The 144,179-nt window shown below is 41.1% G+C and overlaps 1 protein-coding gene and 1 long non-coding RNA gene across 2 annotated transcripts; one reads left to right on the forward strand and one right to left on the reverse strand.

Annotated features, from left to right (window-relative positions):
- Window positions 1-16,541: 16,541 nt before the first annotated feature.
- On the forward strand, window positions 16,542-80,537 carry wdr11 (WD repeat domain 11). Its single transcript, XM_084376089.1, has 29 exons — window positions 16,542-16,739; window positions 18,052-18,163; window positions 20,839-20,992; window positions 21,250-21,423; window positions 21,795-21,996; window positions 26,939-27,104; window positions 30,813-30,915; window positions 31,648-31,846; window positions 33,748-33,848; window positions 38,922-39,098; window positions 48,818-48,902; window positions 54,962-55,068; window positions 58,057-58,132; window positions 60,308-60,416; window positions 61,073-61,194; window positions 62,345-62,492; window positions 65,288-65,394; window positions 65,696-65,810; window positions 67,135-67,306; window positions 67,483-67,591; window positions 69,251-69,313; window positions 69,641-69,706; window positions 70,929-71,118; window positions 72,997-73,092; window positions 73,792-73,957; window positions 74,338-74,435; window positions 75,521-75,666; window positions 76,236-76,315; window positions 78,504-80,537. The coding sequence occupies exons 1-29, from the start codon at window positions 16,654-16,656 to the stop codon at window positions 78,704-78,706; spliced, it is 3,732 nt and encodes a 1,243-aa protein (XP_084232215.1). The 5' UTR covers window positions 16,542-16,653; the 3' UTR covers window positions 78,707-80,537.
- A 17,660-nt stretch (window positions 80,538-98,197) lies between these two features.
- On the reverse strand, window positions 98,198-105,649 carry LOC311271128. The gene is made up of 4 exons (XR_014624358.1): window positions 104,448-105,649; window positions 102,385-102,422; window positions 100,885-100,910; window positions 98,198-99,545 (listed from the first exon to the last, which is right to left on the reverse strand). It is a non-coding gene; the product is annotated as an uncharacterized lncRNA (long non-coding RNA).
- Between the last annotated feature and the right edge of the window lie 38,530 nt (window positions 105,650-144,179).

Genomic DNA, 144,179 nt, shown 5'->3' on the forward strand with positions numbered 1-144,179 from the left:
TGATCTTTTGCATATTTCCAGGTTTGGGTATATTATGACGGGTCAGGTGGTAGAGCAGAACTTGTTTGAGCGATGTGTTGTCCAACAGCGCCAGAAATCAAAAGTGTTTGCTCTTTTTCCAAACAGTCACTGCCTAGAAACAGATTTATATACGAATTTATGGACTACCCATGTGTAGATTTATTTAACATTGGCAGTCTTCACATAAACACACTGCCGACTTTACAATTAAAGCCCAGTGACGATAAATACATGCCTCGTATTTATGACTTTACATTAATTTCTCATTTCAACTCCCTCCTGATTGCAAAGCCCCTGAAGTCTGACAGTTGATGAATAGCTGCAGGGTACGAATCGCTTCCTGAATAGCTTTAACTGACATAAGCTGTAATCAAACTGTTTGTATAGCAAAATAAATCCATCACCTGTTCAGGGAATGAAAAAACAAACCCTTTCCTTCATATCTGAGGAAATGCAGCTGTGTTACTAGTACAAATGGAATGCAGGTGTTTAAATACTGTATGACTGCCTGCAACACAAACATTGTCGCTAGCCACTTTTTTTAAATTTATATAATGATATTTAGGACAGTGTTGAGGTTTAAAGTTTGAGGTTGAAGTTTAAACTAAGATCTTCTGCACTGCTAAGCTCTTGCCTCCTCAGTGCACCCTGTCTGCGGGTCAGGTCTCTGTTCTGTATCTGGTAGGGACGTGATCAAACTTCACCTTTGTCTTTTCCACTCTGTTGCACTTTATCTCACGAACATCCTCTCTCCTGCCATCCTGGTGTCTCTTCCCCTCTCCTTTCTCCCCGTCACTGCCTCAGGATCACTGCAGTGGAACCTGCTCTCATCTCAGCAGTGAGGGTGATTGATTACCCATCAGCGTCTCAGACTCATCTACTCTTACCATCCCTGCTGCGCTGTTGCTGGTCGTTTTTAAGGGCTAGCATTGTCCAGAGCCAAAAAAGAAGGGTGTGACAGACTTTGATTTAATGCCAAGTGATATAAAAATCCTCTAATCTCGGTCGTTACTCTAACCAATTTCAACTCTTGGCTCCCAAAGAGTTGAATGACCTTCACACTCCAGTTAGAAAGATCAAAGTCACTTCTCAGCTTCTGTAACAGGCAAGTTAGTCATCTTTAAGTCATGACTGCACCACATTGTCTTATGCAATTGAAATTTCACCTCTGTACTCTGTAAAAATGTGCTCTTTAATCGAGTATTCTGTTTCTTTTGACAGTTCTTACTCCATTTTAGTTGAGTTGAGTTCAATCATTTTATTACCCTCGATGGGAAACTTTACACACTTCTTCTGTTTTTTTTACATTGTTAAAGCTCACTTTTTGCCTTTTTGTCTGCATTTGAGTCCCTTTGTATTAAACATGACATCTTTGGACAATCTGTCGGCACCCCCTGCACTGTCTTCTGGTGGCCATTGCCAGATTTTCAGTTGCCCCTTCTGGCCCCCCCCCCCCCCCCCCTATGAAAAATTTCTGGGGCCGCCCCTGTCCTTGAGAGGTTAGTGCTGCTGCTATAGCTTCAGTTATGTAAACTAGAGGGTATGTTTCATGGAAAGAAGAGAAAAGAACTGAACTGAAGGCTTTACTTAATGTAAAATATGCTTTTGCTCTTCTCTCTACAGGCTTTGATATGAGTTTGATTTACTAATTGGCTCCGCTGGTGGCAGCACTCTCATTTTGATCTGATTGGTTGAAGTTGTGATAGATCCTGTGATAGATGATGATTAACAGATGGTTTGCCCAATCACCTGCCAAGTATTTCTTGAAAGTGCCTGCCCTTTTCCAAACAATTTCTTGCACGCCTTTTCAAACCTTCTGGCGCATCAGGTTAGGAAAGATCATGGTTTGGGTTAACATGATCAATCTTGCGAGATCTTTGGCGAATGTGGGGTCTCGACATGACTATTAAAAAACATTTCACTCCTTAAGGAAGTCCAAACATCTTAAAGACCAGATCAGAATTTGCATCAAATTTCAGGTTACTGTCAATGACTGTTCCAATACATCTACAATCTTCTACAAATTAAATTCATTTTCATGTTTAATCATTGTAGCTTTAGAAATGTCATAACAAAAACTGCAACAATTATTTGCCCATTTCACATTTTTAAGACAGGATATTTTGCCCCACCATCTGTGTGAAAGTTAAAGAAGCAGAGGGGGACAGTTTCGTTCCGCCTCTGATCCGCCAGCAGAGGTAGTAACAGAGGGGCAACAGAGGTATGACGACCTCTGTGTGTAAGGGTCAGCCAGCAGTGCAGGACAGGTGTGTGATGGTCCGATGGAGTTCATAGTCTGACAACTAAAGAGATCCTACACTCATCAAATAAAAGAGAAATGTCCCACACTTCAATCCACATAGCAAAGTTCCAAAACCAAACAACAGCAATGTGGTAGCAAGTAGTGTCTTCAGCAATATAATGTAATGAGGAAAAATATACTGTACTTATACGTGGAAAAGTCGCTGTCATCCTGTCTGTCCTACTGTCACACTCCTGCCCGAAAAATAGCGAGAGCCAGGCAGCTCCTGCATTTGACGGGCAATGATTATGACACGATGTAGAGCAAAAAACTTTAACAAAAAAAAAAAAAATCACCAAATTTAATAAGGAAAAGTCACGGCGATGGTCAGCCATACTGACTGGGCCTTCAGTGAACTCCCCCCCCCCCCTAAAAAACAGCATCCCTCTCCACAAGTGAAACCAGACGGGGCCCGCTATCTACTGATGGCGATTATGTGATTTTGTAATTTACAGCAAAAAACATGTCTTTACTTTCCACAATGCATGGTGGGTCAGGATCTCAATCACAACACATTATGATTATAAACAGTCGGTGGATACAGTCTTAGATTTACAGGCAGAAATATGTTAAAAAAACACAAAGATCTCAACGTCAGGATGTGTACCATTATGCCTTTTTATGGTACCGCAACACTGGCATGCCGTATAAAATGACACACTGGAGCGGCTTTATGTCGATGCTGCTTGGTTCATTGTTCGTTGCGGCGATATTGCAGAGCTTCTGAGTGAAAAGGGCTATTGTGTTCATGCTGTAAACAGATTTTCCAGGGGATCGCCATGTTCTACAGAATAAGAACAATTAAATTCGAAGATAATGTATAATGGGATGTGTGAGAGGTGATGAAGGTGAATTACTTCATTCAGTGCTTGCAGTATGTCCTTGACACTGAAGTTAGTTATGTTGTTTGATGTGTGGGAAGGAGAAATAAGCTATGATGTGAAAAAGATATTCTTGAAAATGTTTGTGCGAGTGTTGCGTGCTGGGGAGATGGATCCTCGTTGTTGTGTTGGAAATGGCTGTTTAAGAACTGAATGAAAAGTTTGATGGGAGATGGGATCCAGGAGTTAAGGGACAGTTCGCAAACAATACTAGCTTATAGTTTATATCAGAATACATATGCACAAGCTTTTCAGTATTTGTAACCATGTTGTCCTTGCTGAACCAAAATATGAGCAGGCACTTTCACATTTTCAGTGTAAAAATAATCCTTGCTGCCCGCGCATCCCAATTCATCGCTCACGCAAATTCTTGTCCTTTTCTTCCTTGTTTATTTGCAGCAAATCAGCGCACAAACAGCTTGGACTGCTTGGACCGTGTTATTCCCATGTCATCCCAATGTGTGGTCTTGTAATGTGTGACCATCTGTCGCTGATCAGTGATGTAGTGTGCAAAGCACGACTGCAAGACTCCAGATTACAAGGCAGAAAGTGTAACAGCTCAGCGATCTTACAACTGTGTAGTGTGACCAAGGTGCTGATGCTGCTGTAGTCCGGAGTGCAGAACAGAGTGCTGTCTTTCTCTTCAACCCATCTTTCTAAACAAAAGCTAGGGAATATCACTTCGGGGGGAAAGCTCTGGTGATAAATCTGCTTATGTCTGTGTGATTGAGAGACAGAGAAAGGAGAAGAGAAGGTGAGAAGTGGACTATTGCCTGAATATGTTTTTGTAAGTTATTAACAACTTAATCAGGAAACCTGCTTTGTCACTCATTTACCCACCCGCCCAAACCCGTGATATTTTCTTGTAAGCAGACCCAAACCCATCTAACCTGTGGGTCAACCTGTGGTATTTGCACATTATGGGTCGACCCGCGCATAACTGCCAGTCTGCATTGATTATTGAGTTCTCATCTGGTCAGGTAACAGTTGTAGAAGAAACTTAGGTCTTCCACTTTCTATCCGTCCTTACTGCGATGCATTCAGTTGCCTTCCAGCTCTATTCATCCAGATTTGACATGACAAGGACAAGACTGTTTCTCTGACAAGGGAGAGCATAAGACAGAGGAGTTTAATAAACAGCCTGCGGTAAAGATTTACTTTTACTTAAAGGAGTGTAAACAAACTTTTTAACTGAATTTTTTCTCTGGTTATTTCTGTTTATATTTCCGGCAGCCTTTGCCTGTCTCTCCCTAACATATTGCTCTCTCTTCTCACACGCTAGCACACACAATCACACTTGTACCAAGGCTGCAGTCAATTAATATTGAGCTGTCATGCATCCTTGCTTTTGGAAAGTAATCTAGCTTAATTGAAAGTGGGGTAATTGGCACATAAGTCGTCCCTGGTCCAAGATGGAGTGCCTCTAATTCAAGCCCACACATGCACCAGTGAACAGGCGAGTGCATGTCACGTGCATGGACAAGGATATACACACAATTAAGAGGTGCACAGGTGAGTTCATTATTATATTATTATACGTCTTTAATTACGGTCTGTGGGTTGGCTAAATTTACATTGGAATGGGAAGAGAGTGGGTGTAGAGAGTGCAGCGGTTTCTTTGTAACTTGTAATAATGAGCGCCTGAGCTTCAATCTGGATTTCTGCCATTTCTTTCTGCCTCCTTTGCGAGCATCAACCTTGAGTTTGCCTCACTGCCTGTCTGCTTCTCCGCGACTTTCTGCCTTCCATCTCATTTTCACTCCTGCCATTATATCAAGTTTCAGTTCAACTTAACATCAAATCTGCATTCTTTACTACTGTAACGCCTACGTGATCAACACTGCCCAATTGTCAGAATGCAGTGAGATATCACTGAGTTAAAGAAAAACGATTTCTCTCTCTTTCTTTTCACTCTTTTTGTCTTTCATGTCACAGTATCTTGCCATTATTAAGTGTATCCCTGGCAACTGGTCTTCATTGTTGCCATTATCCACAACTGTATGGTTGCCAAGGACAAACTTATCCACTTTCTTAGAAGATAAACTAATTTGATTAAAGTAGCCATATTGGGCTTTTTCGTCTTTTCATTTATACAGCTTCTTGTGCATGGAAAAGTCCATGAAGATTTAAAAAGGTCATAGTCTGCACCTACAGAAGCTCTTCTCTCCCACAGAAAACACTGCTCATGAAACGCCTCGTCACCATGTCAGACATTTGCATAATTTATGACTAGCGGCTAGTTTGATACATAAGAATTGATTTAGCACAACTGCTTTGTTGTGGTTACACTGAAAAAAGACCAACTTAATTGAATTGTTTCAATTGGTAGCACCTAAATGAATTAAGTTCTTTGAAATTAAATTAATAAGTTAGGTTAACTTTAACTTATTAATTTAATTACAAAGAACTTAATTCATTTAGGTGTTACCAATTGAAACAATTCAATAGCAGTGCTGGGTCAGGCGTGTGTGTATGCTGCAGCACTGGACATAATGAGAAAACTGATGAGTTTATTCAGCATTAGCGCATGTAAACCCATTCTAGTAGTAAATCAAAATGAAATTAAAGCTGCAAGCAGCGATGAACGGGCCCTCGCAGTCCACGCACGTCGGGGCGTGCTGCTGTCAGTATTAAAAAACTATGCCCAAGTGCGTAGAACTCCTGGCAATATAAATGAAAAACAAATAATAAGACGACTACACTTTGTGACCCTACAGACTCATAAACAGAGGTTTGTATCAGCCAGCACTGCCCTCTGTTTGAGGGCTGCGGTGCCGTCGGAGGCTGGGGCATAGAAATGGGTGACAATGGTGGCGAAATCTCAACTATGAACCAAAATGGCAGACTTCCCGTTGGACTGAGGGTATGGGTCCAAGAGGCTTTTATGTGCGTCTGGTCATGATACATAAGTTTACCGAATGTTGTTCATGTATGTGCATGTAGGAGGCGGGGCTTAAAGTTGGAAATATTCCAGGGGGTGCTATGGAGCCATTTAGCGCCAGCTGCTGGTCATTTTTGGTGTGTGGGTTACAGGGGCCAGTCTATACCACCCCTATCAATTTCACATCCATAATTGTTATGGTGTGGGCACAGTGGCAAAAATAAAATAAAAAACCTAGTGGCGAATCGGTAAGACCTTCATCAGCTATCCTCAGGAGGGCAGTGGCAATGAGTGCACCAAATTTTGTGTTAATATGACCAACCGATGTTGAGATATAAATTACTTTCATTTAAAGAGCGCCACCTAGTGTTCATCGCCCAAAATTTTGTTTGAGTTTCATGTCATTCGGACGGACCAATATGGAGATATGCAACACTTCCTGTTTGGTACGAAATCTGCAGGAAGTTGTTATTTAATAACTTGAGTAATCTTTGGAATATCAAAATTCTTTTCACAACTGTGGGTCAGGAGGGTCCACAGATGCTGTGTGCAAAGTTTCATGCAAATCGGCAAAATTGTCTGGGGGGAGTTAGCAAATGTAGGTTTGCGACATTTTGCAAATTAGGTAACCGGAAATGGGCGTGTAGCGTGTGGGCCTATATCAGGAGATTCAGCACAATTCACTGAACACGTGGATATAAGGTTTTTGAATGTGCGACAAAGTATGTGGGAGTTATGAGCCAAAACGCACTTTTCTTGATTATAGCGCCACCTAGTGGAGGAAGTTCATGACGACCATAGATTATCAAATTTTTCGCCAATCCAAATGTGTTTGCCAAATAAAATCGCGTTTTTGTATATGTTCAGGTAGTGAAAAATGCGATCATTTCCGACAAAGAAAAATAATAATCATTCGAAAAACAATAGGGACCTCGCAGGTTTCCTGCTCGGGCCCTAATTATGAACCTGAAAAAGAGCATAATATATCTACTTTCAATGTCACTTTCTACTTAGTCCAGGCCAGAGTCTAAAGTCATTTTAGTGTCAGTATATTAATCAAGAATGTGAGTGCCTCCAAGGCTGTAATGATTGTATCATAGATCACAGAAAAGTATGCTAGCGATTAACAAAAATGATTTGCATGACTGTAAGACATCTACAGCTGATCATGTTGTTGGAGATTTATAGGCTTCATCATCACATTAAGCTGGTGAAATACTTTGAGAACCGCTCTCATGGCCTCTGTACCATCCCCACGCTGCTGTAACTAATAGGCTGTGAAGCCTTGTCTGCCCTGCATGTTGAATAAAGTCTCACTGTTTTATGGAAACATCACACGCCCAGAGTTTAATTCATTTTGTTTATACTCCTCCTGGGAGACGCTCGTTTTCTTTAACGGCATTTCATGTCTGACCATCCGTCACCTTGTCATTTATTAGATGTTAATAAAATGTCGAGAAGGAGGCCACAGTAAGAATAAGTAGTAAGTTGCGCTGACAGCCACATCAGCATATGTGGTTTGTGTTGATGAGGCATCAAGTGTGGCCAGGAGACTGATCGCACCAATTATGGATCTCCTAGGGTCAGGTTTATGAGGAACTACGATACCACTACAGTCAGTGTTATTTTCACAGTTCCTAGAAAATTAAGCCGACATAAAGGAGCAGTACATAGTCATTATTTCTTATTCTTTCTTGAGGTCAGTTTACATAAATTCATTTTCATCATATAGTTTCTCATTGCTGTCTTTGGGGAGTGCTTAGTGGTTTATCGACTCATTTCCTTTAACGTCTAAATGGTTCGAGTCTGCAGATAATGGCTCAGAAAGGGCTTAATGAGCAGAATTATGCATAGTTTAACTAAACTCCATCCTACTCATATCTCCACTATTAAGGAAGAGAATCTGTGCATACATAAACACTAGAAGGCTTCTCAAATGTTAATGATAATCCTCAATTGCTATTATGCTTATGCGTGAACACTCATTTTAACTGACCTTTTAGAGATAAAGAGACAGATAGGTGGAAAATTAAAGGGAAAACCAACTCATTATCTATACAGTAGCTTTGCAGTGATGCTCATGGGAGAAACATTCTTTCCTTCAAAAAAAGCTCATTGAGGGATTTGATGTTTTTTTGCCTGTGTCCATTTGCTTGTGGGTTGGTTTGTTTGTCAGCTAGATTACAAAAAAATGACGAAACATGGCGGATGGGTCTCGGCCCAGAATAGACCCCAATAACTGTTGTTGTGGCTCCGGATAAAGGGACGGATCCAGGAGTTTTTTCTCACTTTCTCTGACATCGCAAGATAGGGCATTTTTCTACATTTCCGTTAATTCCTCAGGGAATAATTCATGGACCTTGATGAAAAAAATGATGCGTATTTAGGTGGCTAGTATCAATGAGTGAGTACAATTTGATGTGGATCAGAAAATAAAAACCAGGAACTAAATTTAAATAGGATGTATTTGATAGGTAAGCACTCTGCTGGGTGCCATCCAGGTTTAAAATGACATTGTGTCAATTTCAAAAACAAAGAAAAGAAAAAACAACATGCAACAACATACCTTGCGTATTGGTCACATGTCATGACAGATGTTTTGGTACTGTTGAACCTCGAAATCAGTTCATGGCATTGCCCTTCTTATTTTCTGCTCTAGGTCTATTTCTAGGTGTAATGAGTGTTGGAATGTGCATGAGTATCAATATGTAAACAGATGTTTGAGGACGTTTATACATCCATCTATGGGAGTGGAAAAGGAGGACATCCAAATGTGCCCTTTTCCATAGTGACTCAGGTTTATGAAACAGAATCAGATGTAGACACAGCTTTATAAATCTGAGGAAAAAAATGCTGTTGCATATTTCTGTCTCTTTGCATTCACACAGTTTTAGTCATGAAGTTTTATGCATCTGGTGACAGCAATGCATATATATATATTTGATTTCATACTCATCTAATCATTCAGTGGCCCATGTGCTGTTTAAAATCTCAATTTTTTAATATTTATTGTTGTAAGTACATTTTTTTAATTTTATTTTTTACTTTAATTGCTTTAAAGACTCTGATTTATCACTTGTTTTACATGCTTCCAAATGTTGACAACGCAACCTTACCTCAAGGTCCATTTAGTATGTGCACTTTTGAGCGTCTCATTTGAGCTGCATGAGTAGATGGTGTCTGCTCGGTTGTCATGGAAGTGAAAATGTTTAGTATTCTTCTTGTCTACAAAAGTTAAAAAGTCCTGTGGAAAAAAAAGGAACGTCTACTGTGTATTTCCATGACAACTGTGTCGCCTTTATTCGCTGATTATGACAGGATCAAAAGTTCGTGGACAGCTACTGTGTGGATCTCTAAGTGTGAATGCTTTGTCGATGGCTGTTTGGTAAGGTCAAGCAGGAACTTGAACGAGCTCCAGCTTCAAATGTGTTCCAAGCGTCAAACACAGTAACGTTAATCCATTGCCACTGTCCTACACAAGCACTCTCATTATCACCTACTACTTTGACCTTAGATGTGGCTCGGACGCTTTTATTGCTCTAAAGAGATATTGTACAAATACACGGCCTTCATTCACACTCAGGTGATGAAAATTACCTTGCAGAATGAATCGTTTTGGACAGCTATGAAGGTGGTAAATGTGCGATTCAGGTGCAGCATTTATTTCTGCTTCAATGAAATGGCAATGCTCAACAATGACGATAATTATACATGTATATTTTCAGCCAGAAGCTATGCTCCAGGCTGTTTCTCTGTAGTGAGGTGGAAATGGGCATTGAGTATTTGCTTGCAATCAAAAGGCAACACCCTGTGTTTATCAATCCCTCCCATAGCTACAAGGAATTATATGTGTGTATTATAGATAATGGTTTATGTCATTTTGGCATTTATGTCCTCCCTGTCACTCCTGTTTCTGCTGTATTTATGATAAATAAAATGTGTCCATTATGTATCAGTTTCCCAGTGTGAAATTATGCACACTGAGCATAAAATGATGACTCATTTTTCTGTTACAAGCCAGCAATTTAGAATCAATTTCATACCAGCAGAATGTAATAGAAACAGTGCCGCCAATTACACAGATGACAACGCCTTCACTATACAACTGATTCAAGCTTCCATTAATATACATATGGCAGCTGTTAAATTGCTCGACGATGAAAGTAAATCAAGGATATCTCGTGGGGGTCTCTCTTCTCAAAGTGTGACATCATAACACTTTCTGACATCTAACACTGTAACCGTCAGGCGAGACTGTTTGAAATATGGAAGAGAGATGTTAACACATTCTGGAGGTGTGATTCAAAAGGATGGTTCGTTCACGTGGATCTGACAGGCTTCATGAGCAACAGAGGATGATGAGAACTTTCTGCAACCTCAATATTTCCAGGCGAACTAAGACGCGACACAGTCAAACATTAGATTGAACCTCCCATACGGACTGCTATGGTTTTAGAAAAATCAATGAGAATTTTATGGCCCTGTTGCCTCTGTTCCATCTTCCCTCTGCCCACTGTGCTCGCAGAGGGAGTTCTGCTGATGTGAAGATCAAGTGGATGCGGGCAGGATGCTAGAAATGAGCGTGTACAGACTCTGGGGAAGCTTCAGCTTGTCATTAATTCACTGTTTTCTGGGAAACATAAAAACAGACATGATGGGGCTGGATTTTGTTATATGTCAGTTAAAAGTCTGGAGGACAGATGATGATGGTTGGAGGAGCCACATGATAAGCCTCTTGGCTTTTTTGTTGGCTCTGACAGCACATCTGTTGTATGACTCTGTCATTGTGTTCCAACCCATTAGGATTTTGCTGTGACTTTTTATGTTTTGTTTATGCTTTTTGGTATTTGGCAAAAAACAAGAAACCTCCCAGTTCACAGGAATTTTATTTATGACATTGAAAAAATATTTTTTAGTCACTGAGCAAGAAATGTTTTACCTTCCATTGACAGAACATATTATCTCCAAAAATACGATTTCTGCAACATGTAAGTAAGTCAGCTATGTTTTAAAAATGACCAATGTATGTTCATGTGATAATGGTAGCTACTGTAGATGCCTCAGCTTAGCGTAACAGTAGCAAAACGATGTTACACAACGATGTGATGTGCTACTGTGTAATTTTGTATTACAGTACGTGTGCTGTTTTGTTTGTCTAGTTCTGTTCTGTTGCCAACTTAGCCTATAGAGCTGTAGGGATGCCATTTTTGTAGGCTAACCCGGACGTTGGCATCGCCCTGGTTCCCTCGACAAAAACCCAATGAAGGTTTGTCCATTGGATTTTGAAATCTGCAGAAAAGAAGGCCGAATTTATCATACTTGTTTTCTTTACTATACACACTTTCTATAAATCGATCTAAGAGGTGTGAAGTTAAAGTTAGAGTAGTTTGCAAGTAAAGTCGGCCCGTAAAGACGGACTAGTGAGTAGATCTCCGTGTTTAGCATGATGCAGTTTAATGCCCTCACGTCTGTAGACTCATTGGGCCACTTGTTAGCAACCGCCATTTTTAAGACACATAAGCGCATTATAATTTAATCATGGGACATTTAATGATGTATTTTATGTTGTAGAACAAAACGTGTAAATATCTTAAGCCTGTGGTAACCTCAGGTTAATATGGATCGTCATATCCTGGGCTCCGCTGGATCATCACTCTCCTCTGTTTCACTATCTCCTTATATCTGTATTTCTGTAAAATTTGATGCCTCTTCACTCTCATCTTCTCCGTTTTACTGCTAATTATCTTGTGTGGCCTGCCCTCCTCAAGGTCACCATGGTGGAGAGGAGGTCATGTGACTCGAGCACCACTTGGCGATGCCTCAGCCTTCAGCGTCTTATATTTGTCATGAGCAAATTCATTTACATTTTTCCCTGTAAGGAACATCGCAGCTGGTTGGCGGGAGTCAATAGAGTTTGTGTGAATAAATAATTGACACAGTACATCAATAAAATACTTCAGCTTGCTCATAAACACATCTAACATAATGGTGGATTTCCAGGTTGAATTTACAGATTGGTATCGGAAATAATGGGGACATTTTACACGGCGGGCAGCCAGGAGTCGAGTGCACTCCGAGCACTCAGGCTCTAATTGGGTTTTTACGTGACCCAAAGTGTGATTATCCCTGCTCTCCATTTTCATTACAGAACCTTCATTACACATTGCAGCCCAGGTCCCTTGGACAACACCGCCACAGAAACTTAAAGCCTTCAGGGAGAAAAAAAGAAGAGAATGAAATAAAAGACTGATTTATTAGCTTTCACTCCATCAAATAACGCCTGTCCTGAGAGGGCAAACTGACTAAACACTGCCTTTCTGGAATGAAACAGGGGAGAGCTGAGGAAAATTAGTTACTGGTGGAGAAGGTTTTGCACCTCGCAAGCAGAAGACCCAGATAAATGTTTTTCTCAGGAGTTCCTAGAGAACAAAACAGAGCTGAAAGACGGTGGATATTACAGTCGTCCTCCCTCAAGACAGCTCAGCGGTTTCTCAAATACCCCAAAAATGACTTACCATTTCTACATTATGTTTTTGTACGGAATAAATAAACAGGATATAAACTTTACTGTGCTGTTAGTCAGATTTGTTTTCCTTTGAATAGAGCCAGGCTAGCTGTTTCCACCTACCTCCAGTCTTTATGCTAAACAGAGCTTTGAAAATGTAATAAATTAGCACTTCACATGTGGTATTGTTTTTTCACGTTAGCTCACATGAAAATTGCAGATTGTGAAAATGTGAAACGTGGAATTCCCATGTGAAGAGGCACATTTTATGTAATTTCAGCTTTTGCTTTTCATTTGGAAATTCCAATTCACATGTGAAAAAAGTGAAAAATGTTTAAGTTCACATTTGATCTTTTACTGTATTTGGAAATGTTTATTCATATGCGAACAAAACCATTTGTGAAATTGTGCAGTTCACATGTGACATTATTTCCCTTTCACGTGTTCAAATTTTGTTTAAATCACACATGAGAAAATGTTCAATTTACATGTAAAATTGTGATTTTCACATTTGAAATGGCTAAGGGTAGTTATTTTAACCCAAACTAACAATGTTTCCCTAACTCTAACTGAGGTGTGACTAAACCTGACCAAACCTTTATCATAGTGCTATCAGGAAAGGGCCTCTGTATGTGTCGCTCTGAAAGGAATTACAAACAATGTATCGCTGTTTATTTTGCAGTCCTGTTGAGCCAGAGACAGAACTTTGATGGGATACTCTTGTCGTTCTGTGTTAACATATTGGGCCAAAGTGCTTAATAACATAATAGCATGTCAGGCCTGTGTTTTTGTGGGGTTGTTCTGCAGCAGCACGTTAAATTACTATAATCGAGCGTAAAAGAGTCTCCCCGTCTGAATGAGGTGGTAACACAGCTGCAAACATGTTTCCTATTGTAAACAACAGGTTGCCCGGCTGACACCGGCAGATAAATGTGACTCAAGAAATGTTCTGATAGCACACACATCATGTGTATAATGTTCTATAATAGAAGCACATAAATTGGTAGTTTGACAGTAAATAATAGATGGTAAATAGTAAAAGGTGATGAAAAAACATCGGTTGAGATCGATCCCCTGACAGAATTGATCGAGGCTTCACTTAGAATGAACATGTTTTCAGATCATTAGCTAACCAGGACAACTCAGACCCATCATTCTTAAAGAGACACTGACATTTTGGGAAATATGCTTGGTCTCATGAATTCAGAGGGGAATATCAATATTGTATAAATTGAAATTCTGTGCATCCACTCCACTTCCTCCTCAAAGAAAGATTTCACATTCATCAAACAAGTAGTGAAAAAAACATATTCCAACAGAGGGTATGTTTTTTTCAATTTATTTTTTTGAAGTCTTACCATCATGCTGCCAAATGCATCAGTTTAAGTAGGGGAATTAAATGAAAAAAATGCTTTAATGAGATCCAGACACAGTACCTCTAAGTCTGCAAATGACATAAGGTCTCACATCATCAAAGCCAGGGAAGAGTAAGAAGTTGTATAATATTTTTTTATATCAGCTCAGTAGTGTTCTTGATGACTGCAGTCCTCCAATAATTATGATGGATGTGACAGATTCTGGGTGTTTACATCGAATGTGCAGAAAACCGTGACCAGGAGACGATTTCTGACAGGCAGTCAAACATCCAGGATGTAAAGGTTGATGTGATCTTGAGTCAACAAACTGACAATTAACATGCAAATCAGAAAAGAGCTGCAGGGATTTTCTAACATAAATCCAATAACCATATGACAAAGCAAGCTATGGAACCTGTTCATTTAGTCTATCTGCCACAAAGCAGTTCGAAGAAGATTCAAATTCATTTCCCCTACTGTATACCCAGGTATGTATATTGGACCTAGCTTACAATATATCCAGAAAGTTAGAATAATTTTGTTAAGTTAGAAATGTTAGAAATAACTATTAAGCTTATTGTTGTGATAGAGTGTGTAAATGCAGTGCATGTGGTACGGTCATAACCAGACTGAATGTTTTATGACAACTCCCTGAAGAAAATAGTCCAAAATAACAATGAGGCCACTTGTTTTATGAAAACACCATTATCAGTGCTGCGTTTGCGCCGGTGAACCATGAGCGAGGAAGCTGTTAACCTTTTCTCATTATACAAGCTTGTGACTTTATTACACATTTTTTCACACCACTGCAATGCTTCTACAAATGAAAAAAATGTCCTTCAATGTTAGTACAGTGGAAACTTGTCTTGTTTAATATGCCACAGTGGGTGGATAAAAGTTATACCTTTCTCAAAGGTCATCGGAGATGTTCAGAGCTGTTCATGAACTGAAAGCATTGGTTGTCAGTCTCCACAACAGGTTTTTTTTCCCCGGAGTCCTGGCTGTGTGTTCTTCGTCAGCCAGCGCACCAGCTTGGTTCACTGTAGGGAGGAAGTGCCACCAAATCAAAGGCAGAAAGACTTTGATGGTTTGAGCTGCCAACAGTTATTTGAGGTAGTTTAGATTTAAGTTGCACAGCTGTGGTGGCCAAAAGCCATTCTGCTCTCCCCTGTGTGCTGCTTCCGAGCCCATCAGGCTAGACTTTGATATCACCACCTTCCTGCAGAATGCTGCTCCTGGCAGCATAGACACAGTGATCTGCCTGAGGTCTCCCCAGTATTTGAAACTCCTATGCACCTGGTGGGCATAAAATCATTAGTAGCCAAATTATAATGAAGCCGACAGTAATTCAGTGGAACAATGGAACAATTATGCAATTTAAAACAATGGTGTAAACCACACTATTTGAGTAAATAACTTATTACTGGTGACTGAAATTAATTATTGATGTCCTAGAGTTTTATTCACTTTTAAAAATGAAATGGCTCAAACAACATTTAAAAAAATAACAGATATATTTTATGTAACGATATTTTGGATTTAATGGTCCCATTTGTAAAATAGTTGATTGTTGAGTCTCATTCCAGACTTGTCAAATAATAATGCTTTGGGTTTCCCTACTCATCAAATACTGTCACTCTGGATTGGTAGGTCAGGCCGGCCACCAACCGAAAGCATCAGTGTTTGACGAGTTGGGAAAGAGACTCAAAAATCAACTTCTTGGTGGTCTTTCATTTGTGACATCAAGTTTAAAAGGTGATATTTAATTTCCATGTGCAAGTGCTGCCAGCTTATCTTCTTGATTGCAATTACAGTACAAATTTTCACCCCACCACTAAGTTATCAGTGACAATTGTGTTTGTATTTAAAGCTGCTGTAAGCATTGCTGTTGTTTTAGCTAACTACCTGTCTGTTCTGGTGTTAGAAATCCCCTCCCTCCTTTTCACGTCACCACACGAACACTGAGCAGTAATCATAGCATAGACATAGCAGCAAACAGGGGGATACTCTTGTCTATGCGTTCACGAGCAGACAGGACCGCCTCTTTTGGGAGTTCTCTCTCCTGATTGGATAAAGAGGGTAGGGATTCCATTAAGTTTATTCACTCTTTTACCAAATTTGTGGGGTGAGGAGAGATGTGGGTTACTGACCAAATACTGATTACTGTTGGAATATAGAGCTGGTTAACACTTATTTGAATCAAAAATAAATCACTTACAGTAGCTTTAATTTAAACAGTTTTTAAAGATGGAATCATAACAATTCTCAGTATTTAAATGAGAATATATATGCTTTCTTAAGCCTAATAAGATATTTTTTTCACAAAACAAGCAAGACAAAAACAAGAAAATTACGTTTCTTTACTTTTACAATGGCTATGCTATTACAGCAGTGCTGGATGTAAAATGTAAAATAAATACAAATACATATCTAATTAGTTCGTATGAAATGGTATATTATTAATTTCTTGGCCGGGAAGACGTTTACATTTTAAGAGAATTCATCAATTTTAATATTTTGCTTCTGTGCAGTGGGATGTTAGTCGGAACCCTTTCACGCTGGGATTTTGTTCCCACACGGCGTTCCATTTCGAAACAACGCGTCGCTTCCTGTTACAATCCTCAACACAGCCGAACCATATAAGCTAATCAACTGTAGCTGCTTTCGGTGAACAAATGTTAATGTGTCGTAAATACTGATCAACAATAATGATTCCGTACACTGTCAACATCAAACTCGCGGCTCGGACGTTGACTGGCACTCTCAATTTACAGAATAAAACCGCCGTAGATTGGTGAGTACTGCATCTCTGCCTTTAGCATTATTTTGTAGTTAGCTGGTTCATTTAGTCAAATCGCGACGGACAGATGATGTTTACGACCTGCTTATTACATTGTCGTACATCGTTTCATTTCATTGTTACCTTTCATTACTGCCTCAGTGGAGTTCAGTGCTAATTGATGCTGATAATGCAGAGTTTTCCTCATGAAAACAGAAAAAGCTGAAGGGTGTCTTGTGTCATGTGATGTGATGTGATGTGACATTTTGCTGGGCCTGATATATGGAAGCCTTAGTTTAACTCCGCATATATGGAGCTGACAATGGTTAATTTATCACATATTTCAATGTGTACACATGAGACCTCTTACTTTGCATTAATCACCTCTGACAAAGACTTTCAGTGTAAATGTTCTGGATGTTGTTTACCTCAAGCAGGTGGAGAAAATGGGATTATATGTTTGATGATATTTGTTGTGCATATCATAGTTGTAGTAGTTTAGAGATTTTGATTTTTTAATTTTGATTTACAGTCACAATGCTTTCAGCCGTGAATTATGTCCTAATTTTGCATTAGGACTTTAAAGTTGGATTGCATCAGTTATTTTTATTCTGTTGATTTTTTCCCCCATTGATCAATCACTGTAAAAACAATCTATAAAAATATCTCTAAAATATCGGAAAATAGTGAAAAATGTCAATCAGTGTGTCCCCTAGCACAAGATAACATTGTCAAATATCTTTTTTTGTCCACAACCCAAATATGTTCAGATTATTGTAGTAGAGGAGTAAAGAAACCTGCTGGAAGCTGGAATCCGATAATTTGACTTTTTCTTGAAAAGTATAGTTACTGATTAATGTAATAGGTGAAAACTAATCAATTAATTGTTGTGGCTCTCCTTGAAAGCACAGCCTGTATATGAGTTTCTAAATTAGGCGTGGAATTGATATTTCTGCAGTCTGGATGGGTCAGCATGCAGATGTTGTATCCACACTGAAATTTGAAGATGGATATGGGCAAGGAGTGGAAAGCAGGAATTTGCAATGTGGACACAGCTTTAAATTTATACCACATTCAATAGAAATATTATGCAAACCACTGCAAGAGCAAATGGGCACATTCATTGAAGTTGTGTCATAAGATGTTTAAGTTCACATCTGGAAAATGTGCTATACAGTCTTGTGCATCACTTGGCTCAGTCTCCCACTTTTCGTTCTGAAGTGGAAAGAACTTTCTGTTCTCTCACAGAATGATGGCCTCATCATTCACCTTCTTTATGTGTTACTCTCCTCTTTCCATCATTCTCCCTGGCTTTCATTTACTGTAGGGGTTGGCAGGGCCTGATAGCTCAAGGGTGTCACTCCAGTATTCTCATCATCGATCCAAAGACAGCCCAGACCATCCAGGTGTTGGAGAAGCACAAAGCTAATGTTGTCAAGGTGAGTTTCCTAAGTTAACTTTTTTCTTCATGTGTTTGTGTATCTTCATAGTAGGGCTGCGACTAATGATTATTTTCATTTCTCGATCAAAATAATAACTTATAATCACAATAATACATTTTTTCATGGTTATTTTCTGGATAAAATTGTACATTATTTCTGTATAAAAACTAATTGAAAAATGGCTGTCACATTTCCCAGAGCCCAAGGTGAGGTCCAACCATCCAAAGCAGTTTCATTGAGAATCAAAGAGGTGGCAAATCCTCCAATTTGAGAGGCTGGAAACAGCAAATCTGTTGTTTTTGCCTGAAAAATTAGTGGAACAATCAATTGTAATTATTGTTGGCAATTTCTTGTGTATTTATAATTGACTATTCAGTTAATTGACTAATAGCTGCAGCTGTGCTCCATAAGCTACAACAAATAATTTGATTTATTTCAAGGGCAGCTGTAGGAGAAAAACAAGCCTAAAAAATAAACTGTGATAAGTTTATGTTGGATGAAGAAATCCGGCTTTGGGCACTTGTTTTTCTTTTTGCCTGTTTTGTTTACGTTCTCAATCACAAAAAGTGTGTATTGAATATGTGATGCCTCAAATCAAAAACACTTAAGTCAGCATGTTTGAAAGTGAAGTATGTAAGCTTTAATATATTCAGTCCACTTACTGTACAGTATGTCATACTGTATGTCCTTTAAATGTACATCAATTTCTTGCTTGATTTTGTGCTTTAAAATACAAACACACACCTGCTAAAGAATAACATGTTATCACACAGTATATATGTTAGCAGTGAATGACCTTGAGCTCAGCTGTTTTCGTCACTCTCTGGCTGACACATTCAACTCTGCTTCACTGTGTAAGCCAACACCAGAGCACCAATAAAGGTTGCCTCTGCCTTGACGGAGAGTCCTATCGAATCTTCGTGTGTGTGTGTTTGCTTGCGGGGTGTGTTTGTTTGCTTACGTGTGTGTATCTGTTTGTGTGTTTTGCAGAAGAGTAAATAATGGACAATAAATTCCACAGTGATTATCAGTGCCTGGGCTCAATCCGAGGCTCTCATTCCTCACTCTGAAGCACATTTTAATCTTGTAAAGCACCACAGCCACAGCAGTGGGCCATTCCTCACCACCGCCCAGCCTGATATAAGAAAGCTTGCTGAATAAAAAAGAAAAGACAAAAAGAAAAAGTAGCCACTAGCCACAATAAAGCACGCCTATTCAGGAACAAATGCGTTAGAGACAGAATCAATTATTTAAACACCAACTTGTTCATACACTCATTTGTCTTTTTTAAGTCTAGAGCTAGCATTGGCTGCATTTCAGTGCGGTCCCATAAACCCACATTTATATGCACTAGTCATTAGTTAAAATCTCTATAAGCACTAATAAAGAACAAGACCTCCTCTGGATCGGTCTACAGTTAATGAGAAGATCTTTATATCTGTTTTGCAAGAAGAAATAGTACAAAGTGCTTTACAATGAAGAACTTACATGCATCAGGTGCTTCACATGAAAAAGAGATAGAATGTACATACATACAAACAGGGATACAATGGAATGATTAAAGGTCCCATATTTTAGAAAGTGAAATTTCCATGTCTTTTTTTTTATTATAAAGTCAGGTCTAGATGTTATAAACACTGCAATCCATGTAGAGATGCACGCAGCCCATATTTAGAAACTTTGCCTTCAAATGAGCTGTCAGGACTTCCTTAATGTTGTGATGTCACAGCTATACAGTCACCACCCTCAGCCACACCCCCAGCATTGCTATCGTTGCAAGAACTCTGACAAAGCTGATGTGGAAACATGGTTGGCCTTCAATAAAGGCATAAAATATGTTTTTCAGCTCATTTTTATTTATAAATAGTCGAACTAAAAAATTCTTGTTTCATCACCTTGTTAATGTGGAACTTGAAGCTCAGATCTTAATCAAGGATAACATTCCAATAAGACTCGATACCTCAAGTTTAATTGAGGGAGTTGATTTTGAGCTTACTAAACAGCATTTCTCTTTTGATTTTAGGGCCAACAAGACATGATTTCAGTTTTGTCCTACTTTTTTAATTGCTCATCCATTTATTTATTGCCAAAAGGCAATGAGTAAAGAAGAAGTCTGCAGTGTTATTTTGTTCAGCAGAGATGTACAGTTGTTTGTCATCTGCATAGCTATGGAAACATACATTTTTCTCTCATATCATGGCACCAAGCTTCCTTGTGCAACCTCAAAAAAAAAAATTCCGGTTTGCCAGATATGTGATCAAGACCAAGACTGACCTAAAACTTCCTCTACTTGATGTATGTTTTCAACAACAGTCAGACCAGCCAACTTTTGGCTTAATCAACAACTATTGATTAAGATATGAGGGTCAATTGTATCTATTACTGCACTGAGAGGACAAGAATTGAGACCCTATTATCATTATAATTAAGTGTGATAATTATAGGGAGAGCTGTTCCAGTGCTGTGGTAAAGCCTTATTTAAATTCCTCAAGGATGTTATATTCCTTAAGAAAAGAGAGTATTTGCCCTGGAACTAATTAGTGATGTTGTTCTCCTCAGCTCCTGTTTTTTACTTTATCCACACAAATGGCAACAAAATGTGGAAATCTTGCAGTGTTTCCATAGCGACTGCCAGATACTCAGCACGTGTTTTGCGTTTTTGTGTTTGCTAGGTGAAATGGTCCAGGGAAAACTACTACCACAACCTGAGCTCTCCCTACTGTCTGCGGCTGGCTTCGGGTGATGCCTCAGGAAAGATCATAGTGTGGGATGTGGTCAGCGGCACGGCTCACTGTGAGATCCAGGAACACTCCAAACCTATCCAGGGTATGAGATCGCCCCCCCCCCCTTCCACTCCTTGTAGGCTTGGATTGATTCTTTGTCTATCGGCTCTGTGCAGGAAGGGGAAATTTCCCTGGCAGCACTGCCAATGAGAAACTTTGAATTGTTGCTCTGTTGTCTGCCATTTGTTTTCATTAAGATGCTCTTACCATCATTCTCTGTCTTTCTCCCTGGCGCATACTACGCCTCCATCCTCTTCGTTCCCACATTCTGCGCTCTGTCTTGCTGTCTTTCTCTGCCAGACTTGGAGTGGCTGTGGAATCAGGATGCGTCTCGCGATCTGCTCTTGGCGATCCACCCTCCCAACTACATCGTTCTGTGGAACGGAGACACAGGCACCAAGCTGTGGAAGAAGAGCTACGCTGAGAACATCCTCTCCTTTTCTTTTGACCCCTTTGATCCCTCCAACATGGCATGTAGGTGAACAACATCTGACTCAGCCTAAGTTTATTCATGGTTTCACTTCTTTACTCTCTTGCCCACATATGCATGTCTCTATATTGTAGCTAGATTTAGGTTTCTACAAGCTCAGTATGGAATGAACATCAATACTATTGCTGAATATATCAACACATACAGTATAAGAAACACTGTGCCACCTTTGGAAAGATGCATGGCATTCAGATATGCTAACCATTGAACCGTTGGTAACATCTCATTTTCAGGAAAAGCAGAGGTAAAAAAAACAGACATTTCCTCAAGTGGCAGATGCACAGCTGCACACACAACAGCTGTGACAACCAGATGCATCTTTTAATTTAATTTCTTTTTTTATCTTTCTTGGCAGTGCTGACCAGTGAAGGGATAGTCTTTATCACAGACTTTACCCACTCTAAACCACCAGGCAGTGCTGGCAAAAAGGTCTACATCGCCAGCCCCCATGCAAGCCCCGCCCACACCAAACCTGCGCCTGCTGCTGCTCCGGCCCCTACAGGCGCCAAGAAGGCCCTCAACAAGGTCAAAGTGCTCATCACCAACGAAAAACCCACGTAAGAGCCACTGTATTAGACTTTTACTTTCATAGTTGTATTTTAAAGAGACATTATGTAACTTTTTTACCTTAAAATAACAGCTTCAAAATCATGTTGATGCTACAGTGTCTTGTAATGGTGTGAATGGTGTCTCTGTCTCAGCCACTCCGTCCCCCCATCACTTGTTTCTGCACTATGTAACTTCAGTGAGAGGGGAGGATCACAGTGTTACATACATGTTCACTTCAACATACAAGTTTTCAACACATAACATTGTTATGACGTAACTAGTTTCGTTTGTAGTCAGCACCTACATTACATCTGATAAATTGTTATTGACCTGGGATTTGTATTTACAACAGCGGTGTTCCACTCAGAAACTGTGGGGGGCGCCAAATTGCACAAAATGCCAAATTTTTACATAATGTTGCTTTAAAATGTATGAATATATTTATTGCATATTTTAAACCATTTTGAAATGTGATATATATCTTGCCAATATATTAGTTTTATACAATTTTACACCAAAATGTGCACGTATATGCATTTTTTAAATAAACCCATGAAATAAGTGATAGACTCCTTTCCCATTGCCTGGTAGGTGTGTCATGTTTAACTTCATGATCGCATTGGAAAACAGCAAACTTTTATATCTTTAACTTCAGTCTCTCATTTAAGTGTAACGTCAACTGAACGATGCTGCTCGAACGGAGACGGGCATAAAAGTATTTTTATGTGCCAAAGACCCCTGACTACTACACAATCATTTGACCTGGGAATGAATGCCGATTGAATCCTTTCACATAGAAGACAAAAGCCAGGTGTTAGTGGGTGTTGGAGGGTTTTTTGTCCAGTGTGAAAGTAGATTTAGAATTCTCCCATAACCTTGTCTGCATTTCAAGTAAGGTCCTTTTCAGTTTTGCTCTGGCAACTGGACTGAAGGGCATCGCTATGGGTCAACTTAACAGAGGTTTATGCAAACGGAGTCCCATGAGATAATATTATCAGACAATTTATGAGGCTCAGGGCATCTTCAGCTACACTGTTTGTATGTGCCCCTGACCTGTACTGAATCTGCACCTGTCAGCATGCATTATGTCCTCTTCTGCTGGACGACACATTCAGGCACTGTTTATGTCTTGCTTGAGTGTAAAAAGCAAAATTAAAGATGTCTGTATCAGGATAATATAACAGGCTTCGATATCCAAGATCAATAATGGATTTATCATCTTTTCGGCTTTTTTTTCGTTTTGTTCAAATGAGTGCAGAGTTTGATGTACAGCTAACCCTTTTTTCCATCATGGTTTGACGTTGATCAATTCGACCATGTTCAAATTTAAGCTTTTTTGGGATTGAAAGTGTCATATCAATTAACCTTACATCTGGTGATAAATCAAGATAAGTGTGGAAATGAAGGGCCTAGATTTCCCTGAAGAATAGTGAAAGATTTGATCATTTGGCAGATTTACTGCACTGCCTTCTAATACAGAGACACATAAGAAGAAGTGGCTAACCTAATTTTTATGTCATGAAGTGACAAACTTGTTAAATTGAGTAAGGCATTAATTTACAAAAGTTTAGACAGATCAGGAGCCAAAGGCTTTTTTGATGTGCTGGCAGCTTCCTGCCTGAGTGGTTGTGACTGTCAGGCTTATTTATAGCGGCAGCACCCCTGCCTCTCTGTCCACCCACCCAACCAGCCGTAATAACAAACACTCCATTAATCTTACTTGCCTTTATTCTTTATCTTGCCTCCCTCGCGTGTCCGTTTCAGTCTTCGTGTCTTCTGTTGGTAATTGACACCTTCTTCCCTCACCTTTCACGCAGGGTATAATTGCTGTATTCCTTCAGTTACCCCTGTCTGTGTGTCGATTTTGGACGTTTATCATGTCCAGTGTTACAGTATCTCTCCTCTTTGGCTCTGTCTGGCTGTGGTTGATAGATGGGGGTTTAAACAAGAACCTCCTATACAATACACAATCCTGCACATTAGTGTCTCATTAGGTAACTATTAGTCTAGTTGTTCCTTTATCAAGACAACAGATATTGGCTTCATGCCTACACTCGCATATGCCTGGTCCTTACGCAAACACACAGAAACACACATGGACAAACAAAATGCAATTTTTTTGAATTGTCAGAATTTTTGATTTTTGATATTTATAAATTTAATATCACTATATAATAAATAAATAATTTACAAAGCCATCGTAAAAGATTTTAGACAGCAGTTGTTACTGTTCTAACCACATGTAAGGTTTAACTTTACAGATCCCAGAATTCTTGGGGGAACAAAAACTCATTGAGCAGCTTGTTTGTTAGAAATCAGTGGCTCATTGCACTAGCTATTAAAAAAAAGTTATTTGATCCTACATATTGGCTCGCCAACACAATTGCAAGCATCTAATGTCAAATTTAGTGAAGACACCAGTTTTTCATTCTCCAAATTATCCAGCACAAAACGATGTGCCATGTCAATGTGAGTGTGTTTAATGTGACGCTGTAGTGGTTGGTACATTTGCATTGGCAGCAACTTAATACAACTCTGACATGGTGCAAAGACAGTCGACTGTAAACAGTGAGTTAGTAACAATAACATTGGTAAAATACACGTGTCCTGTTCTGTGATTTGTTTGTTTGACGGCCATTTGAATTCAGTGTGGGAATGGCGGACCCTGCCACTAAAGATGAAAACTACTATATTTAGAAGTATTTGCTTAATATAAATACATTGAATGGCTATTGTAGAAAAAATACCCTGACTATAGATAGTATCAAAAATGTAGTTTGAGTTCATTAAAATATTAATGATGTATTAATGAACTATAAATTAGAGAAATAGAAAATAGACTTTCTTTAGCAATGGTGGTTGTTTAATGAAGACAGCCACTCCCATGATCCCACACTACTTGAGTCTTTTGTATGTTTTGATTGAGAGACACAAAGCGGCAGAAAATACATACTCTGCATCTAAGGATTAGTGGATTAGGTTAAAATATTTATTAAAGGCTAGAAGTGCAAGGACAGGATAGAACCTAATGAACATTAAATTAAAGATAATAATTAATAATTAACAGACATGTTCCCCTTCGAGATGAAATTGAAGCACTCAGTCAAACCCTGAAATGTACAAAGTTTTAAATGGAAATCACAAGGGATCAGCTAGCTATAGATCAAAAAGGGCATGACCAACTGAAGTGGGCAAGTTTTATTTTGTTGAAACAATGTTTTGTGTGTTTTAGACAACTGATGATTTATGAGCGTTTGAAGCTTAGTGGTTTCTTTTTTTGTCCCCATTTCCATTTCCAGCTGCTGCTGATCTTCTCTTAGCCAAGACTGCAGGGCCTCAGTTATAGAACCTAATTATGCACACATTTGGTGCTTGTGTGCAAATCCAAGCCAAAGTCGTGATTTACGAACAACAGCCTGGCCGCCAGTTTCAAGTTGTATAAGTTTATTCTGTATTGTCTAGACCTCAGGAGCTCAAGCTGAAGTCACTACGTAATGTATAAACACTGTATTTGATTTTAATGTCCTTTGGGGCATTTATGTTGAGATGATTAAATAATAGGAGGAGCAGTAAGTTCTTTGAAACTTCAGTCCTCGGAGGTAGCCTCCTGTTCTATCAAACACACCTTAGTCAACTCACACTCTCTGTAGGAGCGCATGTGTGCATGTGCCAATGTATAACTATGTATGATCCACTGACTGCTGTAGCCTTCACTCTTATTCAGCAAAGAGAGAGAGATGTGAGGACCGTGTGATGTTTTGGAAATTGGACAGCTGAATATTTTGGGAGGATTTTCAGTTACTTTTTTCCCTCTTATCTGGTTTCCTCTCTCTCTCTGAAGATCTTTCTTCTTCTTTTTTGAATCTAAGACATAGAAATCTCCTATGCTGTTTCTGTCTGATGTTTTGCCTTTGGTGGCATCGATATTTCAGCCCCTATCTCCGCCTCGCCTGACTTCAGTAAGCAGTTACAGTGTGATTTAGCTCAGTAACTCCTAAGGGTTCCCCTTTTCGAGTCCATTTTATCTGTTACGCTATCCCCAAGGTGATAATGATCTCCATTGTGTTATAAAGTTAGTCTCTCCTTTATTTGATCTCATGGTGACCTGAAGGAGTGAAGCCATAGAGATGAATTATGGCCACAGACCTGCTCATAGATTCAGTGAAAATCAGCCCCTCTGTTCCTTCTTGTGTGTGTCACTGCTTTGTTGTCATATGGAGAGATCAAGCTTGGCTGCTGCCTTGAATAATAGTATTTATAATTAATTTAAACCCACATGAAAGAAGTTACAGCAAACAGGCTTTGTTGAATATTTCCAGGACTCTTATAATAATGGAGGGAGTTTTGTCTGCCAATACCTGCTTAATTCATCAGCCTCCCATCCTTAGACCAATTTTAAATTCTGCCTCATTTGTCTGTGACTCACAGAGATCACAGCACTAATTTATTCACCCCTCTGTATGGGAAGACACGAATAAAGATCAAGTTGATTTTAGAAATGAAACAGTTCTTATTAAACTTACTAAAGTATTAAACTTTTTTAAAGACTTTCTTATCCATCATCTCGCCGGTGTTCATCATATTTGCATGTTTCCTGTGCATGTGTTGTTACAGCAGAGTCTTATTATCTCTCTGGTGAAGTCCAAAGAATAAGGCTGGAAGTATATCCTGTTATCTGGACCTTCATTTCAAAATATATTTTTTTGCGCTTTGAGCGCCACAAGTGCCATCTAGTTCTGTTATATCTGAGAGAAGGCAGACATCTCTACGACAGGTATCTCTAAAACTCATAGCAAAACAATCTAGATGGATAAATAAGAAGAAAAGTGTGTATTTTTGATATTGAGGAGAACTCTCCTTTCAAAGAAAAAAAAAGGTGACACTAAATCGTATTTTCTCTTCCTACTTTGTGCTCTTTCCCCACCTTCCTGTGCTTTATGGTGCTGTTAGTGCGGAGGCGGTGACGTTGAACGACTGTCTCCAGCTGTCCTACCTGCCATCCAAGAGGAACCACATGCTGCTGCTTTATCCCCGAGAGATCCTCATCCTGGACCTGGAACTCAGCCAGACGGTGGGCGTGGTGGCCATTGAGCGCTCCGGGGTGCCCTTCATTCAGGTGAGGTGCTGCATACATGGATAGCAAATTCTCTTTAATTAGGAGCTCAGTAAAGCTTGATGGAATCTGTGGAAATTGCACACCTAAGAAAAGCTAATCTTGTTTTGGTGTAAATAAGGTGATTAATTTGCTAATTAGATACATTTTTCGGGGTGAAAATTTTGTCAGGGTTTCAATTTGATGCTGAGACACTCCCGTCCATTTGAACGTTACAAAGAAAAGACGACTCGCACAATGTCAGTCCTGACGTCTCAGTTGGTCGAGGTGCGATAAATGAAAGCATTGCCGTGCCGTCTCTCTCTAACACGCTTCCTACATCACATTCTCCTCCTCCCCTCAAATGAACCCAGTGCAAAGTTTCTACTTTTATTGCATTATTCACAGGGCTTTACCAAAATCTGTCTCTTTTTATGGATTATTCTTCCAGGAAGCCAATTCCCCCTGCCATGAATGATAAAGTTCTCTACTTTTCTCCATCCCTCTCAGTGCTCACCTCATCAAGGTTCGACAACTGCACCGCAGAGCCACGCAGTCCTTACTTACAGCAAAAAAAATCTCACCAGCACGACACGTCATTTGAATTCTTGTTCCTTTCTTTAGTTGCATTCACCTGTGACCTTTATGTGCCATTTCCCTTCTTTTGGAGTCTGGATTTGTAATTGAAAATTGATGAATGCTGTGGGGGTATTAGATAAAGGATTTGTCACAGCTGCAGAGCTAGTAATGGAGCAGAGACTGTCTCTTAATGTCACTCTGCTCACTCTGCTTTCGTTCCCAGCTCCGTGTCTGTCTGTCTGTGAGGGAATGACCATTGTGGAGGCTTATCATTTCACTGAGTGGATCTTATGGTTTTCACAGTGGTGGCTCTTTTCCATTTGAGCCATAATATGCCCTTTAAAATATATAGCCTTGAAATTGTTCGTGCATGGACCAGTTTACTGCTCCTCAGTTTATCACTGCTGTCAGTTGACATTTTCTGTGTGCGTGAAGTGTGTTCTGTTCTATTTTATTTTACTTCCATAAATCATACTTTTTGGGGGTTGTCAGTGGTCTTGTTTTAGATAATGGATCCATGGTTAAACAGTACAAAGACAGAGAACAAGCCTTTGTAGTCACAGAGTAAGACCTGAAGTTGCAGAGCAGGGTTAGAGGGGTATTACTCAGCCGTCCAGGCTCTGTCCAGCCAACGCCTCCCTTCTCTAAGTGTTATAAAGTGCTTGTCACGCAGCCAATTTGCATGACTGATGACACAGCTTCAGCAAAAGCCAGGCCAGAGTGTAACAGAGCCCAGGAACAACAGGGGAATAAAGACACATGAAATCTATACTGCACACTGTCGGATGTGGCACATACACAAAGCACAGAGTTGCGAGTTGATCAGGTACACGTGCAGTAGCTGTGCATCTAATGCAATCCAATATGAAATCTATCACTGCAATGCATGGGGTGGGGGTCTGGGTTTAAAATGATTAGTAGAGAAAGAACACCAAAACTGATTCTGAAAAGAATGATCAATGCAAAACGCTCCGCAAGTACTAAAACTGTCACCTTAAAATCTCAACCACTGTTTGAAATTTGAAAATAAACTGAGCGTCGTCAGTCTTTTCACCTTCACGATGTTGCTGAGTATGGTTGATCCTCTTTGCACAAGCTTATCAAAATGAATGCTATCTGCTTGTTTCATTCTTTGAGAGTTCAGTGGGCTGGATAAACTTGAAAGTGAATCCTTTCATATTTTTGGATGTGTTTTACAACGAAATACAAGTTGTAGTCCCTTTATGGCACTCAAAGTCGGCGTCCGGCTAGTATGTCAAACAGTACAAACACAGCTAAGGAGATAGGCAAATGCCTTAATTTAATTTTATAGTCATGCCATACATCTTTAGAAAGCTTCATATCTTGGGATTCTATTCATGCAAACCATGTCAATTTAAAACCACATCAGCAAAGTACAATCAACAAACAAACAAACAAACAAACAAGCTAGTGAACTAGCATGTGCAAAGTTTTGCCAACTCGCCAATAAAGTGTTGTGTTTCAATATCTCACACAGTCTTCTCTTTTTCCCAAATGTCCACTAGATCCATTTCAGTTAGACATTTAGTCCAAAACACAGTATCCCATGATTAAATGGTGACAAAATTCTTCATCCTCTTCCTCTGAGCCACTTAAATGCCGGCCTCCAGATGATTGATGCATCATGTAGCAATGAGATTTCAAAACCAGCATTATATAGTTTATATCAGTTTTTAAAGCCTGTTCTTTTGCAATTATGCAAGTGTATGTAGTTCAGTATGTTTTGCTGTTTTTTAGTTAGTGTAAATAAGGAAATAAAGAGCTATAATGAGTTTTTGCTCCTGTTACTCTCAGGCAGGGGTATCTTGACGTCACAAAATGCCATTTGCATTGCCAGGTGCCTAAATGTTCATTTTCAGTGATATTGTCATTAAATCTGAACTTGGACCATATAAGACAATACTATGTGGGTGCATTGTGTTTTCCAGCTAAAAGGGGCAGTTACAGTTCACCTGCAGGCTTATTTTTGCATTAAAACATTTAGTAAATGTCACACTCCTATAGATTAATGCCAGAAGCACTTGCAGAGCTTCTGAAAAATAACCTTTCAAAACAGCCCAAAACCATGCCTGTACCCCAAATGGTTCAACGATAGCTATAAAATCCAGGATTAAGATGAGGCTAAGGAGTTTCAAGGCCTGAGGAAAGACACTGCTTCGTAGTCTGGTGGTACAGCAGCAGACAATTCTGCATCTTTTAAACTTCTGCATCTTTTGACAGCTTTTGCTTATCAAGCAAAATCACCAAATGTTTCTTGGTTTCAGCTTCTTCAATTTGAGTTTTTGTCATTATGCCTCTGCACTGGCCATTGCCGGAGGTGTTATGTATTCAGGTTGTCCATCCATCCGTCCCATTATTGTGACCTAGATATCTCAAGAATGCCTGGAGGAATTTCTTCAAATTTTTGCACAACTGTCCCGTTGGACTCAAGGATGAACTGATTATATGAACTGATGCTGGTCAAAAGTCACTCACAGAACATGTTTTTTCAGCCATAACTCATAAGCTGACTTTGACAAACAATAACACAAATGTTTAACAGGATAAGAAGATGAGGGATGACATTCTTATATCCATAAGGCCCATGGTAAATTTCACTGTGACATCATAATGTCTTGTAAAAACATGTTTCTGGACATTATTGAAGACAATCAGTCAGGAACAGAAGGAGAGATTGTAATCATATTTCACATTTGGTTGGATACTGAGTTGGTGACGCTTATCTTGGGTGCCCATTTTAAAACCGTGTTTATTGTATCCATCGTTTCGCACTGTTTTTGTTTCAGTTTTTTTTAAAATTAGTTATGGATAAACTGACCATTATACATATTATTAATTTTGCAGCCCTTATTCTATCAATGTGTGATGTAATAAATAGAAGAAAGAAAACCCCCATCTTATTCAGATCAACATAAAGACTTATAGATCAACTTGACCGAGCTCTTGCTTACATTTTTCTTTGTACGAAGTTAAACACAATGCCATGAAGATATTGTTATGTGATGTGTTTTGACACATGGATGCAGTGCGAACGGCAAACTACCAGCTGTTCACCAGTCTTCAAAAGACAGTTGGTTAACTTGAACACACACACATCATCACCTGTTTCTCTCGCTATCTCTGTGTGTGTAGGTGATTCCCTGCGCTCAACGGGACGCTCTCTACTGTCTCCATGAGAACGGTTGTATCACTCTCCGAGTGTGTCGCTCCACTACCACTCTGGACGAAGCAGCAGGTATGAAAACTCTCCACGGAGATCTACACACACGCACACATGCACGCACACACATCACATGCTTATTGTACTTCACTCAGAAACCACTCTCACTCCCAGTCATCATCCATTCAGCCGAACTGCACTGCAGTCGGCCTGTAGTCTTTCTCTATGCTCCGATGGGCATTTAGCCTGTTACTCACTACACACATTTATCTTTGGCTTAGTGTTATAGGCCAATGGGAGTTCACTGTCTGACTGAATCTCCCTCTCTTACTCTTCCTGCTATCTCTCCATGCTACTCTTTTCGTCCCTTTCTCCTGCCGTTTGCTTTTGTGAGCCTCTCACTCACTCGCTCTCATTTATTCACTGATTTCATTCTTATCTCTGTAAATCCTTCCCTGTATCTCTCTGTTCTCTGCTCTTCTACTTTTCTCTCACACTCAAAAAAATTGTCTCCCGCGGTCTCCCAATCACACTTACTTATCTTTTCTACTATCTTCTCTTTCTTTGTCTGTTTCCTTTACCATCAACTACTTAATGTTTTCTCCCACATGTTCTCTTTTCTGTTTCTCCTGGTGTGTCACCCCTTCCTTTCATGTGTTCACCAATTTGCTCTGATTCCTTCTAATTTTTTTCCCACCATTCTTCTTTCTTTTCTACTCTCCCACCTTCTCAAACTCTCTGCCCACTTTTTTTTAATCTCCTTCTATTTCTCCACTTTCTTACTCCATCCCCTCCCCTCTCTCTCAGACCCTGAGCAGAGTGTCCACGAGCTAGTGTACGACCTGCGTTCTCAGTGCGATGCCATCCGAGTCACAAAGACAGTCCGGCCGTACCGCATGGTCGTCTGCCCTGTCAATGAAAACAACGCCGCGCTGATGGTCAGCGATGGCAGAGCCATGCTGTGGGAGCTCAAAGCCCACACTGGCAAGGCTGCTGTCAATCCTAGGTATACACACACACACACACACACACACACACACACATAACCCTGCAAAGCTATGTTAAAATATTGTAGGCGGTGGCTGAAGTTGCAGGAAGAGGCAATAGTTAAAAGTTTGAATACTTTCTCAGGTAACTTAAAGAGACTTTAAACTACATAATCCTCTGAGCTAAATTTAGTCTTCAGTGACTAGTGCAGGTAAGGGGGGCAGGGAGTTAAGCTGTCGTTGATGAGCACTGCTTCCCTTTGATGGAGCGCTCCCTCGCTGCTGTCGAGGAGACAGTTTTGTGTTTTTCTCTTAAGTCTTCTTCCTGTGTGAAGCAGAAGGAGGTTTGTCTGCCTGTGAGTGAACCAAAACCTGAATTTATTTTGGGCATTTATTGTTTGGAATTATTTGCTTCAGACAGGTAGATGTTTCAAGATAATGGCAGTTGTTGGTAACACTTCATTTTAAAGATCATTGTACAGGTCCAGGAATTTCATGGTAATTACCAAGCAACACATTTCAAAATTTTATTCGCCCCCAGATTACCACACTAATTACTTCAAAATTCAACCCTAAACCCATCATGATTTACATTTCCAGGAAACTTCCAACTGGTTTCTGCTGAAATTCTGCTCATTATGCCATTTTAATTTCCTATTAGTTTCTGTCTAAGGTTGGGCTTGTACCAAAGGATTACCTGTTAATGTGAAAGGTGTACAGATCCAGTCTTAACCCCCCAAAACTGTTCCAGACTCATCAGGGCCAATAAATATCGAACATGTTCGATACCTAGAAGTCAAAATCGGGATGACTGCAATTGTCATTAAATCAGTACTTTCACCACAGCCAATGAGAAGGATATCCCGAAGCAGCTGATGGTGTTGCCAGGCAAGGTTAAACAATCCTCGCCCTTGAGGCAAACATTAACTTGTATAATACTGTTGACAGATAATAAAGCCAACACTTAAAATCTCCCCTCCTGTTCTCCTTGAAGAATAGACAGCCCATGTTGACTGCATCGCACCGGATGTTCATAATATCCTGTAGTGTGTGACGTGCCATTTTTTTCAGTCTTGTAGTATGTGCAGGTTTGAGATAAGAGACAAGAACATCTGTGATCTCCTTATGTGCGTGATGCAAGTTGACTTTGCGATCTTAGGGTTAGTCCTGTAGTGTGAGCCCAGCCTTACTTCCCACTCAGCAGACCCCTAAAATGAAGTGAGTTGTTGCAGCTTCATTTCCAACTATTTTCTGAGGGTCAGTAAGTTAAAGTTAATTGTTGTGGTTACTGGTGAGTAATTTCAAAGAAATTTCAAATATATTACTTGGTAATTACCACCTACCATGACATTTGCAGACCTCTAAAATGAAGTGTTATCCAGTTGTCCTTCGCACTACACTGAATTAATAATCTGATGCTCCCTTTTGATTGTTGTTATCCTTGTGCTCAGTTTTCAATTTTAAAAGTCAAAACAAAACCTAAAAAGATTTTTTGGCTTGACTGACATGAATTATAATTCCAGAGGCATCCTCTTTGCAAGGTGGTGTTGTCACGGTGCGCTGAGCATGTAGAAACAAATTAATTTCTCACTGTGCCGTATCTGTTCGATTATAGGTCAAGCCCCGATTGTATAAGCTCAATCACAGTTTGCAGCAGTAATGAAAATATTTTCTTCACTGAATGATACCTGTGTTTTTATGGAGCAGCATCTAATCAATACAAGGAATTGGTGAACATGTCATCCTCTACAAGCGCTACTTTCTCCCTCCGGTGTAGAAGATTTTGAAAAAGTGGATCACATTCATCACTGGCAAAAGCAATATTAATTTATCAGTCCCCATTCACTTGGTTTCATTAACAGATGTGTGCCATGATTTCAGACTGTATTTAATGAATGCTCTCTCTCCCCCTTTGTGTCAGTTCGGGTCTGTCGCCGCTCTACTCCCCTGTGTCATTCTGTGGAGCTCCACTGGGTCCAAACCAGAAAAGGATTCAGGATCTCTCTCTTAACAGCATGATCGGTACGGCTCTACACATCCCTGATACACCATCTAGAAAGCAACGTTCTTGTTTGTGTCTAAAATGCTACCACGTTTGTATTTTCCAAGGCAACATACAACCCAAATTCTGAAAAAGGTGCGAGGCCGTGTAAAAAATAGATAAAACAGAATGTGATAATTTGCTAATCCTTTTTGACATATACTCAATTGAACACAAAATAAAGACAATATATTTAATGGTTCACATGATTGTATAAAGGATATTACTACATGGGCTTAGGAACACTTCAATTTGACACAATATGATTTAAAACAATATGATTTAATCATAAAAAAAATTTCAGCACTGATGGCTATGCTGTTGTTAGACCTTGACTTTCATGCCCTGACAACTTTCATTTACATTTTTATGAGGTTCACTGGAACACACCATGACATCCCTGTTGGTGCCACATATGCTTTGCCGTACGAAAGCGATGGAGATTTCAGTGTTTAAGAGTTGGCCCTCAACGCACCATGAAGTCCCTCTGTGTGTGTGTCAAACCCCGGCACAGATAGACAGCAGAGGAGAGAAGCAGAGATACAATCTAAGATAAATGACAAAACACAACAGAGACGCTCAGCGTAGTTTTTTATCAGATGACTTTCAGTACAATCTGTCAGTGTGGCCGAGAGTTGTACGAGATTTACTCACCAAACGTAAATTATTATATAAAATTATACTCTTTCAAATGCATTTAGTTGTAGAAAGTGTGTACTGGAGATAATGAGACACTTTTGTACTGCGTCTGTGACTTAGGAGCTGACAGCAAATTCTCTGGTGTAACGTGCATGAACTCAGCAGCAACAACACGCGACACTCTACTTTCTCCAGCAGTTAACCTTGCCACAATGTCAACGACAGGAAAATAAGCCACATTAAAACACATTCATCTGCAGGCAGGATCGCTGCAAATAATCTTCGACATCATTAACAATTTATGTGTGTGTGAATGTGGTTACATATATCGATGTTTGTTTGCATCAGGCTTCCCTGTACCTTTTATTGTACCTCAGTTAGTAGTGTGGGCCTCAGGCATCCCTCCACTTTCTGCTTTAATGTGTAACTCCTCCTCACACTACACAGGCCACCGCTACTCCCCAGTCAGTGCTGCTCTGCACAAAGACTCCCACGGGTGCTTGGCCCTTCCTCTCTGTCACTTTTGTCTCTTTACAATCTCATCCTTTTGCTTATGATGTGTTTCCATCTCGCTCTCTCTGGTCCACTCACCCTCTCTCTCTCTCTTCTCCCTGCTGATTTGGAACAGAGCTGCCTATCAAAAGTTGAATGTGGGTATAGAATAGTAATGAGACGCAGGACTATCTTTATTTTTTTATTTTTTTTTTTTTTTTTTTTTTTTTTTTAAACGTTTGTCAGAGTTGAGCTGCCAGTGAGCAGGAGGCCTTGGGGAGATGGAGCAGTAGTAGTTATGCAGGCATAACAGGGGGGGATTTTGCTGCTGTCTATCCACAAACACACACACACACACATACACGCATGGAGATTAGAACAAGCTCCTGCCTGGAGCAATAGCTCTATCTGACAGTTGCTTCCTAAAGCTCTTGTTAAGAGTGAATGTCACTGGCCTGCAGGTTGCTGAAGTTCTGTAAAAAAGCCTGCTTGTTGTTAAAATGTGATGCTGATTGGCTGACATAAGAAGAGCATCAGTCGGTCAAAGGCAAACTCACTATAGGACTAGAAAATTATTCGGGTCAAGTAGTTCCAACCCAGTTGGAACGAGTATCTGGCACAGATAATGTACTTTTCAGTATCATCTGAGTACAGTGTGTCATAACTATATTCGTGATGAAAGAAAATCCCCATTGGTTAGCTGTCAAAAATGTGTTCTGCATAAAAACTGTCGCAGCAATGTAGCAGTCTCATTGTTTAAGACTTGCTATCTTTCTTTTTTTTGGGCTGATTTTCAAAATCCCTCTGGACTGATTGCAGGGGATTCAGATCACCTGTGCGCAGGGTTGGGGGGACTGACTGCTTATTGAGGAGTAGAAGCAGCTTGGGGCATTTCCCTCCCAGCCAATCATGGTGTGACAACGCCCTTTTTTGAAGGCTTAAAAGAGGTGGGGAATGGCACCCAGGTGGCTCTCACCCTCATTATGAATCTGTCCCTGACTCACTGAGAACCTCATCCACTTAGATTGCCAGCCAGAAACTCTGGTCTGTCTAGGCCCTATTGTGTTTTGGCTGCCCCACGTCATTCTAGTGAGGAAACTGTATTCATTCTTGAACCCCTTGAAACCCAAGCCCCTATACACCTTCAGTTTTGACATTTTATTTCACTGGGGCTTATAGAACCGCATTTTTTTTTTTTATTATACCCTGAAGAGGCATTTGTTGATTATACCCTGAAGAGGCATTTGTTGTTTATCCCTGAAGAGGCATTTGTTTATTGGTTTATTGTCCAAGTAGCTGACATTGGGCATCCCCTCTAGATTTACATGTTTTTTGTTTATATTTTATATAATAGTTCTTATACTCTGTGATTAAAAACATTGACCTGAAGCTCAATTCTGAGGCTGTTAAGTAAACAGTTTATTATAATTAATAAATATAGGAACTTCTGATCAGTCCATATCAAATATAGGCTGAAATGAAAAACCTCTGTTTAGTCCCACCCACTGTCTGTTCCAATTACAGATACAGATAAGTATAATGGTGTATTTGCCTCTGTCGCATGTTTTCGTTTGCTGTACATGGTAATATATCGCATATATAGTTTGTTTTTATTGATGTATTGGTTTGTTTGGACTCACATCCTCATCTCATTTTATTACATCTTCAATGCACTGCACTGACGGCCATTTAGAGAGACATTAAATTTCCAATGCAGAGAAGGTTATTATGGTGCATGAAATGAAAACCAAATGGATTTTTCAACAAGCGCCAATTATAACTTCAAGGTTGGTGCACCCTCAGAGGATGTCCTATAGCGCAGCAAATACACAAGAGGTGACGATCGCCCATTTAGAACGTATAAAATGTTGTCATTAACTGTCTGATTGGGGCTTTGCCATCAAAAACCCATGCCTCAGTAAAAACAGGGTGTGTTTGGACCTGGGGCTTGTATTTATGGTGAAAACCGGTGTTAAATTCTATGACTGGCCGGTATTAGAAATCAGCATAGTAGTTTTAACTGAATGGAGCATATAGATAAAACATGGGTCTGTGGCTTAATTGTCTCAGCTCACCACTAAATCCTTCAGATTATAAAGACTGCCCAACTTGAAAAATTGAGGCCACAGCTTTATGACACCAACACTATAGGTTGTTTTCCGTTGGCTCCAGCTGCAGTCGGATTTTGTGAGCTTTTCCACTTCAACCAAAGAACAGATTTGGATTCGATCTGTGAAAAAGAAATTATTATAAAAAAAATGTATTTGCTTATAAACAAATATGTGTATAGAATAGGAATGCATGATATTTATCAGGCTGATAATTTTTGGGAAATTTATATTATTGGCCATTTATTGGTATGGGTAAAATTTATAGCCAATAAATAGAGCAGATAACAATTAGCCAAATTGCTTTCATTAACTTAAAGACTAACTAAACCCCAGAGGTTTTAGCTGTCTCTGCTCCCTGCAGCTGCCCCCTCCAGCCCCTCACCACCACCACAAGTATTCACATATACACACAATACACACACACACACATGCACAACAACATACTATTAGCTGGCATAATAGCAAGCGTTTGTAGCCAAAAAACACGCTGGAGACTGATGCTGTGACTTCCTGGTCCAATGCAATCCGCTCATAGCAAAATTTAACTGCAATAGCCAGGTTTCAACCTGTAGAGTGCAGACGCTATGCGTATTCATGAGACAACATGTAGAATTCAAATACTTTGCACTAAATATCAAGATATGGACCTGAATCAATCAACAACACTACGATACCCATGTACATGGTTTTGGTTTATAGTTACTCTTTAACGAGCAAAGAATCGATTCCCCCCCGTTGCGGCAGATTGCACTATGCAACTGTTGGCTGAAAAAAAAATCCATACTGTGCATCTCTAGTCTGTAATATACCTTTTTTTCTCCACACTACAAAATATTAAATATTATTAGGTTTATTCCAACATGTTTCACCCTGCACCTTCGTCAGGGTGCTGATGACATTATGCCACAGAACTCGCACCTGCACAAAATTAGGACACACGTGTCTGTCTCATGTATATGCAGCGTCATCTGGAGCTGTGGAAGGAGCTACTTCGGGATGCTGTTCAATAGTTTATGTTGTTGCTGTCGGTACATTCGGTAGCTTCAGTTGGTAGTTTATTAGTTTGTGTCTCACATTTTAATTCCTTTGCTTGTGTTTAATTGTTGTCTGATGTCTTTGTTTGTAACTCACGATCTAATTGTTGAAATAGTGTGACCTGTTCCTAATGCACATTTTTGCATGCAAGTGAAGCACTGGCAGGGACAAATACACTGCTGCCAGCAGTTTTAATGAAATATCCAAGCGGTTGGTTGCTTCAGAGTAGCTGTCTAAATCCTGTCCAAACCTTCCTCCCCAAACATTTACAGACTAAAAAGTCTCTCTTCCGAGATACTCTGTAGAACATGGTACAAAAAGTTATTGGGAGCCATTAAAGTAAAATTGTAGTGCAGGCTTTATTTTCAGCTGCCAAAAAAATATCATCTAAATTGGATCCACTTGACTTATTTTAATATATTAAAATGTTACATTGGACACAGTAATATTAACACTTTCACTTCATTAAAGGACTCAGGTCGGGGAAAACAACCTCATCGAATGTTCTGAATTGGACCTTCAATCACTTTAATTGTTTCTATGTACTGTAGTGAGCAGACGTTGAGTTGTAATGTTGATTTACTGCAGATTGTATGCGCTGTGTTAAGATGAAGGATAAAGCACTGCTCACTCTTCTTCCTCAAATTACAGAAATGGAAAGAAAGAACAACATTCAATAGACTCTTCTTATGCTGCTATAAAAGCTCTATTTACTGTTTTTAGTGTTTATAGATTGCTCCACTGATTAAGAGGATAATGTTGTGGTTTCAACTCTAGGTCAGACCTTGATTCCGGGTGAGGCTCCTCCTCCATCGTCCAACCAGCAAGAGGTCCAGTTGAAGTTCCTGCTGACTGGCCTGCTGTCTGGTCTGCCGCTGCCGCCGTTTGCCATCCGCATGTGTCCACCTCTTACCACCAAAAACATCAACCACTACCAACCCCTGCTGGCTGTAGGTAGGTAATAATGCACCACTGACACACATTCATACACACGCACACACACACACTAGGGCTTGCAAAAGTCAGAGAAGAGCAAGGAACTACCAACGGCAGGGAGCGGGATTTCAAAAAACTCTGCATTTTTTCCTCCAATATGTTGTTTTGTTTCATCATGATTTGCCATTCTTTCAGATTAAAACCAGTTGCATCAGTGCTGCATTTCAAAAATCAATAATAAATGAACTGCTTTTGTGTTGTGATGACTTTTCTCTGTCACAGAAAACAGTAAATGTTGCATGAATGCTGTTTGCTGCAGCTTATTTAGAATAATGGCTATTACATCAAAAAATGCAGAGTGGATTGTAAATGTGAACTCTCACATGATATAAGTCTTGAGTTGAGTCTGAGTGAAATGCTTTGGTAAACACTTAGATTTCATTATTCTGTATTTGTCTGCAGTCCCAGACAATTATAGTCTGGAAGGACAACATGCAGTCGATCTAGTTTCAGTAGATATGATGTGGGGAAGTTCTATTTGGTCCTCGGCCCATGGGAGGACTGAAAAAGCTGAAAAACCTACTTTTAAAAGTATTTTCAACTGTATAATATCCCAAAAAGGATTAGTTTAATGTCCTTGTAACATTTTTATGTGAAAGTGTATAAAAATACAGATGTTTTAAATAGCACATTTTTGTACTTTCCAAAGGCTCTTGTATAACATTTAGTTGTTTTACAGTTACAGCCTTTAATGGCTTGGTTTGTTGCATTTTAGATTTTAATATTAATTGAGTATGTTAGCTTGCTTTCATTGAACACAAAGTCATTAAGATGATGTTATGCAAATTCACGCCATGCAGCCCATTTAGATATAGATAAAGATATTTCAGTCGGGACCAAAGTGGTGGACCGACGGAGCGACAGACTAACATTGTGACCCAGTGTGGCTAAAAATCCAGAGGCCTTACCAATGACAGCTTTTTTGTTCCTTTCTGGGTTGAGCGGAGATACCAAACTTTCATGAACTTGTGACTTTCGCCAGCCGTCTGCAACAAATATCAAGCTTCCACGCGTTTACTTCAACGGATGATCTCGTTTTCATGGAGACACACGCGGTGTGCACGGAGGGGAGGGGCTGTGTGTGTGAGACGCGTGAGTGACAGAGAGACGGAGGGAGAGCAGGGAAAGGAAATGCAGCTGAATGAATACGCTGCGTTTTTAAGTAGCGTTAAAAAAAAAAAAAAAAAATGAAACGCAATATGTGGCCGTCGGTGTTGATTATGCGGAGCACCGCCACAAATTGGTCAATGTGGGAAACACTGATAAGTTTTTCTAAATTCTAATCCATTACAGCACTTGAGTAAATTAACTTGATTACTTCATCTGTCATGGTCATACAGTCTGTTTTTTAAGACTGTAGTTGTCCAAATGTACCCTTTCTCAGTGACTATCATTCATCATGCCTTCACTGTAACAACCACAGATTTGAGAGTTGAGAAGAAAAAGCTTGTCCAGTTTGATTGATGAAATGTTGCTGCCCAGTGATGAAAGCACAAAACATCCAGTGAGACAGGAGGGCATAGGGCTGAATGATTATGCAGCTGCAGCGACACATTTTAATTGCTTGCACGTCCAGGCCCTTTTATCAGTGTGCCTGTGTGGTTTGGGTCCAAAAAATAAGACATAATAATAAGCACCGCTAATAACTAGCAGCAGAGCAAGACCTCAAACACTGTTTCATCTCAAAACAGGAAATTAACAGCGACTGATATGAAGCATTAAGTCAAGCAGGTGTTTACCTCAGAACACCAACACATTTATCATATACATTCATTAATTTGCTCTGCCTGAGGTGCCTGTCAATGTAAATGAATCTGTTCAAAACATCCAGGTCAGCATTTCCAAGTTTTACTCGAAGTAGGTTTAATTCAAATTTAGCTTTAAATGTTGTCCTGCTCTTTGTAGTCAACCTTATGTGAACTACTTTGCAACATTTTTCGAGTTGCAAAATGTTCTTGGATTTGCTGACACTTTTGTTGAACCCTCTTGACACTTTGGAAATTATCATCTTTGAATTAAAAAGGCTATGTCTGAATATTCAAATCATCGCTGTGAATTTGACTCATTGGGGCAGAAAGTGAGCAAGTAGCAGTCCACCAAGTCTGACTGTGCAGTCTCAGCAAATGATGCAGAAGGCATAGAGTTAAACTGAAATATCAGCCTTGGTTATTACTCCCCCGGGACAGCTGCTAGGCGAGAGAGAGAGAGAGAGAGAGAGGCAGCAAAAGTTTGGATTTATTTGTTTTAGATCAGCATAGCAATTTTCTTCAAAAGCATTTCCCTTATCTCCCCCACAGTAATGATGCATACCGTTATGAAAGTCTCAATTTAAATTGGAAATTAAGAGCAGAATCATGTATTTAATACGACTCTGTTTTCGTACGTCTGCTGCTTTGTGTGTGTGTGTGTGCACACACTCCTGGCTGTGCACCAAATTCCATTTAGGGCCCAGGCGTGCTGCTGTTCTCTCCCCAACGTGGCAAACCTTCAGTTTAGTTGTCAGGCTGAAAAATAGGCTACGCTCAGTCCCCTGACATAGCCCACATAAATTAATCATACCTCAAAGATACATTGCCTCCCTCAGACCCACAGACAGCCAGATGAATAATAACACCTTCAACCTACACAACTTACAACCATTTTCACTGGGTGTCTTTGTCTCTCTGATATGTGCCTCACATCCACAATGGTGGGACACAGAGATCTCTTAAGTTCACAGCACATTATTACTTAATGACTGCAATAGTTCTAAAAGGCCGAGAGGGACTACCACTGATGTTCTCCATCTGTTACTTACCGGTTTGTCTCGGGTGTGTTTGTTCGAAGTGGAAGGGCATCTCTACCAAAAGAACTACCACCACCAATCTCTCAAGAGCAGCAATCTCAGAGCCACTTTTCAGCCAGAGACCTGTAATCTTTTCTTTCACTTAGTTTGTGAATTCTGGAGGGGGTCCAGTACGAGCCGATCACACCGCAGATGGTGTGGGGTTGACTGGCACAGCTGGTTCCCAGCGGCGTTGTGAATCTAAAACTAGAATAAGGCGATTGAGTTTTCTGTGCACACCATTTGTCTGGTCCCCATAGTCATCTTGCAGAGTCAAGTAGTTAAACAGTCTCTAGCTGCATTATTGAAATGTGCCTTTTGTTCCACTTCCCTGAACTGGCTTGTGAATAGTAAGTTTTGGGGACTAGATAATTACATTGGGGAATTAGATGGAGGACATCTCTACTGAAAGGTGGAGGCAATGTCCAGGTGATTCAAAAGCTGGCATATGTTTAATTAAAATGGTATCTTGAGGCAAGTATATTTCATTTATAGCCAGTTTCTTATATAGCACAGTTAGTCAAGTCAAGTACATTTTAATTATATAGCCCAAAATCACAAATCACATTGCCTCAGTGGGCTTTACAATCTGTACAATGTAAGACTTTGTCCTTAGACCCTGGATTCAAGTAAGAAAAAACCATTATAGCAGGGAATACAATGGAAGAAACCTCAGTAAGAGCCACAGAAGAAGGACAGGCAGTCAATACAGATTACATTGACAAAATATGATAGAAGTATATTAAGAATGGAGAATGTGGAGCCAGGAGGACGACTGAGCGGGCAGGCCACGTGACCTTCACTCCACCATGGGGACCTGGAAGAGGACAGGCCACACAAAATAATTAGCAATGAAAAAATATTAGAACGTATACAGATTTTGATTTAAAGAAGTAAAAAGTACAGGAGTAAGAAGACGTGAGAAGTGAGCACTGATCCATAACAGGCATGCAAGTGCTGTCCACGCTGAATCTGTTAGATACAGTATGCATTCCTTTACGTCATGTAAACCAAGCATGTAGCCATCAGGTGTTCACTGGAGATCAGATTTGAAAATGTGCAATATTTAGAGCTTTCTTTTTTTGGAAGCAAATACAATATAGCCAACGGCAAGTAGAAATGGAGTGTTTTCTGACCAGAAACTTTCAGCTCCGTAGCAATTGCCCTCCAGCCAGCTGCCAAATTATTTGGGGTTTTTGAAGTAAAAGCAGACAATATTGTTTACTCCTCATTTCAACTTCATGAATCAACTGTACTGTTTTGTGGTTGTACCACAAGCATCAGAAAGCAATAGGAATATAAACAGCATGCTGTGCAGTAGCGGCAAGTTAGGACAATCAAATAGGAAACAATGTAATTAAGCTGACTGTCACTACTGCTCACTCGTATCGGATGCAGTTAGGACACCGTGTGAGGTTATGATCATCCAGATTTGGCATATATGTGAGTCACCGACAACTAGGAGAGAGAGAGAGATTCCTGGGCTGTCGATGGTAAGGCAGAGAGGAATAAAAAGAGAGAGAGAGAAGAAAGAGGAGGGAGAGAGACGCACACAGCTTGCAGCTCGAGGGAACCAGAGACAAAATCAGAAGTCAGAGACATGCAGTGTTTGTAAGAAGTTGTATTTTCGTCAACGGGACAAACATGAACTATAGGGTGACCTGATTCAAAAGACTGCGACCGACCCACCAAAAAGGTAATACTAAAAGGCGCGAGGGCTGAGCTAATCGAAGAATAAGGATTAATTAAAAGAACAGGCGAGGAAATGAGTTTAAATTTAAAGGACTCAATAGAGTCAGATTGTCGGATGTCAGCAGGGAGGTTGGTCTATAGGAGAGGGCCATGATAGGAAAAGGCCCTGCAGCCAGCTGACTTCATTTACACTCTGGGGACAGACAGGAATCCTGTATTCTAAGAGCGTAATGCAAGAGATGGCATATAAGGTCGGACAGGTATGAAGGGTCATTAGAAGCACCTTAAAGTCTGATCTGACGTGAATAGGAAGCCAATGAAGTGAAGCTAAGATTGGTGTATTATGATCAAATTGGTACCATAGTTAGGAACAATACATTCTATCGCATTAAGCTTGACGTACAAAAAGTGCAAAAAGGTAGAGGTTGGCCTCACTGTCATGCTTTATAAATTGATAACATTACTCAGTAATGATGTCGAGATTGGTGCTGCGACAGGTGTTCTGGCAGGCGTTGGCATCTGTCACCTCTCCTGTTTACCATGAGCCAGAGAATACACCTGATCACTAAATCCAGAGCGATCCATGGATGAGTCCTTGGCAGATACAGCTCAGTCACTTTCTTGGCCTCTGTTCCAGTCTACATTAGCTGAGTCGTAACGGGGACTCGTTGAGTCTCAGTGATGCGACACCAGTCAGAGGAACGGCCAAGGGAAACCAAGTTTTTTCACCTTGCACTAGATGCAAATAAAGCAAAAGATGAGCTAGCTGCTGATGGCTCGAAAGCACTCATGGTTGAAATTGCCATCCACAGTTCATTACAGTGAGACAGAAGGCAGGGATTCCCGCCTCTGTTTGCGCCATTTCCATTTCTCACTTTTCCCCTCTGCCAGTCTCTCTTGGTCTTTGCTTTTAAAGGAAGGGCTGCAAAAGCTGTGCAGCCAACCTCACTACCCAGAAGCAAGGCTTTCTGGTATCCTGTCTAAAAAGCTGTAATCTGTGTGAGACTTGACAGCTCCATTACAGATAGGTCCCAGGCCCAGAGCCTTCCTTTTCAGTGACATTTACACAAACACTGAGAAGCTGACATCCATTTCTAATCATTTGATAGTGGCATGCCTAATTTATATATCTGTGCTTGCCCAACAGCTATTCTTTGCTGCATTGTTTGGATCTTCAAAGTGAAACCGCATTAAGAGCAGAATAAACTATCAACACAGCAAAAACATAAATTTGTCAGTTGCAAAATGTGAGAAATAAACATTCATGTACTGATATGAAGGCAGCCACTGAGGCATGCGCCTCCGAAAAGCAAAACAATTATCAGATGGACTGATTCTCATTCTCAGCTCCAGCGGTCTGTCAAAAAGAATATAAATTGGGTTTGCAGTCCTGAAAAGAGTCTTTTCAAAGAGTTCACATCATCGTCTGCCATCCTACAGTTATTTGGAGATTTGGGTTCATCGGAGGACAGTCCAGCTCAGTCATCAGCCGCACTTAGTGTTGAAACAGATTGTGGATTCCTATCAAATTTAATTTTAATGAACCAAATGATCCAAGGAAAAGATTCTATTTATTTAGAGAAGGATTGCTGCTTCTTTAGAGGAATTCATTAAGACAGTCATTTAATCAGGGACTGTGAGATGAAATCAGACTGCATGTATAAGAAATAAGCAAAAATAATGTAATTGGTTCAGACTTGTAAGTGCTTTACTATTATTGAACAAGTACTACAGATATACAAAACAAGTGTGCAGCACCTTTAGTAAGTTGTTGAATTTCGAACAGAATAATTAAGACAATCAAATAATCCTATACTGTGGAAGGTTTGCCATGTTTCACTTTCAAGCATGTGTGTTGTTAGCATTGACCAAACTTAAAGGGCTAGTGTAAGATTTCAGGAAGAACACTTTTTTGCAGAGTTAGGTGAGAAGATTGAAACCAATCTCATGTCTCTACAGTAAATGTGTTAAAAGTTACAACCAAGGATCGGTTAGCTTAGCTTAGCTCAGCATACAGACTGGAAACAAACTCAAAATTCACCTACCGGCACCTCTTAGGCTCACTAATGCATTTCTTGGACAGGCGCAGTACCTTCCTTCAACCCTGTGGTGACTGTAACTGTGCCAGATAACCAGCAGAAACTCTTGAGGAGCCAGACCTAGAATAATTCCAGCGCAAAACCCCTTGTAAAACAGCAACTTGACATTTTTACATTAAGAAGTATAATATGTAAGAATTCTGCATTAAAATTTCTAAAAATGACTTGATCTTCGTTATATTTTGTCCAGTTGTGTCCTTCCAACAGTGTTCAAAACCAGAGAAATCCACAAGTTTACTCAAGCTAAAGGTGCGTTTCATTAGGTCGCTGCCACTACTTCCTGTTAGGGAAGTAAACCACTGAGACTAAATTCAAGTTAAATTAAACTTTAAAACATAACTTCATCTGTGAACATTTATGCCTCAGTCACACCAGATAGATTTTGATCAGCAGTGGTGGTTGTTTAATGGTCTATACATCGACAGTGAAACGAGTTAAAGGGCAGGAACATTTGTTTTTATTTGCGTTACTCATACAGTGTTTATCTATCCCAAACAGCTAGTTTATTTTATTGCAAACTAGCAGTATGCTAATGTTAGCCAGCAGCGACACACTGGTGTGTTTGTCTGTGTCAGTCGCTGCAGTCAGGTTGACAAACAGAAGTGAAGATAAATCCACCAAAAGGATTGAGAAAGTGAGAAGTAAAGGCATTTTTAAGCCTGGTTTGTTATGTAACTGATTTGCCTGACTGAAAAACAGTTAAAAAAAAATGCGAAAATTAACACTAGTTAAAGCATCAAAGTGACAGACTACTGTTTTGCTTTCATCATGGAAAAAACTATGGCGGGACAAGTGAACAACCGACAACACTGAGCAGCATCCACAATGCCAACCATAAATTGGATATTTTTGATTTGTCTGTCTGATGACAAACTAACCTAAATCTGGCTTTTGATTGTTATGTTCTGTGTTGTGCGTCAAGAGGCCAATTTCTATTTGCTGTCGTAATGAAAGTGTCTGTTCCAGAATGAAAATCAAGTCTTTTCAGCAATTTTCATCTTGCGCGTCACCAGGCCATATGGAAGGGCAGGATCTTGATTAAAGTAAACAAACCTTGGCTGTGAGGCGACTCTGGGATCTGTTTATCTCTATCCACCCACTTCCTGATTGCCCGACTTCCTGCTGAAACATCCTACAGTCTCACCCTACATGCCATCTATCAGCTACACAGGCAGCAGTAGGGGAACACACATACATACACAAACAGATGCCGATGTGGCACTGCCTATCGCCACCTCCAGATGTTGTGTCAGCATGTGGTTGTCCCGCTGAAGCCCAGTGCAGACTGAGCAGTCCTTTGGAGAGGGACTGGGCACAGCAGCCCAGCTCCATCACACTCAGGATAATTACAGAAGTAAATGTGCTGCTGCACCTGTCCATGTTCACCACGAAAATAAAATAAAATCCTCCAATCTTTGTTAAACACTTTCCGAACATTACGAGAATGGACTTTCACATCTGCTGCCGTTTTATGTTTATTCTGTCATTCTCTAGAATTAAGTAATTATTTTAATTGCTGTGTCTTCCAGCTTTGTTGCTGAGGTTATAACCTCAATTGTTTTGTGCCTTTTACAGCTGCTTGTTTTTCCCATCAGTGTAAAATCAGCCCATGGCATTCTATAAAATCATGTATAAACTGTTTTAATCATCTTAAGGAAATATAGTAGAAACTAGTTTATACGATGTTGGCTTGGATTCAAAGCTGAAAATGTAAATAATGTCTTTCATTACTTTCATAATGTCTTTCATTACTTGTTGTGTTGTTGAAATATAAAAGTATGAAATAAAAATAATTAGAGCCCGGCCAATACAACATTTTTCAGGCCAATGCCTATACCAATATTAAAGAGTGAAATATTCAGATTTTTAATGTATCAGCCCAAGCGCTTGTGACAAAGATATGTATGGAGAAAGCATATTTTACAGTTTAACAATAAACTTTGTTGTCTAAAATGACATCAGTCCAGTGAAACAGTAAACTTTTCTATGAATTTGATTTAATTTTTAATTATCCCAAGCATCCCAAATGTACCTCGATTTACCAGCCTAACATTGGTATCGGCCACTATTTGCTTTGTTGACTGACATTGGCCTATCGGCGTAGTAGATGGCATTCACCGATGCCAGTAGCTGATGTTGATCTGTTGCGTCTCAACTATTTTGCACTGGGTGCACGTGCTGTCCAGCCCCGCCTTCCTGCTGACCGCAGCCATTACTTTCCCCACGCTCCATGCGCATGTGCCGAACATTTGTGTGACATTTGCTGACATGATCTCCTCAGTGAGAGCCCTGAGACTTCTGTTAAGTGGAGGCTGACACAGATCGTGGTGTTGAAACAACGCTTTGCTCTAATGGAGTCCAGTCCCCCATGTTCTGCACTGGGATTTCGCTGGATCCCAGATAAGCTATAAAGACCACTACTTTGATGTGGATTTTTAACAAAGTGGGCCAGCACTTGATGCAAAACTGATAGAAAGAATGACTTCAAAGACAGTTCAGTTATTCTTCTATGAAGAGGATTTCTTTGTTTCCTTGATGCAAAAGGTAGAATAAACAACAAAAACAAACAAAAAAACTTTAATCAAGAAGATAAATGTGTCACAACTTTGTAAGTTGATTTTAACAGTGAGAAACTTTGTACCCCCCCAAAATTGTAAAAATCAAAAAGAACTTTTAACTAGATGTTTGTTTGTCTCAGTATGAACAAATGTGGGAAAAACACCACTTTGTCTTTGTCAAACCGCCTCAGAGTTTCTGATCTCAGTGTTAAATGTCACCTGCAGTATTTTATCGTGTGGATTTCGGGGAGGGATGCAGTTGTTTTGCTATTTTCCCAGCAGCATATGAAACAGTGCTGTGAGTTGAGTGACACGGGGTTTGATGTGCTGCGTATATCCACATCCACTGCTGTGACAGGGAACACACAGGGGTGTCACACTGACACACTGTCTCTCTGATCCTGCTGGAGGGTAGATGCTGCTAAGATAAGCAACGTTATCACTTGTGACCTCTTGTCTCTCTGTTTATCCGTCTCAAACATTTCCTCTGTCTCCTCCTCTCAGGCACCAGTAATGGCTCTGTACTGGTCTACAACCTTACCAGTGGTCTTCTGCACAAAGAGCTCAGTGTCCACTCTTGTGAAGTCAGGTAAGATTTTGGTGTCTGTGTGCTGGAACTTGTACAACAAGGCAGAATATTTCCAGGCTCAGCAGTTCAGTTCCCACTGGTGCACTCAGTGTACCCTTTGGATAAAATATCTGTAAAATGACACGTTAGATGAACCCCAGTGGCTGGTCAGTCAGCTCGAGGTGGATTGATTTTCTGTTTATTGTTTTCAGGCTCATTAGAGTTTGTGGAGGCAATTGGCAATCAGATAATTAGAGTGCTATGTCAGCTCTTGCGAGGTAGAGAGCATTAATTATTTAGCTATGCTTTATGGGGGTTGTATCTGCATATCTTTTAAGAGTGCTTCAGCTGAGTATGGCACTCTTGCCTTGAAAATATAAAGACTGCAACAAGCAAAATAGAAGATCTGGATTTTTCACCACATTTTAGTCCAAACACCAAGATGGTAGAAATTGCATTGCTATTACAGGCAAATTAAAACATGAAATCCATAAATACATTTGCTTGCAAGTGACAATCAGGTATGTACAGTGGGGAAGGTAGCAGAAAAATCCTGGCACTGCAAACTACGTGATCAAGCCATAGCTTATTTAAAAAAACACCGCACAGTCTGGAGGAGCTGACAAAAATACTGCGGAGCTGCTTTGGAACGTTTATCCCAACAAGTAACTGAATTGTGAGTTTTTTTCCTGAAGTGTGGGTGAACGCAGACGGAGCTCAGATGTGCTCAGAAAATGGGACCAGCTTTGCGTACCGTGCAAATCAATTCATCACGACAAGCCAGTAAATGGTCTTACAAGGCCTATATTTACTCTGTATGTGTGGTGTGTTTGTGGTAGACAGAAGAAGACGGTGTGTTAGTGATGCTGATGTTACATATCTACCCAAAGCAGCTGATGTAACTTTTATACAGTCTGTGTATTTGTGCATTACACAGTCACAAATATATTCTGCCAATTTGCAAGAAGTTTTAAAGTTAAGTCAAGTCAAATTATACAGCCCGATAGGACAAATCACAGTTTCCCTAAGTGGGCCTTACAATGTGAACAATATACGACACCCTCTATCTTCAGACCCTCAATTTGGATATGGAAAAACTCAGCAAAACACCCCGAGGGGAACAGGAGAAATGGTATCCCTCTTTCAAGTGAGACAGATATGCAGTAGACGTTGTGACAAAGGAACCCCACAGTATATAAAAACTATGATGACAAATTTAAAGATGCATATAGATTGCAAAAAGTGCAGAATATGGTAGAATATCAAATCAAATCAAATCAAATCAAATCAAATTTTATTTGTATAGCCCAAATTCACAAATCACAGTTTGCCTCAGAGGGCTTTACAGTCTGTACAGAGACGACACCCTCTGTCCTTCGACCCTCGATTCGAGTGAGGAAAAACTTGCCCCAAAAAAAAAAAAAAAAAAAAAAAAAAGGCCCTTTTAACAGGGAAAAAAAAATGCGGAAGAAACCTCAGGGAGAGCCACAGAGGAGGGATCCCTCTCCCAGGACGGACAGACGTGCAATAGATGTCGCATGTACAGAGCAGATCAACGAGATCACAATGTATTCAATTATAAGCAATGGTTGACAGGAGTGAAAGTACACAAAGATGTATTACAGCAATAATGATTAAATGCACATGGAAATGTGATTACTAGTGATAACAGGGGTAGTGATCAATGGTAAGGATGGTATGTAGCAATGCAGTACGATAATAGTAGTGGAACGTATGTAACAGAGATGTGACTAATATTAGCGACAGTAGTGGTGGGTGTCAGGCAGGGTCATGGCAGTAGGTGCATCCACGATCAGGCAGGGCCATAGCAGTAGGCGCATCCACGATCAGGCAGGGCCATAGCAGTGGGCGCATCCACGATCAGGCAGGGCCATAGCAGTGGGCGCATCCACGATCCATGACCCGGGTGCGGCCAGGATCCAAGGGAGCCTGTAGGACTAGAAAGCACAAGGACTCCGGGGAAGAAGTAAGTCAGTGACATGCAGAGATGGGGCATGTATACAGGCATAATGTATACAGATGGAGAGGAGAGGAGAGGGGAGGAGAGAGAAGCTCAGTGTGTCATTGTCCCCCGGACTAGGCCTATAGCAGCATAACTAAGAGCTCGTCCAGGACAGGCCTGGGCCTGTCCTGGACCAGCCCTAACTATAAGCTCTATCGAAGAGGAAGGTCTTAAGTCTACTCTTAAAGGTAGAGAGGGTGTCCGCCTCCCGGACCAAAACAGGAAGATGGTTCCACAGAAGAGGAGCTTGATAACTGAAGGCTCTGGCTCCCATTCTACTTTTGGAGACTTTAGGAACTACAAGTAATCCTGCGTTCTGGGAGCGTAATGCTCTAGTTGGGTGATAGGGTAATATGAGCTCCTGGAGATATGATGGTGCCTGACCATTGACAGCTTTGTAAGTGAGGAGAAGGATTTTAAACTCTATTCTTGATTTTACAGGGAGCCAGTGCAGAGAGGCCAGTACAGGAGTAATATGATCTCTTTTCTTAGTTCCTGTCAGTACACGTGCTGCAGCATTCTGGACCAGCTGGAGACTCTTTAGAGACTTGTTAGGGCAGCCTGATAATAGAGAATTACAATAGTCCAGTCTGGAAGTAACAAATGCATGGACTAGCTTTTCTGCGTCTTTTTGAGACATGATGGGCCTGATTTTTGCAATGTTACGTAGATGAAAAAATGCAGACCTTGAAATTTGTTTTATGTGGGAGTTGAAGGACATATCTTGATCAAAGATAACCCCCAGATTCCTGACGGTGGTGCTGGAGGCCAAGTTAATGCCATCCAAACTCACTATATCATTAGATAATGCATCTCTAAGGTGTTTAGGACCAAGTACTATAACTTCGGTTTTATCTGAGTTTAACAGCAGAAAATTGCAGGTCATCCAGGTCTTAATGTCCTTGAGACATGCATGGAGTTTAGTAAGCTGATTAGTTTCATTTGGCTTTATTGATAGGTATAACTGTGTATCATCTGCATAACAATGAAAGTTTATGGAGTGTTTCCGAATTATATTTCCTAGAGGGAGCATATATAAGGTGAATAGTATGGGTCCAAGCACGGAGCCTTGAGGAACACCATATGTAAGAAATCACTTGTTACTGATCTCCACAAAAAGACAAAAGCAGCAACACAGTTTGTGCTATGTACTACTTTCTCACAGTGGACATTTCGACTTGTTATAGCAGGAAAAACGCAGACGTTACTAATAGCATTAACGAGGGCACGGGGATTATTATTCCCTACGTAGTTGACTCAAAGTATCCCACAATGCATCGAGAAAAGTAGTGTACAACCGATGGTCACTAATAAACATTGTATACATCATGCATTGCGCTGGAGGGGGAAAAAAGACTCAAATGCTGTCCAAAAGTGTTTTTTCACTTGACCGATGACCTCACTATATAGTCCACTATGTAGAAGTACCTACAGTAGGTAGTGCGTAGGGAGTGGTGGACCAAAACGTCTGCTGGGAGAAAGGTCTATTGAATTCTGGGTGAAGTACAAGCTTCATATGAATATCACTTTCCATTGTCACTTGGAATAAATAACTCACTTTTTATGTCAGAAATCGAGCCAAATGTTCAGGCTTCTTCTAAACTCAAAGGACTAGATAACTCCCTCAAGTTTAAGTAGCTAATTAATGAACCTGTCAATAACACATCAGAGGGGCCGAGAGAGCAGTATTTTACATTAAGAAGCTTCTTCCTCCGGTTCTTAAACAAGCATTTAAACCAGGAATTAAAAAGTTACATACATCTGTGTCTATATATGGACTCAGGAAATTATCTATTTATTCTACTTGCATACTTCTACAAAATGAATTTGCTTTTTAATTATGTTCCTTTTTAAAGTTGATGCTAAATGTTTTTGTAGAGCCCAACAGATGCTTGATTTTTAGGGCTTATGCCAATACAAATATTAGGAAATGAAAAATTCCTCGTACCCAACAAAGTTCTTTTGGTATAGTACTCTTTGAATCCATCTGAAACCCGTGGTAACCGTACCTACGCATGAGATCTGTTTTGCGTTTCACCATGGACAGTACTCTTCAAAGTACGTGAGGTTGTTTCGGCCAGCCTTTCCATTTTTCCAACAGTTGGAAATCAACATTAGGGACTGGTCTTAACTTTTGAAAAGCTGATGCATTTATTAACTGACACACTGTGACCTGTACTGTATAGAAGTGCCAGATTGACGGCATGTACAAACTGTATCCTTTTTTTCGCCCTACTCCGCTTGCATTCACCATCTCCTCTCTGCCACTCTTTCTTGCTCAACACTTGCCATGCACAGCGAACGTGTGTGGTTGTTTATTACAATACGGAAACCAGTTGTTCTTTGGAAAATTCTGCATGCAGCAAGACAAAAGAGACAAGATAAATGCTTGCCTTAGAGCTAGCTTTGTTTCATTGCAGTTTTGTGACACTTTAAACTCTGTTGTCCTGCTGTGCTTCCTCACAATATATTGCTTAATTATGGTCTGTGCCAGGCCACACAGAAAGGGGATGATTTCAGAACGCTGCACCACCTTCTGAGCGCCCCACAATGCAACAGCCAAACATCAACAAAGAGCAGGCTGTGCTTCATTAGTTAGTATTCTCTAATGAGCAGCAAAACTATTTCACCAGGATTAATTAAGCACGAGATTGAATCAATTAATGCTGTTAAGAGATTGATTGGGAGCTAACACCATTCGTTCAAGCAGAGCCAGGCTTTCTTTAATGAGAGAAGTTGGTGTCCACAAATGCAAAATTCCAACAAACTTTAATGAGATACGCAAGCACAAGTTACTGACATATCCGTAGCTCCCTCTGCTTGTAAAACGGATGAAAGTAAGGGATTAGCAGGGGTTTGCTCGGCCTGCTTTCTTTCTCTGCCTGTTTGTCACTGTGAATTTGCTCGACTGTCCTGATACTCAACAGCCGTCTATTCATCGGGGGTGTAGATCGCAAGTTTCATCACGATACGATATTCTTTGGACAACGATACCGTATTTGCAGATATCACAGAGTCTGCCACAATACCGTTTCGATTTGATTTTATTCGATACTGGGGCCTGCGATCGATAGGAGATGATATCAGATGCCCATTTAACACAATCAACTAACAAAAAGCAACTAAAATATGATTTGACAATTTTATTATTGAACTCTCGAAATGGTGACACAGTAATGCCATGGGAATTTCAAAATGAAGGTGTATCTTAACGATGGCAGCGATATGAATCGATGCTATTGGAACGTTGATCACTGAATCGATATATCGATCCAGATCGATGTATCATTACATCCCTACGATTCATCTGCTCGTCATCTCTCACTCAACACTGCTGTACCTTGAGCTCACACGCTGCTAACGATATGTAACATTTTCAAGCACTTACACATTGTTTACTTGTCTAATGTTGCACACTGCTTTGGCGTATTTGACCCGCTCATGTTTTTTGAACGTCCATGAACAAAGTAGAGCACAAAAAGTACCAACATTTAAAAAATAGATGAACAACACAGTCATACAAGAACCATTCAACCACACATTCACATCAAAGTAGTGCCATCAGATCAGAGCTTTGTCTTAAAAACGCCTCCATCTGGTCTTCTCTCCTCCTGCACAGACACATGTGGAGTGCTGCTGTGATGTTTATGTTCAAACCTGAACGTTTTCTGTGGTGACGAGAGCAGAGGTGCTTTATGGAAATGAGCTGAGCATCGCTTGCCCCAACGCAGCCAGGCCAAAGGAGGCCTGGCTGCTTAGCATCTCATTTACATTTAGTGGGGAAATCGACTAATTAATCATGTGGCTATTTACCATCTCATTACAGTCGAGTTTGTGCTCCCCGAGCTGGGCCTGCTTCTAAAATATATTCATATCTGGCACTCAGCTTCATTTCATGTGCATGTTTTTACTCTTTCCGAATGGATTTGTAGAAGTTTTAGGTGTTGCATTTACCTTACTTCTTAGCAGATGAATACTTTACAGCTCTTCTGCAAGTATGATATAGAAATATTATAAATTTAACTAAAAACTCTGTGTTTGTGCTCATTTTTCACAGGGGGATTGAATGGGTGAGTCTCACCAGTTTCCTCTCTTTTGCCACTTCTTCTCCGAACAACATGGGCCTGGTGCGAAATGAGCTGCAGCATGTCGACCTTCCTACTGGTGAGCCTGCACTTACACACACACACACACACACATATTATTTACTATTACCTGTACCTGAGGGGTACCAGGACTTATACATTGGCCTTTGTTCTCAAGGTTTCTGTTTTGCTCAGGGTTCCTGCAGCCTTAAAAACAAAGAAAACAGACACTTATGGTCTCTCTTTTTTCTCTTTTCTCTTCTCGTCCTCCTCCAGGGGATACTTACACTCTCCTCCAAATTAGATCCAAACTAAACAGTGTTAAGGTACCACCAAGGGGTGGCTGGCTCTGAAAATGAGATCCTATCATGCCTTCCTGCAGAGCGACTTATATCCCCGCCTGAGTTCATTGACTGGTCTATAGAATTACTGCACCAGCAGTGACAATTGTGTGTTTCTACCTCCTCCAGGGGGTGGAAAATCTACAGTGCTACATTTTCAAGAAAGTTGAAAAGTAGTAAGTGGTCAGGAGTAGATAGTTGTTTCAGTGGGGAAAAAAGCTTTTAGCAAAGAATATGAATTTACATGAAAATATCTCCTTGAGAATAATATATTGGCAATCTTGGATATGACTGATTAATGAGGTATTATCATTTTCACAAATTGTTCCTGTGTTTTGTCATGTGGGTCTGCTTCATATGTTTTACACGTAATGTCTTCGGCTTCAGAAATTTGCTAAAAACTTACGGTCACGTTAATGGTTGTGTCTGAAAGACTTTTCCCCCAAATTCATTCAGGACAATGGAGACGGTAATTCACTTTTTTAACAACTCTCTCTTAAGCACCAGAGTCATCAAAGTTAACAGTCCACGGCATTAGCTTTGGTTACAGTCCCTCACACTTCCCAGCACATACACTTAAGTGTTTTTTTTCTCGCAAGTTCAAGTGACAGAGATCCTCCAAGGTGTCCTTGACTGCAAATATAGCTCCTGGGGATCTCACTGTCATATATCTCTGAAGCATGCACAAATGTGTGTGTGTTTGTTTGCTACGGTAGCATCATTGTGGAAAATACACTTTTTTATTTACTCTCTTACCAAGAGCTAGATGGAAAAGATCAATATCAATTCAATCTGTGTGTATTCAGTACAGAGATACAATAGGCCTGGGACATGTTTAGCCTAGCATAGCGCCGAGATGACAAGAGAAGAAAGGGGAAACGGCTCACTAAGCTACATCTGAACAGAAAAATACACCTCTCAAGATGTCTTTCTTTAGAGGTATTGATACTATACATGCAAGAAAACAAACAAGACGTCACGATTTAATGTTAATGATGAGACTTTTTTATGTATTTATTTAATTATTTTATGTTAAATAATTAAAATAGTTAAAGTTAATAGTTAAGTTAAAGTTAAGTTAATAGTTAAATGATAATTATACCATCCAGCATTGCAGTTGCGGCCACACTAACATCCTGGACCAGGCAGATCTGAACAATTTTGTTTCTGTTCTGTTGTTTTTTTATTCAGGGAGAGTCAGCATACCTTTTTGCATAAACAAGTCCTCAAATAGAGCAGCAGAGCAAGTTTTGTATTCAAAGGTATACTATGCAGGATTTGTCGGTTGCTGTTTGTGAACGCATCATTCAAAGGTGCAATAAGCGATTCCGGAGAAACATGGTTTATTGAGTCGTTTTTTCCAGGTCACCTTAAACCAACGCTTTGGGTTGGAACTCAAAGTGTCAGTATTTGTCGACCTCGACATGAAACTCAACAATCAGCCATCTTTCTACTGAATCGCCGACACTCTTAAACACAGCAAGATCATTTCAAAAATAGAAGAAAATACAGGCAGATGCAGACTCCGCCACAAACTTCCGTTGGGTCATAAGTGAGGATTGAGAGGGATTCTTTTTCTGGACATTGTTTTATAGGAAAATCCTGTAGAGAAAACTTATTCAAGATTCTGCATTGCACTTGTAAGACTAATTCGCCAAGAGAGCAGCTGTGGCCTTTACGGCTTGAGCACTTTCTGATAAGATTTTGAGACCCTAGGATGAAAATCATCTTCCCTCGCTCGCCTTACTCAATTGTGGTAATACCTGGTGTCTGCAGCAATGAGAGCAGATGGGTGTATTCTTTGTCTAAGAAAGGATTTTTAGTCCTGCAGTGACTGTGGAAAGTTAGTATTAAGAAGTTGGAGTTACCTCAGTTTGCTTTGCTCCACACACAGTATAAATATTTATAATGTGTATAGATAATAATTACACCTAAGAATTACATTATGATTTATTAATGCAGGATCGTGGCAGGTGTCGTCTGCGCAGCGCTTTGAGGTGTCTCTCCAATAATCAACATCATCTGTGTGTTTCCGTGATTGCACATTTGACACATGTCATTAGAGCCTGCAGGCTGATCATCTGCAGAGTGAGAAACCATCATTGACACTTTGCAATCATGCGACCCCTCCTGCTGAGGAAACAAAAGTGGATTCTGAAGAGGGCTTCATTAGGCTCCAGTGCACCACAGGTCTCCAAAGTTTGCCCTACACCATATGCTTTGCTATTTCGTCTCCTCTGGTGTACAAAACTACCTCAGTCTCAACACAACTGTCGGAAGTCAGCCCCCCCCCCCTTCCTCCTAACTACCACAGGCACCTCTATGACTCGTACATTTTAAACAGGCCAACTTCCTAAGTGTCCTCTGCAAAATCAGATCAACACTTCCTTGGGCAAATGTGATAGCATACAGCTGAAGGGCATTCTTGTTTTGTTTAAAAGGGCACCTTGATGCTATGCATAATGTCTGCTTCACTAAAAAAGTTGCAAATGAAAAGCAGGGATCAGCACAGGTGGTGAGAAGAAGTTGTCGGCAGTCTGCTCGTCCCGCTCCGGCAAAACAGATGAAACCAGGATGCCCTGGCACTAAAATGAAATGAGATGAATCACTCTCTTCACAGGTGCAAGGAAAGACACCGTCTTCTGCCTCCCATCATCACCTCATCTCCCTCACACTCACATGTTCTCTGTCTCTCTCTCTCTCTCCATGTCTGTTGTGTCTTTCAGGCAGATGCTTTGCATTCAGGGGCGAGCGAGGCAACGATGAGCCACCCATTGAGATGATTAAAGTGTCGCATCTCAAGTGAGTTTTCCAAAACCATATACCCAAAACATCACACAGATGCACACACTTAACCTGTACATATACATCATTTCACACCCACACATGTCCTCACCTCATCTGCCTGGAGCCATCTCACCTTTATTTCTCTCTTTCTCAGTCTGTCTCTGAACATTTAATTCCTATAATTTTTCAAGGTTGCGTTGCTTTTGCTTACTTTTTTCAAAGGTGTTGTAATAGCCAGACTTGAATCCCAGTGACAGACTGCACAAAGACCTGACAAGCACAAATCAACCATTGATCGTGTTCTGTATTATTACTGTCCCCAGAAACCTTCATGTATTCATTTTGTGCAGTTTTGGATTATCAGTTTTCTATTCAAGTATTTATCATCGCCACATCTTTTAATTAGACTGTGATATTCAGAAAGATAAAAGAGCACGCAGTTATGGCCACCCTACATTTTTTGAGCTAAACAATACACAAGGTTATCAGATTGCAGCTGTCGTAAATATGAGCAGATGCTCTCAATGTGTTTGACACTGTAAGAGCCCCATGTTTTTCTGAGCCATCGTGTGAATACTTAGCCTTCTTTATACATGCAGAGTATGAGTAGGTGGTTAATGTATTATACTAGAGACTGCAGACTCGGGGGATTGCAGATACACTCACCTTTTGGCACTATTGCTTACTGCAACAAGTGCCTTCTCTAGAGTGGAATAAGTCGGCTGCTCTGGAGGCAGTGAACACATACAGGGTCAGTTCACAGCCGTGGCCATAAAAATATTATGAATGACATCACATAGAAGCTGCTGAACAACTGCAGTTAATTGATGTACTGCTTGGATAATCAGAATGGTTACCATTTTGCACCCGACTTGGTTCAATTTCACACCAAATAAAAACTTCTATCTTCTGGTCTTTTTACTTCAACTACTTTCAGAGTATCACATTGGCCTCAGTCTAAACTGAACGACAGTACACAGCCATAAAACCGTGATCTCGTTTGATTTAAAAAATATCTCAGCCCTCCTTTCTACTGACATTTTGTTACCTCTTTCCATAATTTTTAGCTTGTCCAGCTATAGAGCCTTACAAATAAAAAGCTGAATTAATAAGTGATAAAACAAACTGTTGCCCAGGAGTTTTACTGCTACAGCCTTACTCGGTATGGTATGACTACTAGTTTACCATTGGCTAATTTTGGCAAACTTTATATAGCAACATTATGTCACTTTGTGACCTAAATATAACAGCTTCAAAATCATTTTGATGTAACAGGGTGAATGGTGTCTCTGTCTGGGAAAATGAGGTGAAATGTAATTACTGGATAGTGCATCATATCAATCTTTTTATCCACTAGTATATTATCTTGGCTGCCACAGATCGCAATCCCATAATAACAAAGACCTTAGGGTTGTAGTTACAGGGAGAGAGAGGGCAACATGCTTTCATATGCTGGAGCTCTCTGAAGAGCTGCCGGCTGCTGCAGTGTGTTTGCACTTTTGAACTCTGTTGTGCTCCAATGCAGCAGCTAAAGGTTAGATATTTGCTCTTGAGCAGTTGCATGGTACCTTTTTAAGAATGGCAGCCTCTTATCTGGCCAAATTGAGTAAGCTGGGGGATTTAGACTGCTAACTTCAGGCCACAAGTCTTAATATTAAATAAGTCATACTTTGCTGTCCTAATGTTTTCCATGTAGCGTTAGCAACTTTAACATTAGCTAAGTTTTATCAAAATTAAGGTTATCTAACATTAGCTAATGTAATGCTACAAACTGGCAACCACTTGAGGGGCAGATAATTCAAACAAGAGTGGTGCTGTCACTTGAGTATTATCAATAGCAGCTTTAAAGCTCATCCTGAAAACTCATCCTTGATACATTTAGGCTCCTATTGGAAGGTTAAACATTCATTGCTCCAAAACTTTATTGTATTTCATGAACACAAAAAAACAACTTTCTGAAACATGACGAGATAAAAAACAGAAACTGTTTTTGCTGGTAGCAGGACACATTACATGTACCTGCTTACCAGGTGGCAGACTCAGCATCCGATGTTTAGATTTCCAGGCCACATGGTAACCGCTTTTTGTCCCTTTTTTGAATACAAAAAAACACGAGAGCCTTTATAGTGGGGTAGTGAGCGGTGTTGTTTTTTGAGACTGAATGTGTGTATTTGTGATTTCCATCCTCAGACAGTACCTGGTGGTGGTGTTCAGAGACAAACCCCTGGAGCTGTGGGACATCAGGACGGGGACGCTTCTCCGGGAGATGGCTAAGAACTTCCCCACTGTTACTGCTCTGGTACAGACGAATCTACATACTACCGAAACACATGAGAAAAAAATACAATAAATGCTGCACTGCGGTGTTTCGATATACTTATGTAAATTTACAGCTCCTAACATCTCCAATTATATATTTACTTAACAAAACACACAGTACCTGCTGTAATAACACCCATTGTTGACTCTTCCCCTTGTTAATAGTCTCTTATACTTTTTGACCCCTTTCCCTTCTTGTGTTTGTGCGGGCCATTTGAAAGATTAGTCTGAAGATTTTCCCCCAGCTCAGCAAAGAACAGAGGCTTCATTAGGCCAGAGAAATGCTCATAAAAGAAGAGTTATGGTGGACAAACTTTACAGTGTGGCTGTAAAAATCCTGCACAGTGCGAATAAAAACGCCAGTAACCTTAATAATACATGCTGGCTCCCCCAGCCACATATTGCTGTCTCATTTCCATATTGATTACAATTTCAAGTCAGCCAGACTACAGCCACAGTGCTCCTGCAGTTGGAAAGGAAGGGAGAGGAAAATAGCTCTCCTGTGTGTCTTAGTTTCATTTAACTGAGCATCTACTGTACATGCAAATCACTTTCCTGATCCCTTTGTCTCTATGTGTCTGGGTCTTGGTCTGCATCTGTCTCTGTAACGGCAACCCTGTGTCTCTGTGGAAACAGGAGTGGTCCCCGTCCCACAACCTGAAGAGCCTGAAGAAGAAGCAGATGGCTGCGAGGGAGGCCATGGCTCGGCAGACGGTGTCAGATGCCGAGCAGAGCAGCGTTGAATCCTCAGTCATAAGGTCAGCATTATAAATGTTGTTCTTGGAAGCCTTTTGCCAGGATAGAAATCCCAAAAGCGGAGTGTGAAAGTTTTTCAGACCTTATGAATAAAATCCTCCAACACCAGACTGAGAATACATGTATATTTTACTAATACTGTAGCTGTGTTCAGGGTAGAAATTGTATCATACCTGATATACTGGTTGACAAGGTATTGGCAAAAACCCAATAGACAACAATGTATTATTTTAAGTCAGTTAATATCTTGTCTCATCTCAAAAAATTAGAATATCATGGAAAAGTTTTTTTTTTTTTCTGCAATGCCGTACAGTATGGAGATGCTGATTTCCTTTTCCAGCAGGACTTGGCACCAGTGCCAAAACTACTTGTAACTGGTTTGCTGACCGTGGTATGAGTGCATAAATGAACATACGTTTCAGGAGGTCGACATTTCTGTATTTTTGATTGGTTCTATGTAATATTCTAATGTTTTGAGATACTGGATTTTTAAATCAGTACTCCTGTATTGTTAAGCTCTCACGTACTTCAGCACCCCTGTCAGATGACTGACATGTTCCAAACATGTTGATTTGAATTTAAACTGAATGATATTTAAAACCATTAATTATATACATGTGGATATTGTTGCAATAATTTTCATACAGTTGAATTGTTAATTTCTATGTCAGTTTGCAGTTGTACTACTGGGTTACTACCTGGAGTAACGATTTATCCATTTCTGTTAGCTAACTATTTGAACTGTTTGTTGTTTCATGTAACTATTTCAACCATTTAGGCTATCCATTATTTTGTAGATAACTATTTCAACCATTTATCCATTACTTTTAGCTGAGTATTTGGGCCTTTTAACTATTACTTTTACCGTATTATTTCTGTCAAAACGGTTCTGGTGACTTGCTAACTAGCTTCCACACACTCAATCACAGCACATAGCATTATAGCTATTTTTTTTTCTCTACTTTTTTTTTACTTACCTGAAAAGCTTGTCTACAATCTTTCCATGTTCCCCCTGGCAGCAGCACAAGTACCTACTGGGATACAACTACTACTGGTTGGCCTTGTCACTGTCAGCAGTAGAATACCAAAATGTCCAGACAAACATTTCTCAGAAAAAGAGTGCAAAAAATCTGACATGTTTTTCCACTACAGTCTCTTGCAGGATGCAGAGAGCAAGTCAGAGACCAGCCAGGCCATCTCAGCCAGGGAGCATTTTGTATTCACCGACACAGACGGGCAGGTCTACCACATCACCGTCGAGGGCAACACAGTCAAAGATGGTGCACGAATTCCCCCTGATGTGAGTCCAGAGACTTGGTGTCTTTTTTATGTCTATTTTTTACTTCATATCCACCTGAGCTACTCCAAGGTCATCCACACTGATCCTTGCACAAAGTTATTCTTCCCCGTTTCATATCTCTCCCTCTCCATTAGCTTTCATATTGTGTTAATCCTTTTTGTACGCAAAGATCTAAATCCCCTCCCTCTGATGTTCTCCTTTCCGCTCTGTAAATGCATGTCATGTGATATCTTCTAATCAATACTTGCTTTCAGTATTTTAAAATACACTGTCCCTCATACTGTGGTTCATCTTTACACACCACACTGCTTCCATCATTGTGCAGTCATTGGTTTAAAAAACTGGCCCCTTTTTGTTTTTTGTTTTTTTTGTCTTGTTGTATTTTTTCTTGCTCTGGCATCGTCTCTTGTGTTGAAAGGTTACATGTACATATACTATTCTTTCTCAGTTTCAAAGAGAATAAAAACATGACAGCAACATGTTTTACATCTATTACCTCCCTGTTTTTGTGTTTAGAGATGTGCATTGTGTCAACATTTAGCCTCGCTTTGGAGCTGAAAAGAAACAGGCTCTCTGGTTGTTCGCCAGCGTCTGCACATTGTCCTCCTCTATAACGTAAAAAACATTGCTCTCGCTCTATGTCCTTCAGGTTTTTGTGTGGCTTGTGTTGGGGATGATATACGGTAGATGCTGGCTCTGCAGCAGAAAGTGACCAGCCCACTGTGGCACACCTCCTAGTACAATAATAAACTGCATGCAATCAAGGTGAATGTTTTTCAGCTAAATTCTACAGCTTTACGTTTTATTGCCAGATTAAACCTTTATTTGGCTAGATTGCACACAGCCAGCTGAAGCTGTGATTTTGAGTGTGTCACCGGTGTGTCATCAGTTTGTCCCAGATAACGTTCTGCACGTGTTCCCTCCACTGGTTTAGAAAGCAACTCAGGCTCAGGAGAAGAGGGGCTGTTACTGTATTTACCTGTAAAGCATCGGACAGTAATCTAGCTTTTAATTTGCTTTGATGGCAAAATTACCAGGTTGGTAAAGAGAAACAAGTAGATAGATGTTTTAAATACTTTACAAGTCATCGTGTCACCACCAAATGCCTTGAAATTTAAGCTATTGTTTGTGAAGACTTTGGCTTCAGGAACTTGCTGTCCTCATTATACTTGTAATTGTGTCGAGCTGAGTCATGCTATAGCACCTTCTGTTGTTTGTTGTTGATTGCCCACATCTGTCAACAACAACAACAGCACAGTTTTATACCTCATCACTAACGCATATCCTTTTTTTTTCATTCAAGATAGCAAAATTAATCTTGCTCCGTACCGTTTTTCTAAAGGAAAGCCACTATAGGTTATCAAATTCTCAACTCCATTCAAGAGCATCAGATTGGATTGTTAGACGGTCTCTGTTTTGCCCACTCACTACCTGCATCTATTCACAGCAGACAGACAGACACTGGAGCTTTACCTGGAGATTTTTTAAAGCTTTATCTTCTAGACGGCTGCAGATTCATTGCTCGCAGATTTGCATACCCCAAAAGGTTTTACAGTCCTTTCAGGATGATAGAAGATCTTCATATCTCTGTCAGGAAACTGACGGAAACTCTCCTAAAAAGTTTTGTCCTATCATCCGCTGGGTACACAGTGAAGGTGAGCTGACACATAATGTCTTCACATCAGCACTCTGTCTTCTGGCACAGCCTCATTTAAACTCGGATGTTGTGCTTGTTCACAACTTGGCTGCCACAGATATTTCAAATGTATTTTCCTGTATAGATTCACGCTCAGACATAGGTGCCAGAAAATATGATGTTTTTATAGAGGAGGTATGTTCTTTATGCTGTGGGGATTGCACTTTGTACTTCGCATCTCACAGTATTATCACCACAACCCTATTGTTTTTACGATTGAGACCATAAAAAGAAGCAAGAAAAGTCAGACTTTACTTTGTGATCAGTAGGTCATAAAAAAACTACAAATGCACACTGATTTGTAAAAATTCAAAAATCCTTTAATAAATGGGTTTAGCGCCTACGCGTTTCAACTCACCATCTTCCTCAGGGCATGTTAAACTAAGCAGCAGCTCACAGATATACCAGAGCTGTTATTAGCAGCCAGGCAACCAGAGTAAGACTGAATAATTGTCAGAGGTGCAGCTAGAAAGGTGGGTGTGTACATAATGATGTGAATTTCAACAAGGGTTGATATCTTTAGGATTACCAGATTTATCATAAATCAATAGCATCATCTGTAGCTATGTGTTTTTACATGCCCTGAGGAAGACTGTGAGCTGAAATTTGTAGGCGCTAGGCTTACTTATTAAGGCTTTTAACATTTTTTGCAAAGGTTTATTTTTGGTTGATACTTATTTATAACAAAGTAAAGAATAAGTCTAACTTCTCTTCTCTTTTCTTTCTCATGATATGTCTCTGGATCCAAAGAGCATGTGTTTTTGATACCTGCATTCGCAAGCAGCTTTCCTCAACCAATCTACTTTCTCTACAGATCATTGTTTTTACTGTATGTGAATCATCTAATCATACGGAAGATGTTAATGGACTTCTGATGATTTTTTAAGGATTTACTTATTATTATGTTATTTCTCTTTAAGAGTGCAATTACAGAAACTCAGTGGTGACACAAGTAGTGGTACTGGAAATAAAAATAATCCATACAGACAAGATGTACATACATACAGACAATTAGTCAGCTGACAAATTCAGCTGTCCTTCCTTATTTTTCCTCTTGTTTCCCTCACTTAAACACATGCCTTCCTCTCCTGTGTTGCAGGGTAGTATGGGCAGTATCGCCTGCATTGCCTGGAAAGGTGACACCCTGGTGCTCGGAGATGTAGATGGCAATCTCAATTTCTGGGACCTGAAAGCTCGTTTGTCTAGGTAACGGCTATATGTTATCGGCCACTTACTACACAGTAGCTACAGTACTCTTTTATCACTGCCTACAGTTCTCCTAAGCATGTAGTTGGGTTTTTATTTATTCATTTAACTTTAAATTTTTTATGAGATAAACCTCAAGTATTTGTGCTGTGCAGGCTAAAATCTATGCTTGGAACTTGACATGTGTGATGAAAAACATCAGCCTGCTCAGAATATTCATGATGACATTACGGGGAATAAATGACCGTGGGATAAGACGGAGAAATTCTCCCAAAACAACCAATGCTGTTGATGTTTTCAGGGGAATACCAACACATCGTGGCTGGGTGAAGAAGATTCGCTTCGCCCCGGGCAAAGGCAACCAAAAGCTGCTGGTCATGTACACAGACGGAGCAGAGGTCTGGGACACCAAAGAGGTGAGCCTTCACAATATTATGTCATTGTGACAAAAAGTGTATTTATCGATTGGTTTGTTGTAACACGTTATAAACTCCCAGCATGCATCACCTGACTGCTCTGCATAACTCTGATAAAAAGGAAGAATGTGCAGTGGTCTGCAGGTTCTTACTGTCGCTGTACTTTGCATTTAAACAGATTTACTGTGGCAGAATTAATGTTTCCCGAGCACTGTAACCACTGAGGCACTACAATATTGTGGAGGGGTATATTTAACTAATGTCCTCTCTCAGAAAGGCTGTGGCAATAGCATATCCACTGTAATTGTCCTGCTTTATTAAAGAATCATTACAGTGCACAATATAAGTACACGTACACAGGCCTTAAAAGCTTTCCACTGACATGTATAAGCTCAGCAGCAGCAGGATGGATGATGTTGATTCCTGTAAGAGGCATGCATCCTCGCTTCCACTCTAACTTTGTTTACTGAAGTCGTGCTCATCCAGAAAGTCCTCTCTCTGCAGTCTTCATTTCACCTAATCTGTGGATCCTTGCGGCTAGTTTGCGCTCCAGTTCATCATTAGATCTGATGTCACGGACCAGGCTGTTTTTGTTTGTTTTCTGTATCCATGCCACAGTGTTTGTTAGCTTACCCAGCAGCAACATGTTAAAAAATGGAAAAGCAGATGAATGTGGACACAGTAGATGCTCTGCTGTATTAAGCAGCATGGGCTGGAGGGGTGGAGGGATGGAGGGATGGAGGGAGGGGCTCCCACTGAAGCACTATTGTCTGGGGGTAGGGATGTGTTTTCTGGAGGGGAGACGAGATAAGACACAGTTTTCGGTCCTCAATTCTAAAAGCCAGACAACAGATGGATCATGCTGCAGAGGGAAACAAGCAACAAAGCTAAGGGGTTTGGGAGAAAAAGAGGGGTAGAGAGAATAAGGGAGGAGCTGGCGAGGAGGTGCGGGAGAGAGCTCCGAAATGCTTCAGCGCTCTGCTGACAGCTTGGTTGCACTGACTCCCATACAGCCACACAAAAAGCCAGAGGGAGGGAGGGAGGTTTTGGAAAACACTTTCTCAAAAGGCTGTTTGTCCACTGTGCCTTCCATTCTGTGTCCTGTTACACTCAACATAAATTAGTTTATAGTTGCCTGACACCTAGGCCGTCTTCTGTTGATACAGGTTTTTATTGAACCCAAAAAGCATCCTGTATTGTGTCTTTCTCCTTTTGAATTTTGCAGAGAAATAATAATTTCCCACCATCCCCTGGGAGTTGTTGCAAATGCTTTAAAAGAAGCTTTAAGGGGACGGTTTGAGATGGACTACCTCCTCTCTTGCAGGTCCAGATGGTCAGCAGCATGCGGATCGGTCGCAATGTGAACTACCGCATCCTAGACATTGACTGGTGCACGTCAGACAAGGTCGTGCTGGCCTCTGACGACGGCTGCATCCGAGTGCTGGAGATGGCCATGAAGTCTGCTAGCTACCGCATGGATGAGCAAGACCTGACTGGTGAGCCAGGGAACGAAGAGTGTGAAGGAGTGAAAGAAAAGTTGCATCTGAAGGTTTAAGGAGAAATTTGGGTCGGACGAAGGATTGATTCTTAAGAAATTATATGATTTTTAAATTGATGCTATTTATGATGACCTCATCAGCAGTAGCCTAATTTTGTTCCCTCTGATGTTTAGATCCAGTGTGGTGCCCTTACCTGCTGGTGCCCCGAGCTGCCCTCACTCTCAAGACTTTCCTCCTGCTGCAGCCCTGGTCAGGAACCTTCACCATGGACATCACTCAGGTGTAAGTCTCAACCTGAATAACTCACCATAACTGTGTCAGACCACTCTAATGAGATCAGGACTTTTAGTACGGCTAACGTAGAGACAGTATATCTTATGTTCAACTTCACCTGACCTGCATGTCTTTGGACTGTGTGATGAACCCAAGAGCTCCCAGAAAAACAAAGATAAACACACGCTGAAAGGATCAAAGCCGAAAATCTCAGTCATGACCTCGTTAAGATCCTTTTTAAGTTAAGCCCTCGTTTTCACTCTTGCACTGTGTGTACACAGAGAAATTTAGTCAAAACAAGTTTGTAAGCATAGATGTGTAAAGACTGTAGAGGAATAAAACGAAACTGCACGAGCAAACTTTATTTACTGCTTGATGCTCCTTAGCCTATCTGCAAAATTAGCATCAGAGCTGGCCAGTGTGGTTATTAATTATTTTTATCAGCTTTGTAAAGCCTCATCCAATTCCAGTCCTCTGTTTCTTATACCAAATTATAGTTGGGTGCAACAGCTATAAAAACCCAAATACTGCTAACTCCTTGGATTTATAAAACAAGCCACTGCAAGCAAGTAAGCAATTCAGCACATTAATAGTATGGTAGGGAGTTTAAATTATTAATATCCACACAGCGTGCATCAGTGGTTTAGTAGTGCTGCTTTAGGTGAAACCTCATTTAAACTTGCGTTGGAATACATTGTTGAGCTCAGGGAACTCTGGGATAAGGACAGGCTGTCAATCTGAAATGTTTTCTGTTTTGGCTATAAAACTTCAATCCATAAAAGGTACCTAACTATTTAAATTCTTCAACAGGCTGATCAATAATCAAAACAGGTGGGAAATATTGACAGGCATTGTGTTGACTCACAACAACCAGCTCCTTAGTCATGGTTTTGTTAATAAAAAGTGCACTGTTTTCAGGCTGAATAGTCTCAGTTTCAGTAAAAACATGATTTACTGGAATTAAGAACTTTGTCAAAACTTGATCGTGCCCTTGCTGATTAAAAAAAGTTTCAGTGTTAAGTGACGGGATTAGTTGTGAGCAGGGATGGCACCTTTTAGCAGTATAAGAGACAGAAACTTGTTTGTCAGTAGATCAGATTTGAGTTGTCCTTCAGAATAAGGGTCGATAAATTTCATTATTTTATTGAATTACCTACCTTCCAGGGATAAGACTTTGCTTGATGTATTCTTTTATACCACTATACCATCTGCCAACCACTCAAGTGTTTAGTTTATTACCTTCATAAAAAAAAAAGAACCAATTTGCCGGTGTAAGCAACTCACCTTTGTAAACAAGTCAACGTAGGTCTCAATAGAGGCTGTCCTGAGAGAGGAGCTTTATTTTTGTTCAGGCTGCTACATCTGTGTTGAACTACAGTGTGTTGTAATTATGCCCCAGATAACCTGAGTCCTTGGTGTAACACTGCTTTCGTCTATTAAACACACACAGCTGTCTTATCAGAAGTCAGGCAGCTACAGTATATTAACAGCGCTCACAGGGCACTACCTGACCTCAGCACAAATGTGAGAATAGAGTTATCTATTACTGCCTGACACCACACATCGACTTCTGCAGGTTCTGAGCTTCCCATTTAATATTTGGCCAGGCTTTATTTTTAGGGAGACGTAAGCGGAGCCATTTGACTGAGTTTGATCCCTCCGTTTCAGAGACTACAATGAGAAAGGCGAGATAAAAGGCCTGATCCAGGAACAGCTCAACTCCTTGTCAAAGTGAGTTCTTACACTTTCTAATGGTAATGATCACACGCTGTGGCTCCGATTTCACTATTTCATGTTGATTTCATGATGCAAACATGATGCATGCGTGTGTGTATGAGAGTGTATCTGTGCCAAGTGTCAGCTTTTGTTTACCTACTTTTGTCTTGCAGTCGAGTCCCAGGATCCTTTGTGTTTAGACAGTGTGCCCAAAGAGCATGTAGTCTGTGGGCTGGCAGATAAGAGAGATCTCCAGTAACAGCCACACTGGGCCTGCTGTGTTTGAGAAGTGTAATTGGCTCTCACTGTGTTCTGATTGTCTGTTTCTGATTGGCTCCCCAGTGATATGAAGAGTGTGCTGCAAGACCCGGAGCTCAGCCTGCTACAGCGCTGCCTCCTGGTCTCACGGTGAGTTAAAAGTCAGCATGGAGTTGCTGCTGTTTTGATGTGTTACGAGGGTCTACAGGACTCATAGCATGATTATTTTGTTAACTTTCAGACAGTGCACCTGTGTAAAAACTACAGTGCAGCGGCATTTCTATAAGCTGCTAACCTGGAAGTGTGGTGACACTCTTCCACTCTACACTATAGAATAATACATCTGTAAAAAATGAGCTTTACATTAACAGAACACATGTTAAACTTGTCCCTGACTCAATATGTTTGCTCCTGCTAACGTCTCTCTTTCTGTGTGTATGAATGTTAGGTTCAGGCAGGAGATTGGGTCTGTTTGTTACAATGATCTAAAGCCGAACTGGATTTGCAATCAAGCTGCTTGTTAGCCTTGTTGTTGTTCACTGATTGCTCAGGATACAATTCAAGCGTGCAAGAAACAATTACACTGATCACCATCAACTTCTCTCCAGACATCTGTGCTTAATGGCATATTTTAATATCATCACTTAAGCTTTCACTGCCTTTATTGATATGTATTTTTTACTTTTTACTTACTTCAGCATATGTTATACAAGCGAGAAAGATAAACAAGATATTGTAATATCCTGAGTCGAATAATTTGCTTCAATTGTCTGGAAAAATAACGTTTTTTTTTTATTTTTTTCCTTTTTCTGCTGTAACTATACAGTTGTGATTCTGTTTCTCCACAACAAAGCCTGACATGAGAGCTGGTGTCAGCAACTCTGATCTCGTCTCTGCTCCAGTTCTCATTTCCCTTGAGCATCTGACAAATCTAGAGCAGCCAGTCAGAGCAGAAATGCAATATCCATCCCTTCCCCGTTTACATCCTGTTATTATAGCCATGATTTACCTGGAAAGTCCCAAGGACTCTGCTCGATGAACGCTGTTACTCTAAAAGCTCACCGTAGTGTCCCTGCATCCGTCCATCCCAAGTTTTCATGCCACTGATAATGTGGCATGGTAACCTAGCAACAGCTGTGTGCCTGTGTAGATATGTTAAAAGAAGGCTGGAAAGAAAACGCAGAAGGATGCGGAGAGGGGGTGGAGGGGAGCTTGGTGAAAGAGCGAGGCGTGGGCTGGAAGATACAGGCACTATGACCATTAATGAGCAAACTGTTGCACGTTGATTCGGACTGCAGAAGTTGACCAACCACTCCAGAGAGAACGTTATCCTCTCTGGACACAGCTGACCAGTTGTTGTGGTAAACTGCAGGCTCTTTGGGGACGAGTCAGATCTTCACTTCTGGACGGTGGCGTCCCACTACCTCCAGGCGTTTGCCCAGGCTCGTCAGCTGAGCGTATCGAGTGCAGAGGGACAGACACAAAGTGATGCAACCCAGCCACCACCTCAGAACCACCTGGACATCTGCCATGACGTCCTGTGTGAGAGCTCTTACTTCCAGGTCAGTGAAACAAGAGAAGAAGACAAAGTGTCGGCCTCTTTTTGCCATTGAAACTGAGATAATAGAGACAAATACATGATCCCAGCTGTCAACATTTAAACATTCCCCTCGGCCTCATCCAGAGACACTTACAATCCTCAAGTCAAGCAACGCACAAACAAACATGTCCTGTCCCTTGTCATCCTCAGTGTCAACACCATCGCCCCGGTCACACAATACATTTCATTATTAATGACATTTTGTCTCTCCTCTGTTATCTCACTAAGTCCCGCTCTCACAGCTCACACTTCTAAATCTTGGAGGTCAAACCTTTCTTTCATTTCACCCTCGCTACATTTAATTCCCTTCACATTTCCGGGATAGGCTCAATTAAGAAAAATCCCCTCTCTTGTTTGCACCGTGTCATTGCTCGGATCAATGCGTCTGGCTGATGACATAGTTGAACCGGCTTGCGGGGCCCATGTAAACAAGACCCTGAATCTTCTCTCTTTTTTTCTCCCAACTTTAATTATCGACATAGTCTGTTCTAAAGAGTATTGGAAAAGTTTCTGCAGAAGATGCCCATTGATTGGTCCGCCGTGTCCGCTCGCATCATTCTGGTTGGCATGGCAGCCCAGTGAACAAAAACATCCACCATCATGTTGCTGTTGTGAATTCAAAGGTTTTTCATTAAAGCTTATTTTTTTTTGTGTTCTGGATGTTCCACATATTGGTTTTGTGTCCAGACTGCAGAAATTACTTCCGTGGACCTTACTTTAGAGGAAAAGTGTGGATAGTAATTAAAAAGTTGGCACGCTGTGAAAGAGTCGACAAACCTTCTCTGTTTTTTGTTAGACTCGTTCTTTTTTTCCCCACAAGGCTACATCACTATACTCAAGAAAGCAGTGGAGTAAAGAGGAGAAAGGAGATGTTCCTTTTTTGATTAAATATCAGCCAGTTCTGAAAAATGTCAAGTATCTCTAAGCCAGCATTGAAGTCTTGAAGCAGCAGAATGTGAATGGACTGTCTAATTCCAGTCAAAATATTTCGTATTGAAAAGCCTCAAATAAGCGAGTAATTTATTTTTTCAGGTTATTTTTTATGACTTATGCACCATTCTGTTTTTTGAGAAACTTCTGCTCCCTGTGTTAATGAGGGACCACACAGCGATCACAAAGTTACGACTTTCAAAGAGCAACCCAGACTAACTGCAGCTGCATTTGGCTGCTGTTGTCATAAAACAGCTTCAGTGGCAGAAGTCTGACTGTAATTACTAATATCCAAGACTCCAATACAGAGCACACTGTTGCTAAACTCATTTGGTATCTCTGCGAGGATTTATGCCCATGGCTGTGACTCACAGAAGGATTCATCATAATAAAGTGCAAAAAACAGTGTGTGTTAGATATAGTGTGCGCACACACAGCACATGTATCTAATATTCTACTATGCCGCTATCTCTCCCCTCATTGTATCATTTCCCCCTTTCGTCATCTTATAAAACTGATGATCTCTCCGCCTTTGAAAAATCTATCGTTGTTTATGTGTTTCATGCCTATCAGTGAAAAAAAATCTGATCTCCCATCAGGGAACATGTAATGAAATAAAAAAGCCACCAGTCGTGAAAAGCCAGCACGGGAGGCTCAGGCAGCAGAAACACTGAAAACTCCTGAATATTTTAAAGACGTAATAATTACACTCCCCATCTCTGCATTTCTATAAATATCCTCTGTATCTTTTTGCTCATCATTATATTTTTAATGTCCTTAGTGTATAGTCTGTGCGTATCAACTCATTCAATCTCCCTCTCCCACACGTGTACAAGGTTTGAACAGAGATCTTTTTGAAAGAAATGTGAAAGTAAAACTCACCTGTGGATCCACCTCTACCGCTCAACAGAAGTTCCAGTTGGATCGGGTCCACCTGCAGGAGGTGAAGCGCTCCAGTTATGAACACACAAAGAAATGTGCTGACCAACTCCTCCTGCTGGGTCAGGTTGGTATTACATGACCCACACTGCTCACACAATGATGTGTTAGGAGGCTATACATTTATGTCTTTTGTGGGTGACATCGCAGTTGTTAGCATAATGCAAGATAATCTTCTTTCACACATAAATGGATGAACTCTTTTTGTTCTTATAGCTGTCACATCCTTTTGATAATTTAAAGAAAATGTATGTGACACAAACCTCTCTCCTTCTTTCTTTCTTGCATCTTTCAAACTAAACAGTATTCTACCCTCCTCTCCCTCACAAACACACGGCGACACCCTCACATGCCTTAGCTGTGCATACATGCACATTGTTGTCATGGTAAATGGGTCATATCGCTGCTGTGCAGCCTAATGAAGCAAGATGGACGATAAGTGCTGCCTCGGTCCTCCCTGGCATCTCAGCCCGTGGAGATTGGAGTCACCTCTCCCTTTTCAATGTCACCTCTCCCTCTAATCACAGGCTGCAATCAGCAGGCTGTTTGTTTCAAGGTGCGCTCCTCCAACAGCCAGAGCTGACCCCAGCATGAGCCTTCAACCACACCAGATGAAAAGCATCATAATAAACATAATTTCCCCTCGTTATTCAGCCTTGTACGGCTCACACAGCGAGTGAGCGGTTACCTGCCTGAGCTGCTAACGCCCCGGCTCTCTCTGCAATTTCGTTCATTACTTTCTCTGCCTCTTTGTTGTTGCTCTCAGACGGATCGGGCAGTACAGTTACTTTTGGAGACGAGTGCAGACAACTCCAGCTACTACTGTGATTCACTCAAGGCTTGTTTAGTGACCACCATCACCTCCTCAGGACCATCACAGTCCACCATCAAACTAGTGGCCACTAACATGATCGCCAACGGCAAGCTAGCAGGTAGTGTGACAGTATGCCTGATAGCATCTCATATTTGTAATCAGTGCCAGTCTCACTCATTACGTCGGTGTCTGCAGCCTTATAAAAGCATTAAAATATCTTTAAATTGTTCTATCTATTCTTTAGGCCTTTAAATGAACTAGATGCCTTTCAAAATCCCTCATAAAAAAGTTTTTTTAGTGCGAAAATTATTTAAAATACGATTTTGGATTGGTCTAGATCCACATATTGTGCAATGAGTGTGGCTCCTGCCAGCAGATTTAGTGTATTAAGAGATCATCACACTGTTGTCTGGGCAGTTATCCACCTTGGGTAGTAACAGGCCATAATTTCTTTGTCTCACATCTTTGTACAAATTCTCCCCTTTTTCCATCTGTCAGAGGGAGTACAGCTGCTGTGTTTGATTGACAAGGCAGCGGATGCTTGCCGCTACTTGCAGACCTACGGGGAGTGGAACCGCGCCGCCTGGCTGGCTAAGGTAACTCGGCATGACGCCGTCCGTCAACAGGAAACATCAGATACCGTGTAATGTTTGGGCCTGTGAGTCGTAGCTGAGTGTTAAGGGTGTACACACTGTGTATGTGTATGATTGAGTTTTTATAGTAATTGTAAGAAGATTGTTAAAATGTAATTGCATAGATTAATCATGCTACAAAGAACTTTTAACTGGTTATGAAAGTTATTAAATTTATAGTGATGAATTTGTTAGACCTACATAAGCAAATGAGACCATCGTCAGAAAATTGGCTACTTCTGTTCAATTATAATTAGGTTTGGGACATAATATAAATACAGCAATTAAACGTATGGCCAATGGCGCCAGTTAATGCTATTTTTATTACAACATGCAGACGGTCTAAACTCATTCCCCCAACAGTTTGATTAACCAGTTGTTCTGCTTTCTGGGAGTTTGGTCTTTTAATAGTTTATGGCTAGTTCATGATTTTACATTGGGATGACATCACACATTGACAAGTTGCAGCCAGTGTGTGTGTGTTAAAGAGGCTCTAAGCTGAGACTTTATGCACTTTTTTGTGCATTGTTACAGCTCAGTTATCAACTTCAGTGAGACTGACACCACAATGCAGTAAATAAATACATAATTCCTGCAATTTGCCTTTTAGGGGTATTTGTTCTTCTTCAGTTCGACCAACATTGCGATATATATCGTAGATGATCGTTTTGCAAATTATCAAGTATCGCTGAATGGCTGTATTGTGATATCACCGTTATTGTATCATGAGCTACTCTATGGTTCCTACCCCTAGCTATTCTAATTACTCATATAGCTAAAATTTGTGATGTTTCATCATAGTACAGTTATTAATCTTACATAGGACAAATTACATGCATTACCTCATCGTTATGCATCCTTTTTTTAAAAAAGTCAAAATCAATTGTGGAAATACAGGTGCCTATGATCCCTTGTCACAACAACTAGAGAGACAAATGTTAAGCCTCATTCTTTGACAGATTCAAAAGTTGTCCTCAGATTTGTGCTTTCAGTTCAGCTGGTACTTCTTTTCTTAAAAAATCTTGTAAATTATGTGTGTGTGTTTCCAGGTGCGTCTGAGTCCAGCGGAGAGCTCAGATGTGCTGAAGCGCTGGGCAGAGCAACTGTGCTCCCCGCAGGTCAACCACAAGTCCAAAGCCATTCTGGTGCTGCTTTCCCTGGGCTGCTTTTACAAAGTGGGAGAGATGCTCGTCAGGTAAGAACCAGGGCTGCTGTTGTTATGAGGGAGTGTTAGACTGAGGTCTTAAAAAGTATTGAGTTTAAGAGTGACACAAACTCTGTACTTTACTTGTCTTGTGACTTGTGTTAATTCCATCCACAGAAATACGTCCAACCTCTTTAAAATTCCATTTTTTTAAATGTACTCACTCTGTGCATCACTTTCTTATTAACAGTCACATCCTTTACTCCCCTCTGCTGTCATCCACACTCATAAACTCTCAAGTCTTTCTCAGTTCGTTCCTTTTCTCCCTGAGTACACTGAAGGACATTTCACAGAGCATGGTATGGTCTGACCCCGAATCTTTTACCTCAGCATCGATCTGCTTTTGTCCCATTCTCCTGCTCTCTTGACAGCTCATGTTCAGAGATACCTAAGGGCGACAAAAGCTCTCTCAGAGAATTAGAGTGGCATCAGTATGACAGGGCTGACGTTTGCTTTGGGATCACAGACATCAAGACAGGGATGATGCTGGTTTCTGACAATTGCTCTCACCACCTCCTTCTGCCTGTGTCTTTCTCCTCCTCCTTCTATCTCCTGGGCAGTATGAGGCAGTTTGATCGCGCCGCCCTCTTCATTGAAGCCTGTCTGAAGTATGGGGTGATGGAGGCCAACGACACTTCCAATATCCTTTTTGAAAACCCATTACTGCTCTCTAAGGGCCATTTATAACCAGAGTTAGCGGCGCCACTAGCTCTGTCCAGCTCTTGTACAGACGTGCACTGGATAGCAGAGAGCTTTTTCTCAATCAAGGTCAGTTCAGATGCTCCGCGGAGCACATCGTGCTACATTTCAGATGTTCTCAATAGCCAGTACTACACTGTGTCACAGAGCACTCTTATGCTGCAGACTCTTTTACAACCTAGACCTTGAAAACACATTTTATCACACCTGACTAAAGATATTCGTAACAAAAAGTAGACATATCTGGGTAGAATATCTGTTGCTCAGTCTGTGCTGTATCGCCACAGTTTATCAGACACTTCTTAAAGGATTGGACACAGTGTCTTGCTGTTACTGTAATAAAGCTGAAATTATCTTGTTAAAATGGGTGAGAAATGAACTTAATGTCTACTGGATCAGTTCTGTGAGCCAGATTTGTAAAGAAAATTTGTTTTTATATCACATAGCCAACATTGTGTAACCCCACTTGTAACAATAACGACAAGTGTTGTTATGTTGTTGTTGTTGTTCGTACACTAGTTGCGAATGCATCGACTCTATGAGCTGGCTCCTGTTTAAAATGAATTATCTTTTAAAAAAAAAACAGAATAACAGACTGATCCCAGTCTATGGATGATAGACATGTTTGTTAAATACATCCCAAAAACGTCTCAGTAACTAGAGCCTAGCAAGGTGAGACAGTGGCTTCTGACGTTGCATCAGTAAGGTCTAGCCACGAGGCAGTAGACAGATGAACAGAGAGGACATGAATAGTAGGAAACAGGATGAGTAGCATTTGGCTGCGTCTTAATATGTAGTTTTGTGGAAGAAATTTTAACTAGAAGAGAAAGATCTTCATCAACTGACTATTTTATATATGCCTGAACAAACTAAATAGACAAACACTCTTTGTTTTCATAAACACACTGACCTTAAAGGACAACACAGTTTCACACTGTTTCACTTTGTTTATATTTGGCGGACCCTGCCACCTTTCCAGCTTCAAACAGTGTTCTGGGGACCTAATTTTCTTCTGAGAACAGTTTGTTTATTCAGTAATGGGAAAAATAAATATTTCAGAGTTTGTATAATTACCTCATTAATATTGTAAATATTTCTCCTCCAAAATGATAGTGCCTCTTTAATGTGTAAACATTACTTTGATATTGCAGTTGGTAAATGTGGAGCAATTGTTTTTAACTTTATATGGACGATGAACATTTTGAGCAAACGCTCAACACTTACAAGAGCAAAATCCTCCATGAAATGAAGCCTTTGATTAAAAAAACAACAAAAAATGCAAAGAATTTAAAAATGTTAATGAATTATAAAAGCTGGGAAGTGATACTGAATGAAGAGCTGTTTGGGAGCTGAAAGAGCCGGCTCTTACTGAGCTGAGCCAAATGATCAGGCTCCCCACTGCCGGAATTCTTATCACTAATGTACAGTAAACTGAAGTCATCCCCTTTCGCTTGCTTATTTGTCAGAAGTGGCTTGTAGCCAGTAAGTCAATTTTGAAATCGTCATTCCAGAGAGTACAAAAATTCCCTTTTCACACTAACTTATCTCCTTTTGTTTGTTTCTTTTAGAGGGGTGTTGATTTAAACATACCATTTTCTGAGCATTAAAAGTCTGATCGGGTCTGAGCGGGAAAACACAAGTACGTGTGAGAATTAGCACAGAAATTTAAATGCTCCTCCTAATCCATAAAGACATCCTCAGCTGTGCCACCCTTCTCACAGCAGTGCAAGCAGGCCCATTATCAGCCAAGAAAATGCCACACAAGCACAAAAAATAATCAAATTGAACTGCGACTGAAGTTATAGGTCTGCTGACATTTAGCCAGCAGGAAAATAAAGCTCAGAGTGTCTCATCTGGTGACTGCAAACGTCACCTTTCATCACTCAGCAACCACATGTGCCCTGTGTGGAAGCATCTGCATTCATTATGTGCTGTGATTCATTTATTCAGGTTTTTCCTTTAATTAAAGTGATTATGTGTTTCACCTTTTAATTGCTAGGATGCAATAATCTGGTGTCACAGCTGAATAGTGTGGCATTAAGTTAAAGCAGTTTTGAGTGATGACACCTGTCATCGGCTGGCTGTGTCTTCATGAAATGTTCCGAGTTCTCCTTGACCTGCGGTTGCACATAAACTCATCGAGGCTGCGTTTTTGGAGTACGCGCGGCTGCTACGCTCTCTGGGCCTGAGGGAGGGCGCTGCTCTGTGGGCATCTCGGGCCGGCAGCGCTGGGGAGCAGCTGATGGAGGAGCTGTTCCAGGGAGAGGGAGGCGTGCCAGAAGCCGTTCTTGGCAACGAGGAAGTCGAGCTGGGCCAGGAGAGCACCGAGTGACCCCGGAGAGGGGAGGTTTGGAAGAGAGCGGGGACCACAGTCTATGGTCGTCCATTAAAGTCCAGCTTCAATAACCATTGCGAATGAACTCTCGAGGGGAATTATGATCATCTCCACATCATGAGAAGAGTGGGGATACGAGGAGTTTCCTACATGTGAAGTCCGTCACTGGAGTCACCTTTGTCTGTGGCTGTAATGACATTTCGTAATGTTTGGTATGACCAGTGTGTGTTTGTGTGCATATGTGTATGCATGTTACAGCCCCAAAAGAAACACACTTGTGAAGTAGTACACATGTTGGTATCAGTCTATGTTTTTTGTTGGTTAATTAATTCAGCTCGTTGGATTTTTTTTTTTTTTAAATGGTTGGTTGTTCAGCTTTATTTTGTTTGCCTGTATTAATAACGTCAAAGCACTGTTGTAGCTCTACAGGTTTAAATTGCCTCTTTGCCACTGAGATTATCCGTGGCAGAGTGAATTGAGATAAAACATTCCTTATTTAATTTACTATTCCATGACTGAATTTCAAATTAAGTTTATTTGCACTCTTGATTGAACCAAAAACCACATTATTTGGATGATAGCTCTGATTCCTGAGACACAGCACAGCTCCAGAGAGGCTCATGACAGACTGGATGTTTCATCCACAGCAGGTGGTGCCGTATAAATGACTGACCAAAGCCTGCTGCTGCACACGCCTCTGCAGCTGTAACTGTCGGATAGCAGTAAAATTAGTAAGCCTTGCCACCCTGCACTTATTAGACGCTTATTAGTATATCATCTCCCTGCACACAGAGAGGGGAGAGGAATCTGACCGCCGCCACACGAGTGATGCCATTTAATTAGCATGTGTAGAGTTCAGTGCAGTTAAATGGATGCTGGTTGTTCATTAATCCATTCCATTAATCCAATTTGGAATTTTTAATTTTCTACTTTTATGAAGACTTGAGAGGATACTTTGCTCTCTGTGCTCTTTGATGTTTGTATAATGAGGTTGTTCTCTGCCATGTGTGGGTGTGTGTTTGAGTGTGTGCTACAAGAAGAGCTGTCAAAATGTGTTGTAACTCATGATGGATCATTTACACACAAACAATAATCTGTGCTGCTCCCACTGTTGCTCATCACAATCACAAAGCCTGACACGCAGTTTAGGAAATGATTTATACTTGCTGCCGTATCTCCTCTGCTCTACTTTTGCCTGATCTTTACACTGTAAATATCTACTGATCGTTGAAATCCTCCGTGTGACAATGCAAAGACGTGATCGTGTGTTGAATTGCCTCGTGGCGTGTTTAGTTGTCCTGAAACGAGACGGTGACTCCATCCACAGGACCTTTCTAGTGTGTCATTGTGTTTCATAAACACGTCAGTGCTGTTCTGTTTTACAGTTCACCCCCACCCCCCAGGCAGTGTCACTATGGCAACCCAGGCCTATTTTAGGGGGCTACATGTTGTTCCTATAGATCCATTTCACATCGCTCCACTGACATACTGTCGGATGTCATAGAGAGCCAGCATGGAGTCACACAACCCAGCAGATAATCAGCTGTAGTTTACTTGATGCTGTGTGTCCTCCTCCAATCGTGTCATGCATTATTGTGGAAGCAACATGTACTGTACTGCCTCTTCATGATTAGGCACTAGTTTGAATAACACTCGCTGCTTTTCTTTTCTGTACTTAGTTCAACTTAACTAAGTTTAGCCTTTTTTCATTGTTCTCTGTTCATTGTTTACACAGTGATCCTAATGCTTTAAGCTATATAAATATGACAAGTGGAAAAAAAGTTATATGTATATATGGATGGCAATAAAATCAATATTATTGACTTTATTACCTTTCAGCGTGTTGTTTCCTGTCTAAAGATGTTGGCACAAGAGGGCGCTCTTACCCCTCATTAGGAGGCAAAGTGACTGGCTCCTTGCAAAAAGACCTGTTTTATCAAGTGCTCTTTGCAATTATCCTCCTTTAATTTCAACACAGGTAGATTGAATTTGAATGTTCATTCATTTATCAAACTGTCTTAAAAAGCAAATTAGTTCCTGCTTGAGTCGCTTCCGCAATTAATTACTTCTTTTCTGCTCAGAAGGAGGGCCAACAGCTGGCTTCAGCTCGCTGCCCAGGTCTAACCGTTTTCACTCCTTTCTTCGCCTCAGATTTATTCATTGACATGTATTCTGTTTCTTCTCTCTCCTGCAAAAAAGCAGAGCACAAAGCGAAGAAAAACAGTCTGAAACAGAAGGCCGCACAAATGACCTGATTGTGTTCCTTTAATGGCTTAATGAATAACTGCCGGAGAGCCGATCCAGCCGTTACAGCCAGGTCATCAGTATGCGCGGCCTTGCTTCAGGACTTCTATTCTGTCCCACAGCTTATACTTTAGGCTACCACCCAGCTAGCCAAATGGGTCTGATAACAACTCCCACCCAGCCATCCTCGCTTGTCACTTCCCTTTTTCACCTTATATGTTCTTTATCCCTCTTTTTCCTGTCTATCCCTGCTTTTCTTCCAACTAGAGAAAACAGGCGGACGCCATGCCAACTCATGTTCTCGCTGCACCCCACCTCCACTAATTTCCTGGAAGCCTTGTTTCCATCTGCTGCTTGGCTTTCACCTCGCAGTACCCCCCCCCACCCCCTCCCCCTGAAATAAGATTCAAAGTAGTGTCAGAAACACAAGATTAAGTGTGCTTGGATCCAAAGCTGTGAGGAGCACTTATGTTCATTTAACAGATGGAAATCACTGGCCTTCACTGTTTCACGCCACATACGGCGAGAATTAACAGCCGGCTCCAAATCAATCGTACACGGTAGTCTCTCTGTTACGCATTCTCAATCATCTGTATAAGTAGCCATCTAAAATAGACCTCCATGTGCAGCAGGCAGAGGCAGAGCCAGCGCTGCGCAGTCTGTGTGGTGGAGTACAGCAGGTCACCCAGTTCCCATGAGCATGTTCTCCTCTGCTGCTGACAGATAGCTTTATCCAGGATGGGCAGGTCCATGCCTGCACACACAACTTTACTGAAAACCCAGCGCGTCTTACTCTGCGAGATGTTTTCCAGTTTGTTTTTCCCCTCCTCCTCGAGAGTTACCACAGAGTTCATCCCTCATTTTCTCTGTAATTATCCCACCTTCCATTGTTTTCTCAACACTCTCCGCAGACATCTTGGAGCATTCTTTAGGCAGCTCACACCCCAGGTAGTGGGATTATATTCAGGTTGAGTGGCTGCTGCATTTATGAGGATAATTATTTGTCTAGGTATGTTGATTGCTGTTTCACTCTTGTCCTTTTGACCCTTGTTGAAAAAATAGCATACGTTTAAATACTCTCCTTTTCTGTCTGGAGCATGCCTTGGGTTAAAAACAGACAGCACAGTGTGCACTGTGTGCCGCAGCTGATATTGGCCTATCACAGATGCATCAGTATTGGTGTATATGTTTTCCGATATCGGCCAATATGAAACGTTTTAGGTTTACAGAACATGGTGCGGAAATATATGCTTAGGGTGATTTATAATTTTTAAATGTCCAGTGTAGTTTACTGTTTCAGTGCATTGATACCAGTTTAGACAGTACAGTTTATTGTTAAACTGTAAAATCTCCTGACTGGAGTGTTTGATTACCACATTTGAGGGATTGTTTCCAAAAATGTGTATATCAGCAGATATCTCAATATCACAATTCTTCACTCCCCAATATCAGCATTTGTATTGGCCCCAAAAATTGCTTATCCATTGGGTCCTAATATATATATGTGTACATGTATAATGACCCTTATATATGCCATGATAAAATAATCATTGTAGAGGTGGATTTTATGTGAGGGAATTTTACTTTGTTGAGCAACAAATACAAACTAGAGAAGGCAAGTCCTGAAGAACTTGCGGTTGTGAATGCACCCTGCTGAGAAGCTGACGCCAAATGCGGATTGCTGGCGTTGAAAACTTTGAATAATGTCCAGAATATATGAAATATGTTGAATATTTTAAGGTTTTTGAAGAGCTGATGCTAAATGCGGATTGCTGACGTTGAAAACTTTGAATAATGTCCAGAATATATGAAATATGTTGAATATTTGAAGGTTTTTGAAGAGCTGACGCCAAATGCGCAATGGTGACGTTGAAAACTTTGAATAATGTCCAGAATATATGAAATATGTTGAATATTTTAAGGTTTTTGAAGAGCTGACGCCAAATGCGGATTGCTGGCTGTGAAAACTTTGAATAATGTCCAGAATATCTAAAAACTGTGAAATAATTTAGGGTTTGTTGAAAAGCTAAGGCCAAACTGAATTGGTGGCTTGAATTTATTTGAAGTCTCGTCTGAAGACAATGAAGCTTCCTAATAGTTGGGTGAGAATGAAGGATTAAAAATAGAATATAAGCTGTGAGCCAAACAGGAGTATGAAGAGATGTTACAGTGAGAATGGATCAAATACTCTGAATGGGACTGAAACGTTAAATAAATGTCAATGTGTCAGTGATTGGGAACATTTCAATATTTAGATGGAGATTCTGGCTTGAATGAATGAAAAGATAATAGTTAAATATAGTTGAAATGTTGGGAAATATAGTCTGTAATACACTGGGTGTAGTAAACTGACTCATTGATAAATCTGTCTCTCTATCTCGGTTGCCACAGTGACGGTAACCAGGGTGGTCGCGGCAACGGACTGTGGGAGTTGATTTAATAGTGATTTCTGCTGAGGTTCACCTCACATTAACATGCTTCTCCCTCCAAAACAGTAACTGCTATCACTCAAATAATGATATGGTCGAAACTATGAGAGTCTTGTCAACATTTTGTGAAATTTTTGTGTGTGTGTGGTCAAAAATGTGTCTTGTGGAGCAGTTCAGAAAAGTGGATGTGTTTGCCTGCCTCCAGATATTTTTCCTATCAATTACATGGGACTTGATGCGGCAGTTGGTCGGTGTTGCTTTCAGTTAAACGCCCACTGAGCCAAGAGTTTTTGTCCGATTGGCTCCAGAGAACCACTCTAGCGACCGGCACGAATTTTCCTACAAGCTGATGTGGTTATTTTTCTGCTGGAGTGAAAATTGTGGATGCAAGCGCGAGTTGAAGACGAGATTTTCTGAATTTTTTTGAGGTGCTCCCCACTCTGTCAGTTGGCTCCTCCACTCTGGCTCTCAACATTCCACCCCATACACACCAATGCAAAAATCTGAAACTGCCTGAAAAGTTACCGATGTTTGAACTGCGACTGTGCAAAAAGTATGAATGCTGTGGGAAAGATGAATACAGGCTTGAATGTAGACACATAGTTGAATATTTCAAAGTTTGAATGGAGTTTCTATCTGGAAGTGTGAATGATTAGCTGAGCTTTGAAAATGCTTGAAAAAGTGTGATCCACCCAATACACACCAATGCAAAAATCTGAAACGTTACCGATGTTTGAACTGCGACTGTGCAAAAAGTATGAATGCTGTGAGAAAGATGAATACAAGATTGAAAGTAGACAAATAGTGGAATATTTCAGAGTTTGAATGGAGTTTCTATCTTGAAGTGTGAATGACTAGATGAGTTTTGAAAATGCTTGAAAAAGTGTGAAATTTGAGATTTTTTGAACATTCCGTAATCTGCTTGAATGGGAAAAAATGGCCGGAAAACGCTGAATATCTCGGAAATTATGAATGATATGAATGAGAAAAATAGACGCGGTCGATTCCCAATTGAGATGAATATTTTGGTTTTTGAATGGAGTGAATACGTTGAAAAATGTTGAAGGAGTTAAGGGCCAAACTTTCTGACCCGGAAGATATAATAATAACTAGAAAAATTGTATTTCCTGCGAAAATACAGTGTGAATGCTGACGGCTGAAGTGATTTTGCAAAATCTGCTGAATGTGCTGGAAAACACTTGCCTAATGCATAAAAAAATGCATAAAACTATGAGAATGAATGGTCAAGAATTTGCAGAAAAAGCAGATTTTTTTTTAAAAGCTGAAAAGGAAGAAAGGCTGAAAAGTCATAGGTTGAAAGAGCTTAAAAAGCTGAACAGTTTGATAGTTGAACGGTTTCTATAGCTGAACATAAAGCTGAATGTTTTGATAGTTGAACAGTTTCTCTAGCTGAACATGAAGCTGAATATTTTGATAGTTGAATGGTTTCTCTAGCTGAACATGAAGCTGAATATTTGAAAAAGCTGAAAAGGTTGAAAAGCTGAAAAGTACAAGGTTGAAACAGCTTAAAAAGCTGAACATTTTGATAGTTGAAGAGTTTCTCTAGCTGAACATGAAGCTGAATACTTGAAAAGGTTGAAAAGGTTGAAAAGCTGAAAGTAATAGGCTGAAAGAGCTTAAAAAGCTGAACATTTTGATAGTTGAACGGTTTCTCTAGCTGAACATGAAGCTGAATGTTTTGATAGTTGAATGGTTTCTATAGCTGAACATAAAGCTGAATGTTTTGATAGTTGAACAGTTTCTCTAGCTGAACATGAAGCTGAATATTTTGATAGTTGAATGGTTTCTATAGCTGAACATAAAGCTGAATATTTGAAAAAGCTGAAAAGGTTGAAAAGCTGAAAGTAATAGGCTGAAAGAGCTTAAAAAGCTGAACAGTTTCTCTAGCTGAACATAAAGCTGAATATTTTGATAGTTGAACAGTTACTCGAGCTGAACATGAAGCTGAAGATTTTAATAGCTGAATGGTTTCTCTAGCTGAACATGAAGCTGAATACTTGAAAAAGCTGAAAAGGCAGAAAGCTGAATATTTGAGAGCTGAAAAAGTTGAAAAGCTGAAAAGTACAAGGTTGAAAGAGCTTAAAAAGCTTAAGATTTTGATAGTTGAACGGTTTCTATAGCTGAACATAAAGCTTAATATTTGAAAAAGTTGAAAAGGCAGAAAGCTGAATATTTGAAAAGGTTGAAAAGCTGAAAAGTACAAAGCTGAAAGAGCTTAAAAAGCTGAACAGTTTGATAGTTGAATGGTTTCTATAGCTGAACATAAAGCTTAATATTTGAAAAAGCTGAAAAGGCAGAAAGGCTGAAAAGTAATAGGCTGAATGGGCTATAAAAGCTGAACAGTTTGAACGGTTTCTCTACCTGGATGTATGCAGGAGTAGTAGCAGAAGTAAATTTTAAAATGTCCCCATAAGAATGAATGGTCAAGATTTTGCAGAAAAAGCCACATTTTTCAAAAGCTGAATGTTTCAAAAGCTAATAAGGCTGAAAAGTACAGCTATTAATAGTAGTTGTACCAGTAGTACAGCTATAAGTAGTAGTAGTAGTAGTAGTAGTAGTAGTAGTAGCAGCAGCAGCAACAGTAGCAGAGGTAGCAGTTGTAGTTGTGGAAGACATTGTGGACATTGTCTCATTATTCTACCAAATCATGAGGAGACAAGAGTTTGTAATTCACACAGTAATTAGAGCATTTCGAGATTTAATTGAAGTATCAACAGTAATAAAGCAGTAGAAGTGAAATCCACAGCATAATATACAAACAAGTCTGATGAGACACACAAATATGAATCAAAACATATTTCAAAAACATTTACAAAATCATTTCAAATCTATTCATGTGAGCATTACGACTTTATTGCACAGCAATTACTACACAGATTATTTGATGATAAATCATCCATCAAAAGTGGATAGTTGTTCAGTTGTTGAAACTAATTTGTATATATTATATTGTGAAAATGTGATTGAATAGTTTGCCTATGCATATTTCATTGCCCAAGTAGAATAAAAAGTTAATGAATCAGATTAAACTCAAGTGACCTGAAAGGAATTTAATGGAACTGAACATTATTAAGTTAAGATCCCACAACATGGGGGCACTTTGATCAACCAGAAGGAACCTTAAAGGATTTTATGGCCATATGGTATGACTACTACTGTCAAATGCATGTACTAAGAGCAGAGATTTTGTGAGGGCCCCTCAGTCAACTTTGACTTATTAAGAAAAAAGTATAAAACAAAAGAAAAATAAAAAGAAATGAATCTTGAGACAAAAGTTTCCTATGAAGTCCAGCTAATTAATTCAGGCCTCAAGTGTATTTCAGGACATTTTCTATAATTGTGGCATTGGTTGATTATTTAAATTAATTAAATAATCACCAATGAACAGTTTATAAGAGAATAGAAAAGACATGAAAGCCGGCCTTGCAAAACCAAAATCCACTGTGCCTCTAGCAAGTAACCAGTAAACAAATAAAAATTTCTTAAAAGCTCTGCGCCTCGGAACAACCACAGGGAAATGTTTCAACACCATGCTGGCCACCAGCATGCTGCCGAAACATTGCCCTGACGACTGATGTGCAAAGGGAAGAGATTTTTTAAAACCCTTTCAGCAAACTTTGACTATTTAAAAAGAAAAGATTTCCAGGCACAGTAAATTGGGTTTGAAGTGACTTTTGGGTTAATCTCTGTGAATTGTTTGACTACTCCTTGGCCACTATTTAGTTCAGAGAAACAAACAAAACTTTAAATAAAATTAGATTAAAAATATGACTATCATTAAGTTTCCTTTTGGGAAATAAATAAAAAGAAAATGCAATAAAGCAAATTACCAAAACACAAATAAGAGAAGAATATATAGAAAATACATGAAAGTAGTCATTTTCAAAATCCATACCAGCAAAGTGGTTTCCAAATATTTTCTAAGGCAGGGCTCAACAAAATATATGTTATCACAATCAGTAGGACCAGGCATGTGCAGGCAAGATGCATTCTTAGGTAACTGATCACTCAACCTCTCTGTTTCTGTGCTTATTTGTTGCTTTTGTAAGAAGGATAGAGTGATGGATACATATTGGGTGACAGGATTGGGCAATGACACCATTTTACATGCCTGAAGATATTGTAATTTCAGTGATTTCAAATTTTGTTCAGCTCTACCATAAAAGGCTTTTCACATCGTAGTTAGACTTAGGCTAATTAGCCCCATTAGTTTATCGCTTCAAGCTCCAGTAGCTCTGGACTGACAGTCGGGCCAACACTGTGATTTCAATTGTGTGTTAGTCCATCTCTGTCAGAGCTGGGTTCACCTTTACTTTTTAAAGATTTCTCAAAAAAACATGGAATTAACGTCACTTTTGGGACTTCAGGTCTCCAGGTTTGTTTGCCAATCAAATCATGTGACAAGGCTCATATCCAAGCCATGTGTTTAGAACATTCTCAAAACCATACCCTCAGCTTTGAGTGCACAGTCGAAGCACTTGGCTTATCCATAACTGCTTTTCAGAAGGGTTTACATTAGCCAAAGCTAAGTATACAATGGTGAAAAAACCTTTAGTATACCTACCAGCTGAAACCCCACACTAATGATTACTATTTTTTTTTTTTAAATAGTCCCCCATACAGGACAGCAAGTTCAGATGCATGTGGCAACTGATGTAATTGATATCATTTACACCATTATCTGTGTCGTCTGTCAGATAGCCAACAGATAAAGATGGAAAGGGAAGGATGAAATGATAAATAAATATAAATAAATATATATTATTATTAACAAAACAGACTAAACTGGTGTCCTATACTTCAGATTCGGTTATATGGTCCATGGGTCAGTAGTGTAATCTTCAGTAGCGATTCTGTCATGGTCCTGTTTGTTGAATCTTTTCATTGCCGCCACAAACCGAACTGTCAACGGAGCACACTGTCAGTGTGAAGATGTAAATGAGTGAAGTCATGACCTTTGACATGCTCAGTGGCTGGAAGAACTGCTGCTCCCTATTATCAGGTCACGTTTGGCGTGAGGACAGCGTCACCGACACAGAGGCGCTGAGAGGCAGGGGAATGGAGCTCGCCCTGGGAAAAGACAACAGAAAGTCTATAATCTGAAGACCATGACACAAAACATACACTAGAATTGCACCATACAAAGTAATCAACTACCTTGCACACTGCTGCAGGGCAGAAATCCATTTTCCCTCCAGAGCCACTTCACACAGAGAGGTTTTGAATGGCTGAATGTCTTATGCATGTTAACTCTCTGGGCAGTCTGGAGGTCTCAGCTGTGGAGTGGCTGGACCACAGTGGAGGAAGACCTGAAGAAAGAACTTCATTCAAAATACACTCCCAACTGTAACTTTAAAGTCAAAAGCTACAAAAACTGTTTGATACACAGACAATTCTATCAAAGCACATACAAGAATATTTGTTCAAAAATAAACCCTTAATGACCTACCTTATGCTTAGTTATGAAGAAACCTTTGCACTGAGAGGGGAAGCACATGTCTCTATGTGATCCAGCAGTGATGGCTCCATTGTCGACTGACAGTTAAGCTGGTGCAGGTGCCTCGTCTGTGGCACCATGGTGTTGCTGGTCATCAGTTGGTCCTCACAGTATTGAAGAAAATAGGACCAAGGTGGGCAGGTGTCGTCACAGAGGAGCACTGTGTCTCCCATCCGGGGGACAGCAAACTTGCATAATTTAGAGTATCTGGCAAGGCCACCCACCCTGCTAGAGAGGGTAGTGGCAAATTTGGTGGGAATGTGAGGTTTCAGCTGGTAGGTGTAAGTACATTGGAAAGTATGTGTTACATTGAAAACACATACTTTCTGATGTATTTTTGCTACAGTAAATGTTGGCAGATGTATACAACTGCCTAAAAATAGTTTTGGTCTGTGCATTTATCAACCCTGACCCAGACCAACCCTGACAAATGCACAGGCCAAAATGTCCTGGGAATATGGTCCATTACCGCATAGTTATCTGTAAAACAATTTAGCCTTTTTGCCTTTAGCCTGTCAAACATTTTAGCCTTTTTGCCTTTAACCTGTAAAACATTTTAGCCTTTTTGCCTTTAACCTGTAAAACATTTTAGCCTTTTTGCCTTTAACCTGTAAAACATTTTAGCCTTTTTGCCTTTAGCCTGTAAAACAATTTAACCTTTAGCCATTTTGTATTAGTCAAGATTTTTAAATGTTGTTCTACCTTTATCCTTCCTTTGAAGAATTTTTTACTAGCCAAGGTTTTAATTTTGAACCAGATTGGAGAGTTAGCTGTGTGTAATTTTCTCAGCAACATAATGTCCTTGTAGATCAATTTCTCTTAGACACAATAAACCAACATTCATATCAAGTGTTGAGCGGTGTATCCTCTTGGTCCACCCTCCCTCCCACACAGTCTCAGAGAGACTGAGTCAGCCGGCAAGGTTGTGAAGCCAGGCTGCAAAGAGGATACCCCAACTCTGAGTAATTGTTGACTATTTGCTTTGTAAGTCTGTATAACTACATGGTCTGTCAAATACCGTACATTGCATTTTCAGTAAACGATGATTATTGTGATATAAACTTTTAGATTTTACCATTGTCAGTTTAAGTTTTGTGTGTTTTAAATCAAAATGTGCAAAACATATTATACTTTTTCATACAAAATGGTATTTAACAATTTTCTTAATCCCTTAATCCACGAAAACAAACAAATCCCTAGTCCTAGTACTTTTCAATGTCACTCACCAGATTTCTTTATGAACTGCTGCAAGAGATTACACAGTACACAGGGTTGTGATAACTGTAGTACGTTTTCAAGACACCAGAATTGAGACAGCGTTGTGGTTGAGAGATGAAAATGAGGTCCAGCAGTGTGTTCTTCTCGGTGGTTGCAGCAGTGATTAGTTGGGCATATCCCCTAGACCGAAACAGCTCCAGTATTGGCATACTTCCGTTGGATAAGAGATTCTCATTGAAGTCGCCACAGACAATGATGGGATGGCAATCCAAGATCTCCAGTGAATCCAAAAGGCTTACCAGGTTTGACAGGAATGATGCAATGCTGTAGTCTGGAGGTCTGTACACGGCTGCAATCAGTGCACTCACAGGGGCTTCAACCTTCAGAGCCACAAACTCAAGATCAGTCACATTGTGTAGATACTGTTTTTCACGCACTTGAAAGTGGTTTTTCACAAAAACAGCAACTCCGCCACCACCTCTGTTTGCCATTTGTGGGAGATTTGTGTACGACATGTGTCTGTTGCGCTTGAACATATTGTAGCCGTCTAAATGGAGGCTGTGTGCAACAAAGGAGCCTTGTAGGTGGGTTTCCGTGAGACACAGAACATCTGCAAGACACAGTTCATGATGGCTCTTGATGTCATTCACATGTGATGGCAGTCCTTCTGTGTTGTGGTGAACAATGGTCAGAGTGGCATGTCTGCTCAATGTTTGTTTGAAATGGAGAAGAGGCATCATGTTGTCCAAGTTGACATGTGTCATGGTCTCTAAGGCTGCAGTGACGTCTTGATTTGCATAGATTTTGCTCTCGTCTATATCCAGCATGTACAGTCCACTGAGAGAGGTCACTCTACTGATAGCCACATAAGCCATGCCAGGTTCAAATATGTGTTTCAGTGAGACTACAGCTGATGTCTTTGTCATACCTTGAACCTTATGTATTGTGCAAGCAAAGGCAAGTTTAATGGGAAACTGTCTGCGTACCACTCCTTTCTGTTTCATATCCTCCTCCGCTCTATCAATGTACACAAGATTATCGGGTCCTCCTGGTGCTCTATTGCGGTAACGCATTCCAGCTGTTTCATCATCCATCTTGAGCCCAAGCATGGTGACGTGTGTAAAACCACTTTGTTCAGAGGTAATTATCCTTTGTAGTGTGCAAAAGGATCCATTCACTAATCCCTGAGAGACGTCGATGTTTCTGGTGAGCATGGCACGTGCGCCTTCAGCAACATTTAGTGAATCTGGTAAATCATTTTTGCCTCCTTTTAATGGTTCGACTTGTCGTGCCATTTTGCCACTGTGTGGGTCCTTTTTATAGTCATCTGCATCAATGGTAGTGATATGAGAATGCAGCAGAGCTAACGTTGCAGAGTTGTGGGAATTGACTTGTTTGTTTGTTGCAAAAATGTGCAGGGCATCAGTCGGACAAAGTGCTGGTTCAGTGATGGTCTGTGACAGCATAGCTCTGTCTGCTTCAGACAACTCATCTGACTTGTCTTTCACACGGATCCTGTTCAGCATCTCTGCAAAGACCACATCATCTTTCTGCCGCATGATCTCAGTCAGTGTGACCATCTTAAAATGTCCCCAAAGGTCTATTTGTAAAGGCTCTTGGACGCAGAGAGGTTTACTGTGTCTCACTGGTGGTAGCTGATAGAAGTCTCCAACAGCGATTACTGACATCCCTCCAAATGGTTTTTGACTGCCTTTAATCTGTTTCAGTCTGGCATCCACATATGCAAAAAGTGGCTTTGACACCATGGACACTTCATCAATGATGATGATTTCAGCATTTAACAGATCTGATCTGACCTCATCCAGTTTATTACCAAGTCCTTGAAATGGGGGTTTTAGGCTTCTTGGCAGCTTGAGCAGAGAGTGCAGTGTTGAACCTGATATATTAAAGGCTGCGGTTCCAGTGAAAGCAGTCAACAGGACAGTGGGGTTTGATATGTCAGCCTCCTCAGCACGTCTCGGCAGTTTGCACAGTATCTTAGATGCTTCTGAGTAGATGCATTTGATGAGATGTGACTTTCCTGTTCCAGCACCACCGTTTATGTAAAAGAAGAATTGCTCAGGATCAAGGCCACAGACACGCTTTATGCACCAGTCTCTGACTGCATGGAACACACACGTCTGTTTCTGGTTCAGATTCTGATACATTTGACGTAAGAGTGTGGGGTCAACTGCAGGGGGTTCTCTGATAGCTCTGGCTTCTGTTACAGCGTTAGCCTGCTTTGCATATTCTGGGACATCCTCCTGTACATTTTCATGATCTGGCGCTCTTGCTTCCACTTCTTCAATGCACTCCAACCTCACTAGTTCAGATTCAGGTGCCAGATTACACCATTCATCAATCACACCTCTGTTCTCTTCAAACTCCTCAATTGCACTCTCAATTTCTTCACTGTTTTTTTCATATTTTTCTCTGTTTCGTTTGACAATGCGTTTGATGGACTCTGGACGGTTAGCACCTGGTAGTTCAACACGGCCACGGTTGTAGAATGACTCATATGTGGGTAAAAAAGAAGGTTTCAGTTCATCGTCTGATCGGTAAGGAACGTACAGTTTCAGTAATGTGCCATAAAACTGCTCGGGATATTTCTCCTGCGATGTGCGGTGAAATCTGATGACAGCGGGCTTATCGTTTTCTCTCTTTTGAACATATCCCATCTCATTCAGCAGAGGAAAAACCTTTTTACCTTTGGTCTGCTGGCCATAGACAAGTCTGCAAGTTGAGGCAAAGTCTGCCATACACATCTCCTCAAACTCTAGTGTTTCAGGCCTGGCTTTGTACTTGTCTGTCAAAGATGTCATCCACACATTTACACATTCTGATGTTGTGTTTTGCAGGTCTGACATGGGGCGACTCATTTTCACTGGGTTGTCATCTGTCGGTATGAATACGACACCGCGTGAACACTTTTTCATTTTGATACCACATGCACGGGTGACACACTCCTGGGCACTGACCTCTCTCTTTTTGGAATAGGCCTGCATGATTTCCCTCATTTCATCACACTCATTGACATTTTCTCTGCTGGAGTTTTCAATTAGCGTTTTGAGATACTCACTGACAGAGTTTTCACTTTTGCAAATATATGTGCAGATGTAGTTTATCAAACTGTAATAATTCAGTATGAACTGAACATCAATATTTGCATCCCAGGCAGAAAGTAGAGCTGCGTTATATGGATTTACCCAGCAGTCTTTTGGGTCACGCCTCAGTATCACCGCATTTGATCGTTTCATCATGTGCAGACAATTCTCATACTCGCTGAGTGTTAAATCACATCGATCCAGGAGCTGGTTTAAACTCAGGGAGGCAGTTTCAGGTTCATTCAGCAGCAAGTTCAGCGGTCTGAGCTTTTCTTTTGCTTCTGCCAGTTTTTCTGGATCATCTTTATCTCCAGGTCTTGTTATCATTGTATCTCTGGAAGGTGGTTGGGGAAAACCGAAACGACATCCAGAGCTAGCACTTTTGAAACATGTCCGTGTGTGGTTTTTGCTGTGCATCTGCACTTCTGTGACTTTCTGGTACAGGTCAGGTTGTGTAACTGGGTCAGGTAGCTGTGCAGTGATATATTTGTTCACAAAGTCACAGATAGTTTGATCATAGTCTTCCTCAAAAACAGGAGCTCCTTCCACCCATAGCAGGCAATGTATGTGCGGGCTTCCTCTGTGCTGAAACTCAACTCGGTAAAAGAAATCAACAACTTTGCCAAGGGGTTGTGCAGGCGACAAGATCAAATCTCTGTATAAGGCCTCAACACGCTTATCAAACATGCGCATTGTAGTCACAGGATTGCTTCGCAATATGTCACACTTTGTGGACCAGTCGAGTTCATCAAAATCAACTTCCTCACCCTGCTGACGTTTTATTGCTTCAATCACCTCGGGCCAACGCATTTCTGCTGCAGAAAACGTACAAAAGAAAGTAGGAGTTCCGAGCTGTCTTATCATGGCAAACAGATCTCTCGTTGTTTTCTCCCAATAGGCTGGTGTCCCTCTCAGCGGCTGCATGAATCTGACTGCATCTTTATGTCTCACCAGTCGTTCAACCTCTCGTTTGTCTCGCAACATTCCTGACGTTATTTTGCGTCCATCTCTGGTGAAAGGTTTTCCCTTACGTAATTGAATTGTCATGCTGGACGTGGCCAAGTGTATTTCACTCACAAACTGTGCAAAGAACAAATAGTTTGTGTCTCTGGCAAAGCGATCATCAACACCTAAAAGCCTGCTTTTGAAATAACCACTGGGTGTTATTTTGATAAGTCTCTGTTCATCTAGTGTATTTTGACCAGTGGGGAACTGAACAGGGAAAGCCATGGCCTCAAGTTTAGGTGTTTTGAAAAAGCTGACTGGACTGTTTCCTTCTGCAGGGGCAACAGAGTAGATTCCTTCACTAAAACACAATATGTCCTCTGAAACATCACGTGGCTGAAGGCATGACTCTAGAGCAAGACCACCATTTGGCATGTCACCTTCTTGTTCTGGATCATCATTCTGCTCCTCTGGTTGGCTGTCATCACAAAGTTGCATGTCATTGTCCACTTCATTTTCAGGACCATTTTCCGCCTCACACAGTGCATTTCTCTCACACATGTCAATTTCCATTAAATCATCTTCATCATAATCAACATCCTCCATGGTCGCATTAACATCATCACAATCATCATCTTCCTCATCGGGAAGCGTTGGGTCACACAGCTCAGCCTCATCTCTGATAGTAATGTCCTTATACTGTGGGTGAATGTGCTTGAGTTTATTCAGTGCTTGCACCAGTTTAGACCAGGTAACAGTCTGGAACACCTGATGACCTCTGTAACACAACCGCCTCTTTAGCTTTACTCTCAGTACTTGTGACTCACTTCTCAGTCTTGGCAGAGCGTTAACAGTTTCCTCAATCTGAGATGGAACACAGACAACATTTCCTCGAATACACTGCTGTCGTCCTTTAGGAAGAGGAATAATTTTTGCAAATGGTATGCACTTGGCGATTAGATGTCTTTCCAATATGTTGAGATCACACAGTTCAGGTGGAATGTCAGTAAGCTCCAAGTTGTTAGCTACAGCAAGGCTGGGCATGGCTCCTTTTTTAAGGTGACTATAGCAGGTGTGACAAATCCACTCTGTCTTTCTCTCATCAGGCACTTTGCACTGTTCATTTCTGCAGCCTTCGTCACAAATATGAACATACTTTCCAGTCAGGCATGCTTCAACCACATCTGGATTTGTTACATACTTTGACCTTATGCAGCGTTGAATTTGGTTTGGAAATGAAGCCTTATGACACACTGTGCAACAAAATGTGGGACCAGCTTTTATTTGTGATCTGAAAACAGATATGGCCTCGTTGATCAAGGGGTTTTCAGCCTCTCTGTCACTCTCATGTGCTTGTCTTTGTATTCGTCTGTATTTCCTTGTTATTTTCATTGCACATCTCATCTTATGCATACTCCTAAATGCAAGATTAATGTTACGCTTCTCTCGCATTCGTTGTCTCATCAGTTTTCTTTGTTTTTCTCTGAATTCAGGATTCTGTCTGTACTGGTTCGTTATGTAGCGTCTTTGTTTTTCTCTGAATTCAGGATTAAGTCTGTACTGGTTCGTTATGTAGCCTCTTTGTTTTTCTCTGAATTCAGGATTCTGTCTGTACTGGTTCGTTATGTAGCGTCTTTGTTTTTCTCTGAATTCAGGATTGAGTCTGTACTGGTTCGTTATGTAGCCTCTTTGTTTTTCTCTGAATTCAGGATTCTGTCTGTACTGGTTCGTTATGTAGCGTCTTTGTTTTTCTCTGAATTCAGGATTAAGTCTGTACTGGTTCGTTATGTAGCCTCTTTGTTTTTCTCTGAATTCAGGATTCTGTCTGTACTGGTTCGTTATGTAGCGTCTTTGTTTTTCTCTGAATTCAGGATTAAGTCTGTACTGGTTCGTTATGTAGCCTCTTTGTTTTTCTCTGAATTCAGGATTGTTTCTGTACTGCTTTGTTATGAAGTCTTTTTGTTTCTGTCTGAATTTAGGATTTTCTCTATATGCAGTTGTTATATTATTTCTCTTCTTTTGGCGTAATTCAGGTTTTTTTCGATAACAGTTTCTGAAATTCACTTGTTTTCTTTGTCTGAGTTCTTCATCAGAATATTGCCTGTTTGCAGAAGATTTTTTCTTTGCTCTGAAAGTTTCGTCAGAAGCATACTTTTCCTTTTCTTTCCTCTTTTGATTCTCCTTTCTTTGAGATACCTTTCCAGAGCACAAAAGTCTCCTCTTATATTTTCTTTTTGCCTGCTTACTAAGTTTCGATTTATGGGGGATGTCATGTAAGGCACTATCACTCACCATTGTATCAATTATTGGAACAGGAGAGTTTGATTCATTTTGAGGAGCGTCATGTGATGTGTCTGAATTCAAAGTGAATTGGCTCAATGGCTCTGGTTCAGTTTCCATGTCAGTGCATGCTTCATGTACAGTGTTATTGCATACATCAGTAACAACAGTGGTTAACCTTGGAGCACTCAGGCTTGCCTCTTTCTGAAGCACATCATCCAGCACAGCAGTTGATAGAGCAGCAGTCTGAGTGGTAGGTGGACTGTGTGTGTCTGGCATGGCTCTATTCACGTTTGTTGTGTTCACATTGTAAAACTCCACAGGCTTCAACTCGTAGGTACAGGAGGAATGTATGTCCATCATCTTGTGTTGCTTCATGAGCCTGTCAATCATGTCACTGAGATGTGAGAATGTCAGCATGACAGCTGTACCAGCCATGACCGAACCCAGGGATAAAGGCAAACCTTTGGCTGTTCTGGGGTGTGGATCAAAGAAACCGTATCTGCCTGACCTGGTTCTGAATACTGCAATACACAACGATCTCATCAGCAGCAGTGCATATTGGACCTCTGATAACAAACAGCTCAGTCCTGCCTCCAGATCCAAATAGTCATCTACAGCTCCAGGTAAAGGTTCACCAAACGTCCCGTATCTTGAAAGAATCTTCATGTCTGCATGAAGTCTGTGTCTGCGTGTACGAACCTTAGCAGGTAGCTCATCAGTAGTCAAATGGCTGTGATCAGGGAACCTTGTCCTGGCTTGTTTATATAACACATTACCTTTATCCAAAACAAGGTCAAGGTCTGCTCTGGTGATGTTTTCATTCTCATAGAGAAATGCAAGAAAGGTTAATGAGTTGCAGGTACACTGCTGGTTCCTGAATTTGCCATATTTGAGAGAGGCCTGGCTGCGTGATGCACAGACGTGTTGTTCTGAAGGCTGCTCTGTGACGTTCACATAGTCTGCATTGGATGGCCCTGCTACACTGAGGTCTGCCTCTACAATGTCAGAATGTGAAATCTCACGCACATCACCCGAATAGCTTACAGCATGGGAGCTAACTTTTTCTGTGGCCTCACGACTGTGACGTCCCCTCTTTACCACGTCAGCGTAAGAGACCTGTGGCGAACGCACATCACCTGAATGGTTTACCTGGTTAGCATTTGAAGTAGCTGTTACAATTGGGTCATTACTGCGAAGTGTCGCCTTTACAACGTCAGCATAAGAAATTCGTGGTGGGCACAATGCATCATGGTGACCTGCCTGGTTGACACTTGGAACCGGAGACGCTGCTGACGTCATGACCTCTCCACTGCTCTGGGGACCAACACATGCTTCCTGTTCAGCTGTTGTAGCACCGTCCATCTCACCTGATCTCTGCCAACGCATGCGTACAGCTTGGGACTTCTTACTTCTCCTAGGCATTGTAGATTCAAACCAATTTTTTTTTTTTTCAGAAAACCTTTTTTTAGCCTGCAGAACTGGGCTAAACGTACGCTCAGGTAAAACTGACGTTTATTTTGTTTGTTTAGCTGTTTATTCAATGCTTTAAGGCACTATCAGGAGATATGTACTAATGCTCAAATGTGATATTCAAGTGAGAATAGCTGTAGGCTAGTACTATGCCTTCCAGTGACAACAATCCAAATCTTATTCCTTAACAAACTTAATGTATAAGACTAAAGAAATGTATTCAGATTTATATTTAAATGTCAGAATCAAACAGCTTCTTCAAACAACAACAAAAAGACAACAGCAATAAAGGTTTTTTATTACAACAGGTTCAAACAACAATAAAACACTTATTGATTTAAGTAATGTGAGCAGGACTACAAGATGAAGTAGAATCAGATGCAAGTCACAGACAACTAATGCACTGTAAAATATGGTTTTACCTTTACACTTTCCCACTAATTGTAAACTCAAACTTTTGAAAAATGAAAAATCTCAGTCCAATGTTAAATTATCCAATATCTTCTGACAATTTATCAATGTTCAAATCAATTATTTCAAAACTTTACTTAATAATATTAATAATTAAGTTAATTAGAATTAATGTTAGCAATTCAAAAATCAAATGCTTGTCAAATCAAGTCAAGTCAATAAGTTAGTGGTAACAGCAGAGTCAACAGTGCTTGTAATGTTTTCTCAAGGTAATGTGCTGGTCAAACTCGATCACAAAGGGCAGCTCAATTGCTCTCAACAAAGTCCAAAAACTGTGATGATCTCAAAGTGCTGATTTGATCTCAAAGTGCTGATATGATCTCAAAGTGCTGATATGATCTCAAAGTGCTGATTTGATCTCAAAGTGCTGATATGATCTCAAAGTGCTGATATGATCTCAAAGTCTTTTCATATTGTCTGAGCTGATATCGTCTTATCACTATCAGGTTCAGTCGCCCGATAGGTCAGAAAGGGAGAGAGAGCGCGAGAGTGTAGGAACTCTCAGATTTGACAGATAGAAAATCTCAAGCCAAAATCTGAAATCTCAAGCCAAAATCTGAAATCTGATAGGTACAGAAAGGGAGAGAGAGCGCGAGAGTCTGAGAGAGCTCTCAGGTTTTCAGTCAAAGATAGAGGCTTGATAACAACAATCAGGGACTGAAGTCTGATTGGTACAGAAACGGAGAGAGAGCGTGAGAGTCTGAGAGAGCTCTTAGGTTTTCAGTCAAAGATAGAGGCTTGATAACAACAATCAGGGACTGAAGTCTGATTGGTACAGAAAGGGAGAGAGAGCGCGAGAGTCTGAGAGAGCTCTCAAGTTTTCAGTCAAAGATAGAGGCTTGATAACAACAATCAGGGACTGAATTCTGATTGGTACAGAAAGGGAGAGAGAGCGCGAGAGTCTGAGAGAGCTCTCAGGTTTTCAGTCAAAGATAGAGGCTTGATAACAACAATCAGGGACTGAAGTCTGATTGGTACAGAAAGGGAGAGAGAGCGCGAGAGTCTGAGAGAGCTCTCAAGTTTTCAGTCAAAGATAGAGGCTTGATAACAACAATCAGGGACTGAAGTCTGATTGGACAGAAAGGGAGAGAGAGCGAGAGAGTCTCAGAGAGCTCTCAGGTTTTCAGCCAACAGATAGAAAATCAGCAAGGCACCTGTAAGACAAAATGGGAAAGATCAATTAAACTGCTGTTGGAATATAAGGAAAAAAAACTCAAGTAGCTTCTACCCTGAGCTAAACATGAACATGATGTAAAAACATTAGGGATGCACATAATAAATTATGCTGATAAATTATCGGCCAGCAGGGATTCCAATAAATTCATTTGAAATGTGAAAACCAGTAGTCATGAACTGCATCAGTTCATTAGGACTTGTCTTGAGGTTTCTTTTCCACTACCATTTCCCAACAGTGTGTTGAAGCAGCTGCTGTAGCCAATAGGTTTAGAAAGTGTGTGCTTACGGTCAAATCACTACAGAGTGCCAACCCTGATATAGTGTATGTCAAAATCTGAGCCATGAATGACATTACTGCAGTAGCAGCCCAGCCATACAGTGCTGAGCTGTGTGTGCGTTAGAGAGACACACAACAGTTTGTCTGAGTCAGGTGAGTGTCTGTGTGCTCGTTTGTGAGTGAGTGTGACAGAGAGACAGTGCCTGGACGCAAGCTACAATTGTGTTTATAAAAATGCAGTGCAAAGACGATACAAGCATTTCATAAAAACGCTGATCAAGTCTCTCTCTCTCTCTCTCTCTCTCTCTCTCTATCCATGCTATGTCAATGAATAACAATTTATAACTAAATACATTTAAAAGAATGTTTGCATTTTTCTGTACTATTTGTTTCTTTTCAAAATTACATAAACTCCCTCAACACAGAATGTTATGGATCAAACTATCACGGAATTCATACAATTACACAATTATTAAGCTATGGTTCTGTGTCTTGTGCTGCAAAACTCTAATCAGATCAGCACGTAGCACCAGTGAAAAAAAAAAACTTAACTTACAGGCCTACTAGTTTTTAAATTAATTTATAGATTTGAATTTACATGTTGTGTAGTTTTGTCACAGTCTGTTTAAATAAAAGTTCTTGTGACATAAAATGTGGTTTTGGTCACAACTGATAATTCAGCCCACTGTGTAGAAAATGCGGAGATATATCTAGCCTGTGTTGACAATCAGCCTGAAAATACCATGACAGGAATTTTGGTCCATAATGCTGAGCCCTAGTATACAGCTAGAGACAGCCAGAAGAAGTATGGAGACAGAAAGATATGATGTTTACTTTCTTCTCAAAAAAATCTGGGGGTCACATCTCATATGTATCAAGATCAAATTGTTTTTCAGAGTGTTTAATTTATTACTGATTATATAAAGTGTGTACGTGATTCCCATCGACAAAGTTTATTTGAATGGGGACTCATCCTGAATTGTAAACCCATGAAATATCAGTTTAAAACAATCATAATGTCTCATAATGTGTGCTCTTACGCTTCAGAGTTTGCAGGAGTCACAGGCTGGCAGGAATCCAACGAAGTTCAGTTGAGTGAGGGAGAGAGAGAAATTGAGATTTTCAATTTACTAAAGAAAACCAACCTCACAACTCATTTCAACAGTGTTTCCTCTACATTCATTTAGGAGTGGCGGGCCGCCATTCCTAAATCCTAGCCGCCGCTCCTCTACATTTCGTTTTGTTTGTTTATTTAATTGTCACAAATACACCACCGCCGCATCATGTCTCCACCTTCACAGCAGAGTCCTGCACTGTGTCGGGTGTCCCGAGTGCTGAGGTAAACTAGATAACTATCTTGCTCAGATTGTCTCACTCTACAGCCAATGGTATCATTAACAGCGTGTGCGCCTGACCAATGACAGTGTAGAGACCCACACGGGGCGGGATCTCAACACAGAGCGGCGCTAAAGTTTAGCTGTTTAGCTAGCAGGGACTCGTCTGACACGGAGAGTCTCCTGTTGTGTGCTACATGTGTGAAATAACTACTATAGTCTGGACTTTGTCTGCAGTGTATCTGTGTAAACGGCTTCACCCAGCGTCTCTCCCTCCCCTCTGGCACCGTGAGTTACCATGGTTACAGGACCGCCCTGAAACTGTATAATGATGATCAATAAGAAGTTTTTGGTTAGTTTGATTGTACAGAGTCATGAATGTTGCCTGATTGTAGCTCAATGCTGAAATCTTGTTTTATAACATATAGAACAAAGCCTCAGAGCTTCTTTGATTACTAACAGTATGTTAGTGATGACAGAAAGAGCTCTTCTATAAAAAACCCAGAAAAATTCATTGTTCTGGGCTTGGATGCAAACTTTTCCACTGATTCTACAGCCCCATCAAGAAATTATTATTTATTGTTTTTTTTAAATTATTTTTATTTTTACATTCAGCCTTTAAAAAGCCATTTTCAACTGGCCATTCAATTTAAACTGGGATTATGCTGGGCATAAAAGTAAAATCTGTAGTCAAGTGTCATTTGTTTACGCCGCCACAGCTCCCCGGAGAGCCTGCCCCCGCTGCTGAAAAAAATCCTAGAGGAAACACTGTTTCAATTAAGGACATTAATACTGCTCCATCTCAGCTCTCTGTACAGTGAGCTGGGTACACACTACACAGTGTGTGTTGCCTGTGCTTCACCAAAATCAGTCTGTGCCATGAATGACATCACCACAAAATCAGCCCTTCGATACAGTGCTGAACTGTGTGTGTATGTGAGAGACAGAACTGTTTGTTTTATGAGTAAGTAATTATTCCTATATGCAGCAATTGCTAAAGTTATTCAATTACTTTTGAGAGAAGCAACTGTTACTATTAATTAAAACTAACTTGCCCAATTTTTTTAATTTTGAGACATAAATTATAACAATAAAGAAATCACAAAATATATAAATCATATGTGAATCCAAACAAGATTAAACAGTTTGAAATACTAAACTGTGTTACTGTCAATTTATGTAGGCTGTTGCAGCTGCCATACTTACCAGGCAAAAACGCAGGGCTCGGTCAATGTCCTCTTTATCTATGAGAGGAAACATATATTAGTTTAACTACAAATCACTACTAAATACTTCTCCATCTCAGCTCTGTGTATACTTGAATTTATCATTTTGTTGATATTAACGTCACGCTGCTTCTCCATTCTGTTAGTTTGGGTTGGAGTTACGTGCATGTGCGCACACGCACACAATTTTGTGGCAAAACTGGATGTGCTTGGTGTCATATGATCTATCATGTTTTTTGCAACTTGGGCAGGACATTGAGCAAGACTACAGTGTGGTTGCGCCGTCAGAGGGAGTGTGGGAGACAGACAGAGATGTTTAGTTTGTTCTCAGAAAACCAGCTGGTCTCGTCATATTTCAATTGAGGTAGAAGTTGAGAGTTTCAGTTAACTTCAGACAACCAGCAGGGGTCGACAATATAAAAGGCCCGGTGGCCCGGACGTACTTTTAAAACAGTCACGGCCAACAGAACGCTTTTATATTTATGATGAATACAGGCAGGAGATGTGGGTTGTGAGGTTTTTTTATGCTTGTTTATATGAGGAATTCTCCACTCTACAAGGGCCATGTGGCAGAAAGGGCTAGTGGCTTTGACCCTCATGAAAAAGCGCTTCACATCAGGTCTGCCTGAAGAGGAAGAAGTCAGAGAGTACTCAGTACTGCAGTATTAAAATAAATGTTATTAAATCAAATTGTTCTTTTTCGTTATTATGGGGATCGATGCCTGGGCCAGTGGTTACAATGGTGGGGCCAGTGATCTTCAAAAGCCACTGGCCCTTTCCCTTATTGTCTACCCCTGACCAGTGTCACAGCTCATTTGAATTGATAAGTGTTGATAGGCCATTACTCATGTAAGCAATCAGTAGTATATGCAGAGAGGAAGCTACATATCAGAGTATGTGTGGTGACTATTCAATAAAAAACAAAACTTGTCACCTGATGGTGGTTAGGGATGGTTCTTAACTCGATTCCAGAGTGAATAAAAAGGAAAGGTTGCAAAGTTGATCTCTTTGGGTGAGGTTCCCGTTTATTTCAACAAAAACATAAGGTAAGTTGACAAAACAAAAGGTTTTCTAATACTTCTCTGGCTGTCGTGTAAAAACTGTGTGTTTCCCACCACCACTCCCCTCAAACTAATCAGCTCTCCTTATCTTAAGCAGCTGGGGCCGCTGCTGGGGTAAAAGAAAGCAACTGAAACAATACTGCACCCTTGTGGAAAAGTAAATACCTACACAACATAAAAAATGGCTCCTACAGTATGATATAATTGTAGTAATAGTAATACTGTAATACAGTCTATTATTATTCTACATTTTTGTCACTCAAATTAAGGTTGCTTGCGACAAAAAGCTGTAGCCTTTGGTTTATAACTTGCAAAACGGACAACAAATTAGCCAGCCACATAGAAATACATTTAAAACTAAATGAAAAGTTATCTGTAAACTGAAAAAAAATACATGATTAAAATAAATGGGACAATGCTCTGAACTGAAAACTGCTGTTAGTACGTTGGCTGTTGGTTGCCTTAGCCAAATACACTGGGCCTCTGCTATTAACTGCAGCTAACCGACGTCGGTACTCCTTCACACGCTCGTCAGTTAGCTTGGCTAGCGTTAGCAGTTATGCTTGCAACGTTCAACAGCTCATTTGAATTGATAATGGATTAATTGATGTGACACAATAGCCTTCAGTGTTGAGAGGCCATTACTCATGTAACCTATCAGATAATGGTTGTGGGTGGGAGAGTGAGCAAGGCTTCAGAGTAGTGTCTGCAGAGAGGCAGCTACATATCATAGTGTAAACTGTAAATACAGTACATTATTATCCTACTTTTTTGTTTTCAGAAAACCAGCAGGTCTCATTTTATTTCAATTGAGATCACATTGATTGATTATTATTTTCTGGGTACTGAATGTTCAATGTATGTATGTAATTCCTGTCAACAAAGATTATATGGATGGGAAGTCATTCTGAACTACAAAACGACTCACATATCAGTTTTGCGACAGTCCTAACAAACAATGTGTGCGTGTGTTTGTACTCACACTGTAGAGTCAGCACAGGACATCAGCAGGAACACGAGAAGGGTCAGTGGTTTGGGGGGGAGAGAGAAAGAAGATGAGAGTTTCAGTTAACTTCAGAAAACCAGTGTCACAGCTCATTTGAATTTATTGTCATTACTCATGTAACCAATCAAATAGTGGTTGGGCATCAGAGTAATGTCTGCAGAGAGGCAGCTACATATCATAGTATGATATAGTAGTAATACTGTAATACATTATATTATTGTCCTACTTTTTTGTCACTCAAATTAAGGTTGCTTGTGACAAAAAGCTGTAGCCTTTGGTTTCTAACTTGCAGAACGGACAACAAATAAGCCAGCCACAGATTTAAACAGATTTAAAACTAAATGAAAAGTTATCTGTAAACTGAAAAAAATATATGATTAAAATGAATGGGACAATGCTCTGAACTAAAAACTGATGTTAGTACATGGGCTGTTGGTTGTCTTAGCCAAATACACTGGGCCTCTGCCAGTTAACTGATGTTGGCTCTCCTTTCATAACTCCTTCACGCGCTCATCACTTAACTTGGTTAGCATTAGCGGTTATGCTAGCAACGCTACCATCAAGTTATCTGTAAACTGAAATAATTATATGATTAAAATAAATGGGACAATGCTCTGAACTGAAAACTGCTGTTAGTACGTTGGCTGTTCGTTGTCTTAGCCAAATAAACTGGGCCTCTGCTATGAACTGCAGCTAACTGACGTCGGCTCTCCGTTCTGAACTCCTTCACGCGCTTGTCCGTTAACTTGGTTAGCGTTAGCGGTTATGCTAGCAACGTTACCATCGGGTAGCCAACAATAAAGGCTTTGCCGAACAAGAAAAACTCTGCGCCCATTAATTCATGTTCACTCCCGTATGAATTAAACACCACTTCTGAAACAATAAACCTGTATTTGTATGGTGGTTGTCTTAGCCAAATACACTGGGCCTCTGGGTCGGCTCTCCGTTCATAACTGCGTCACGCGCTTGTCCGTTAACTTGGTTAGCGTTAGCGGTTATGCTAGCAACGTTACCATCGGGTAGCCAACAATATAGGCTTTGCCGAACAAGAAAAACTCTGTGCCCATAAATTCATTTTTACTCCCGTTTGAATTAAACACCAGTCTTAATGCACTTCTGAAACAATAAACCTGTATTTGGACCGTTCATGACTGCCGGCCGTGTGAAGCAGACTTACCTGTCAGACAGCATACAGCGACTGACGGAAGATCCGGCTGCTGCGTCAACATTTGATTGAGGCGTTCAGGTGACACTCGGAAATTCTGTCATTAAACACAATAACCTCTGAAAGCGATCCCCAAATTCTGCAATATCTCATAGAGCCCGTGGTAAAAGAAGTCAGGACTCATATGACATTGTGAGCTTTGTGGGGATCTCTAATATAAGTAACCCTAACCAACGTTAGGACGGAAATAGATAACGTAGATAACAGCGCTTACAATGTCCGACATTAAATGCGTCGCGCCCCGCTAGATATGAAAATACAGGGCTACGCCGACGTCATTAGAACAAACGGATATGTTTCTTACGCAAAGAAAACAGTTCTTCATGTATAACCTTTGCCGAATGAACAACTGTGCCAAAATAGTGAAGAATACGTTGTACACTGCGTTTCACAACGTTTATACAGTTCCTCATAACGCAACAAGTTTCAAAGTTGTTGTTTTTTTAAGGAAGTCCGGCGACGCAATAACAGCCTTATACAGCGATGCCGCGAAGAAACTGACACTTTTCACAATGAAAGACAAATCGTAATGTATTGTAGTTAATGCAGAATTTGAAAGATGAGTTAAAGTGAGTCATAGGTGTTCCAAAAAGTTGATTAAGCTTCTCCTCATGATGTAACAACTCTTAAAATCACTCGATTCCTAAGGGAGTCTGGGATATTGTCGTTACTAGTGATTTTCATCACTTCATTATGTAGTCCATATCCATGCCACACACACACACACACACACACACAGCCAACTTCTAGTAGTGGTGGTAGTAGAAGTAGTAGTAGTAGTAGTAGTAATAGTAGAAGTAGTTGTAAGACAAGTAGTAGTAGTAAAAGTAGCAGCATTAGTTGTGGTGGTAGTAGTTCAAGTAGTAGTTGAAGTAGAAGTAGTACAAGTAGTAGTAGTACAAGTAGGAGTTGAAGTAGTAATAGTCGAAGAACTACTAGCTGAACGTATGCTAAAGCAGTAGCAGAACAAAAGTTGAACATGTTTCCATGAGAATCAATTTAGCAGAAAAAGCTGGCTGAAAAGCTAAAAAGTACAAGGTTGAATGGTCTTAAAAAGCTGAAGATTTGGAAAGCCAAACAGTTTCTCTAGCTGAACATAAGCAGTAGCAGAAGGAAATTTTAAATTTCCCAATGAGAATGAATGGTCAAGATTTTGCAGGAAAGGCTGAATTTTTCAAAAGCTGAAAAGCTGATCATTTTGATAGCTGAACAATTTATCTAGCTGAACATGAAGCTGAAGATTTTAATAGCTGAAAGGTTTCTATAGCTGAACATGAAGCTGAATATTTGAAAAAGCTGAAAAGGTTGAAAAGCTGAACAGTTTGACAGCTTAACAGTGTTCTAGCTGAACATAAAGCTGCATACTTGAAAAAGCTGAAAAGGCAGAAAGCTGAATATTTGAAAAAGCTGAAAAGGTTGAAAAGCTGAAAAGGTTGAAAAGCTGAAAAGTACAAGGTTGAAACAGCTTAAAAAGCTGAACATTTTGATAGTTGAAGAGTTTCTCGAGCTGAAGATGAAGCTGAATACTTGAAAAGGCTGAAAAGGTTAAAAAGTTGAACATTTTGATAGTTGAAGAGTTTCTATAGCTGAACATAAGGCTGAATATTTGAAAAAGCTGAAGAAGTTGAAAAGCTGAAAAGTAATAGGCTGAAAGAGCTTAAAAAGCTGAACAGTTTGACAGCCAAACAGTTTCTGTAGCTGCACATATGCTGGAGCAGTAGCAGAACCAAAGTTGAAAATGTCCCTATAAGAATGAATGGGAAAACACCTCCCAAACAGCTGCAGGTTTAGAAAAAAGTGTAATGATTATGGCCAAAATATGTATACAGTGAGTAACAGGAGACATTGCTGAACCATGTGATATCTTTTTGATTTCTGTAGAGTGAAAAATGAGGGCACAAGAGCGAGAGACAAAACCGGTACCGTCTGCTCCACTCCAGAGATTTAGGCTCAAAGTTAACACTGCGGCTTATGGCGGAGTTGCTGGAGTGCTTGTCCCTCAAGGGCTTCTACAGCCAAAAGTTTAAGTCGCACATCTGAAATAAGATGATCATATGAAAGCCAACAAGATTTCCTACATTTCTATGTATATATTGTCTATGTGAAGTAAAAGCTGTGGGACCCAAATCAAGCTGAAGACAATTTTTTCTCAAGTTTTCCAGCTGCTCTCCACTCTAGCGGTGATGTTCCGCACTCTAGCTCACGCAATACACACCCATTATAAACCCAGAAGATGAGCTAAAAATCCTTAAAACTAAAACTGTGATAATTTCAAAACCGTAAAAGATTTTCAAAAACTGAAAATCAAGTTCAATAGTTCAAGGGCTTGTGGATAGTTTAAAGTTGGAATGGTGTCTCTAGCTCAAAGTATGAGGGAGAAGAAGAGGTTGAAAGTGGATGAGTTTTGAGGAGGATTTGAGGATTTTCCCATTTGTTTCCATGTTAAATTTTTTTTTGAAAAAGCTGAATATTTGAAAAAGTTGAAAAGCTAAAAAGCTGAAAAGAACAAGGCTGAAAGAGCTTAAAAAGCTGAACATTTTGATAGTTGAACGGTTTCTATAGCTGAATGTATGCTGAAGTAGTAGCAGAATGAAATTTGAAAAAATCCCCATAAGGATGAATGGGAAAAAATTTGGGTTTAGTTTTGAAAAAGCTGAATATTTGAAAAAGTTGAAAAGTTAAAAAGCTGAAAATTGATAGGCTGAAAGAGCATAAATAGCTGAACATTTTGATAGTTGAACGGTTTCTATAGCTGAACGTATGCTGAAGTAGTAGCAGAGCGAAATTTGAGAAATTCCCCATAAGGATGAATGGGAAACATTTTGCAGAAAAAGCTGAATATTTCCAAAAGTATGAAAGATAGAAAAATGAAAAATGGATGCTATCATGTCCTTAAAAAGCTGAACATTTTGATAGTTGAATGGTTTCTGTAGCACAAAATTTGAAGGAGTTGAAGAGAGCCGAAAAACGTACGGAAGAAGAATAATAATAATAATAATAATAATAATAATAAATTCCAGAAGAACAATAGTGTGAATGCTTTGAAGCATTCACACTAAAAAATAAAAATAAAGAATTCCGTGCGTAGAAGAACATATGTTGTGAATGCCTCCTGCATTCACAACCAATAAACCCCAAGGAGCTGAAATTAATTTAACCCTTTTTGATTCAACACTCCGTGTGTTACCGTCCTCCTCACACAATCCAATTTTGTATGCATGCATTAGATTTTCTAGGTGACTCTTGTCTTGTCTAATAGAAACCATCATTAAGTACAGAAGGTATCAAACAATTCTGTAATACAGTGATATCCCTGCAGTCATGGTCTTGACTGGTCTTGAAATAAAAGCCTCTTCGTCTGAGACTGAGACAAGACAAAGTGAAAATGAATCGCTTAACGCAGGAAGGGAGCTCAGAACTTACTTTTTAACTTTCAGGATTAAATAGTGGATTTATGTTCACTCCCGTTCATCATCCTGACTGCAGCAGCTGACTCCCGCTATCGGGTGCTCATGTACTGTAAGGCTGACTGCCAACTTGTGCTGGAGAGGAGATGAACTTAACCTCATGAATGTATGTTATGTTTTATGTTGTGTTGTACTGTTTGTGTTGACCTGAATTCAAACACACACCGTCAGTGCATGCCATTGCTTGCTAGTTTAAGGCCAACCTCCTCGCCTATTTGTCACCATGCATTGTTGGCCCTATTTTGTCTTATAAAATCAGAGAGAATTAACTTCTCTTAACATTAGAGATGGCTTTTTTATCCCTCTGTAAAGACTGAATTTCCTTGCGCCAAACACTAGGGGCGTACCCCATAATTATGAACACAAAACAAACCTGTGTGGATACGTGACGTTACAGCCAAACTGTCAATCTTCTCCACACCACTGTAATTCTCACCTTTCTCTACACTGTTATCAACAGTTTCTTACTCCCAGTCCACTCCACAGGGAACCTGATCTACACGTGTACAGGTCATATCCGTTTCTCTCACACAATCACTCTCACATCCCTCATCACCTCCCCTCGCCCACATCTGGGGGTATCGCCTGGCGTGGAAGGAACCCACAGGCCTGATCTCATCTGATATGTAGCCGCTCCTCTGATTGGTTCGAAATGATTTCCCTCCCTCCTTTCAGCCTCTGCTATTGGTTGAACTCAGAGTTCCCCCTGATGTTTTCAGGCTCTGGTTGGCTTCCCACCGGTGCCGGCGCCCACGCTGGGGGCTCAAGGTAATGTTTATGTCGAAGGTATTCAGGCCCCTAGCTTTATCTGATCCCATTTAGATGAATGTGGCAGTGTTCAGCAGACCATGGCCTCACCTCGCCACAACACCGCCCTGCTCCTATTTAAGAAAGGCATGAGCGAGAGGGAGTAAAGCGAGGGCACGAGGGTCTGGGCAGGGGCAGCATGGGGGGACGACAGGAGATCTGGGACATTACCACATTTTGACAAACCCTTATCCAGGCCCTGTAATGGCTTTGCGGACAGGATAATCTTTTTAAAAGGCTCCTGTTATCTCTAAAACAGCTCTTTTGTGGCTTCCACGTGTGCATGTTGCGGCCAGGGCTGTTATTTACAAAAGCAAAGAGGAATCAATGAGTGCATTGTGTCAGGAGCGTGGTGCTGCCTCTGTCAGTTACTGCAGTGTGGTCGGGAACTTCTGCACAGGCTTTTGCATGATTCAACACTGCTAATCCTCAGAGAATGATCAGGGTTGTGTGTGTGGGAGACAGACTAATGATTTGCAAACAGACAGTGGGGTGTGCAGACTTCATCAGATTGACACGCCTACTGTACAGGGGGAAATATCCAACCTGGGAGTAGGAGATATTAATTCCACGTATAAAAGGAAATCCGTGCTGATATGTCAACAAGTTGAAAAGGCGCGGCTGAAAGATCTCTTCCCCAACTGTTGTTGACAAAGCTTAAACCACATCCAGACTGTGTGCGTTTTTATGTGTAAATAGCAAATAGACGCTGCAGAGATCCCTTTAATGACTGTGAAGCAGCTAAATAATAAAGTGATGAGAGATGAGGAAAGAGGAGGCCTCATAAATACCGATACTTTACCAAACAGTGGGCATACGGACTCAAAGGAGCCCAAAAATCCAAGCTATGCCTCCCAAAATGTGTGTGTGTGTTCGTGTGTCTGGTTTTTTATGAGGTAATAGAGATGCCACAGATGCCCCTTCTCCAGCGAGGCCCTCCCCAGGCTAATTGCCACTGTCTTCTGGGAGATTAGAGCAGGGGAAGGCAGGGATGATTATGAAGGAAATGGCCTCTTCTAAGCCGCTGTACGCTCGGCCAGCCGGGCCCAGGGCTGCACAGACCGGGGTATTCCCTTTCATCGGCGGACAGTGGGAGCCAGTAGAGGATGTAAAGGATACCTGCGCTGCAGCTGACCCATTTCCTGTATTGTTGCTTGTGTATATGTGCATGTATGTGTGTTTATCCAAAGCTGTATATGAATGTACAGAGTGATCCCAGTTTAACTGCCCTGGCCTCTTTCCTGTGAGTGCACGGAGACTATCCCGCTGTGTTCGGGTCTCTCGCGGAGCTGCGTGTTTTTGTTTCTAGTCAAGCAGAGTACGTGTGTTTCCTCCCCGTGTAGTCCGACCGGACACATTGTGCCTGTGTATGAGAGCGGGGCCATGGGGGACGCTGGAGGCCCAGGAGCGGTGGGCTGTTTTGCTGCGGCCCGTGCAGGCCTTTACTTCTGGGGATAAGCACGTGCTACGCTGCCAAGAGAGAACCGAGTCCAGGCCCAGTCTTTCTCCCGTGGCTTTTAAAGGAAAACATCCGCTGCGCTGTTAAGTTGAGATGGCAATCAATCACAGAATAGTCACATCTACAGTATAGGGCTTTGTTTTATGGCTGCAATTCCTGACTGTGTTCATTTGACACAAACTGTGTCCCTGTTGTATTCCACAAATTCTAACCATGTCTTGAGTTCATAGTGCGCTCACACTAAAGGAATGACAAAAGGATGTTTGAGTGAAGCATTGATGGACACTGATGTCCAACATGAATGAAGGGTTGTTTACAGCTGCTCCAAGTTAAAAAATGTGGGCAGAGGTGACACACTTTAAGCAACAGCTCATGACACAAACAGATCAGGTAGAAAATCCTAAAAAAGGACATTTTCTAGCTAATTCTTTGACATTATCAAACTTGTCTTTCCTGTTGGTAAAAATGGTGCAGGTCAGCCATGTTTCTTTGAGCACTTTGAGCAACATAGGGGTAAAAATTGGAAATGGCATTGAGCCATAGAGTCGGCTGTGTGGAGCATCGACTGGAGTCACTTTTTTAATGATTTGCAGCTCCACTTCACAGGAAATAAATGACTTGAGACATGATGACTTTAATCATTTGTTTTCATTTTATTTTTTCAGTTTAGTGTTTTCTAATCTGGCTGTCAATATTTCACTTTTGAAAGTGTTGGAAATGAAGTATTTTGTTTTCGAGAAGAAATTAAGAAATAAATAAGCTTTGAAAACGTTTTCCGTTTTTGTTTGATTACATTAATTTCACTAAATATCAATAATTATAATACAAATTTCATTCATTATCATACTTTTTTTAAGTTAGATAAATTGGTCAATGATTAATCATTGTAAGGGTCTTTTCTCTTTATAAAGGCCAGATACTGTAAGTAACATGTGGGGCGGCCCACAGTCCCCTTTAATTCAATCAAGCCCAATCCAATATCAAATAAAACATATTTAAACTGACATAAATCCAAATATAATTTGGATCCACTTCAATTTATACTTGGTCACAGATACCAGCCACCTACATACGCCTAATTTGTTTGTTTTTTTTTGTCAAGATGCATGCATTATTTCCTGAGAAATGAACAAAAACGTTGAATGGCGCCCTATCTCACAATGTCACAAGAAAGTGACATCCACACCAAAGCGTAATGGGGTCTATTCTGAGCTGAGACCAGTCCTCCATCCAAGTTTCATGGAAATCTGTTCAGTAGTTTTAGTGTAATCCTGCTGACAAACCAACCAACAAACAAATGGACACGGGCGAAGACATAACCTCTTTGGCGGCAGTAATGATGCATCGACATACATGTAGACACAAAACACTTTAAAGGAGGGAAAAAAATCTGAAAATAGAGAAATTTACACAAAGGCATGCTTATACAAGCAGGTCTTGAGCGTTTAAAATTAAAATGGGAGAGAGTTATACAGTTTAAGAGCCAAAACCTCTAATATCTTTATTATGATTCCACTAGGGGGCAGCAGAGGTCTGGAGAACAAACGTGTGATATGTCCAGTAGTCAGTATTTTCCTCCTGAAGCCCAACTCCTACTGCAGGGTTTGAGGATTTAAGTTCCCCCAGACAAGTTTGCATATATACTGTATGTGTATTAGAAATCCGGATATCTTGTACTGTCAGTGCAACTAATTAAGATGACAAAATGTATAGACATAATGATGCTATTCAAATTACTTGTTAGCCATTCTGCAGTTCAGTGGCACCAAGTCATTTCGCAGCTTCATCCATATTAATAAAAAATGCTTCATGCCTCTCAGTAAACTGTTGTTTAATTCATCTCAAGTCAACATTTCTTCCCCCTGGGATGCTAACCAGGCCGCAGAATCTGTCTGATCCCTTTTGAAAAGAGTCACATTCCAGCGTGTCTGCTGCGTGCTCCTCGCTGGCTGAGGTGTGTGTTAGTGGGTCATGCGGTGAGTGCGTCAACCAGACGTTGCAGGTCCATTTCATAACAGCTCTACTGTGTTTGTGCATGACGGCGCCGTGTTCCCTCTATCGCCGAGACGATCTGACACCGGCACTGCTGCATGTTGCTCTAATCTGGGAATCAGCGTGGCAGCTATTCCTTATAGCCGCTGCTCACGTAGCTCTCTGCGCTCAAGTATGCCAAGCTGACACGATGATAAATACTTGGAGGTCACCCTTCACTGACACTCCTGCTTGATCTTGGTGAGGGGACTTTAGGAGTGATATTTGATGCAACACATCTGGGAGGAATGCTGGCACACTGGAACTGTATTACATCAGACTAGACAGAAGTGTAATCGACAGGGAGAAGAAAGACAGACAGGAGGGAGGGACTGAAAGGTTAAAGTGATGAGGAGAAAAGCAGGATGACAGAAGAAGTGGAAGGACGGGTGGATGAGGGAGGGGCAGGGTGCTGACAGTGTTTTGTTGGAGTTATGTAGATGTAATCCCTTCTGATGGGCAGGTCAAGCTGCCTGCTGCACACCAAGGCCCAAGTATGTGCGACGAGCTTGCTGCTGGCCTGTGTGCATGTGTGTCCGCTGAGCCCCTTGTTGCAGTCTGGCAAGGCTCATGACAGGGGGGGGGACAAAGGGTAGATGTTCTTTTTCTTTAAGCGGCCAGGGCCGGCCCGCGGAGGAAAGAGAGATGGATCTTCTCCAAATGCCACCGTGGGCGCACTAATGCCTGCTTTGTTCGCCATGGTAATTCTATTATGGTAATGGAGGATGAATCCCAGCTTTCTTCCCCTTCATGCTCCGTCCAAGTCTCCTGTCCCTGCACCCCCGCCACCACAGAGCTTCCGGCATAAGAACACAACAGTTAAATGGCCCCTGGAGGCCCCCGAGAGATTAGATGCAAAGTCCTACTGTTGCATAGACGTAGTGAGTGCTGAATTTTTTTCTTCATCTATGTCCTGAGCAGTTTAAATGTATCACGACAGCCTTGTGAGTGTCTGTTCTTCACATTTGTCAATTGGTCATTGTTTGCAAATGAATAGCAGATGAGATAATGACACAATAATAAAGTTCTGCCTCAGTATGGGGGGAAAGTAGCATGAGAGATTTGCGAAGATTTGGAATTCATCCATGACACATCTTTTTGCCATCGTGCCATCCTCTGAGACTTGCTCTGCCTTGCACGATGCCACGCTTGGCGGAGGGTGTGGGCGGCTGTCAGAGCAGGCCCTTGGGCCACGCAATGTCTCCGTAACGTTCCTCTACTGGGACTGGTCCTACTCTCCGTCGGGCAACACTTAATCGCTCTGCCCAGCAGCCCCTAGAGAGCCCCTAATCCCTGCAGCCTGGGAACAACTCCAACTAGCAGTCCCTTAAAATGCTCTTGGTTTGTGCATTATTAGATGCTATGAATTACACTGAGGGACGTATGGAGGGAAAACATGGCAACTGGCAAACATGGCAGTGATAAATCTGAAATAATGGCTCTAAGTGGAACCAGGAGGGCTCCTCGCTGACCCAAAATCGGGGTAACACGATAGGCCTGCAGAGCCGCTGGAGGCAGGACTGCCAGTAAAGCCCAGCTGGACCTGCGGGTACCTAACCTCAGCACAATGTGGAGCTCATTGGAGCCCTGGGAGATGTGAGGTGGGTCACATTCCTGGCCTTCAGCGCGACCCTGGGAGAGATGGACCAGACAAGGTGTTGGTGAAAGTGCAATTCTTGCCATGCTATCTCTTTATTTTTATCTTTCAGACATCCAGGAAGAGTTATGGTCCTATCAAGAGAGGTGGAGGTGGAGCTAGCTAACAGCAGGCTCTTTAGCTTTGAACTCTGATAACTTATTGCTCCAGATGGGATGAATGGATTACCTAACCAAGACAAATGTCCTGCCGTCTTCATGCTCAGAATACTCATCCTCCTCTCTGTTCATTCAGGAAAAACAAATAAAGAGTGTGTGGATATAATTCCCCGTGTGTGTCACGGCTTTGAGTGTATTCTGAGCCCAGGTTTGCATGAGGGGCCTCACTACTGTGCAGCCATAAAGGGCAGCCTGTGCTCATGAGCGATAGAGACCGAAGCGTAGTTACTTTTTTCACTCCGAGAGCGATATAAATTCCCAGCCGGTAATATAACATGTTTGGGTTGGTCGATGTGTGTGTGTGTGTGTGTGTGTGAAGGAGGAAAGAAAGAGGGCATGTGCGTAGTGTGTGTCAGAGAGAAAGGGCAGAGAATGAATAGCTCTGTCACAGAAAGGCCAGCTAATAAAGTAGGTAGTTGAGGGAGGGGGGTAGAAAGAATGCATCTCGTCTTTCGGCCCCTTCGCCGTGGGTTGTCATCGAGGGTGAATTAGTTTTTATGCCGGGGCGAATGCAACCAATAAAGCTCCATCCACTGGTCGGACCCCTTCCCACCACAAACACACACCCCCCTGCTCCTGCCTGCCAGTGGAAATTGCATTGGCCATGGTTTAGGAGACGCATGTGGCTCAAGTTTCAACCCTTTTGAAAATTTTCATCGTCAATAAATTGCTAGATCAAGCAGATTAGTTAAGTGTATTTTGGCTTCTTTTCACAGCTGGGTGACCTTTGTGTGTGTGTGTGTGTGTGTGTGTGTGTGTGTGTGTGTGTGTGAGAGAGAGAGAGAGTGTGTGTGTGTGTGTGTGTGTGTGTGTGTGTGAACAAGAAGAGGAGTTGGTTGTTCTTGGACTTGTCTTGCTTTTCCAGAGTACAGCCCTGACCTGTAAGTGTTGAGCGATCTGACAAAAACAGCAAATTACTCAGAAATCAAAGCTCCAAAACACTGAAACATTGCTCTTCTCATCTTTTCCTCAACTGAGAAGTACACGCTGTTGATTTAAACTATTAGCGATGCAGTATTTCACTTTTTCTCTCAGGTCGATTGCATTCACCAACTCGCTATTTGTCTTCCTTTTGTGCCCCGGGGGAGAGTCTTGCATCAGAATCTGTGTGAAAAACTATTTTATCTTGAAATGCAATAATCCTAACATTTGTCACAGCGGCTCTGAGAGATGTAACTGTCATCAGATGGATGTGTGTGCTTTAAAGCTACTGTTAAAGTCTACTAATACCATATTGAACAAGCACGATACATCACCGTAAAAGAGCCTCTCACGCGGTACTCACTTGACTGATCTCAGCGTTCGACCCTGTCTCAGTCTAACACTTTGACAGCGAAGCAGCCCGTTCTCCATCACGCTAACAGCTCCACTTTATTCGAACCAGAGTAACAGCTCAATCCCCTGCAGCCTTGCTCCTTTTCCCAGGCCTTTTCTCTGGAGGAGGGGAAGAAGAGGGAGGTGTTTGGGTTGATAACCCCTCTCCATCACCCTGAGTCTGGTCTCTGGATAGAGCTGTGGTCAGACGGAGTGGCCTCCTCCAGCGAGGAGTTGGAGGAGGAGAGCAGGGCGGCAAAAGAGGGCACCAGGGGTGAGGGCGGGGGGTTGATAAAGAGTCGGAGTGAATGATGGAGGTCAAGCTGAGAGTTGGAGTTATCTGCACATACGTTTGAAAGACTCTTTCTGTTTCTTACAATTACTCACCCCGTCATGTGATATCAGTTCTGCTACGGCGCCAACTTGTTATCAAGCCCACAGAGGCCAAAAGGTTTGTGCACATTCAGGTTATCATAAATGTGCATTACTACATACCTACTGTATGACTCCGCTGAGCTCCTCAGATAAGGCTGGGCTTTAGGCTGGCAACTTTTTAGAGGTGCACTATGTAGTTTTGGGGAAGAACTTTTAATCAGCTTCATTTATACCTAAACAAACTTAATGAAGAAAACTCTTTGTTTTCAAGACTGAATAAACAAACTGACCTTAAAGCTCAACACAGTTTTATACTGTTTTACTTTGTTTATATTTGGCGGACCCTGCCACCTTTCTAGCTTCAAACAGGGTCCAGGGGACCTTATTTTCCTCTGAGAACAGCTTGTTTATTCAGTTATGGAAAAAATAAATATTTCTGGGTTTGTGTTATTACCTCATTAATATTGTCCGAGTTTGAATTTCTTCCCCAAAACTACACAGTGCCCCTTTAATGTACTCGGTCAGTTTCAGTTGGTAGACGTGACACACAGAGCAAACACAGGGATGGATGCCTGCACATGTCGGGAATTCGGGTCACTCAGTTATAGATGCACACGTGCAGCTACTCTTGTAAATGGAGGGCGCTAACAGGGAAAGGGTAGACTCCCGCCGAGCCCGCTGCTGCACAAATAAACATCAGTCCAGATCCGTAAACGTGAGGAGAAACCCCATCTGTCACCATCCTGCATCACCCCCGTCAGAGAAGGAAAGATGGAGGTGGAGGTTCAGTGTGAGCTTTAATGGAATCCAGGCAGTCACATGATAGATAACAAATTTCACAATGGGGAATGAGGGAATACCATAATGTGAAGCAGCCATGAGTTAGGGGGGGGTGCAGCTGCACTGACCACTTGAGCCCCGGCGTTACACACACACACACACACACACACACACACACACTGCTGCTCTGACTCTGCAGCAGCAGCACCAACCATAGCTGAGAGTTATCTTATGCAACAGCATGTTGGAGGCTTTTACTTGGCATGTCGAAGCACGGTACGCCCTACAGTGTCAGCTCCACCTGGCGATTAATTTTACTGTACACTCCTGGTAGTTACTCGCTCAAAGCCGTAGTAACACAGTGTATTGGTAAAATATTTATAGCAACCCCAAAGCGAGATAAAAGCAGCAGATTGTTTACTGCAGCACATATCATGCCGGGACAGGTGAGCTCAGGCATGGCGGTGCAACGTAATTGTGGGAGTTTTGGGTTTGCATAAAGGATTGAGCAAGCGTTCAGAACAGGACAGCCTCTTGTTGAAATGGGCTGTTGTGATTTCACACTTCGCTTCACGATGCCAATAAAATCACTTTTTGCAGATGTCTTTCTGGTTCGGTTTTAAGCGTCACTGGGCAAGGAGAAGGAAAAAATAAACCATAAATAGATATGAATATACTTGTTGTGTTTTATGTGCTCGCAACAGATGTTACAGTTTTCCATTGCAGTGAAAATGCATCACTTTAATTTCTTAGACACATTTCAAAATTACAGTGTGCTCAAAAACAACCAGAGACCTGCAGCATTTTGCTCCACTTGCGGAAAAAATAAGGTTTCGGAAAAAAAGAGAAAGAACACACATCCTCCCACATTTTGGAAGGCGGCTCTCAGAAATGCATGTCCAATCTGTTTCCATGTAAATGCTGACAAATGAATAGAGACGCGAGTGTTTAAAGAGTTTTAAGATCTATACAGTTCACAGCTGGACAGGCTTGTTTTGCAGATGCAGACTGCACGACTGAAATGCCACAGGAGGCGAGGGAATGGATTAAGTTCTTTTTCAAATCAAACAAGTCATCCTTTTCAACATCTCATTGCAAATGCACGGACTATTAATCAAAGCTAGCATAAATAAGTCTCGATAGGGGAACTGTAATGGTCTCCGTGACGGCTGGCGGCGGCTTCTGAGAGCCAGATAAACACAAGATAAGAAGGGGGAACCAGACATGACCACTTCTCCCTGGTGCACACCAGCCAACATCTCCTATATGAAATCCCCGTTGTGCCAAGGCAGCGCTGACATACAAAGATTGATGTATTTTTACACTCATATACCACCCCCCCAGCCTCCCTTGAAAATGTTTTGCTAGAGGTAAACTAGTCAGCATGTGTGTTTTTGAAACCCACACGAGTGAGAAAAGACTGAGCGATGTTTTCCAAGGATTGCATAAATATTTAATATTCCAAAGCCAGGCCACACCAAACGCATGCTGAAAGATCACAATGAAACAGAAAATGCACGCAAAGTCTAAATACAGAAGAAAGATCTATAAAATTATTTTATTAAGGTCATTTTTTTCTCTCCCAATTTGTTTCTTCAGTCTGGATTCGTCGGCTTCAAAGCCTTGGCATCGCAGCCGAGCACTTGGAGAACAAAAGAGTCTCTGCGTGTTGTCATTTTGGGGCCGAGTTTGCAGGCCTGCTCTCGTGTTTTCACAGATATTATTGTTTTATTTGAAGGCCTGAGCAGTGTATATTTTCTCTCCCGGCTCGAACCTTGCTGTCTGTTCTGGACCCTGAGCCTCTCTTCAGCTCTCTGCTTCTGTTTGCTTTCCCCTGGCTCGCCTCAGTTCCTCACGTCATGGGCCAGTGATGATCTTACACGGGACACACACCCACCTTTCCTCTTTCTGACTCCTCTCTTGATTCTCAAGAGTGTGTTTGTTGTCATTAACTAACCCTACATAACAGGAAGACATGATCCTCTCTGGAAACCTCAATGTAAACAGTGTGCAGAGGTCTGGACTCTTTCTGTCTATTATTTACTTGCATTTTATACCTTGTTATTATAAATCGTGAGTTTGGAGTGTAACATTGTGGATACCTGACCTGTAAATGTCCCCACCACCACCTACATCTTTTCCAAACAGCTTCTCTGCAAGCGTGACTTGTGTGTGTTCATACCTGGAGGTCTTTACTTCAGTGTTCATGTCTGTCTCTCTGTCTGCTGCAGTCTGTCTGTCACAGCCTGAGAATCGGGGGATCAGCACATGCTTTTAATCAGGAAATCTCTGGTTTGCCAGACGACTGTACACTGCTCCCCCTCCTCTCTTTCTGCCTTCTCAGTAACATTTTCTCTCATTGTTGGAGGGAAATAGCTCACTGGCTCCACACAGTGGCAGAGCTGGAGCTCACACAAGCTTTAGAGCGCCTTTAATCTGCACGGGCAGCGGTGAAAAGTAGCTGAGCACATTTACTCAATTACTTATGTGCATTTTTTCCCCCTCACTTGATTATTTCCATTTCATGCCACTAAAACTTCCCCTCCACTACAGTTAAGGAGCAAACATTGCACTTTTTACTCCACAGCATTTATTTGACACGTGCAGTAGTCAGATTAATGCAAAGATCAGACCAGTATGTCCCAACTTTTTTGGCTCACAACCCTTTATAAACAACAGTCTGGCTGCAAAAAAGCAACTACTGGGGCTCTTTGTTACGTTTCATGGTTTCAATTAAATGTTTTTTTGTTTTGTTTTTTGTTTTTTTGAGGTAAAAAGAGATAAAACTCTTAATATTTCACATTTATCGCTAAAATTAGACAAAATTAAAAAAGTGAGGTGAAACTTTATAATGACTATCATTAATACATGGTGCATTTACAGCTAATTGAACTTTAGTTTATAGATATATTTAACTGTTAACAAAAGGAAAGCTGTATAAACCATTTATGAAGCTGTTGTGAAGGTTTATAAACATCAGCCGCAACTTCATAACCGCCATCCATTTATAGAAGTATTTATCAACATTTATTTCAAGTATTATCAGTTGCAACTTTACAATAAACAATAAGTTAATAAATGGTTTGTAAAGCATTTTATAGTTTGTTAACAGTTGAATAACTATTAAGAAGAGTTTAAATAACTATCACTCACAGGGACCATTTTCAGCAGAACAAGTACTTTAAGATTTATAACTTTAAGTATTGATAATATTTATGTACCTTTAAGTAAGTAGGATTACACATACAGGGTGTTTTGTTGTAATGGAGTGAAATGGAATAATTGTGGTATTGGTACTTCTACTCAAGTAAAAAGTACTTCCCCCACCCAGATTCATATGTAGTGGATGTCTAGACAGTTAAAAACATCACCCAGAAAATGGTCAAATGTGTCCTGCTATTTGAGAAGTGATCCATTTGTCATAATCAGCTATTACAAACGTCATCTCTAACCTCTCCGGGCTTGCCCTTCAATTTCAATTCATTTTGTCTTCACCTTAATCCTTACAGTTCCCTGATGAGTGTCTCTTTCTTGAATTTCCAGCCACCTTCAGCCTGTCTCACCTCCTCACCCTGACTTTCCCCGTCCATCTCTGTGTCTCTCAATTGAGATTAAGTGGCAGTTGGAGTGACAGGCTCATTAGGGCTTCATTACATGGCTGCTTGGACAGGAGGAGGAGAGAGGCCTGCGAGATGAGCTTATAAAGCAGGACTGACTGGCTGGGCGACCCCAGCAGGCCCGATGCTTCAGGTTCACTGGTGGCCCCCTCGGGGAGAAGGCACACCTGGGCCAGGTGAGGTTTGCCATGAAGAAGGGCACTGGGTGGACCTTTACTGAGAAAGCGGGGGCGGATTCTTCACATTCAGCCCAGGAGGTAACCCCAAGGCACCGCACACACAAAACACTGACATGCACACACATATATCCTCACCAATACACACAAACACACACACACTGTCTGCCAAGGGTATTACAGCAAGTTTAGACTTTTCAACAAGTCTAACTGACTTAAAGAAATAGAACAAACAGTGAAATTACTTTTCCGAGCTTGAATAATGAGAATTAGGACAAGATGCAAGTCGTGACATGAGCGCGTCCCATTAGATGTTTCAGTCTGCTCCTCCTTGAACTGCACCACACCTCTGAATCCTGTCTATTGTCGAGACTTGAAAAGCCAGAGCTGATTGTTCTGCAGTTGGATCTGAGTTTGACGCCTGGCAACAAATGTCAGTCAGAGGTTTGTTTTCTGAGAAACTCGTCTTGAGCTGCAGCGATTAAGGCACCGAGGAGCCATTATGTAGTTAAATTAAGTGGTTAAATGGAAACCAGGTTGCTTAGGATTTGAGGGCAAGATCGGGTAACAACTCAAGTAAAGACCTTCGTTAAATAATGTTTACACATCATTCATAATGTTTAGAGTATTACATGTGTGGAATTCAATTCAACAGCATAATTAAAATAAAGTCATGTCGACTACTTTAAACTCATATATAAAATATTTTCCACTGTCTGTTCCAAAATGAACCTGGCTGAGGGATAACCCTGCTGTGGTGCTGCTGTCCATTTCATTATTAGTTTCTCAAAGCACTGTAAATACTTTAGCCCTGCTGCAAAAATACTGATAGTGGTTGTGTTTTGTGTCAAAATAAAGGGTATTTTCTGCAGGCAGGTTTCAGCACCTGTCCCGGGCTCCCTGCACTTCCTTAATGGTGATTAATGAGCCACGTTGAGTCTGTCGGGGTCTTACCGAAACAGGCTGCACCCAGAGCTCTTTTCCAGTGAAATATATCTTAATGAAGGAAATGTGGCTTCACTGGGACTTGCAGCTGCCACAGGTATGCAAGAAAGCGCTGTTAAATGTAGTGCGAGTGAGTGGAAGAGTTTGGAATGGAGAGGGTAGTGAGCGTGACATTAGATTTGTGTTGATGTTAAATAACTAGTGTGTGGAAAATGTGGTATTCCCCTGTATCTTTTTATTTTCCTTGAGAAACATAGGCCACAGCCATGGGGTCACAGGAATATAAGTGCAAAACACCAAAACCATGAACATGATTCCTGTAAAGGGTAACTCCACCACACATTTACACACTCAGCCTTAAGTGGATCCAGAGGAAGCTGCATGTAATCAGATAAATTGTCTCCACGGATGTCACTCAGTGGACAAGTTGTATTGTGGGTAACGTAGGCACCAGGTTTTGACTCATTATGTTATCGAGCAGAATCGACACAGCAGAACCAGAGATATCACCTTTTTTATTCCACATAGTCTTCTTATTTTTCACAACAAAGCCACTACATTACCCACAATGCAACTTAGTCACTGAGTGAAAAAAAACCATGCAGTTGAAGTATCACAGCATGCAGGCACTGAGTCTAAAATATGGTAAAACATGCAGGCTGCGGTTTGTCTTTGCACCACTGTCACTAACATAAAGATCTGTACAGTCTTTTAATAGCGGTGGGCTCTAATATTGTATAGGTACACATCTGTTTAGAGATGTTCACTGTTGAAGTAGTGCTGTTAGCTAGCATTTTCTAGCTATCTTAAAACATCACGGTCCTTCAGGTTACAACACAGATTATTTTACAGAGCTGGCAGCCCCTCGTCAGATGTAAATTTGTGAAAACGTATTTAAAGGTGCAATATGTAAGAATTACTGCTGCCGACTATAGCTGCCATCAGCTGGTTGCCATTAGGACAATTGCCTCTCAATGTGTGAAGTGGTATTACAGCATAAGACAGGCTGGGCCAGGGCTAGCTGGTTAGCATGCTAACTTCAGATGATATCTCTGCAACACAAACATATAAATGACATATAGACACATAGATGTCTTTAACACAACAACAACTGTTGTTTCTTCACATGGTGTTGATAAAGTTAATTTTTGAATGTTTTCAACTGAAATTCCTACCTGTTCACCTTCAGGCCTGTTCTGTTGGTTTGTAATCAGTGAGCGCAGAGATATGTCGTCATTGTTTCAGTCATCACAGAACTTATTTATTCATTTTTCATTCATCATTCATTCAGACCCATTCTGCATTTATTATGCAGATGGGTCAGTCACTTTGCCTTTGGACACAAAGCAGACCCCCTTATCAAAACAGGCTCAGCAGTGAGAAAAGATAAAAATATAAATGCATAAAAGAAGCCAACTCTGGCTGATTACATGCAGCTTTGGTCCCGGGTTTATTTTTTCGATTTTATGATGGTTTTAATTTACAGTGTTTTTTCCTCCAGATCCAAGTTTCAAAATTTACAGATGTTTCTGTAATGTTTACGGTATATTCCACTGAGCTCAATTTGACTCCACACAAAGCTCCTGTGTTGTACCCCATGACACTCGTTTTAAACTAATCACGGAGCAACCCCATTAAACAGACTCTGAGGTTTTTGCATTTATATCTAAACAGGAAGGCAGATCTCTCCAAAGAATTAAGTGTGATTCGGCTCTAACTGCAGGCCAAAAATCATCCAGGAAACATGAACATACACACAAAGACTAAACCTCTACTTTCAATCCCATCTCTTTTTTCTCCTCTCTCTAACCACTGTTCCTAATTTCATTTTGCCAGTGAAAACATAACCACACTGCATTGGTCTTTCCTTTATCCCCCTTGCTTTGGCTGAGGCGGTTTCCCATCCCCATGCTCAGATGTGACCTTTCACCCATGGCGGCATACTGACTCTCGATGGCAGACAGGCCGGTGTCTAATGCTCACCGCTCCACAGATCGGTTAAGTCACGGTCATTTAAGACAGTCGCTGTGGCTGAGAGGAAAGAGCGGCTGGATGGAGATTGAGAATGGATGCGAACATTGTCTTGGCCGAATATTATGGACTTCACTTTTTCCCTGTCCTTCCTTATGCTCTGGAGACTAGCGGACGCCTCATCTCTCCCTGCTCTCTCCTGCTCATTACTCTCCTGTTCTTTATTGTTCACTTTGCCTGGACTGGCTTTGAGGAGGAGAAAAAAGAACTGGCATTTTACTTCTCAAATGCATTCGTTGTTTTTACAATATGTTTTTCATAATGTCTTCCTGGGTATCAGTTTATAAAGTGGTTGGTTCATAAATTTCACACAGTGGCCGCTCTTCAAGTGACCCACGGTGTTCTTTGAATGGACTAAATTAAAAGCAGACTGCAAAATAGAAACATATCTGGCACATCAAGCTGACATTCAAAACCACAGCGGCCGCATCACTGGGTATCATAGCTCTATTTGGTGAAACGATAATTATGATAATAGTTCTGTGAACTCTAGCAGTGTGGGGTTGTAATAGTGGCTCTCCCCACAACAGGAACTACTGGGATCTCTGCACCGGCTTGCCAAAACCACAGAGCTTACACAGCCCTGAGGATGACAAGACAGGGAGAACGAAGAGAAGGGGTGGGTGAGACAAAGAATGAGGCACACTATCGGGTCCTATAAAGACTTTCATATGTACCGTGCCATGAATGTTTGATTTTCAGAGACTGTGGCGTGGCTTGGCTGCCTCTCAAGGAAATCAAAGAATAATTTCCGTGAGTAGAGGAGTAGATGTATGACTGTACAGATCATAGCACTCTGTTAGTCATATGTGTCTCATTGATTCAAACTTTTCTTCCTCGTCATTCGAGTGTTACAGTGATAGATTCAGTATCGTGGTTGTAACTGACCTGTCAATCAAAACCTTCTGACCTCAATGTGTTCGCATTTTCTACGAAACTTCAGTGAACACAGGATCCCTGAAAATATCCTAAAATAGGAAAAGATAAGAGATAAGAAACCTTTTTTTTATTTTTTTTTATTTAGAAAAATCACCGTAATATTTATGGAAATGGAAAACATCTAGCTAGTTCTTATTCAGGGAAATTATTGAAAAGTATCCTAAATGCCTATCCCAGTCTAGCTCAAAGTAAATCAAAGCTGTTGTTGAACTATTTGTAGTAAAGACATGGTTTTGGACTATTTTGAAAGGTTATAAGTTTTTCCCAAGCTGTCAGATGATCTGTAAGTGCTTCTGGCATTAATCTATATGAGTTTGAACACACTGAATTATTTATGTTTGCCTAATTTGCATTTTACAATGCAAAAATAAGCCTGGATGGTCCAAGTTCAAATTAAATAAAAATATCACTGAAAATGAACACTTAACACTTATTGTTCTAATGAAATATTCAGGTGACTGGCACAAAAATGACATTTTGTGACTTCAAAATACCCCTAATTGAGAGTAACAGGGGCAAAAACTCATTATAGCTCATTATTTACAGCCTATTTAAAGAGCAAAAATGCATAAAACTATATAAACTTGCATAATTTCCAAGTTTAGGGCTGTAATAAACTATATGTTGCTGGATTTGAAATCTCATTGGCTACATGATGCATCAATCATCTGGAGGCTGGCGTGTAAGTGGCGTCGACTGTTAAATGAGGAGTCTTTTTTTTACAGATAAAAGCATGAAAAAGCATCCACAATAGCAATTTTTAACAGCTGGATCACTTTATGTAGGCATCTGTAGCAGCTGACAAACTGTATATTTGTCTTACCATTGCTGCTCGTGGAATCTGTTTTGCAACATACAGTAGGTCTGCCAGAACTATCCCTGTCGAAAGTTTTCACTCTTCGCGGTTCTTGTTTCTACATGCTTTTTTGATCTTGTAAACTTCTGTGCTGAAAGGAACTTGTTTCTTTTCTCTCCAAGACCATGTTTGATTCCTCACAGTGATAATCGCCTCTCTTTCCTCCGTGATAAGCTGACATTTACCAGCATGATGATTACAGAGCGTCTGCGTGGTCCAACAAAGTCATAAATCTCTGTATGTAATGACCTGTTAATTGGCTCACTCTCAGGTCCTAATGAGACTTTTAATTAGTGCTTGCTTATTGCAGGCAGATGTGCCGATAAGGTCAACCTGTCATTACTGCCTACAAATATGTACACAGTGTTAGCATCAGTTGTTACAGAGTGCTGATCAAGATTTGTGTTATTTCCAATAAGATCAAATGTTACTTACTTTTACTTTTTACTTAATTTTTTCACATTATATTCACTGTGTCATTCTCATTATATTGTCCAATTTCAGGGTATTTAACATGAGAATTACAGTAACAGCTCAACATTCCTGGAAAGCTTAATTACCTTCTTTCAGAGAGTTAGATTAAAGGGTTGATGTAGCTCTCATGTCTGCTGGTTAAGTATGAAGCTGGAGCCAGGAGGTGATTAGCCTAGCTTAGCATAAAGCTTTGATCCACAGAAGAAGCTAGCCTTCAGGAATTGAAGTATAGTTGACAATTTGTGCTCCTGGGCTGCAATTAACTATCATTAATTGTTGATTAATATGCCAATTATTTTCTCAATCGATAGATTAGTTGTGTGGCCGATCATTGTTTACCCGAGCTGTAGAAGATGTCCTCAAATGTCTACTTTTGTCTACAAACCAGAGATATTCGGTTTACCGTCATAGAGGAGTAAAGAAACCAAAAAAATACTCACATTTGAGAATTGGAATCAGCGAATTTTGACTTTTGCAGTCAAAACACCGCATGACCAGATGATCAAAATAGTTAGCAACTAATTAAGAAGTTGATAACTAATTGATTAATTGTTTATTCTGTATTGTGTTCTTTTGGGGGAGGTTTGTGGTGAAACTTTTCTTGATGAACAAAAGTGTATTCATCTGACCTTTGCTCCTTTGCAGCATTTCCAGCTACACTATAGCACGGGTTGCCATACAGACATAACTGGCAAGTTAGACATAATGTCTGTCATATGTCTCTCAGACATAACTCACACAACATGCTAATTAGAGGTGCTGGTAGCTGGATTTTGCAACGTTTGGAACCCTGCTCCAAGTCTCATGCTAAGCTAGGCTAATCCCTTCCTGGAGAGTGTGTTAGGAAGAATCATGGCGAGTAAATGCGCTGTTTTAGGGTTGTTGCATGTTGAAAATGATATGACTCAAATGCTCTGGAAACACCCACCCGAGGTCGGATTTCACGTCTTACACTTTGCACATAGAGTGATTATTAGTATTTGGAGGGTTGGATCGAGTTCTGTCTCCCCTCTCTCTAAATCCCCTCTTCATATCCAGTGTCCTCTCTGTCTCTGGCAAGCCTCATGATTTTCCAGAGCTCTCCGTTAGCACTCTGAGCTGTCAAGGAATGATGCTGCACAGCTCTGTTGGGCAGAGGCGACGATCGAGAAGTGAGATGAATCTTCTTCTTCATCAACTCCTCTGTGATATATGTGGTGCTACACCTCCATCCTGTGTATAGGCACTGTTCTGCCTCTAGGCCTGCGGCTGAAGTCTTACTGCCAGATCCGATTTTACATTCAATTTTGTTTTCTTCTTCCAGTGATGGATTTTTGACTGTACACATGCAGCACGTAGTATTCACTATCACATCTCTGTGTTTGGTTTAGCCAACTAGTGTATTGATATGTCAGCAGAGTACAGTGTTTAAACAAAGCTATTTGCCAAAAATAATCATTAACCTGATTCCATGAACTCAGCTATTTTAAGATATTTGTCTGAATCACACATCTCACCTGCACACACACACACACACACACACACACACACACACACACACACACACACAGAGTAAGAAGGCATGATGTTGGCGTCATGGCAGTCTCAGCTCTCAGGCATGAAAAGATCGATTCTATTCTATGGCTAATTTGGGCCTTTCAGGCTGGATATTGTGTGGACAATATGTGCATGTTGCCAGGTTTGTGTCAACATTTCCAGTGCTCCCGTGGTGTTAATGGGCTGGGCTGCGAATCGTCTCCACGGCAATGGTCAAATGTGGCCAGCCTTGTGACGTACACCGGTGAGTCCATCCAAGAGAAATAGCCAGTGTGTGTGTGTATTTTGAGGTGTGTTCAAAGTTCTCTCTCCCCTCCCTTTTTTCTGGATCCTGAGGATTGGGCAGCGCTGTGAACAGAGGGTCAATGCCAGATTCTGCTTTCTACATCCACACCGGAGGACTTTGGTGGGGCAAGCTTTGGCACATGGCAGCTCTTGTCGAGTCCAGCACCCTGCCTTCTCTCAATCTCACTGGCACAACCTCATCTGGCAAGACCGATCCTCACCAGGGCAATGAGAGAGCTTGATTTAATCATTGTGCGACTGGTGCTGTGTGGGTACAACACAGGTTTCACAGACGGTATAATGTCGAGACAGGGTGGCCTGCTGCACAGTTTTGTGACTGAAAGGTTGCAAGTTCAGTCCAAACGAGAGCCAGAATCTTACTTTTTTTTGCCTCTGAGCCTTACAGTGAATTGAAAGCAACCATCCTTGAAAAAGTCCACACCACTCAGCAGGAGCTTTACTTTTGTGAAAACACTTTTATGTAATTGCTGTGACAAGGTTTGCCCTGTCACAACAGCCACCGCTCCACCTTCTTTTTCCTTCCTACAAACACATCCATATGTGGGACTTGACGTCCCGTGATGTTTGCTTAAATCTTAATTCCCCTGGTGCCCCGGCTGGCTCGGCGCGGTCCAGGAACTGCAGCAGCCGTGCAGCGGGGCCACGCTGCTGGAGGGCAGGAACCCGCTGAACAGGAGGGAGAGCTCCTAATTGGCCTGAATGGCTGCAATCAGAGCCAATAAGAGATAAGCGCTCTCCAGATCGGCAGCGATAGCATTGTGCTGTGTGACCAGGCTACGATTGCGCTGTTGACCAAACAGAGAACAGGTGTGCGAGCTCTTTGCCGCTCAGGTGGCCTTCCCAGCAACCCCGAGCGAGCTCCGCCACGGCGGGCCTCACACACCCTGAGCAAACACACTGAACGCTTGGATTGCTCTGCACTATTATGCTTTTATACTTTGAGGAGAAAATCCATCTCTGTGTGACAGGCTTGTTCCCGTGTTGTAGCTGGATAATCTACAGTATGGAGGAATGTATTCATAAATGTGGGAACAAAGGCATTCTTAACCTGCTTCCTTCACGCCTAATCGAGCTGTATTGACTTTGGTGATAGGGGGCCGGTGAGACGGATGTTGGCGGGTTGAACCGAGCGCAGTGCAATCTATTACTGCTTCATTTTTTATGGGTCACAAAGTGGCAGCTGGTGAATAGTATTTTCTGCCCTGAATACTAATCACGAACCTTGTCTACCTCTGAAGCAATATTTCCATTTCACAAACAATATATACTGTAAATGTTTGGCTCAGATAGCCAGTCTTTGTTTTGATTAGAAGCCATAAGTGTATAAATATGCCTATAACCTTCTTGGCAAGCAAACCTCCGAACATTGATGGCTTCCAGACGGCAAAGGACCAATGAAGGAATGTTAACAAATTCACATTTAGTCTTATAAACAAAGGAAGAGAAATAGGAAAAAGAATAAGCGTTAATATCAAAACAAACATCCACATATGAAAATTCAGTTATTATCTACTCAACCCCACACTAATGAAAAAGTCTCCTGAAGCCCTGAGATCCCAAATCTCAAAAAAAGTGGTCGAGCTGGTGCACCCACTTCTGGCTGGCTGGCGTCTTCAGGAGACTTGGATTGTCTCGGATGAGCTTTATGTTGCCTTTTAATGTTTTCTTTCAGTTGTTTATTTACTTTTTCAAAACAAGTCCCCATCTACTACTACTAGTTGTTTAGCAGAATTCTGCAATTTTATTTTGCTGTGAAGCTCCAGAAAGCTGTGAAGCTGTTTTGTGGACTATGAAACAACCATGTTTCATGTAGATAATGACTGAATTTTCATTTTTGGGTAATCTTATCGTTTAAAACATAACATCTTTTCCAAAGGTCAGTCTGTTAGTCATTCAATGCTGTATGTATTAACAATCCGTTCCTAGAAAACATATTTCTGATTAAACGTGTGGAAATGGCACACGTGCACGGCCCCCTGTGCCTGCGCTGTTTACATCTGAATTTGACTGAGTGAGTGTAACTTTTTCAATAAGAGAGGAAGGGGGTCTCTAAGAGGGGGATCACATCCTGTGCCAGAGCGCTGCACTCTGTTTCCAAAGCCAGCAGAAGTGATGGGTGTGCTGGGATAATGAGGGGGGTCAGTATCAGAGGGTGAAAGCATTTGGGGATAAGCCACGGCTAATGACGAGGAAGTCCCAGGCAGCTTTGATCTACACTGGCTCCTTTGGCACATCGAGGGAAAGCTGTGTGCTACACCAAGGAGACCCCTAATCTTCTTAGGGATACGCTTAACATTCTTCTACTTTTGGGGACCAGAAAGAGCGCTCCATCTCTCCGTCTGTCCTCTCTATGGGTGCAATTCAAAACTGGTCTGCAGGCCTGCATCCAATTTCGTTGTTGGTTTTTAGGGAAAACCAGAGGGATCATGATGGCAAAGAGAGAGCCTGTGGGTTGGCTGCTCAGTGGAAGGAAGGCCTCGATGGTTTCTCCTAAACTGGAACAGGTTTTTTGGTGGGTTTTGGGAAGATTTTTTGCATCAATCACTGGCATCTCATAGCCGAAGTTAAGTCTCAAGAGGAAATTTTGATTCCATTTTGAATGTGGAAGTTGTTCTTTTTCAAAGTGGCATCATCGTCACTTCAGAATGACTGATTTCTTGCCATATTTACTGGGATTATTTTCTAGAAAAGCACTCTTTTTCTTTTAACTGCTGCGGTTGGAAGGTATTTATAGATGTTATATTCCCAATTAGACTGAATTGGCCTTCGAGTGACATTAAGCACTGTTCTTGAGGCGTTTTGAGAAAGGACAGAGCTGGAAATTACAATGGCCATGCCAGCCTGCTGCCTGCCAGTCAAGGAGAAAAGCCCAAAAAGCAGCAACGAGGATGGAAAATATGGAGCAGTCCATTTCTCTCCTGGCTTGACTGGCACTGTGACTCACCAAACAACTGAAATGAGTTCAGCTCAGTTCACAGCAGGACATGTTTTCTATAAACACTCTCCCTGTGTTGTTTTCTTGCTTTTCTTACAATAACACTATTATTCTTGCAGTTGATGTTGGTTTCTTACAGTACATCCATGTATGATGAGAGAGACGGAGCAGTCGGGCCTTCTGCTCAGCCAGAATTTCGGGGCTCTGTCTCCCTTTCTGTTAGGCCAACGGAGCATTAGCAAGCCGAGGCCTGCGTGTCTGCAGGGGCTTAGGCCTGCCTTCATTCTCCGTTCTGCAGCCAAAGTCGACACCCCTCCAGGGCATGAGGAGAGAGGAATGCACTCCGACCCTCCACCCTCCTCTCCTCTTTCCCTCCAGAGGAGCTGAGATGGAGGCCCCTTTATGGAAAGCAACCAAGACCCCAGGCATCAGATCTCTGTTTTTCATCCTTCTCTTTACCTCCTCGCCCTCTGCTCTTTTTTCTCGCCTTTGTGCGAGGGTTGTTTGCAGTGGTAGAATACACAGTGCGGTGCAGCCGCAGCCTTCCAGAGGGCTGGGGCGAGCGAGGCCGGGGCCCCCGATAAGGGCTGTGCTCGGCTGCTGTGAGGGCCATGAGAGCACAAACATTACACCACTGAGTAAACGGACCCTGGGGCCCACTGCTGAGCGCCTTTTGTTATTGCGGCTCACATGCAGCCGGCTCAGAGCAGATAGAGAATGCAGCTCATATGGCTGGCTTATCACTAAATCCAATCCTGGACCTTGTGGTACAGCCTATTCTTGGAAGTGGGAGCATGTTAACTCTCTGGTTGTTTTTCCTTTTTTTTTTTTTTTTGGCTCTTTCAGGGATTTGAATCAAAGCTATTTATAAGTGCTGTTATGAAAGGGCATTTTAGGATAGTGTGTTCCAGATGGCTATCTGTGCTCTTTGTTTGAGTGTTATAAACCGGATCAATCATTTCTGTTGAATATTTGCCCGCGATATTAATGTTTAATTCAAAAGGAAATGGCTCCCCCCGCAAATCTGCTAATCTTGCTGAAACTAACGTTATCGCACACTGCTGTGGGAAAAAAAACACATCTCTGCCTTGTTGATGTCCTTGACTTACTGCAGGATGTTGTCTTATAAAAGCACAGGAAGTGACAGGAAACTAATTGATATTTACACATCACATCTCCTGACACATATTTACAAAGTCAACAGAGATTCCAGCACCATCTAGTGACAGAGTGCGATTTGAATACGCGTCTATACTTTGTGTTTCTTCTCTTTCAGCCACTGACAATGGTCTCAGCATCTTCCTTCCGTGCTGCTGAAGGTGCAGGATGGAGGAGGAAAGAGGAGGCAGGGTGAGTTATAGCGGGAAACGGAGACTTAAGCAGTTGTCTAAACACTGTCAGCGGTGTTCCTGGGCTTTAGAGAAAGATCTCCTCGTGTTGCTGTGTGTTCTGTCTGAGGTGACACACTGGAGGTTCTCTGGTTCCTGTCCTGGCCTCGGGCTCTGGCTCCGCACCATCACTGCTGATGTCCCACAGGCAGTAAGACGGTTTTTAATTTTGAACTTCAAACATAAGTGGCTCATTTGGGAAGATAAATGTTTCTTCTCATGCTGAAACCTGCCATTATTACCTTCCGATTGAACAGGCATGTGACTGCCGAAGCAACACATCTTGTAGACCACTCCGGAGTTCATGAAGCATCTTATTTTTCTTCCAAGTGATGACTTTGCTGGAATCTGCCTTTAAGGACACAGGGCCAGCGACCCGAGTCACAGGCTCTGTATGCACATGCCAAACACGCAACACGTTTCCTCGCCGCTGCAGTATTTTACTGGAAGTTCAGGCCGTTCTGCTGTCCCAAAGTTTCCCTCTGTTCTCGTCCACAAGCCACAGCTCGGCGTCTGGATCCAGACTCTGCAGACAGAACGGTCTCACCTTGGTAAACTCAGGCCACTTAATGAAAACTGATGACAGATGAGTCATTAGAGCTGCACACAGCAGCCATTTATGCTCTTAATCTGTCACACACAGGTGACCTTGGGATCCACGTGCATGCGGGATTGTACCGTTCAGGTGTGTTTGCACAGAAGGGCTGTTGATGGCATGAAGATGAATGTGTGCATTAATATCCTTATGTTAGACAAAATTAAAATCTTCATCGACCTTTATATCACTTTAAAACACAGGGGGGAACAATCTGTCCTGAAAGACAAAAAAATATGTTGAATGTTCAGGCATGAAGTTACTGATGACTGACTAAACATACTGTAGAAACATCGTCCCACTGAAATGTTCTGAAAGCAGCTGCAATTTTAGGGGCAATTTTAAGCAGCAACAGCATCACTATTTTTATAATAACAACTGATCCAATCACCATGTGAAATGTGAAAGTGGTCGCTTGTGGTGACAAACACACAGAGAAAGAATGTCTTTTTCCTTTCAGCTCATTGTTTTGGCAGCTTTAACGCTAGGTTCATTCTTGATGCTCTCATCAGTGTTGTTTCCAGCTTTAGTAGGCAGCTGTTTTCAGTGAAATAATGTGAAAAACCTCCTATGCACTGCCTAAACAGCAAACATATGAAGTTAGATGCTAGCTGGTGAACATACTGGAAGATTTGCAGCTAGAGAGCCATATACAGGTATTTCCCCTCAGGAGTTGGTGGAGACCAAAACAGAGCTAAAAAGAAGAAATAGAAAATACACAGTATTGGATTTCAAGTCATCAGGTGGCCGGATACACAAGTCCAGATAAATGCTTATGTTGCTCCCTAACTACAAGATGTGTAAATAGCCAAATGTTTGCAAGCAGGTTCATCATATGAACTTTATTAGGTGACAATATATCAATGTTTTGTTTACAGCTTCCTCCTCCAAGTGGCCAAATCAGTTAATGTAGGTTTAAAGAGCATATATATATGTATAGACTCATTTTTTTTTTTTTGCACAAATGCTCAATAAGTGAGAACAAGGAAATGTTTTTAAGTTTTATTCATATTAATTAAGTTACATTCACTGACTTGAAGTGTTGAAGAAAGTACTAAGTACTACATGTTAAGTGTCAATTATGTATTGATTTATTACAAGTATAGATAAAACATACAGTAAATGAGTTTAAATTCCTTTAAGAACAAAAAATATTTACATCAACTTAACAATTCAGTTCCTATAGATTTCTCTAGCTGAGTCAACATGATCCCACAACTCTTTTAATTCAGTCAGCTGGAGCTGTTGTTAGTGGAGCTCCTGTCATCGATTAGTTGCAGACAGATCAGACTACATACAGCTCCGTTGTGTCACAGTGTGAGTGGGTGAAGACTGAATTCAATACTGACCTTTACCATGGTTAGCAATGTCTTCATTATTGTAAAGACAAACAATCATAACTTCAATCATACATATTTTCTTCAAACTATGGAAAAGAAGGGTCTGGAAAGTACACAAAATGACAAAATGTATGAGAACAGTCTAGTTGATTTTAGACATTTGCATGTGGGAATGTCACATATTGTATCTTTAATTAGAGAAAATCCAGAAGTACTCAGGTTTCCACCTGCAGAAGCTTTAATAGACCAGAATGCAATGCAGCCACACTGCAGGTTTTGTTTTAAAGCAATGGGCACAACTGTCACTTTTTCTCAGCTGGCAAAGCTCACCCTCTTACTGCTGCTATCACTGCTGCGCTCTCTGCCTGCACTTATTAATTCCACCTATTCAGACATATACTGAGTTTGACAAAGTCATTCTTGGAAATGTTGGAAATAACAAGCAGCAGCGGAGGAACCTTAGACGAGGCCGGGTGAAAGAAAGTGGGAACACTTAAAAAGTAAATTGCAACACGTCGCTCATCGCACTTAGCGAAAGATTAATGACTTAGGACACTTCAAGAGAATCCAAGGATGGAATTTTCCTTTTAGGCGTGCGTCCCTATGCGCATCTGTGTACATTTCTTTATACATCCAGGGATATAGAAGCTGAAAGCCTAACATGTCAGCGCACGTGTGAGCAAGATGTAAGGTACAGTATATCAAGACAATCTTTGAATTCAGTTGAACATCCGGGGGGCTTGAGCAACTTAGCTATGCCTTGTAAAAAAATGACTGTTGAGCTGGAACAGTTTCATTCGTCATAAATAACACTTTAACAAGACGTTCACATTGACAGGAAGTCCAGTATACCTCTTTCGAAACAACAGCAAAATGAGCACAGTTTGCAGTGTCAACACGATGCAGATTGAGTCAACTAGATACACTTGTTATTGTTTCCTGGTCGGAGCGGAGCTGGAGACGAGCCAACGCTCTTTAGAACCAGCAAAACAATGCCTCAGTGAGATCTAGTTTTTGCCTCTGACTTCTCCAGGCTCATTTACATGATTAATGGATATCTGAGGAGCTAATGAAAACGCGGTTGGATCCAAGCATAGCATTGGATTTCCACGGCCTCTTAATTTCTCATCACTCATTAAGGGAAAGTCATTCAAGTCGCTTGCTGAGATATTAACTTGAGTGTAATGGCTGTGGCTCTGGAGGGAGAGCATGTTAAAGGTTTTCTTAATGAGCCTTTCGGAGCCACCTCTACTTTCACCCTCAAGTGGATTTTTTGAAACTTATTTTTCCAAGGAATCCCTTAAAAACACCTGATGCTCGATGTACGACTTTGTTTCTGGGAACGCGGCGGCTCCGTTCATGCCCTGCGCCCTCTCTCGTCTCATACCAGAGAAAGCATTTCTAACCTTATCTCCCCCCCTTGTTGTTCTTCCTAATGGGGAATTTCATTTACCGGGGAAGTGATCCGTTTTGTCTGAGCATAAATTGCACATAATTGTGCCATTTGGACGTCGCACAGCGGGGTCGCTAGACGAACAGTCAGGCTGGGTGAAAGTGGATGCCTGGGAGTTCACGGTCGGCTGAAGCCAAATGCACAGATGCACGTGTGTGTATGCGTGGCCGTGTGTTTTCACTCTGTGTGTGTGGGAGAGAGTGCTCCTCCCGGTGTTTGTTCTTCTACTCACAGTGCCGGCTGAGGAGTATACTTTTTAGCTGTGTGTAATTGTCCTCTACAATAACAGCCACCATGTTTGCTCTGGCAGCGTGCAGCGTACAGGCTGTGTGAGAGGGCCTCGGGTCCAGCGCTGCAAGGCCCGTGTTTTATTTTCTTACGGTATCTCGCTTCACCGTGGATTGCCAAGATCTGCGAGGGCAACGAGAGTGCATGGAGATATCGACAAGGCGTTGCTGTATTCAAGCACTTTCCCACTCTAACATCCAACTCTTTCTCTGGCAAATCATCAGAAGACACAAAAGGTTAACCTTTTCTGTCTGTGACACAGTTGCCAGCAGGTCCACGATAAGCCGCGGCAGGGTTGAGGTGGCGTCCCAGCACAAGCTCGGTCAGGTGCAGTTGTCAGAGGAGGGTTAAGTGGTGCCCCGAGTCATCACACAGGAGCTTAGGCCTTTTGACTGACAGCTCTTTAACGCGCAGGCCCTGGAGCTGGGCCAGGTGTGAGAGAGAGGCTGAACCTGATTAGGAGCTTCTCCTTTAAGCAGCCCAGCCAGCCTCATTGGAATGACTGATGACATAGGTGTCTGTAGGAAGACAGGTTGATTTATCAGCGTACAGACAGTTCTCTGTGCTGCAGCAGCACATTTGGCGAGGTTCTATAGATGAGACAAAGTAATCAGACACACTTTATCTAAGAATAAGTCTGGTGATTTTTTACATTTTTTTGTTATCAACAAATCCCATAAAAAGACAAAAACCAAGAATGACTTGACCTGTGATTTAAAGATTTACGTCTTCAGCTGGAACAAATGGGTTTGGGGTTGCCAGACTAATCTTTTAATAACGTGGGTCTTATTTTCTCACATTTGATCATTAGTCCTATCAGCAAAGACAGCTTCGGACTCACCAAATTAATTCTGGGAATGTCCGGTGGAGGTGAGGTGAGATGACGGGAAGTCTGGCAGTGAACAGGTTTGAAACAAATCCTCAGCTCACAAATCATTCACTGGAAACTTCCTTCATTGTTTAAAGACCGACTTCCTTACTTGATATGTTATACGTATATATGTTTTACTGTAGATTACACACTATTCTATATATTGTGCTACATCTTATCACCATACAGTACCACTCCCTTTGCACTACTCTCATTCCTGCTGAGAGTACTTCCAGTACTTTCTCAGTACTTCCAAGTCTTTTCAATGTTTATTGAAAAGACTTGCTTCACAATGATTATGTGTGTGTCTCTATATTATCTTTTTTGCCAATATGCAGATATACTCCAGCTTGTGTTTTGTATTATTGGTTTACACATATACAAAAAATGCAGATTCATTTATACATGAGCAAGAAAAGTTGTGAAGGGGCTTCATCTTCATCACCTATTCAGGAGAAATGTTCGTGTATAGATCTATGCTGATATTTCATATTTTATTTCTTTTTTATTTCTAACTTTCTAAACTATACTTTTCCACATTGTTCTATTTTATTGTTTTATGCTCTATCTTATGTAAAAAATGTGTCTCCTTCATACATTTCCTATGTATGTAGCAATACTTTCCGTATTGTGTAAGGACACTTGAGGATTCCTGGTTCAACTTGGACCTGCTCTACTTAAAGCAGTTGTCATGCAGTTTTCCTCTCCAATGAGGCATCGTTACCAACAATTCACGTAAACTCTCTTTCAGTTTTATCTAAGTGGATTGGAGTGTAGGCGAGTTTACAACCTGTCTGATTTTCTGATCTCCTGTTTCTTTTGTCCAGCTCTGCTTAGTGATGTCACAGTGTTCCCAATAAACTTGGTGAGTACAATGTTACTATAGCCAATGGAAACCATGGACAAAACTACAAAAGTAACACCCAAGTTGTAAGTCGAATTTTCCTTCATATGTTTATCTATCCGACTGAGAGCCAGTGAGCATCCTTCTTCCAAACTCGTCAGAATCAGTTAGAACTCGGCTGCAGATCACTTCCTGTCAGTTCTGGCAACAGGAAACCAGTCGAGGCACAAAAAGGCATGCATCAGCCCGGGCAGCCATGCGCTTTCCACCACAGCTGAGTGTGTTTTGGCCTGCTCGGCAGCTCTGAGAAACATTCCCCGAGAGGCAAACTACATACCCTCTGTCTCCTCGGCTCACGTCAACCTTTGTGCGTCCGGGCTGCAGCCACCAGGACCCCTGTGATGTAGCGCTGATTCATAGCCAAGTTAGTTTTCATTGACACTTTTGGCGCCATGTATCAAGCGAGACATCAGAGGCTAGTTATTTCTTCTCTCACCTCTCTGTTTCATAACATGTCAGCCCTTTTATCGAGGCGAGGCTCTTTAGCTCTACATGCTCCACCAGATCTGGCTTTGAACAATCTGAATCTGAAGCGCTGCGGGGGAACATGTGAGGCAACATCTTGGTAGGGGGTCAAAGGTCAACCTTCAATTAAGACTTCAATGAAGCAATTTGCCTCTTAGCCCCGGAGAGAGACATACCAAACAAGTCTGAGGTTTAGTCATCCAGAAAAATAACTGATTAAACCGAAGCTGCAAGCATGTCTTCACCTGCAGGAAACCAGTGAAGTCAGGAATTTACACCTGCTTCTGACTAAATTAAGTCTCCACTACAATTACACCTCAAAACCAAGGTGTATGATGTAAATCAGTGCAGTTTGATGGACACTGTTGGGTTTTTGTTGTGAATCTTGGTTACCAGAGCAACTCTCCCACTCGCATTATGATCCACCCAGTTTTGCGGATGTACAGTAAGTCTTGTCCTTACATGCATGCATCGAATTACCCTAAATATTTATGTCCGCCTCTTTTGAATAGAGGCTCTGGAAGAGAGGAGAGTGAGGAGGAGGACAGCGTAAATGGAGCACTATTTGGATTGTTGCAGTCGCTGGATAATGCTCCATTAATCTCACCTCTCATGTGTGTTTCCCATCACAAAGCATTCTCGTGAGAGAATCAGATAGTTAATCTTTATGAGTTAGCGCAGCTCCATATGGAAAGATGTCTGGCGGAGTCAAAGGCTCGGCTCGGCTTGTCCCTGACAGGCAGAGCTAGAAAACATTTTGACGCCCGCCTCCCACTCTGCTGCGGTTCATCCAGTGTCTTGTTTGTTTGTTGAGTTGGCCAACACCGCTCTCTGGACGCTTGTCCTCTTTGGTGTGTGACTCTAGCCATAATGTTTGGATTCGGAGATTCACTTTGGTGCGGTTTTTGGAGGGGGCTCCACACTGAGCAACAATGCCACTAAAAAACAACAACACAGCAATAAGGGATTCTGTCACAAGGAAACAAAAAAAAAGCAACTTCTTTTTTCCTCACTCGTGTTTTTTTTCTCTCTCCGAAACTGTTTGCTTAGTGCTTCAGGTTTTTATTAGCATTAAGCAGCACTGTGGGGTAGCAGATTTGGCAAGACTCAGCGAAGTAAGCAAAGAGTGCCAACCAGCCTGTCAGATGGTGTGTGCTCCGCAGGGGGTAAAGAGTACAGTTTCTTGTATAAACCGTCAGTGCTCCACAGACACACAAATACACAAATGCATGCCAGAGTCTATAAACACACACGTATTCAGCCGACTCTCTCGCACAGACATACACAGTCTCTGTGTCTCTGCTGCCTGTTGGGGGTAGATGTCATAAGTGCTTCTCTCGCCAAAGGAAATCACTGTTGTATTTATGTATGTGAGCACAACTGTTATTACAGTGGATGTTTTAAACCAGAGAAAATGGGGGTAATGAATGAGACTCATACATTCCACAATTCCAGTGGTTTTTCCCCGCGCACCCCTCCTCTGAAAGACAATGAGACATTGTCGCTGGAGAGAAAAAAATCCCTATTCAACAAGCTGCTGCTGCTGCTGTCGCGGCGTTTTTCCTCTCTCATGTCTTTCCTCCACTCTCTCCATCTTTTCTTCTGCGCTCACTTTTTCCTTATTTGTCGTGTTATTTATATGAGCTCACCCCCGCTCACGCTGGGCAGCTTCAGAATGGAAGGTTCCCCTGGGGGAGGCAGTGGCGGCAGGTTGAGGAAGGTGTGTGTGTGAAAGCGAGTGTGTGACCCAGCGGCCACCCCTGCACAGAGGGCCCTTTGTGCACGTCCCCGCTTTATAACACCTCCACTCTTCTCTACTCTGCTCTCCTTTTACACCGTTCCCTTTCTCTGCAGCCGCTGCCAATCCTGCCCACTGACACTTTCATGTACACACACACACACATATAAACACACATCAAACTGCTACCCGCTTTTTACTGTAGGCAGGGATCACTCATTCTTTCCAGGGAGGGAAGCGTGTCGTGAACTCTGCGGCTCTGAGCCCAGGGCTCTGGCAGTGGCAGCCTGTGATGCAGCCGCAAATTCAAACCGGGTCCCCCCGGTCTGGAACATCCTGCTGCTGTGTCTCTTGCTTAGATGGGAATAGCACCCAGATGTTGGAATTATTATAATGCTTTGGTGTACTTGCAAGTCATGGTATCGATTTTCTCCCTTTCCCTGCTGAAATATTCATCTCAAGGGTAACCTAAATGCACCTTCAGGCCCCCACCAAGAATCACTTCCTGCTACTATGTTCAGGCTTCTGTAACTATTTTTCACTTCAACTCAATGCAAAGATGGTTCATAGGTGTGGATCATTTTGCCGAAGGGCTTTACACCATGGAGTTATTATGTTACTGTACTGCATAGGAATTCCTTCTGTGTCCACTTTTCTGTCTCAGGGTATAAGATTGGTATAAGATGTGATTTTGATGTAGTGGCCACAATGTGATGCACACTGGCCCCAAAACAATTAATGCAAACACAAACACCTGAAATGACTCTCTCTGTTATCAGAATCTGATCCAATCAATCCAGTAAGATTAGAAAAGTCGAGTAGAGCCGTATCATTGAATTTTTTTCATGATATTGTAAAGTGGTATCCAGTTCTTAATTAATCCATGGTTAGTCTCTTTATTACACGCTCTCTATTGATCTTCCATCTATAATAACAGTATACTTACTTTCATCTGACTGTTTCCAACAATCTCAGCAGATGAGCGTTTGTTGTTGGAGACATCCTACAGCACAATTTACATTTTTGGTTTTAGCTAATGAGAAAAATATTCAGGGCACATTTATTCATCCATATTTTATGCTCCCACATATGAAACTTACTGCAATACGAAGACACTGTTCACTGCAGTTCTCAATAAAGTCTGAGAAGGAGCCTTGGATCTGATATTCAGCATTTTTCTGCTAATTGGAATCAGTGGGTTTTGTGTTTTTGGGGTTTATTTTTGTTTCTTTTGTTATCAGATTGCCAATAAAATAAATAAATTTAATAATGTACTGCCTTAGCTGTGATGCAGCATACCATCGGCAAAGTAAGTACAGACTTCAGTCATCAAATAAAAGTGGTGAAGTTAAAAGTACTATATTTGCCTCCAAATGGCTGAGAGGCACAGTCAGGGACTAATTTATTAATACAGTCAAGCATTTATCAGCTGAAGAGCCTGACATCTTCCTCAGGAGTTGGTAAAGACAAAAAACAGAGCTAAAACTTTAAGTTAATATCAGACTTTTACAAGGACATTCATCAGGTGGACAGATCCACAACACAAAGAAATGATAATGTTGGTGAACGTATTTCAATGACGGGCTCACAAGAGGTTTAAACTGCACCAGTATGGGCAAAAAATCAGTTATTGCAGGTTTATGTACATGAAGTATTCTTTTTTGTTTTTGACAGCTTTTCTTACAATAATAACTGTAAACAAAAAATGCTTTTGTAGAACTGCAACTAGGTTTGGTGTCATTTCAACACTGGCCCCTTTCATCACTACAACACAAACTGGTCACGCATTCCTTCAAAACCAATGGTTTCATATTATCTCCATATGTAAGTACTCATGACATCTGTCCCTTCAGCTTTTAATGAATACGGATTCTATTTCACCACAGCATCAATATTTATGTGCTTTCATGTTTCTCTGAATGTGCAACGTTTGCGTAGCGCGCCTATAAACTTTAAATATTTTGTCAACAGCGGAGTGGCAAATGTTTTCATTTTGAGACAGCATTCTGCGGGATCTATAAGGAATGTTGACGTGAGAGGAAGGAGAGAGGCAAAGAGATTTATGAAGCTCCCCCTAAAAGTCAATATGGGTTTCAGGTTACATCTATGGCGCTGTGGAGATTTATGTTTAATAAGCTTCAGGTGTTGGCTGGCTCTTTGGTTTGGGCCGAGGGGGGGGTGTCTCTCTCTCACACACACACACACACACCCTGCTCTCGGCCCATTTTTGCTGTCAGTCTTTACCAACGCTTCAGTTTGCCTTGCGTCTGGAAAAACAGAGCTACCTTTGTGCCCACCTCTCAAATGGTTTCATGTGGCCGTGCACTACGCCCGTATGACAACACACAGCCCGTCAGGGGTGAGCAGAGACAAATGGAAAAGCTAATATTCAACTAATAAGCAAGGAAGGGGAGGAATGTGCAGGCCAGGTCAGAGGGGAGATTGACAGCGGGTATTAGCGCCACCCCCTCCTCCTCCTCCTTTCTGCTGTGTGTTTATGTGAGTGACAGGCACTTTGCGCAGGTAGAAGCGTGAAACAAAGGTCAGTCTGTATGCAGAAGGTGTGCCCCTCCACCTACTCCACCCTGTAGCTATAGAGGCAGGCAGGATAGGAGCATCATTGAGGTGTTTGAGATGTGTTTTACCAAAACTCCCTTTTCTAACTTCACCCACATCTGTCTAGTCTTGCCCTCAGACCCCCTCACACACACACACACACACACACCCTATGCTCTTGTACTCTTCCCCAAGCCCCTCATAGATCCTACCTGTCATTTATAAGCCGGTTGTAAATCATCGCAGCAAACATTCCCTCCAACACCTGAAAGTGTCTCGACAAGACGGACCAAAAATCTGAGTGTGCATGAATGTAAATGGAAACATGTGAAATTCAATAGCAGAGACTGTGCGTGCCTGTGGCTGTACAGACTCCCACCCTCCACACTTCTCTCAATTTTATTCTCCAAAGACGGGCAGCTGTACTTATATAAGAAAGTTATACTGCCTTTAGAAAATCTAAGAAAATCACAGTGTGATTGTGATTGTTTGAGTTGGACATACATGTACCTTAACTTAAAATGACATGTATTATTTAAGTATATTTCACAAAAATAATTTAGCCTTTGAGTAACAAATACAGTTTTTCTCTGTACAATTTTATAGAAATGTTTGATAATGGAGTAATTATACTGATCAGTATTCTTCATTATCAACAAGAACTTTAAGTAAGTTTTGCGCTAAACGTCATGACGTTGATGCCATTGAAGGCCCATATTTCCCATATATTATATATTATATTTCCTAGTGATCAATAGGGTATTTTGTTAAAATTGCTGTTTTAAATATAACTGTTTGTTAGTCTTTGTAGCACCTGTGTCAGATCAGAACTTAGTGATTTATAGTAGTTATTGTCCTGTTTTACTGTTGGTCAGTTATAACCATGTTTGTCCTACTGTTATTCATATTACTCCTCATTTTATCTAACATTTCTTGAGCCAAGGTGGCACATATAGTGGAGGTGTAACAATAATCACGAGCGCCTGCTGAAAGCTGACCCTGGGGTGGCTGCCCTCCCTGCC

This window comes from Pagrus pagrus, assembly GCF_965226575.1.
Source record: "Pagrus pagrus genome assembly, chromosome: 15".
NCBI classification, from domain to species: domain Eukaryota; kingdom Metazoa; phylum Chordata; class Actinopteri; order Spariformes; family Sparidae; genus Pagrus; species Pagrus pagrus.

What these genes read in the sequence shown, in the direction of transcription:
- wdr11 (XM_084376089.1), top strand. Translation starts at nt 16,654, where the DNA reads ATGATTCCGTACACTGTCAACATCAAACTCGCGGCTCGGACGTTGACT. An exon ending in ACACTCCAAACCTATCCAGG is followed by an intron (nt 20,993 to 21,249) that starts GTATGAGATCGC and finishes TTTCTCTGCCAG; the next exon opens with ACTTGGAGTGGCTGTGGAAT. An exon ending in GGAGGCCAACGACACTTCCA is followed by an intron (nt 76,316 to 78,503) that starts ATATCCTTTTTG and finishes CTGCGGTTGCAC; the next exon opens with ATAAACTCATCGAGGCTGCG.